General features: G+C 33.7%; 1 protein-coding gene across 6 annotated transcripts; it reads left to right on the top strand.

The window, feature by feature from the left end:
• Window positions 1-3,999: 3,999 nt before the first annotated feature.
• LOC123566668 (interferon-induced very large GTPase 1-like) lies at window positions 4,000-114,629 on the top strand. 6 transcript variants are annotated; one of them, XM_053517719.1, is made up of 9 exons: window positions 33,735-34,045; window positions 45,408-45,608; window positions 48,831-48,880; window positions 49,238-49,505; window positions 49,987-50,067; window positions 50,258-50,344; window positions 51,066-51,143; window positions 51,816-51,879; window positions 52,328-52,617. In XM_053517719.1, the coding sequence occupies exons 2-9, from the start codon at window positions 45,419-45,421 to the stop codon at window positions 52,503-52,505; spliced, it is 996 nt and encodes a 331-aa protein (XP_053373694.1). In that variant the 5' UTR covers window positions 33,735-34,045; window positions 45,408-45,418; the 3' UTR covers window positions 52,506-52,617. The 6 variants fall into 6 exon arrangements, with proteins under 6 accessions (XP_053373693.1, XP_053373692.1, XP_053373694.1 ...); XM_053517720.1 differs by having other exon boundaries at window positions 51,069-51,143; XM_053517722.1 differs by lacking the exon at window positions 33,735-34,045 and having other exon boundaries at window positions 45,468-45,608; window positions 45,913-48,880.
• The last annotated feature ends 14,048 nt before the right edge of the window (window positions 114,630-128,677 follow it).

A 128,677-nucleotide genomic window follows, 5' to 3' on the forward strand; every position in this document is an offset into this window, starting at 1 on the left:
AGCACTCTACCAGGAGTGGGCCAGAATTCCACGATATCTTCTACGTAACTGGCACGGGTCCATGCTTCGACCTCTTGCTGCTGTGGTTGCCAGTAGAGGTTGCCACACGCGCTACTGATTGTGTCAGTGAAATTCCTCTTACCAGTCTATTGAAATTCAAGCTTTGAAATGCAGTCTCATAACCAGTCAATTCTTTTAAATCATCAGATTTGTGAATGGATTTTTTCTTTTGAATTTTGAATCTCGGTCAACAAAATATTGTGGAATGTGTTTGAATGAGACGGTTTTTTTCTCGTCAGTGTACCGTTTTCGAAAGAGAGGTATGAATATCAAAAGAATTGTTTACATTTGGCATATTGTATCAGCAAGGTTATTAAGAGGTATTATCGACACATCTGAATACTTCTTAACAAGAATATATATGCTCTTGAGACTTTTTAAAATTTTCATATTTCGCTTTAGTGAGGATTAGTCTAAAATATTCCCCGATTGTTCTCCCTTTAACGGTTAATCTCAAGAGTTGCTTTCTTAGATTTCCATAAGCACCACGATAGAGAAATGTAATTATGATAACTTATCTATATATCACTGAAATGTATCGGAGAAATTGCACAACAACATAGCGATAAATTGCACAACACCGTAGCGATAATTGCCGAGAGAATGGAAATGTTAAAATTGAAGTAAAAAAGATTTCATCTAATAACACATGTTTACGATGGCATAGAGGGAACACAGAAAATATTTTATTTAGCACGAGCACATGTGTTAGCTTCCACGTGCGGACGTTGTGAACGTGATAGCTAGGGAATATTTTATCTATCAGGTGCGCACGTGTTAGTACTTTTCATGCTTTTTCTTGCTTTTCGTAAATGACTTGATGGACAAAATAAACTCGGATCTTGATGATATTTTCACAATAAGTGAATTAAAATTATTCCTCATCCTGTACGCTGATGATCAAGTTATTTTTGCAAAATCGCCAGAAATTTTACAAGCTATAGTAACACTTTAATTGAAACTTTTCTAGACAACTTAAATTTTCTATTCCCCACACTTCCGATCCATACATTAAAATTGGAGCTATCATTGTATCAAAAAGAGAAATCTGCATATCTATAGGTAAACACAATTTCCTTGACTTTATAATAACAACAAACATTGCTTTTCTAGCTTGATCTATCAAATATGATTTAGTTCGACCAAATTTATCACTAAAGGAGAATTGCACACCGAGATAAGAAAAATGATCTACAACTTCTAAAATATTATGTTCAAAGTAAAACACTGGAGCATTTCTAAGCCTTCTCTTATTCTTCCCTTAAACTCCATAGAGTACAATATTCTGACATTGCATTCAAAGCCAACTGAAGCTGTCCGGCTGATTCAGCTAAAACCACTGTATCATCAGCATAAAGTAGCAAATACAGTTTGAAATAGACCTCTACCTCATCATTACGTAGCATTTGCTTAACATTATCAGTCAAATGCTGTAAACCATTGTATCTTTTACACATAAAACTACTTAAATAATTCAAATATAGAAAATATAAGATCGGAGATAAATTTTCGCCTTGTCATGGAGTCCATTCAACATATGTGTAATAGAGTTCCGCTTAAGCCGGTGCTAGGGGACGCGAGAGGTGTTGCACATTTCAATACCTCTCATGAACAGACTCAATCAAACCGAGTCTGCTATTATTCTTCGTGGTTGCATTCTTTGCTTCCAAAGGATCTTTTAACAGATTTTATTAACTATCACAACAGCAATCTTTAGTGCCGTGTGGCGGCCGTAAAATGTCTCCCCGTACTTGGATTCAGTGTTGTTATATTTTCTGGTCCTTTGGGATTATGGAGTCCATTCAACATATGTGTAATAGAGTTCCGCTTAAGCCGGTGCTAGGGGGCGTGAGAGGTGTTGCACATTTCCTTTCCTCTCATGAACAGACTCAATCAAACCGAGTCCGCTATTATTCTTCGTGGTTGCATTCTTTGCTTCCAAAGGATCATTTTACAGATTTTATTGTCTTACACTTGTATGACTTGTAAAAAATTCTGACAATTTATCATTGATTTTTACACAAAATTTTAATTTTTTCTATAAATATCAAAAATTATCTTAAAAATTTACCGTCAATACTTTGACTAAGAAGTTTACGCCACAGTGTAACTCTAGCAACAGAATCAAAAGCTTTACGGTAATCTATGAAGGCACAGTACAATTTTTTACCTTGATTTAAATACATGTCAACAATGAGTTTCAATGAAAACATATGATCACAAGTACTATATTGTTTTCCTAAATCCTGCTTGTTCCTCACAAAATACATTATTATCTTCCAAAAACTTATTCGGTCTTGCATTTAGAACAGAAGTAAACAGTTTTCCAAAACAGCTAAGTAATGGATATACAAACACATTTAGTTTGACGTAAACGTCGTCGTAAATCGTCAAGTTAGCTTCCTGTTGGACATGTGCACATACAAATATTAAGGTAACCTACTTCCTTAATAAACATCTGTAAGGTAGGAATTTACTTTGATAAATAGTGTATTTTCCCATCAAGATAAGTAATAGAGTAGCTGCACTAAAATTTGTATTGCCTAATAAAATGTCTGAGATTGAACAAATAATATCTGCATTAGGACATTTTCTTTTTATCCATCTTTTAACTTATTCCCAAAATGTTAGCGAAATATGGCAGTCTGCAAATAAATACTCTATGGTTTCTGAATTATTATCATTTTTTGTAATAAATAGTTTGTGCCAATAATTCTATGATTTATTTTGGACTGAAACCACTGAAGTTTTTGGTCCTTTGTTATTGCGAATGGACACTTGTATATATATTTCCAGTTGAAATTAGCATTTAAATTAAAATTAGTTCTCCATTTCCTACTGGAATCTGGTAACTTATGAAGGCTTGACAAAAAGTTATAAATACACCTACAACCTTTTTTGCACTCTGAATGATATTTATTGGTAAAGGCTGCAAAGGACTTTGCTCTTTGACGGCGTAATGAGGAAATCTTAATATATCTGAAAACTCCCTAATTAGAATCAATTATACTTTGATACTGAAGACAGTTTGTTTGGAGATTATATATATTTATAAAACTATTAAACGATAACAGATTTCCATTTCTGTCCAAAATATCATTCACCAATTTTACTCCCTTTTTAAAGAATCTCGGAAAATAGTAACTTGCCCCTCCTATTTTAAACATACTATTTTGCCAAACCAGTAAAACACAGAAATCTTTTCATGATTTTGGATATTGCATGCTGAGTTTTATATATAAGGAAAGCATCTTTCAAGAAATGATTTTTAACATTATGTAGTTTGTTTTCTAGAAAGTCCGCACCAAAGCTGTGAAATGTATGAAGAAATGGATATATCTGTGTGATAAAATATTTAGTATTATAGGTAAGGTACCTTCTAAGCCATGTAATTTTAAGAGATGTCAGGTTTTTAATTTTATCACTCTAATGCAACCATATTCATAAGATTGTGTTATGACTGTTCTCTTCACCTTGTCAGGTCCAGAATTCCATCAAACTTATAAAATAGATTATGTATTGATTTAGTTACTTCTATGTTTGGGTTTGGTAAACTTAATTTTAAATAATTTAGTTTTGATATAGCTAATGTCTTAATAACTATATTCTTGCATGGTGTGATCATTCTTTTAGACCACTGTGTTAATAAGTTTTAATTTCCACTATTTTTAATAGAAGTTAGCAATAAAAATATTATTCAAATTTAGTGTAAAGGTTACATTCAGTAACTTAAACTGTTCTTGTACCCATAATAGACCCAAATTAGTACATAACGTTAAATGACTATATAGAATATCTTTTAAGCATGAAGTAGCGGGATATGAATATAACAACTGAACACGCAAGATCAAATTGAAATATTTTTATTGAATAGACGAGTAATCAGATTAAGTTAACAATCATGATCAATGGGTTTCCAGTCTATGCAGGTATCGGGTTTCATCCTTGCGAAATAAACTGCGCAGTTATCTTGGATCGGCAAACCCAAATTCGAATGCAAATACAAGTTATATTAAAACATAAAATATATTACAATGTTGAAACAATGTGTATGCGGTCATTGACATTATAAAAAAGGATTTAATTAAGCAGGTAAGATTGTTTATTTTCGCATATATGTTGTGGGACAAGAAACTTAATCTACATATAACTAAAATAAAATATGCTACTATTCAGTTTTCAATACCCAGATGAAAATGTTCAACAATAACAAATCCACAATTCCGTTAATATCATTTATAAATTTTATATATTTGTCATGATAATACTCGTAGTGATATCAAAGATTCAATTTAGAAAATCCACAAATAAAATGGGGTTATTATAACATTATACAGCTCGATCTTGGATGCTGTATTCGGCTCGAGGGGATTCTTGCCAGATCGAATCTCACGAGGCGCGCAAGCTATTGTTATAATCATTATAATGGCCTTTCTAGTACATACCTCTATCTTTTTGTTTGTTGTTTTGTTTTTGAACGAAATCTTCAATATTTATCGGTATCAAAATGGAACTTAGTGAAGTTTGTATGTACGCTATTTATAGAATTCAGGTCATGCATATTAATTAGTCATAGTTTCTATTCCGTCTAAACAGCACATGTATTGACATGCTGCCGTTTGACGTCATAGGCCACTCCTGTCAAAATGTCAATGTAAGAATGGGAAATGAGAATGTGCTTTGCAACTCCATGCAAGGATTTTGGATAATTGTGTATAGAAATAAATATGCAAATCACTGGAGTCAAACGTGCGGTTTTCCACGGGTTTCTTTGAAATTGTGGGGGAAATGCCTACCTGTTGTAGAACATAAAACCTTAACTTTATTTCTAAAGATAATAAAAATATAGTGATGAATGTTTTTTTAATCTGTTGTGTTACTATCCGGGTATGATTAAAGCGACTGCTCTTGATTCTTGATTGACAATATATCAAAATGCCAAGGTCATATGTGCGTAAAGAAAATGAGGCACTAAACGGGTTTATTGTTTAAGATACGCATCTGACCAGTATCGTATTTATTATCAACTGAGGGAAGCATGTAATGGATATTTTTTCATAATATACTAAGGTGTTAGTTAAAGCAAATTTATTTAAGCTCGATTGTGATAAAAGCTTCAAGATTATTTGATCCACTCTCGAGTCCGCTTCCTGAAAAAGCAAGTCTTCTATTGTCATATGAGAAGATGCGGTCGTGACCTCAGTGGGGCTTGAACCTACGACCTGCGACCGACACCTTAACCACTAGACCAGCGCTCCCTTTACGAAGGTGTTGACATCAAGTTGTTTCCCATCAGGATTTTGAGTAACATGATAAAGACAGGAGCAAGCGCTGTATGCTCAAACTCTATAACCATCGACCCTTCAAGATCGATGTCTAAACTTAGAAATATTATATAAATTAGATCTATTTATAAAGTAAATAAAGAAATTGACATAACTCACCCCTACCAATTTATACAAAAAAACATAAAATTTGTTTCACCATTTTCTTGTCTTAATGACAGCCAGATACGGGCTTAAGGCCCGGATCCAGGGCCGAGCCAAGGGGGGCTTGCCCCCCCCCCCCCCACACACACACACACACGTTGGCTGAGAAGTGACCTATACTCATTATATTACCTTAAAATGCACCAGAGGCTGTATTTCAAAATTGTCCAGGGGAGAGCCCCCTGATCCCCCTATAATGAGAGGGGTGTCCCACCAGTCTGTATTTCAAACAATATCCAAGGGAGAGACCACCTACCCACCCCCAGCCCTTTATATGGGAAGAAGTCCCCTCCAATACCTGCCGGCTGTCAGCGCTCTGCGCCCCCCCCCCCCCCCCCCCACCCCCCCAGCCCCCTCCACCCACACACACACGCACACGTTGGCTGAGAAGTGACCTATACTCATTATATTACCTTAAAATGCACCAGAGGCTGTATTTCAAAGTTGTCCAGGGGAGAGCCCCCTGATCCCCCTATAATGAGAGGGGTGTCCCACCAGTCTGTATTTCAAACAATATCCAAGGGAGAGACCACCTACCCACCCCCAGCCCTTTATATGGGAAGAAGTCCCCTCCAATACCTGCCGGCTGTCAGCACTCTGCGCCTCGACGGTGTCGTCTTCGTTCTAGACTGGTGCCCCCCCCCCCCCCCACACACACACACACACACCTTCCTCCCCCACTCCACCGTCAAATATTTCTGGATCCAGGCCTGGACTTGGTCGACAAATAGAGTTTCATGTTTAACAGATAAAAAGAAAGCATATTTTGTCTTTTTTTAATATACAATGATGCCAGGGAAGACTCGACTGTTTATGTAGGACACCTGGCTATTTTCTGAAAACTTGTCTTAGACATTGCTTCCATCGTTTGAAATTTCAGTTAATACTATAATGGTCACTTTTTAAAACTTGCTGTTGAAAAGTGAACAAGCGCTTTTGATTATTGAAATACGCTTGTTTGCCAATCCCAGGTTTTGTTGTTTTGAGTTGTTGAAAGCCATCTTGAAACTGAAACGCTCGTCCAATCAAATCATGTGTTACAACACAGGTACTGTCAAATTCAAGATGGCTTCCAACAACTCAAAACAATGTGAAATTGAAATATTTTGCTAGAATATATTCATTCATTAGATTTGAATTAGGTAAACAGTGGAATTGCAGACCTTTTTATTCAAGTGAATGATAGGCACAGCGATATGCCGTCAGAATGCTTCTAAATCGCCGAAACGACGATATCATATGTTCCACATTGTTTGGCAAATGGACATATAGCAGACTTCATACCTTCTAATAAGTACTGTTTTGATAGTTGAACATTTTTTTTTCAGGGTTGTATCAGGGGTCTTGTAGGGTGGGGATATTAAGGAACACCTGAGAATGTCAGAACTTTTTTGTCAGGGTTGTATCAGGGGTCTTAGGGTGGGGAGGGGGTGACCAATCAATGATACTGCCACCTGTGATTTTACCTTATAAAAGTTCATATTTCTTTTTAAAATAATTTTTGTTTACTCAGAATCCGACAATTTTCAGTATAATTGCAACCAAAATTAGTTTCGAGTTGCTCGTGAGATGTTGAATTTGATTTATTTCCCGTTATCATGTAATTACCTACTTAATTTGCATATTTCCCATGATGCCTTGTGGTTAAATTCAACATGGCGTCCCGCATGGATTTACATGCGCGATTGATACGGTAAAACATAACTAAAAGTAATCATCCGAACATTCCGGAAAGAGTCATCTTCATAGAAATGTAGAAAAGGTGGCTATCAGTTAGCGAAGTAAACAGATTTTAGGCAAAATGCGCATATAGAACATACAATAGCTGAATTCTTATATTGCATATTTTTGAATGGAACGAAATAGAGCTCTGACTGAGGCCCGATAGGGGTAGCCGAATTCAGATCTCTGTGTATAGATTTAGCATATTAATGAAAGTAATCCAGCAGCATTCAATACGGGGGGTATAATACGGAATTTAAAAGGTACAATACGGAATTTTTTTCTGCCTGTTTATATTTAATTGTGAGCCCGCCCGCTTAGCTCAGTAGGTAGAGCGTCGGACTACGGATCGCGGGGTCGTGAGTTCGATCCTCGGGCGGGGCGTATGTTCTCTGTGACTATTTGATAAACGACATTGTGTTTGAAATCATTAGTCCTCCACCTCTGATTCATGTTGGGAAGTTGGCAGTTACTTGCGGAGAACAGGTTTGTACTGGTACAGAATCCAGGAACACTGGTTAGGTTAACTGTCCGCCGTTATATGACTGAAATACTGTTGAAAAACGGCGTTAAACCCAAAACAAAAAAAATTTAATAGTGAAATACAAGCCGAATTTTTACCGAATTTTATATACTAGGTATAGTAATATGAGGTCATTTAACAGTGTTGCGTACAATACCGAATTGTATTGGACGAGTTCACAGCAGTAATAATCCAAATATGGGTAGTTACTGCTGTGTACGAGTCCAATGAATTCAGTATTGTATTCAACACTGTTAAATTACCTCTGTAATTCACAACATAGAAAGATAGATGTTGAAAACAAAACTTCATACATTTTAACTCGCAAACAACAACACACGTTAATTTAAAAAAAAAAAAACGTTCTTCTCTGATAACACATAGATCTATACACTTAGATCTAATCTCGGTTCAAAAATTTTCGAAAACAATTTTTCGTGAAATTTAAAACCGAAACTATGAAAATTGGATAGAAAACATTCTAACTAAGAAATTGAGTGCTTACACTAACATGTTTCGTTCAAAAATTAAGAAATTTATCACATTTTTTTTCAAAAAAAAAAAAAATACTGCTGTCGCTATATACAAGGGAAGTAATTTTAAACCTCCTTATAAGGAACCTGAAGAGTTGTCCCGTTCAATATGAAAAAGATATGGATTTTTGGGACTGGATTCCAATATGAAAAAATATGGAGTTTGTGGATTTTAGATTTCGGATGTTACTATATATACTTAAAAAATATGACACACAGTACAATACTGGTTTCTATTGTATTGTCACATGGTAGAAAGAAAAGCTTCCAATTGGTAAAAAATATATAGGTGTGAAATAAAGCATTTTATAATATACACCAGGCTGCAGATCACCATATCTTCCCAAGATAGAAATACAATACTGACCCTGTCGTTAAGTGCCGAGAGCTTAGTCACCACTAATTAGCAGATATATAGATAACTTTTAATTCCTCCAATACTGAAGAGCACAAAATATGTACATGAAACAAATATGATCATATATGTACAGACACAGAACAACAAATACATTAAGACATGATATGACAATCACCATTAAGACCATTATAGAATGCTACATCACAATAAAATGTTTTACATACCATTAATGACCAAGTGACCTAACACGTATGTAAAAAGTGTCGAGTTAAGTTACATTTTTGACATCAATACTTACATATGATGTTTTGTTTCAGAAGACAAATAAACTAAGATCATATCAGACACATCTGGTGTAAGAATATATTAGAGGTATCCTATCACACCTGCCTTTACATACTAGAGTCGATACAGTAATTTGATACTCTATATGATACAATATTACTTACAAAAACTGAAACAATATTACTTACAAGCATACACAGCAATACATACAGTAATTATTCACTAGCCAACCTATCTGAGACTTGGAACGAAACCGAAAGTCAAGTCAAAATTTGATTGACCGAGAGATGTAATTTTATACTGATTACACTGAGAAAAAAAAAAAAAAAAAAAAAAGGAAATAAAACAACAACAATGAACTGAGACTTTTACCAAAATCTTCAATCGAAACGAAAAAGTAAGAATATGGAAAAGTCTTTTACATAATTATACTTTACTGCATGTTCTTAAAATGTTTTGTTTTTTTTGTTCATATGGAGAACTAGCATTGTAAGAATACTAAAAATTATACGACCTTTGATACGCGATGAACAGTCGTTCGCACAATAAAGCAATCGTTAATACAGTTCCTTAAGCAACCATGTATAAAATCATTTATCAAATTTAAATGTCTATTTCATCATACGTAACAGGAGTTTGGCAGCATTATAATACTTTAAGCTGTACCCGTCTGATTCAGCGGCCATTTTGATATAAAACCAGCATTGTTCCTTAGGACGCAATGAAAATGTTTGTGCAAATTTTGCGACACCGGGTATCCCAGAGTTCCAATTGAAAGGAGCTGTTCTTTGCACAGTAGCAAATTAAATGTACTGTGAGGTCTTCTGTTAGATATCCACACTTGTGACATTTCTGAGCAAACGATCTAGAGAAGTATTTTCCAATTAAGTCCATAAGAAAGGTACACATAAACAATAACTTAGGATTCCTTTTAGCAATCAACCACAACATACACGGGCGTTCAAACATTATCAACCAAGTAATATCAGAAATACTGTCCTGGATATGCGTTACTCGTTGAGCAGTTTCAAATCGTAATACAGCATTTTTCAAAATAGTTTTCCAAGAGTATTTGGAAGGGAAACAAGATGATCTCATATATTCTTCCAGGAAACTCTCTAAACCATACTTTTGAAGAAGTCTGTATGCCTCTGGGATGAAACCGTGTCTTTGTGTATCAAAATTTACAAATCTTATCAATCTTTGCGTGAAAATCTGTTTGGCTAAATACCTGCTCGGGAGATTGCACAGTAGACCGAGAAACTGGAGCTTTTTATAATCAACAATAGTCTCAATAGGGTTCAAGTTTATGGCACTTAAGCAAAATTCAGTATTAGTATTTGGTCTAAGTCGTTGCATTGATTTCACACAAAATCTGTGAGCTCTCTCCAAAGATAACATGTCAGTTACTGAATATGTATTCCGCAGTTCGCATCCTTATAGAGCCTTTGGTAGAACGACTGAATTATATATGGTTCTTAAAGTGATAGGGTTTATGGATAGGGTATTAACTCCATCATTTGAAACGCTTAAGTAGGTTCCTCTAATCTCCACACATGCCTGGTTAATAGATGTTTTTGTTGACATGAATTTGTCGCATATAAGACCGAGATGAGTATAGTCTTCAGCTTCTGGAATTTGTTCACTTCCGAGCATAAATCTTCTAGCTGTAACAGAATTAGTATTTTCGTTAAAGACAATAACTGCACACTTGCTGGCATTATAACAAAAGCGCCACCGTTTCGAATATCTGTCACATATACTCAACATTTCATCCAGTCCTTGCTTTGAGAAAGATATTAAAACCATGTCATCTGCCACTGTGGGTGAACAGACATTCAGGCCATGTATACACATTCCATTACCACTGCTTTCAAGTTGTCGTATGAGTTCATCGATGAAGATTAAATAGAGCAGTGGCGAACTTTTTCCACCTTGACGCGTGCCTTGTAACACTTGAAATTCGTTTGATAATAGACCATTGTTTGGTAGAAAGAAAAGCTTCCAATTGGTAAAAAATATATAGGTGTGAAATAAAGCATTTTATAATATACACCAGGCTGCAGATCACCATATCTTCCCAAGATAGAAATGCAATACTGACCCTGTCGTTAAGTGCCGAGAGCTTAGTCACCACTAATTAGCAGATACATTGTGTCTCTATTAAACATCAGATGAAAATGGTTTTAGGTACAATATGTTAGTAAAGTTGGATATGAACTATATACAATATTAAGTGATACTGAAAAGTAAGTGTTTGAAAATATTTATTTCTATAGAGTCAAACACATAAATAAACTCCAACATTTAACAGCAAAACACAACCTCCTTCCTTAAATTAAAGCTCATTCCTAAAACATAGAGCCTTATTCCATACCTGCTTCGACCAGTTCACATGTATATTAGACGTGTTCTCATACAGTATTGTCAATACTAATATCAATATCAACATCTACATTACAAATCACATATTCAGTCAATATAAGCATTATCGTGGAATATAGAAATACTACCTTGAAACAGTAACTAATGGTTATAAGAAAAAAATGCAATACCGGAAGTTTTACTGAATGCTATATTATACGAATTGTGCATATGCAAAATCTCAGTCAGTTTTTCATATATACAGAGGAACATTATTTTGGCTACCATTCAATGACTGTAAATACTGTGACAAATGAGATTTTCGTGAAATGAGTGGTTGTGGAGGTTGCCTGTACGAAAAAAGGACCTGTTTTACAGCTGTAAAACGTCTGTAAAAGACCTGTATTTTGAAATTACAACTGTAAAAGACCTGTAAGTGGAAAAACTGATCAGAAATACAGTTAAAAGTTTCAGGTGTAAAATATGAAGGTCTCAATTTACAGCTGTAAAAAAATACCGTTGAAAGTTACAGCTGTAAAATGGTCATGTCTCAAACTTACAGCTGTAACATTTTTGGAGGGAAACATGAGTACTGTCAGCCATCTTTAATGCATTTTGGCGGGATATAACTGAAATTTACACAGACATTACATCTTGTAAAATTTTGGAATTTAAAGCGGTTTTGAGTAAGTACAGATGTTTAATTATCTATTATAGTTGTAAAAGGACATGTATAAGTACATACATTAACTATTTACTCTATACTGGAAGCCGATAAGTTTAAAAGAAATAATTACAAGATTGTCATATGTTTTCATGACTGACAAAGAAAGTTTTATAAACAAGATCTGCATATTTTCTACTTTGTATCCTACTCCTGAATTTTGCTGTTGCCAGCTATACTGTAATCAAACCACATATACTTTACGTACTAGATCATTTATTTTGCCATTTTCGTAGTAATTGCTACCTTATCTAGAGAATTACAATTTATCCTAAAACTTTTTGCACCTCTACTTTCGTCCCTTAAAATAATGCCCTCGTTTTCAATACCTATAATATTTCTACAGCTGTAACTTTTGCGCATTTTTACAGCTGTAACTTTTTCATTTTTACAGCTGTAACTTTTTTTACAGTTGTAGCTCATTTGCATATTTCGAACTGTTTTACAGTCGTTTGACAGCTGTAAATTGAAATCTACAGCTGTAAGATCAATATTGTTATATAAAATCTACAGGTGTAAATTTAGAATAAGCATGACTGTTAGTTTGAACAAAAATACAGGTCTTTAACAGCTGTAAAATTTCGTACAGGTAAAAACATTAATGGGCCCGACCGAACCGGTTCGTGTTCCTAGCGAATAAGTATAGCAGGAGCCAGCAGACACGTTTTTATATATACATTTGATACGAGGGAAAAACGTGAACTATGTCGGGCGTAACTTTAACCTAGGTGTACACGCTGTGTACATGCAACACTCTTACGTATGCATTGAATACTTATCCCAAAGATAACACAATGCCATTTATATCGTTTTACATTAATGCACTTTTGTAAAAATTTGAATTGAACTACTAGCGCAGTCAAAATAGACAGAAAATTAAAATTATTATAAGGTAGTTAAGTAGCGCGTAGATTTAACCTGTGATATAAATAACGCTATTCTGTTAATGTATAGCTTAGATTCCAATTTAAAGCGTGATTAGCAATTTCTATACCGTGATATAAAGCCGTTTCCTAGTCTAAGATCACTGTTATTTTAAAGTATGTTTTATATATGTTTTATATAGACACTGTACACTATTGCAATATTGCCTGCATTCCACCCCCACCCCCGAAAAACACTTGCAATTAACAGAACTTTTCATGGGATAAAAATGCAGCCGCAGTAAACATCAGGTTGGCCCGCTCTTTTTTCCATCATCTTGAACCAAATCAAATGCATATAAAGACTACTCTCTTCATGGCCGCAAACATTTAAAACGTTGTCATGCATATTCATGTACCTACTATTTCATATCTGCTCTATCAGATTATGCTTTTTTTTCAGGTATTTCACTAAACACTTCATTAAATTCACAATCAAAAAGAGGAACTACTTTCTTATTGTGTTAACCAAGGGGAGAATAACTGTTGTCTTGTTCCCGGACTTACAGACAGGTAATTCCGTTACTTTTATTTTCTCTATCAAACAGTCTGACTTTATTCAAATAAAATCATTCTATTTAGAATTATATAGAAACATAAAGCGGAAACACCAAAATACAATTGATTTAATAAATGATAGATTATGAATGTAGATCAGCTCAAATACAATATTGCATCAGAAAATATATGGAAACCCTCTTAAAGCAACCAGTTAAAACCGGAATGAGTAAACATTTTTAGCCAATAATCACTTTGTACAATAGATATACTAGTGTAGTTTTTCTAATGGTTAACTGACACGAGGTAGTCGTTTTTACATTTTAAACCAGGTAAAAAAAAAACAAGTTTTGATATAGTTTACATTTTATTTTATTTCATAAAATGCTTTTAAAGATATACTATAGAATATACAATCGATAACTACAAAATGCGCCTTACATACGTAAGCAATATATGTATTGTATTGTATATAGTCACTGTAGGCCATTGGCGTTAACCCAAATGTTTTAGGATAATGTTTTCAGTGAACAAGATATAGTTTATTTTGTCCCACAGATCATCTTTGCCGGCGGCACTATCACTGATGGACTAGCTCATAGACTACGATCTATACTTTTTACATTTTATCTTAAATTTTTTAAAGAGAGCAAGTCTTTATCCTATGTCCAATAGCATATGATTAGATTACAACCGGTTCTCCACGAAAGTCTTTAAATTATACTTGCATTTCTCACAATCATATAAAATAAGAGAAAATATACAAACGTTGAAATTTTGTGACATATTCTTTATTATTAGTATTGTGGATAGTCTACAAATTTTCCTCACAAGGTGTTTTAATTTTGTCCATCTTTGTCATCGATGATTTATTTTTCGAGCATATCTTGAAACTCGTTCTAATACTTTTCTATAGCTGTTGATCAGCCGTTGTGTAACTTGAATATTTGTTAATGAAATGAACTATCTATAAGAGGGTTCATATTACTGTTAGAGTTTCTCTCATCATATGGTAATATACGTTGTCCGGATATTGCTAAAACCTCTTTTTTGTCTTTGACATTTATAACTAACTGCTGGATTATCTCATCTAAATCTGCCCTTGCTGGATTTCTTTGCAATTATCCAAAGCTGATAAATTCTATCTGGCCAAATTCTCCGTTTGACGTGTCTCTGAACGTTAGACAGAAACTCATTACGTAAATTCACTATTCACTATAATACCTTGGATGATTCTGTCTTAACTTTTATGGTTTGTTTTTCACCTTTTCGAGGCTGATTGATCAATCTATTACCTTTGATGTAGCTGACCTATTTTTGGTTTTCTACCAGTCTTTCAGGTTTTAAGTTCACGACTAGAAATATGGCTATCTAGTCGCCCTTTCAAACATGTTTTCAAAAATCTCTGTCTTGCAATTATAAATCTGCCTAGCCAATGTTTTAATAGTCTGATATTAACTAGCTTGCTTTTTAGCACTAAAATGTTTTCCCTGTGTTGGATCTGTACTATAGCAGATAGGCACTGCTTAATCTAGATCACTGATAACGATCTAGGGCGAGGCCCTTTCGAAAACAAATCCGTGATTTGTTTGTCTTTTTGCTTCAAATACATGATGTTGTTGAATTTAGTGCAAAAATAACAATCATCGTGTATACATGTATCAAGGGTAATACCCTGCATTAACTCTGCTGGAGGTTATACAGTCTAATGATATTGTAGAGTACTTGCCATCCTTTGTGAATCCTTACTATTCTGTATATTATCAGTTAAACTCTCAATTCTACTTCCGTGTTTTCTCCAATAATGTTCAAGCATCCTGATGGCATTTGGATAAGACACAAAATTAAGCAAATACCTAGCTTTTTACATTTAAATTGATATTCTATCATAATGTATCATTTTGCCAATGAAATCTCGCTATTTACACACACACGTTTCGGAAAAGAAAACTGAAATTATTGCCGTCTCATTAGCAAATTAAGTCAGGATGTATTTTGAATTTCTCCTGACAGTCAACAGGAATATTCAAGGCGCGATAATATACTGATCTGATCTAGCCTCCAAGCCTTCCCTGCTTTGTGCAATGGGCAGAGTGAGATTTACTTAGATATTTGATCATTTGTGTCTTAAGATTTTAAATGTTTTACCTTTTCCGCATTGTTAACACCATACGAAGATATATGGAAATGATTTTGATATTTGAATCCGTTATTATTACCTACAAATGGAGACTTACTTTTGTTCATGTGAATAAACTGCATTTAAGTTATGGCCTTGCATTTAGTCAGATGTTTAGTTTTCACCTTTTATCACTGAGCCTGAAAATACAGATATGACTTTGTATTGGGGTGTGTAATGAGTACTTTGAAAGCGAGTTTGACTTTGGTTCCCGTGTAATGAATTTACTGGGGCCCTTGCATCTAGTACAAAGGGCGTTCAATAAGTAATGATACTTTGTATGTAGTTCCATAACCGGTGGTTATTTCTGAATGCGTTTTTTTTTTTTGCACATTATTGAGATATTTATTTGAAACAAAACGTCATAAGAATGATAAAAATCGGTAGATTCAAAGTAAAAATATAAACATTTGAGTGAGGTGTACTCAGGTATACTTGACAATTTTATGTCCAAAATGTTCAGATTATAATGTGCAATTCCTTGATTCTACTATTTAACTGTAGTTCTTTTTTTTTAGTTTAATCAATTGAAACAAATAATCTTCTTTACATACACATTTGAAAACCCAAATAAAAAAATAATAACAGTATTAAATGGTGTATGTATATTTTTACTCGCAAAAAAAGAAGATAATTTTAGTATAATAAGCCTCTTCAATTTCGTTAGCGTGACGTTCATCGTTGAAAGAAAATCTTGTATTTTAAGTTGATACAAATTTCTTAATTCTAGACTGTGAAACAAGTTCTTACAACTTTAAATAATTATTCTCGAGACTCATTCCAGATGGAATCAAACTCGATATTAGATATTTTAGCTTTTTGCTAAAATAAACAGGAGGGTCATGATGACCCTGGATCGCTCACCTGAGTAATATGAGCTACATGTTTCAAATGTCAAACTGATGATAAAATATTAGGAAAGTCAGTAGATCAAACTCATGGTCAATGAAATTCAGTTTTACGATTTGTGTGCAAAACTGTGTATGTCATGAAAATTTCTAGGCTGTATTTTAAACAGGAGCTGTCACTAATGGTGACAAATGCCCCCGCAGCGCCATGACCTTTGACCTGGTGACCTTGACCTTTGACCTGGTGACCCTAAAGTCAGTACGGGTCGTGTACTCAATAAGTACTATCAGCATGTGAAGTTTGAAGGTACTGGATGCAGTGGTTCACGCGTAAGGTGCCTTCATGCAAAAAGTTAACATTGGCCCCTTTGACCTTGACCTTTGACCCCAAAGTCAGTAGGGGTGGTGTACTCAATAAGTACTATCAGCATATGAAGTTTAAAGGTACTAGATGCAGTGGTTCGCAGGTAAAATGTCATCATGCAAAAAGTCAACATTGGCCCCTGTGACCTTGACCTTTGACCTGGTGACCCCAATGTCAGTAGGAGTCGTGTACTCAATAAGTACTATCAGCATTTGAAGTTTGAAGGTCCTGGGTGCAGTGGTTCGCGAGTAAAGTGCCTTCATGCAAAAAGTCAACATTGCGCACTGTGACCTTGACCTTTGACCTGGTGACCCAATGTCAGTAGGAGTCGAGGACTCAATAAGTACTATCAGCATGTGAAGTTTGAAGGGGTTGGTGCAGTCGTTCGCGAGAAAAGTGCTTTCATGCAAAAGTTAACGTTGGCCTTCGTGCAAAAAGTTAACGTTGTGACGAATGAACGGACGGACAGTTTAAAACTAATATGCCTCCCTTTGGGGGCGTAAAAGGATCAGATGCTTTTTTAAGTATTTTTCCTATATAACTCACATAATAACATAATTAATTGCAGGGGTATAATTTGAACAATTTTGATAGAGGACTACTAGACAATGCATTATACCAAATATCAAAAGCCTAGGCCAATAGGTTTCTCAACTAAAGAGCCTCGGTGCCATTTTGCCATTACTTGCCCCTTACTGCTATGGCTCCAAATCCTCACCTGGGGTGAAGATTTCTTTCGGGTGAAGAGTTAATAGGTGTTTTACGAAAGGATTCTTATGCTATTTAGATGCCCATCCGTGTCTGAAATAATAATCGAAGAGGCATAAGGAAAAAAGCTGAAAGTCGTCTAATGACTGACACTCGCGTGAGGAGGCTAAACCCAGTTAAAAAGCCACATTGTTCAGCTAACTTATTTTTAACACAGTTACATACGAAGAAAATTTGTATATACCATACGTAACAGGTTGAGCAAATACAAAACTCAGCTGAGCAAATATGACAAAGTAAGGGCTGATACGAAATTAAATGCATTTTTACTGCTTAATTCGAGGGACCTAATATGGAGGATAAAAATCGAGTAATTTTATATCCTTATTTGTCCTTAAACAGGGAACAAAACTCCTCTTAAATTACTTTAAATTATTTTCTTTCTTAATGGAAGGTCATCGAGATAATAAAAGGAAATAGTGCGATACTAGCGGAATTTTATCGTGCTTTTCTAGCTATGTTGAATTTTCGCCAAATATGCTATTTTGTATGGAGACTAAATAAAGTTTAACATACTCGTAACAATGTCGCTTTTTATACGTTTAAACTGAATATATAACTATTACCAGGATCGATTTCTGTAACCGGAAAAACTTGCCCGCATTTCGAACAATGCATTATCGACGGTTCCTGGAATGAGTAAGTATTTTCGCAGAGTATTTGTGATGGCTTTATGTAAGTGCAGTGGGCAGTGTATGTCGTAAATGAAGATTTTTATCTTTCAATTTGCAAAAATTCAAAATTTTAATTTTTAAGTGTCTGCTCTGGCCTGTAAAAATGGAATCAGTTTAAACAACACAAACAAGAAAAATAAGTTCCACTGGAATAAAGAAGCAGGAAAGAAATCAAAGTGCAAAAAAGAAGGAGTTTGTGTCGGACATCACTTTCGAAATTCCTTTCGTTTTCAGTTTGATGAATGTGCCAGAAAAAAGGGTTTCTTTTTCGTGTGTAATAATTTCATTTTCTATTTTAAATATTGAATTATTATATTGTTGGCATTAATCTTTTTGCACATTTATTATCTATGATAGGGGATATAGACCTTCTATTCCAACGAAATTCCGGATACTGCTTTTTAAAGTTAATTTATGCTAATTTTTATTCCTTTTCATTGTGTTATTTTTATTGGTACTGTATATAAATAAGTTATATGCAATCCATAAATTTAATATTTACGTAGATATTTCTTTAACTTTTATTATCACTTATTGCGACAACGTTTCGGCTCAGGGTCTTTATTAAGTCACATGCACAATTCTTAGATTACATATTTTGCAATTATTCTGGCTAGCAAATGCATATGTAACGTTATATGGAATCACGGAAGTGACGTTTTTGTAAACAATACAATCGACGCAGACCTGCCAAAATTGGGATACATACATTCTACTTAAAAGCATGCGCTACTTATAGGGAGTTAAACAGTGCCTTAGTTTATAGCGGATGGTTACCTTATTTTTCTTGCATTCCAATTTAAAGAGATAAAATTTAGTAGTTTTTGTTAGCTCACCTGAGCAATGCTCAGGTGAGTTTTTCTGATCGCTCGATGTCCGGCGTCTGTCGTCCGTCGTCTGTCGTCTGTCGTCTGTCAACATTTAGCTTGTGTATGCGATAGAGGCTGTATTTTTCAATTAATCTTCATGAATATTGGTCAGAATGATAACCTTGATGAAATCTAGGTCGAGTTCGAAAATGGGTCATCTCGGGTCAAAAACTAGGTCACTAGGTCAAATCAAAGAAAAACCTTGTGTATGCGATAGAGGCTGTATTTTTCAATTAATCTTCATGAATATTGGTCAGAATGATAACCTTGATGAAATCTAGGCCGAGTTCGAAAATGGGTCATCTCGGGTCAAAAACTAGGTCACCAGGTCAAATCAAAGAAAAACCTTGTGTATGCGATAGAGGCTGTATTTTTCAATTGATCTTCATAAATATTGGTCAGAATGATTGCCTTGATGAAATCTAGGTCGAGTTCGAAAATGGGTCATCTCGGTTCAAAAACTAGGTCACTAGGTCAAATCAAAGAAAAACCTTGTGTATGCGATAGAGGCTGTATTTTTCAATTAATCTTCATGAATATTGGTCAGAATGATAACCTTGATGAAATCTAAGCCAAATTCAAAAATGGGTCATCTCGGGTCAAAAACTAGGTCACTAGGTCAAATCAAAGAAAAACCTTGTGTATGCGATAGAGGCTGTATTTTTCAATTATTCTTAATGAATATTGGTCAGAATGATAACCTTGATGAAATCTAGGCCGATTTTGAAAATGGGTCATCTGGGGTCAAAAACTAGGTCACTAGGTCAAATCGAAGAAAAACATTGTGTATGCGCTAGAGGCTGTATTTTTCAATTGATCTTCATGAATATTGGTCAGAATGATTGCCTTGATGAAGTCTAGGCCGAGTTCGAAAATGGGTCATCTCGGGTCAAAAACTAGGTCACTAGGCCAAATCAAAGAAAAACCTTGTGTATGTGATAGAGGCGGTATTTTTCAATTGATCTTCATGAATTTTGGTCAGAATGATTACCTTGATGAAATCTAGGCCGATTTTGAAAATGGGTCATCTCGGGTCAAAAACTAGGTCACTAGGTCAGATCAAGGAAAAACCTTGTGTATGCGATAGAGGCTGTATTTTTCAATTGATCTTCATGAATTTTGGTCAGAGTGATTACCTTGATGAAATTTAGACCAAGTTTGCAAATGGGTCATCTGGGGTCAAAAACTAGATCACTAGGTCAAATCAAAGAAAAACCTTGTGTATGCAATAGAGGCTGTATTTTTCAACTGATCTTTATGAAATTTAGCCAGAATGATTACCTTGATAAAATCTAGGCCGAATTCGAAATTGGGTTATCTGGGGTCAAAAACTAGGTCACTAGGTCAAATCGAAGAAAAACATTGTGTATGCAATTGAGGATGTATTTTTCAATTGATCTTCATGAAATTTGGTCAGAGTGATTGCCTTGATGAAATCTAGGTCGAGTTTGAATATGGGTTATCTGAGGTCAAAAACTAGGTCACTAGGTCAAATTAAAGAAAAATCTTGTGTATGCGATAGAGACTGTTTTTTTCAATTGATTTTTATGAAATTTAGCCAGAATGATTACCTTGATAAAATTTAGGCCGAGTTCGAAAATGGGTCATCTGGGGTCAAAAACTAGGTCACTAGGTCAAATCGAAGAAAAACATTGTGTATGTGATAGAGGCTGTATTTTTCAATTGATCTTCATGAATTTTGGTCAGAATGATTGCCTTGATTAAATCTAGGTCAAGTTTGAACATGGGTCATCTAGGGTCAAAAACTAGGTCATATCTAAGAAAATGCTTGTTTTATCGCAAGAGACCAATTTTTTGGTCCAATCTTAATGAAAATTGGTCAGAATATTTGTTTCCATGAAATCACTAGGTCAAACATGTTTTACACTGTTATGGTGTGTTTCTTAGGTGAGCGACCTAGGGCCATCTTGGCCCTCTTGTTTCTGTGTATCAGTCAGAAAACAGCTGTTATTTTCATAGCATTTAGCTTTTAATAGAAATTCATATGTTTTTATTTTCTCTCCATGCTATTGTTTACTAATGCGATTATTTAGGGTGTTCAGGATAGCTTTGGTCAGCTTCTCTACCATCAAACTTCCCAAGATGTTTTTATTATAAATCAGAATACTAATGTATCCCCTTTTCAAAAACATTCAGCTTTTTAAATTCCATCAAATACTTTTTATTCACTGATGTGTTTTTACATATCACTTAAATAGTCAGTAATGGATAGCCTTGATTTCTATTTGTTGCAATATGTTAAATAACAGAACAAGCAAACATTTAAAATGTATGTCAGAATGTCTGTCTGCATGCTAATAAAAGAATGATATGAAAATTTGTACATTAATTCAAGTCTAAATACAAAATTTATCAACCTATCCCTTAAACCTTAAAATCCGCTATGCCCTTAAGCACTGTAAGTTTCCTTGTAGAAAAATAAAAAAGTAAAGGGATGTAATTGATTAATGATTTATTTTAATTATTTATTTGAAAGACTGTATTTATTATTTACATTATTATAATACGAAAATGCATATTAACAGGAAAAAATAAGATGAAAAGACTCAAACCTCATAAAGGTAAGGGTTGAAAATGCGCAAACGTCTTCGATTTAACAAAAAAAAAATATCATCGATATTTCAGCACAATAGAATGAAAGTACAGTGTGTTACATGTATTACAAACTAGAATATTTAACCTCATTGTTATTACTAATATCATCAGCATTTAATTAACACATTATATTTGAAATCTGAGTGGAAAATTACATATATTATCCATAGGGATATTTTTTGCTTAAATATACTACATTACTCTTTCGGTAATAAACACCAACCTAATTACACAGTACGTACGTCTGGAACACTAACATTTATAAACAGTGTCTTATATCTTTAGTTTTATAGATATACTTTGATTTTTTTCAGTTAAGCATTTATGTGTTTTATGTCTGATATTCAGAATTATAGTCAAAACTTTTTCAGATGTCACCTAACAATAAGGTGAGAGAAAAACTGGCCTTTGAACCAAGGTGATCTGCATTTTAAAGTATCCTTGCTCTATTATCTTAATGTAGGTTCTTTAGCAATATTGACACAATGGTCTTTCATTGCACAACATTGACCGTTTGTCTTTCCAAAATACTACTTGATCAGTATAAGTAAAAGTATTTATAGTAGCGAATTTTGAGTCAATATTCATTGCTACATATTCAGAAGCTGTTCTCCTAAGGAGGAGGTGAAGAAAACAACAACAATATCATCTACGTAAATACACCAACGTTATCGTCAACATAAGACACATGGGTTATTATTTTTTGTTGCTTTTAAACTGTGAGTTTCAAGTCCCTAGGCGTGATAAAATGATTTTTGTTGTGTTTCATTCATCTTAGTCCTTCCTCATCATTTAACTTGAAAGTATCATATCAACCCCACATTCCTGATTAGACATTAATCAGAATAATGGTCTTGATAACATCTGAGCAAAGTTTGAAACTCAGTCATTTCGGATGAACAACTACGTAAATCTGAATTCAAGCACAAGCGTGTGCATACAATGCATTTCATTCCCTATACCAAAAGATAATAGGTAAGGGTATACTTCTTGGATGCACAGAGCACTAAAACAAAGCCCCAGAGCCACGCATCTGCAAAGTAGGCCCACAACAAACAGAAGCTGTAATGGAAAAATATTTCAGACGTGTTGCTTCAAACATCCAACAAGTACTATTAATTTGTGCTAAATATAGAAGGAGGGGAAGGAAATGGTAAGGGTCAAAATGGGGCCGGGGCTGGGGAGGGAGAGGAAGGGAACACGAAGGTGAAAGTTCAAAAGGACGCACAGTAAAGGGAAATCCACGTTCCTTAATAACAGTCATACTACAACGTAAACCACAATAGCGCGTACACTCATGTACAAAAGAAAAACATACAGCCACACCCAATTAAGTAACATAGAAAAACGAACAAGCAACACATAAGAAAACAGGCAAAACTTAGAAGTCTATTTCGCATATGGGCCATGAGCAGTCAATAATTTTGGTCACTAAATACAACAATAAAAGTTCTGCTCACACTATAAAGACAGTGTGTTTTTTCCAACATTCATGAAACCCCATCATAATGTCTGTTTGCTTAGCGTCTGCAACAAAGACACAAGTATCAATATATATCATCTCCTGTTCTATCAGTACTACATACTCTGCTTTGTTTGTTGCGGAGTTTCCTCTTGCTGCACCTTGCAGCAACTTTCGTACTTGTACTCTAATTTTATGGTTATTGTGCTTAAATGTCAATATGTAAAGGAATCACAAAAAGTGGTATCAGCTTTATTTATCATTCTGGCATGCGTAACCACAATATTTGCTTACATCGTAAAAAATAGCTATTATATGGTTTTGATTTAATCGGTTGAATATTCTTTTGTTTCACTTTCTAAAGTTATAGCTTTTAGCCAATCTAAGAACAAGCGCCCGTGGCTACTAATTTTAAGGAAACCGTGGTCGATATACTTTTTAGTACAAAAATGTAATTTATCGTACATGAATAGCAAAAGAATTGATATAAAACTAGCAAATGTGTAACTTTTTATAGCAATATATCATTGTCTTGTCAAAGTTCGTGGACATAAGAAAACCATATTTGAATAAAATAAACAGGAACAAATAATTACTTACAATTAAACATTTAATCTCTATCCTTTCAAAAGACATGCAAAAAGCAGAAATATGCAGAACAAAACATGCATGTCTGCTGGTGAAAACTACTTTCATTTTCGTGTAAGTTCATGGGTGAGGTCATCAGTTTATGTGCTCACGGAATATTTTCTAAACTAAAATGAGGCTGTCAAGTAAAAATGTAAGCAAGGCAGACGAGATGATATTTGAGAAATAAAAATGTATTTCAATCGTTTTTAAGGGGATTCTGAGTTATAGGCAATTCGGGATAAGTAAATGCAAGGTATTTCTGCATGCTTGGGTTTTTACCGGTGTTCTTATCTGTGAAAACCTCCTACTTTGACTTTTTATTGTGGTTGACGAAAGTTTGTGTTTATTTGCGGATGTTCTGTTGGCAAGTGCGCACGTATGCCAAAACTGGAGTGTGACGTCATATGTGATGGAGAATCCACGAACTTACACTATCCACGAACTTAGGCTAGACAACAATATATATTTCGGTTTTTCATTGATATATATGTATATCAATTTCCGGTAATATGGCTGCCATGTAAGATAACAAAAGCGTTCAAGCAATTTGAAAATCAACAAACATTGTCGATACATCTGAAAAAAGCAAAAAGAAATGCTACAGATACTATTAAAAGGACATCTTTGTAACTAGCATGATATAAACAAAAATACAAATATTAGTATAGAATCGGACGATCGGCCATTCTCTTTATTTGAGAATCTTCACGGGTCAGTTGATCAGATGTCTTTAATATCTACTACGGATAATGTCTGAAACCCTCGGTACTCCAAATCTAAAGAGGGGATATATGGAGACCGTAAGTCTATCTGTACAGTAGGCATTGTAACTGAAAATACAAACTTCAAGTAGGAGCTATCTATATTAGATATATGTGAAGTTAACTGCATCAAAATACAAGGACTGAAAATTATAAAAATATCATTTCCTGAAATAGAGTTATTTAAGCTGAAAAAAAATGATCCCAGATGAAATATTTGGAAAAAATGGAGACAACTCTGCGAAGACTTTATAATAGGCTTAGGGGACTATTGACCTAGAACCTCATACAAACTACCTACATTTTACCTCTAATCATGAAAAAGCATGCATACTTGCCACGTGGATTAGCAACCTGAATAACAAAACTATGTAAAGATCAAATAATTCATAGCCCTGGGGAAAGTAGGACATTTTTGTGGTGTAATTTGTCTACAAACAGACGATGTTTTTTAAAAAGTCAAAACCCACAGAATTTCACAAGGGGAAATATGTTGAAAAGGATATTGCTGGAAAGAGAACAATCTCAACTACCCATACATATGCGTCAAAGTATGGGAAAATATCTAGAAATAGTAGAAAATCAGAGAAATCAATTTCGAGGCTGTTAGATGCATAACTGTCTAATCATACATGGCATTTATCATAGATAGGTTACTTTTCCTTTGCACTGATATAACATGGGCCGGATTAGGATTAAGAAACGGTGTTCACTCAACAATTTCACTATATAAACGGATTGTTTCCCTTGTATAAAGAAGGCTTAGGGTAAGTCTCTATGTATAGGGCCGGGATCATGCTGGAGCACCAGACCCGACCACCTTCAGATTGTTGTTCCCCACCATGCACCTTCATGCGCCACAACAAATACCTGTGCCTCTTGATCCAAATCAACAGCCACCCCAAGGTGCCACAATGCTAAACATCGTCGATATAGTTACAGCGGTGGTATCAAGCCCCTTAGATAAGAGAACAAATAAAAATTTGCCATGGCCCAGTCATATCAACCATAGTAGAAGTCATAGTTAGACCTGTTGCTGAAAATCTGAACAAATGTTGTATGAAAATGAAGAAATAAAACAGAAATAATCAAACTTATCTGACTTCCAATCTAGCAAACTAAAAAGCATTAAAGCAGAAAATAAAAAAAAAATATGAAAATACAAAGCCATCAGCAAGATATTAATGAACTGTCAAACAAAATCTCAGACCAGGAACAATACAGCAGGAGAAATATTTTCAGATTTCACAAAGTTTACCTTAATGAAACAGGTGTAAAGCTTGATGGATGTAATGACACCAGTAAAAAGTCAACTGATGATGCAGTACTTGAAATCTGCCAAAAAAATGGCCTCACCAATATTAAAATATAAGATATAAACAGAAGTCATACCATTGGGAAAGTTACATGTAAACAAGAATGGCAATTACCAAATAATTTGTAAATTTGTGCGCTACAGAAACAATATTGATACCTCAAAAAAGACATATCTGAACTTAGGAAAGCAATTCAGTGAATTTGTCACAGATAACCTAACAAAATAAAAACAATTTATTATAAATAGACTGGGGGAACCGAAAACTCAAAAAGGTTCACTACTACTGAACAATACATGGTAGAATTTTCTACAAAATCACAGAAGATGGTTCAGTCAACATGGTCAGGTTCATTGAGGAACTCAACCATCTTATGCAAGATGGAGCAGCCAGGTCTGATGAAGCGTCTATGTTCTGAATTGTTAATAATTTGTTAATGAAAAGCCAGTCTTCCATAAACAATATACTTTGGTACAACATACAAAAAATTTAATTTGTATATGACCTACCTAAATTTATGTACCGTTTTGCCTGTATACAATTCGTTTGAACTAATTTGACCATTTTTATCGAGCCCGCTTGGGGTAAGCTCGATAAAGTCGTCACTTTCGGTGTATGCGCGCGTGGGTGCGTGCGTGCGTCCGTCCGTCCGTCCGTGCATCCGTCCGATTTTGTCCGAGCCATAACTTTGACATGCATGGACTTTTTATATTTGGCACGAATGTTTACCTATATGAGAAAGAATGTCATGCGTAAACCCCATGTCCCTATCTCAGAGGTCAAGGTCACAGTTGGAGGTCAGATGTCAAACTTAAGCTTGTCCGCAGCATTTTTTATTCATGCATGATGGGATTCTGAATTATCTTGGCATGAATGTTCACTTTTATATGACGATGTGTCATGCGCAAGAACTAGGTCACAAGGTCAAAGGTAAAGGTCATACTTAGAGCCCAAAGGTCAGATACAAGAATGACATTGTCTGGAGCATGTCTTCTTCATGCATAAGGGGATGTTGATGTATCTTGGCACATATAATTAACACCATGAGGCAATCTTGTTTTTAGAATTACTTCCCTTTGTTGTTACTATGAATAGCTTATATTGTAAATTTCTTATTACTGCCTTTGGGGGAAAATGAAACCGATTTTCTGTGGTACAACATACATGTTAAAAATTTTCGGTGTATTTTAACGTATCTCTACCTTGTAAGAAATTTTATGTGGACTTATATATTATCATTTGTCAAAAAAATTACATGTGCAAATACAGGTGCTAGAGTAAATCAGTTCTGACACCGCCAAATTGTATAATAAATGTTACTTTTTAGACAGCTGGCGGGCTCGACATTTTGCCCGTATGAATGCAAAATGTATTTCTAGTGTTAATGAAAAAGTCGGTGTTTTTTATATAAGATTTTGTGTACTATATGCATAAGTTATCAATTTGTATAATTATGAAATACATTCATTTAAATTTACTTAACATACTGCCACCACACAACTTAATTGACACATGGATATATTTGATAATGTTGTTTATGAAAAAAGTATGTCTTCTTGATACCCCATGTTTGGTTCATTATACATGAATTAGCAATATGTATATCAAATTTATTATTTTAAATCTATTTAAATGTTTGCCACATTTCTACTAGTTCGAAACATGAACATATTTGGATATATGTTATCATTGATATGAAGTATGTTTTCTTGACATAATATGTCTGGCACTGTCTAAGATATTTATTTTAATTTACTTAACTTTTTACCACCACACAACTAGTTTGATTCATGAATATATTTTTGTAAATATTGTTTATGAAATGAAAAAAACTATGGCTTCTTGATATACCATGTTGTGTTTAGCAGCCTGTATATCAAATTACCTTGTTTAAATTCATTTATATTTTTGCCACATTACTACTTGTTTGACACATGAGCATATTTGGCTTTATATGTTGTTTTTGACAAAGTATGTTTTCTTGACATAATATGCTTGGGACCACATACATAAATTATCAATTTGTATTCAATTTTATAAATTCAAATCAAATTATCCTTCTTTCACTAACCAATTCTATATGATATATGAACCATTTGACTATGCTTTTATTATTATTATATTATACAATTTGCTTGATACATGAACCGATCTGACTATGCTGCTATTATACAATTTGCTTGATACATGAACTGTTCTGAGTATGCTGTTATTTTTATACAGTTTGTTCGATACATGAATCCATCTGACTATGCTGTTAGTATTATATAATCTGCTTGATACAAGAACCCATCTGAATATGCTGTTATTATTAATACAATTTGCTTGATACAAGAACCCATCTGACTATGCTGTTATTATTAATACAATTTGCTTGATACAAGAACCCATCTGACTATGCTGTTATTATTAATACAATTTGCTTGATACAAGAACCCATCTGACTATGCTGTTATTATTAATACAATTTGCTTGATACAAGAACCCATCTGACTATGCTGTTATCATATCACAATTTGCTTGGTATACATACTCATCAGACTATGTTGTTATCATTATACAATTTGCTTGATACATGCACTCACCTGACAATACTGTGATTATGATACAATTTGCTTGATACAAAAACACATCTGACTATGTTGTTATTATTATACAATTTGCTTGATACATGCAATCACCTGACTATGCTGTTATTATCATACAGTTTACTTGATACATATACTCATCTGACTTTATTGTTATGAGTAACTTTTGTTGTTGAAGTAAATCTATGTGTAATGTCCTTCCTTTTCCACGATCTTATTTCCTTTAGTGAGCGCGCATCTGTAAAACAACCCATTATTAGTTCCTGATTTACAATCATTGGTACCAACGTCTCCGATATCTTTGTAACAAAATTGACTTTCTAACAGATTCTCCTTCGTTCCTTTCTTTGACTGTAAAATTGTGTCTATGTAAGCTTTATAGGGATAATTGATTACCGTATGCGATAAAGTGGTTTGCTGTAAAGATACATCAACCTAACTGAAAACGGTGTGAAATGGTAGATTGACCGGACCAACTATTTCGTTAGCGCTCACAGCGTTGCCATCCCCTTTCACAATATGCTTTTTAAGGTTCAACACGCTTCTTTTCAGATCCAAATACGCAGAGAAAAGACCGGGAATGTTAAATTCTAGTGCAGATGAGGTGGTAACTTGATTCACTGGACGATAAGTGATCCATTGTCTCTACTATAACGATGTGTTTGTTGAGGATAAACTAAACAAAGACAACTCCTCTTTATGAAAATCGTCCACCTTTCTTTACAATTTAAAGTCAGAATTGCCAAAGTGGGATCTCTTTCGTTTAGTATTCGTTAGAGGTGACGTATTCTTACGTTGTTTCGTGTTTCCACTGCCCTTTTTACAACTTTCACCCTTTTCTTCCTGCGTTTTATTTCTGACTGCGATTTCGGTCGCTTGTGCTACGGGAGATAATAATTGTTCTGTTAATTGCTGTTTCATTTCGGCCGTTTTTCTGTGACTTGCACCGCTTCCCACAATGTAGCGGCCCATATAATCAGGACGTACGTATCCGTCTCTCAGGGTCTGGTACGTACGGTATCCACTTTTCTTGTTTATGATTTTACACTTCTATGGAGCCCATACCTTTTAAAATGCAACACGCAAAGAAGATCGTTTACTTTAAACGCCACAAGACGTAAATTTTCGTATTTCAAATAAGAAATAGATAAAGCGAAGAACTAACTCCAGAAATGTACTTTTTACTTCAAAACTAACATGTTTCGTCCATTCGTCCATTGGACTTCATCAGAGTATAATAACAAAGGAAAGTACGACGTCAATGACGACGTCAAAAGACGTTACCCATTTTGGCGTAATATTCACATATAGTATAGGATCAAAAATAGATACGTATTCCCTGCAAAAATTGCAAAGCAAAAATAATATTAATACAGACAAGGAAAACTAACTTATATGCAAAAATACATTAGGAAGAATCTGTGTGAAAAAATGAAAGACTAAAATAATATTTTAGCATTCATGCCATGAGGCCAGGCTGTATTCAATGTATGAATCCAACGAGTCTCTTTCAAGAGCCTAAACCAGTCATTTTTTACCAAGTCGATTGGCATGAAAGAAAAATCACTAACAGAGTGATTTTCAGAATTGAAATGTTCAGATACATTTGTAGGAGTATCAGGAAAATGTCTGATATCAAATTTATGGCTGTTCATTCTTTGAGAACATTTCTGATGTGTTTGTCCCACATATTGTAACTTGCACTTTTTGCATGTGATTAAATAGATAACATTTTCAGACATGCAGTTAAGATTTTGTTTAACATCGTAAGTTTTTAAAGTTTGAGAGCTTGTAAACTGTACAGATTCAGTGATATTAGCGCAATGAGAACACCGTGTTCTATTACATTTAAGAACACCACCATTTACATCCGAAGACATCAGGCTACTGTGAACCAAGATATCACTAAGATTTGTAGGTCGTTTGTAAGCAATAATTGGTTTGCATTTAGATAGAATAGAAACTCGCCAAGTTCATGTAATTCACATCACTGGCAGGTATAAAAGACGATTACATTCTGTAACTTTAAGTTTTTACTGAGGACCAAAGGACATCCCATCAAACTTACCAAGCCAAAATGCAAGTTCAAAATAGATCAAACAAGTCAGAGTATCCCACGTGAAAAGTCTTTTCGATAGAGAATATTCTCAAAAATGGACGAGCGGAATATTCAAGATTTCCGAAGGGCGGGTATTCCAGTATGTATTCTGAATGGCTGGGATAAAAACGATCAGGTAGACGGTACAGCTAGCCAAGTTAAGTTAAACAAAAATACTGTTATGCTAGCAAGAACTTCAAACAAAACTGGAAATACATGCATCTTCACATAAGTCTCGTTTTTCTCGAGGAAAATTATTAATATTTCCGCTTAGTTAGCCTTTGTCTCAGTGTTTATAGCGTATAATTGATGAATTCCTTCATGTTGAAGATACTTGTTGACCTCCTTTCTTCTAAATTCCATACCCATGTCGGTTTTCATCGTATAAGGTTTTCTTGGGCCTGATAGACTTCGCTCTAACGCGTTCACTTTTTCTGTACCTTTTTTACATTTGATGGTTAGACAAAAAGCGAAACGGGACAAAATGTCTATGGCTACCAATACGTATTTGTAGCCGTCATTTTGTTTGGTTAAGCCAGACATATCCATCAGATCTATATCCCATTGGCTGCCCTTGGACAATTACACGAGATCGAGGAAATTTACGTCTGGCTCCTGGAGTCAAAGAAAAAGACTGTTGACTTTGAAGCCATTTCCTTATTTTGTGTCTACCGATTTTAAATTTTTCCCGGGACTTGACATACTGGTACACTTTTTCAACGGCAGCAAAACTTACGGGACTATTTGGGTCAAAATACGAAGAAGACAAATACTGCTTGAAAATATACACCAAAACGTATTCTTACGACAGTGGAAACGTATTATTATACAGTAGAGTAAAAAGCAGGCCTTAATCTGTCTTCTAAATATCTTTCTAAAATGGTGATTAAATATTCCGCAGCTTCGTGGTATTCCCGTCTAAACCAATTTTTAACAGTGTCGCAGTCACACATGTCTTATGTCGACAAAAACGCTGTTTGCGGTGATATAATAGCATACTTTGCCTCCGAGGTGACTCCAGTATAACTGTTTGTCCTGTAAGGCCTTGTCTGCATGACAGAGTTGATCCGTGATTTTTTTTCATCGCATTAACTACATGTAATGCCTTTCTTAGTTGGCTTGCCGTCTCGCCACTCTCTAATGTCAACTCTAAGATAGTCATTCCATTCTTTTACTTGCACGTAACGATCATTTGCCAAAGGGAAGTTACATCTGAAGGTAAACATATTTTTACTAGAGTGTTAGAAACTTTAATGACGGAAAGCTAAAGTTACAGAGTCTTTTATAGATCATAGCCGTTTTTAATTGGTCGGTTGTTTCAGGCATTCGATTTGGTGATTTTAACGTCATTATCTATTTATAGTCACACTAGTCTAAAAATATTACAGACGGGTTGCTTCAAACATGCAACAAGTACATAATACTTTAAGTCAAATATAGATAGAGAGTGGGGGAGGGGTTGAGAAAGTTTGTTTGTTTGTTTGTTTTTGGTTTAACGCCGTTTTCCAACAGTATTTCAGTCATGTAACGGCGGGCAGTTAACCTAACCAGTGTTTCTGGATTCTGTACCAGTACAAACCTGTTCTCCGCAAGTAACTGCCAACTTCCCCACATGAATCAGAGGTGGAGGACTAATGATTTCAGACACAATGTCGTTTATCAAATAGTCACGGAGAACATACGCCCCGCCCGAGGATCGAACTCACGACCCCGCGATCCGTAGACCGACGCTCTACCGGGTTGAGAAAGAATTTGAAGGAGAAAGAAGAAGGATGAATATACAAAGGGAATGCTACGTTCCTTAGTAACAGTCACACTACAGCGTAAACTACAAAAGCACAGTCATGTATCAAAATTAAACATACAACCACGCCCAACTAAATAACATAGAGAAACAAAGAGGTAAGACAGAGGAAAATAACGGCACAATCACACAAACAAACCAACCTAAGCAGGAAAAAGCAACCGTGCACCGCCCCAGGACTACGGTAGCCAGAGTAGGCAGCCACGAAAACTTACTAAAGTAAAAGGGGATCCAAAAAGTAGCGCAAACGCAAGGGAAAAGGAGGGGGAAACAGGGGGAGCATGGAGGACAAAAACGATTACTACAATAAACAACAATAAACAAGAAAACATAGTAATTACGCAACAGACACTACAAGACAGACAGAAAACCAATTGAAAATAGGGGCACCGCTTTGGAACAGTCAGAAACATATATAAAGGCACCTGGGTGTTTAAACGCCTTTAGGGCATGCCAACCTCGCACTTACCCAATTTTCAACAAGTAAGACAACTCTAAGTAAACAATCCCCGCTGAGAAAGGCTCTAACATTAGTGCAAAATAACAGTTAAATAAAGTAAAACATAAATTTAAGGTACATCTAAAGTATAATTACACCAATGTTCTCCACAACTTGTCTGAAGTCAGAGCTTTAAGAGCCTAACTTTTAAGGGAATGACTAAGAAAACTGCAAGACAAAAATCAGCTCCCTCCGTCCATTGTATGTAGGATTTAGAAGGAAAGCATCATGGAGTCCTACACTTTATTAGTCATCGCACCATCAAATAGTAAAGCGTAGCGATTAACTGTCGAGGGGTCAATCACTATACACGCACTGTGATTCACGATTTTCGCATCGTATCCTCTTTTACAAACTTTTTAACACATTTAACAAATAAAAAAGGCTTACATTTAATTTTCTGAATTTTATTTACTACATCACCATAGTATTCCGGTTGTGCAAGTCCATGTTTTATAAGTGTTTTAAGGTTGGTATTGTATGTTTCTAACAGTTCTGACGATCTGTAGTAAAGTTTTGTTATGTATAGATATGTTTTTCATTTTTCCCTAAGGCAAAACATTGTTTACTGACCTTTTTTTAAGACATTTTTCTGTATCAACTATAATATTCTCCCTTCGTCTAGAAAATTCTATCAGTAATGTATCACTTATTGAAAAACAGTGTGTGTCAGTTGTTTTGGAGAAGATTGTCCTTTATAGTTCCAGAATGTTCTATTTTCTTAGTGCTAAATAAAAATTCTGGAACCTTCCATAATACAATATATAGTCAGATGTTTTATATTTAAAACAGAGCCTAAGAACTTAAGTAGCTAAACTGAAGATATTGATGAAACTTTCCTGCATTTCTTAAAAGTACATTATTACCAGTTTGGATATTTAATATTTGGAAGGATTATTTGAAGGATTTATATAAACATTTCTGGATTTAAAGTTATCTTTGATGAGAGGAATTATAAATTTTGAATATTACTTTTGAACTGCGTTAAACGTTGTGGAATTCATTCTGACTGGATTTAATTTGACCTGAATAGGATTTGGACTATTTTACTTATTAAATTGGATTTTACAGCTTTTTGTAATTTTCAAAGGTATTTGGATTTTTACTTAAATTCATGAATAAAATTTTGTTATTGTTATATTTGCTGGTTTGTCTGTCTGTTACTTTTTTACTGTAACAAGAAATTGTTACCCTCTGACGTAACAATTTACTGAAAGTTTTCCGTAGCTAACGCTAACGGTAACCCTGTTGTATCAAATTTCTTGGTGATATGAAGATTTCTGTCATTGAAATCATCTATCTCTGAGCAAGCTCTTGCAAACCGAATAAGTTGTGAATATAGACTCCGTATGATGTTGCTCGAGGGACATCTCAATCAAGGTGAGGGAAGTTGACAATTTAAAAAATAAAATTGTCCCTTTTATCATATATTTTCGTTTCTATATTATTATATACAATTGTTAAATTTAAATCCAAAATTGACGCAACTAAATCTGGAGAATTTGTTTGGGTAAATATGTTTCCATATTTCTGAAAAATATCATGGGGTCCTACACTTTATTTGTCATCGCACCATCAAATAGAAAAGCGTAGAGATTAACTGTCGAGGGGTCAATCACTATACACGCACTGTGATTCACGATTTTCGCATCGTATCCTCTTTTACAAACTTTTTAACACATTTAACACATAAAAAAAGTATAAATAAAAAATATAAGTCATCCATATTTTAAATATCATCAAGATACCTCGAAGTTCCTTTAAAAGCTTCAGTAATCTGAAATTGTGTTTCAGTGGATAAACTTAGCATGAAATCTCGTTCATAACTGTATAAGAAGAAATCAGCAATGAGTGGGGCGCAGTTGGTTCCCATCGGGATACCAAATACTTGTCTGTAAGTTTTATTGCCAAATTTGATAAATATGTTATCTAGTAGAAATCTTAGAGCTTCACATTCCTGGTTACAACTCCATAGGTTGTATCTCTTAAATGCACTGTTAGAAAAGAAAGCTCTAGTTTCATTGCAAGCCAGGTAATTAACGTTTTCTCTTGCAAATGTTTTCTCAATTAACGCTACTAGTTTATCTTTAATACTTGGTTTTTACTGCAATAACACAATATGTCAAAGGTACAGAAATGCTTTTTGTAGTGCGTAAAGTTGAATTTGCGATGAATCGAGCTTTATATGGCGTTTAGTGAAGTTTAAGGATCCAATAAAGAGTAGGGAGCTTCTAATGACCGTCGTCAAGTACGACATTAAAATTCATACATTGATTAACATGACTTTTTGCAATATTTTTCTCATCTTGCTCATCAATCACGGTCACGTAACCAAGAGTTGAACTTGACCTAAAGATCATCAAGACAAATATTCTGATTAAATTTCATTAAGATTTGGTTACAATCTAGAGATTTCACAAGCTTTTTCTTTGATTTGACCGGGTGACCTAGTTGTTCACCCCTCATGACACAGATTCAAACCTGACCTACAGATTATCAAAACAAACATTCTGACTAATTCTCATGAGTTTCAAACTTAAATTGTGGTCTCTAGAGTATTGAAAAGATTTTCCTTTCATGAGTTTCAAACTTAAATTGTGGTCTCTAGAGTATTGAAAAGATTTTCCTTTGATCTGGCCTAGTGACCTAGTTTTTGACACAACTTGACCCAGAATCAAACTTGACCTAGAGATCATCAAGCCGAACTTTCTACGTTTCATAAATATTGGGACACAACTGTGGCCGCTATAGTGTTCGCAAGGTTTTCCTTTTATTTGACCAGGTGACCTAGTATTTGATTCAGCATGACCCAGTTTCGAATTTAAAATCATCAAGACTAACATTCTGATCAAGTTTCAAAAAGACTGGATCACAAATGTGTTCACAATGTTTTCAGTTGATCTGACGTACTGACCTTGTTTTAGATACAACATGAACCAGTTTCAAACTTTTCCTAGAAATTGTCAAGACTAACATTCTGACCAAGTTTTATAAAGATTGGGCCAAAACTGTGGTCTCTAGAGTGTTCAAAAGGTTTTCCTTTTATCTAACCTACTGACCTAGTTTTTGACCTCACATGACCCAGTATCAAACTTGACCTAGAGATCATTAAGACTAAAACTCTGATCAATTTTCATAAAGATTAGATGAAAAATGTGGTCTCTAGAGTGTTCACAAGCTTTTCGTTTAATCTGATCTACTGACCTAGATTTTACCACACATGACACAGTTGCGAACTTGACCTAGAAATTTTCAAGAATTACATTCTGATTAAGTTTCATAACGACTGGATTAAAAATATGGTCTCTAGAGTGTTCACAAGCTTTTCCTTTGATCTGACCTACTGAACTAGTTTTTGACCCCACATACCCCAGTTTCTAAGTTGACCTAGAGATCATCAAGACTTACATTCCGACCAAGTTTCATAAAGATTGGTTCAAAAATTTGGTCTCTAGAGTGTTCAGAATGTTTTCTTTGGTCTGAAGTAGTGACCTAGTTTTTGACTCCACATAATCCAGTTTCAAATTTGACCTAGAAATCATCAAGATTAACATTCTGACCAAGTTTCATAAAGATTGGGTCACAAATGTGGTTTCTAGAGTGTTCACAAGGTTTTCCTTTGATCTGATCTACTGATCTAGTTTTTGACCCAACATGACCCAGTTTCATAAAGATTGGGTCACAAATATGGTCTGTAGAGTGTTCACAAAGCAAATGTTGACGGACGACGCACGACGCACGACGGACGACGGACGACGGACGCCGGACAATGACCGGTCACATTAACTCACCTTGAGCACTTTGTGCTCTGGTGAGCTAAAAACAGTGGTTAAAGGCTTTGAAAATTCAAATGAACTGAATATATCAGAAGTATAGAATCACTTTAATAATTTACTTATCACTTAAGCACGAGCCGAGAATTTAAATTCAAGTTTTATAGAAGACGATGATCTTGACGGAGTTACAAGCATTTCCGAAATCAAAGACGCGGTGTTCTTACAGAATAATAATAAAAGCGCTGGTATAGATACTTTAATTGTAGGAATATAGAAACACTTTTTATATCATCTCGTCCTTTTTATCTCTAACCTTTAATAGGATTTTTGAAAGTGGAGAGTATCCAAAAATGGGGTGCTGGAAATATAGTCCCAGTATTTAAGGGTGGAAATTTTGAAGAAGCCAAAAACTATAGAGACATCACCTTAATAAATATTATTGCGAAAATATATTTACAGATATTACTTAATCGCTTGAATTAATGGTCAGTAAAACATAATAAAATCATTGACAACCAGTTTGGATTCCAAAATGGAAAATCGACTGTGGATTGTATTTTTCTGTTACATTCTATAATTGCCAGATCACTTTCAGAAAACAAAAAGTTTTATTGCCTATTCTTTTGATTTTGAAAAATGTTTTGATAAAATGGATCGATTTTCTATATTCCAGAAACTTTTCTCAGAAAGAGTTAGTTCCAAATTTGTAAAAGCTATCCAAAGTATGTATAATACTGATAAAGCCACTGTTAAATTATAAATGAAGTGACACCCTTTTTTGATTCAGATATAGGTGCAGAACAAGGGGACTCTAGTTTCACTTTACCAAATTTGTTTTTCGTAAACGACACTTTTGGTAGTATTAACTCTAATATAGAGGCGGTGGGTTTATTGGTATGCTAACAAATTTTGGCGTGTGGGTCATGGAGCAAGTCACGTGACAGGTTTTCGGTCCTGTACAGATTTTTTTTTGTTCGTAGATGTGTGATACACTAATACTTTATTTTAATGATAAAATATTTTATATATATTCTTTTTTAAATAGGAAAAAATCTGGGGTCACGTGACACGTTTCGACCATCTCCGTAACACACCGTTAGTTAAAACCATCTCAGATGACCGTGACCTAATTCGCACGATCCTTTTGTTTACATGTTTATTTCTACAATTGTCGCCTTTCATGTGGTACATTTGACTTGGATACAAGAATTTTGTAATTTGATGGTGATGTAGGATTACCACTATTAGCGGAGATTTGTGGAATTATGTTTTTTCTTAATATTGAATTGTAAAAAGAGGTTGTGTATGACGTCATCAATATCTGCGTACATTTCATGTAACAGTGAGCTGATAACCTTTGATAGAGATGAGTAAATGGTAATGTGTTTACATTACCTCTGTTAGGATTCTGGTTAGGAAAGTGTGGCTAGTTTGTATAAACTATAGATATTAGATATTTTAGGATATAATTTAATATATTTAGATTGCCATGACCTGAAGATGACCCAAACTATTTTGAGATCATTAAAGACACTGATTCTGGTATGCCTGGTATGTGGCCTATTGGAATGATAAGGTCTGCGTATTGGTGGTAATGGCCAATACACAAGCCTTTGACCATTGATAGACTTGCTTCTGTTTATCATAATAAGCTACTGTATAGCTACCGTGCAGTAAATAACTTGCAGGTGATATTTCTCACCTTTATAGCAAATCAGTTCTCACCTTTATAACGAGTTTAGAAAGCTTGATTGAAATAGGGCTAAATAAACAAAGTGATAAGATACAACAGTGTTTTTATCATATATTAAATAAATCAAGTTTTCAAACAATTACATCTCATCATTGCTGTATTTTATCAAAAATATAAAAAATGCATTCAGGCACAAAGCTTTTAGAAATAATAAAGTATGTGTATTTTGAACAATGATATATCTTTATTGCTGGATTTATTATACACAAAAGAAACATTATTTAGACAACACAAGTGGAATTATGCATTTTAATATATAAAATCCTTCTGTCCATATTCCTTTTTTATCTATTAAAAATGCAACTGAACGCTTCTTTAAATAATTTCTAATAAAATCCAGCAATTATCTTTTTTCTGGTTTTATTTTGTTACTTTTGATAAAATGATCATAATCATTGAATAAAAAAACTTGTAATTTCTCTTTAAATAAATATTAAGTTTTAAAATAATTATTTTATTGTTGAGGAGTGAGAATTGCTTTGCTATAAGAGTTATAATTTAATTGGCCGGGAAATTATTCAACATGACTGAGCAATCAAAATTAGTATATTATCAATTAAAATGATTTTGTGTACATTCTGAAAAAAAAAACAGCACTCCATTCAATAAAATGCAAAACACAGGTAATAACCAATTTATCTGTAGGCAATAAAATTTATGATTCTCTGACAATAATTAGGCTACATGTCAAGTCTACCGGGGTTTTATGGACCCTTATCAGAGTGGACCAGACAGGATCTTGTATATTGGGGATTAAAAAGTCTGGTATTTGGGGGGGGGGGGGTCACTTATATAGGAGATTTTCTTTGCTTTTAAAAGGACATGATTTGGTCAAGTTCACATCGGAGCTCTAGAAAAGTGTAGGCTGTTGTGTAAATGATACTTGCTCCCACCAGTAAAGTAACCGACCAATCAAAAATTGGGCCCTGAAAATATCTAAAACTGTTTTTCCCCGGCACATTGAGCGCTGTGATGAAAAGCAAGGAATCAGTAAACCCTACCTCGCCGTGGTGATTGCAGAGTTCCGCTCTTCAACAGGGGAGGTACGATTGGTGTACTAATTAATAGGCTGATCACTACCAAATAGAATGTAACCCTGCGCTGGTCTAGTCATAAGTAGTCCAGCTATAAATAGCACTATTTTTTTTTCCTTTCCTAGTGCATTTTCTCGACAGCAACGTGCTTACTTTTACCCTACCGCGTTTCAGTATGTATCACTTTGCATTCTGTTGAAATCGGTATGTTCCTATCGCATGCTAGGTAAAAATGGCGGCGTAAGAATTTAATGTCTCGAAAGAAGCGAAAAGTAGTAAATTCAGTGGTATGTATTTAACGAACTGTAGTTTTCTTACTTAAAGTTAACACCCCTTTTTGTTTTTGTTTTTGTAAAGTAGCGATCTAGTTCTTTATGGGAATATAAGTCTCTGAAAATCTGATATGCTAGAAAATGTCGAAAAACCGTTATGAAGTAAGTGGATTTTATATGAAATAAAGAACAGCTGGATTTAGTGGTGTTCAGCCTATAAGGGGCAATACATGGATTTTGTCAAACTCCTCGAAAATCAATGAAAATGCCATTAATCTATTCTTTAAGATGTAAAACGGTGACAAATGGCTGAAATTCTTGTGATTTTGGAATTTAGATCGAATTTTTGACCAGGAGGCTCTATTTTGGTCCGTTTTAAGACCTAGAAATGTCTTTTCCCGCATTTTAGCACAACAATTGTCTAAATATTGTTAAAATGGACATGTTTCTGAATGAAAAGGACAAACATCGTAAATCGTTGAATGGATCTTGAATGAAAAATCGACGAATAATGTAAAATAAATTGAAATATTGCTTGCACAAGGCTAAATTTTGCGTATGTTTGGGTATGGGCGTGACCTGTAATTAATTGCCATTTCTCTATATTTTCTCAATATTTTGCAACCCAACTATGCAGAATCATTGTAAAATAGGTAACTTCATGTTACGACTTTCTCTGAAAAATTAACATGTTCTACTCCATGCATTGTAAAAATATGTTGGCTATAAATGTTAATGTGTTGATGCCAAATAAATGATATGTTAATTTTTTGTTATGTTATGATATCGTTCTGATTAAGAAATAATAAGTTCCCAAACGTGGTTTATCGTAGAATAACCCGAATAACAGGACATACTAGCATCAAAAGCGTTAGAGGAATACCATAGCCAGAAAATTTTTCTTCCTCAGTGGCTATTATTTAGTATTTCGTCTTAAGTGTATAATTCCCCAGTTTTATTTTTACTGATTTTTACTGCGTTAAGCGCAAGTCATAGGTATCCCTCGGGTTGGTTAACGGGTCCTTCCTCATAAACAGCATGCTCGGTAAAGTTATTAGGTATCCCACCCCTCGGTTTGGTTATCGGGTCCATCCCTAGACAAGTCAAGTCTGAATGCAGTGGTAATGTTTCTGGTTGAGTAATCATTTTGACTGTGCTTTGAAAACGAACATTTAAATACGTATATTACTACTCAATCCTAAATGGCAAATTTTTACTCCGTCAAACAGAAAAATATATGTCGACAAATTGATTGTTATATTGGAAAAAAGCTCACCCGCTTGCATGCTGTTTTTAAGACTAATAACTCGGAATTAAGGTATTAGATCACTAATAGTAATGTTTACCAAATGGCCTTTGCTTGATATATTCTGAACGTTAACCGTGTTTTGCACTATTTTGCAATTTTTAAACAACTTTTACCGTGCCTTTTTTATAAATTTTGTATAACTTATGGTATCTCCTCAAGCTCAAGTAGAGACAGATTTCAAAGTGATAGCCATTATCCAAAACGTTTGCAGAGAACTCATTTTACCATTGATTTTAATAAAAGAAACATCAAACTATTGGTAAACAATTATAAAACACAAAATAAAAATGTCAATATCATTTTTTCTATAGTGCCTCAAGCAAATGGATTTAACGAGACAGAATTCATACTTCAACATTAAAAACATAAGGTCGAATACTGTGTTTCTGTTTTGAATTTTGCTTTCTCCATTTAAAAATAACCCCAGGGCAGACGTAAAACCTACCTAAATATCTTCCACAATATATAATCTAAGAGTAAAAGCAAAATAGAGAACTTTCACCGCGTGTAACTCAATATTTTTAAAGATGCGTAATTCTACCCCTTCTGTTTAAGCAACAAATTCACTTTGAACACCAAGAAATCGCTTATAAGATTCATCCTTTTCCATTTTTGTACAAGAAATCAATAATAAGTCTTGAAAGAAGTAAAAACTTACTACAAAAAGGAAAATAAGGGGAAAAATTGGTCCCAGTAAGGCTTGAACCTACGTACCCATAAGAATTGCTGCAGTAAAAGTAGGTTTATGGTAGGAATTGAATACTCTTCAAAAAGGAGGTTATTTATAAGTGATCTAATACCTTAAATGCAGACTTGCTGACATTTAAAGCGGATTATAGATTATATAACAAACAAAACAAACACACAAATTGACCTGATTACAATTAATACATCGCCGGACAACAATAGGTTTATTTTCACACCTTATAAATAACAGGAATATTTTTTGGACAAGCTGTGATATCGACTAAACCAGGTGTAAAAACAGTACGGGTACGTTAACGGGATTGAAAAATCACATCTAGCTAAACAAAATATCAAGCTAACGATATCAGGGTAATTTTGTAATAACGTTAAAATATATAGAGAAAAATCGGGACCGTATAAAACACATCGTGCTAACCGGAGTATATATATTCTTTATTAAAGTCTCATTCTTGCATACATTATACAATCATAAAAAAACATAGTTTATACACTTTAAAAAATTTGCAAGACCATTCTTCAGCAGAATTATAAGAGACTATCAATATTCACATAATTAGTAAAACTATGATATACAATTGCTCTAGTAATTAAGTTTAAAAACTTGAGCTGATGGTGCTAATCCTGACTTAACTATCTAACCCGAGCAAGCCTAAAAACTGCCATAAGAAATTTACATAAAAAGTGATTAGCAAAATTGGCACAAAAATGCACAGCTTAAGAATGGATGTAAAATATCAATTATTACCCCTGATCAGATCAGGCATAAACTGATTAGCACCATCCTCTCAAACTATATACACTTAAATTACCAAATATGACTACATTATCTGCAATACTGTAGATATATTACAGAGTGAGGTTACCAATCAAAAGAAAAAAAGGAGAATCTGTAGAACAGAATGCTCAACTTTCGTTAGTATAAATTATGACTGAAGCAAGGGAAGTAACTTTAATAATTCAAATGAAGAAGTTACAGGTTATTTACTTCCCCTGATAACAAAAAAAAGTTAACTTTTCAGTAATAGATAACCACACTGCAGCTCCATGAATATCTGAAATAAAACCTTTAAAGCCCCTGTAATTTGGGCAAGTACAATAGCTCTACTTTCTTGAACATTCAATCTTAATATATCACCAGCTGTCCAGAGACATCACAACTTGAATATTTGAAACACTTGAATTAAATAATACCAAAATGTTTCATACATTCAAGCTTGAAGAGAGAGAGAAAGGAGGAACAGTCTCTATATACACAATTAGCTTTGAAACAATAATGTTTCATATCAAGTAGAAGCTAATATAGTCTATACTTGTGTACTTACAATAAACAGAAAACGCCCCATAAAAACATAAAAAAAAATCCCTTTAAATGAAGAGACAACCCCGACTAACTTTTGCTCATTCGTTATTTTTAAGGTACCGAATATACTGTATATACATATTCAGCACGTTTTTTAAGAATAAGAAAGCAGGATTTTGCTGTCAATTTTATCATATCTGGGCTAGACAGAATGAAACTCAACTTATTATCATCTGATAGGTTCTGAAACTGACCATTAATAGATACTGCTTTTTCAAATAAATCTTTTCTTATAGATTCATAATGATTGCAAATTAACAAGACATGCTTTTCATCTTACACTCCTAACCTACACACTGGACATATTCTCTGGTTAACTTCAAGCCTTTCATATCTGCCAGTTTCAAGCCTGATCGGGGCAACCCCACACCTAAATTTTGATAATGCAGACCTATGTTTGTGTGGTATATTTAATTTAACATACAACTCTGTTTCAAAACTGAATTTAAAAGTACGATATGTTCTTAATTTGTTACATCCACTGTTATTATTACTGTTTATGACATGTAGAGACTCGATCCATTGGTCTAAATATTCATTCATTGCCTTTTCAGTTAACTTATTACACATATATATTTTACTATGACGTTCATCGTTCAAAAAATCTACACATTTATACCGAATAAACAGTTCTTTTACTCTGTGATGCCAATTTTTACAGCAACCTCCTGCATGTCGTAAACCATAATTAAAAACAATTTTATTCAAACGAGACGTATGCATCTCTGAAAATCTACACCATGTAATAGCAATACATCTTAGTTGTCTTATAAAAGCTGGTGTCCAACCCATGTCACCTGCTACTGCCTTATTAGGAGTATACCTTCCGAGGTAACGATATTCGACTGTATATGATTATTTTATTGCTTTAAAAATGTTTTAAGTCTAATAAGTAAGTTCAGATCAACTATCTAAGCTGAAATTTAGATATAATGTTTTTTCAGCCATATCATAGATTATATATAAAACAAGAAAACACTCTTCAGCATTAACTATGAAATTAAATGAAATGACTCATCACTCAGTTTTTAAACCAGACAATTACTTCATTTTCCCTATTAATTGGTATCTTACATGTGTACAAGTTAATACAGGGACGGATCAATATTTTTGTCACTGAATGATCTCTAGAATAATATCCGGTACGATACAAATGTATGTCATTATCGGCCTTGTTAGTTTATAATAACATAAGTATAACAACAATAGTTTGAGAATGAAAATGATTTTTTTTTCATTTATCCTTAAAATATAGTCTATCATTCACGTTCTAAAAAGAAATATTCTGACTTTCATAGAAGGCAAAATAAAATTCTTTACCCCAAGTAATATCCCAACCCACAAGATGTTCACATGGAAGCTCGTTAAGAAATAGTTGATATCACTGTTGTGTAAAATTAATTGAACATTTCATTATTACCTTTCTAAATGTTATTCATACACATGTAAGCTAACAGGTCATTCAAGTTGTATATTAATAGATAGATAGATAGACTCGTGCTTAGTGTGTTTCTTAGAAGACGTTTTACGAGACTTAGATATATCTTTTAAAAATCTATGCGGCAAACTTATTGCTAAAGTCTCAGTCACACTATACCGTATAGCGTTAACAGACGACTAACCTATTACAAGATTTTCAATTCGTTCGTGTCATGCGTTTCTTTTCCGTTTCTCGTGCGGCGCCTGCGCTCCTTGTCCGGCTACGTTCGTTTCATCCGGTGAAAGGTTTAGATCATGTTCAAAATTTAGAACGTACACCAACGAACAAAGTTGTCAGTTAGATGTACGGTAGCAATGCGCTTATATGCGTTCAGTTCGTTATCCATGCGTTCTCTATTCTGTACTTGTATGGTTCGCATCCGTTCTTGTTCGGTTTGCATTCGTTCTTGCCAGTGGACCTGTTTCACGACCGGACTACTACCGGTTATGCAATGGATATAACGTATGTTCCACGGACGATGTGAGACAACATTTTGTCCGTTACTAGTACGGTGATATCCTTTAATTGAACTACTGGATTGTTCGTCCTGTATATGTCAGTTAATCTTGCGGTCATTGTGCATTTTATGCACCCCATACCGCGAGAGCACCGAGCAGCAGCGGGGGATACCTTTCGCCACCGGATAACTTTCTGTCGCAATTTTTCTATACGTTTGGCATCCGTTAACGCTTTACGGTGTAGTGTGACTGGCACATAAGGTAGCAATTTTGTTAAACAAAATGTGCTTTTATTTTTGCAGTTCCGATCAAAATGGGTGTCGACATTAACACATACAGGGGACGGATTGGTTCTTTTAGTTATCAACTTGGACTTGACGTCGTAACTATAACATTTGTGCTTAACTTCAGTCGGGTATTGAAATGTATCGGCTCTGTGGTATTCATTGGTCTACTTCTCATAATCGCTGGAATAGAACAAAACCCAGGACCTAACGGAAAAGGTTTGTTTGTAGTTATATAGAATATGTAAGTATTGAAATTTAACACTACAAATACCGACATAAATGTAATCTGTTATATATGTATGATTCACACTCAAAACTTATCAACACCTCAACTATCAAAACAAATTATTCCAGACTTTGCTATAGTGATGATAGATTTGTCTTTGTTTGTCCTTCCTTCGGTCTGTCCTTTATACATCGTATTTGTTACATATCTCCAAAAAATACTGACTCTCATATATACGATCAGATGAAAAATGCAAACTTCAGGGTATTCAGAGTGGTATCATATATATTTCAGACGTGTAACCAAGTTTTATCCCAAGATAACCAAGTTTCAATAGAGGTACATATAGAGGTTCAGACCTCCTGGTTACTGGAACCATCGCAGATTATTTGAAAAAAAGAAAAAGAAATACTACTGCCTGTACCAACAATTACGTTTAATTAAACATACCTTGTAAATATAAATGTTGAAATATAAAACCTTTTACAAAACTTAAAAACAACTATCACCTGCTGCTATCGCATATAAGACAGTTTTCGAAAAAAAATAAAACAATGACACGAGGTATGTGAAATAAAGTGTCACAATATTTTTGGATGTGTCAAGTAATGTACTTTTGCGTAGTCCTAACCGCAGTTCATTCCTGTTTTGGATCAGTAGTACAGACATTTCTATCATTGAATGTTTTGCACTTGTTGTATGGAACAACATTCAGAATTTCTGACGATCGCAAACATTGTCTTCTAGGAGCATACTGCGTATTCAAGTCTTTTAAAACCACATTGGTGTCAAGCCAATGTGACATCTATACAAGAAAACAAAATCTTGAACTCAGTACTTGCTTTCACTGCCAACCAATGTAGGTCATGCAATGCCTGTTTAGAATTGTCAAATTTCCTCCTGTTAAGGACAAGTTTTGCACACATGTTTTAAATGCGTTGCATCTTACGCACCTCACCATCAGCTACACCATACAGTATAAAATTGCAGTTTTTCAAAAGTGAAATAAGTAGAGACAAAACTAAAATTTCAGCGGCTGCTTTTGTCAAATATGTGCGGATTTTCTTAACTCGTAGGTAACATAGCTGTATGACATTTGGATTTACATGATCTTTAAAGTTCAAGGTTTCGCCAAGAAATGCCCGATGCTGTGACTGCCTTTCTCTCCAAACCACTTAGAAGCTCATTAACCAACCAAAACAGCGCACATTCAGAGGAGTGGTATTTCCTATATGCAGACTGGTTCCTAGACGAAGCACTGTTTTCATTTGCATGTCTGTTCAATCTGTAAAGAACAGCGTTCTCAAGAAGTTAAACATCTACAGGAAGATAATTTGAAAGTTCTAGGTCAAGACCTGCCTTTTTAGCAAAGGTCCAACAACTGCCTTTTTGTATTTCACTGGGAAAACAGTTCGTCATAATGAGAGATTCACCAATTTAGTGGTACTACGGAGAAGTTCATTTACAGGTTATTTCAGTATACCTGTTGGCAAAATATCTAGCTCTAAAGACGTAGTATTCGATTCAACCTGAGGAGTGATTTCACTTTCTCTTGAGTCAATTTAGTAAAGGTAGTGATCCTTAACTTAATGTTAAAGGTTTTGGTGTTCACGTAGGGATAGGTGTATTTTTTGGATTTTTACCATTAAAAGGTCAGCACATTTTTCTGCCTATGAGTCACTGGACTCTACTTTAGGCAATGGTTATCGGATTTGAAACAAGCTTATTCAGATACTTATTTATAAAGAGTCTTGGAATGACCTACATCTTTTCGCTGGGTGTGTTTCTCTTTTGACGTTTGATTTCAAAATTGTATTCGTTTCTCACTGCTATATATGTCTCAAACTGATCCGTGTACGCTCGGACTTTCTTGTTGCTTTAGATGTTGCAATTTTTATTGAAGCATTGTTTGGGTGATCCTTGAATTATATTTTCTTTATTTGTGGGAGCGTGCTAATTCAAGAAATCATCTATATTCGAAACAAACTCAATCACAAAGGTGTTGATATTCTGAGAATCAACGTTAATTGCACGTAGGTCGTTGGAAAATTCTAATTCATTAAAGCTTCTAAATGATACGCTCTTAAAAGTCCCTTCCTTAACGATTAAAACCACCTTAACAACACAGTGATCGAGTGTCAACAATAAAATTGAGAACTACGGACGAAGACGGATGACAGACGCAATTCTATAAAAATGACTCCTTTGTGAGCTGAAAACTGTGAACTTTTAATATTGAATAACATTCCTTTTAATTTCAGAATGACGAACAACGTATATAAAGCGTACATAAATTCTAATTTCATTTTACAGCCCAGAGGAAAGGAAGACCTCCTTATTCCTAACCTTTCCCACATTGGTCTTTCAAGTATCAAAACGAAACTGTAAAATGATCGCGACACTAATATTCCTCAAGCAATTGTCGCTAAATAGTTCACTGATAATAATTGTTCATTTCTTCATTTTCTTTTGAGGAATTTGTTTTTTAAAATATAGGAAGGAAACGGTCACTCTTATATGCATTTGTAGTGCTTAATCTTGTTTCTGCTTAAGGTTGTCTTTATAGTTTTAATAAATTCCAAGAAAATGAGTCACATTTTAGCTCACCTGAGCACGAAGTTTTCATGATGAGCCTTTATGATAACAGTATATCTGTAGTCTGCCATTTGGTCAGTCGCCAACAATTCTTATACAGAACATCACGTACCACAAAGGCAGTTTTCTTATGTCATAAATTTTCCCGCTTTCAGATTCCTATAAATGAAGGCTATACATGCAGAATTTTGGTTATCATAGTAATCAAAGGGAAAACTTTTAAACCATTTTTTCCAAGAAACTACTGGTCAGCACCCAATTGTATAAAGCTTGGTTAAATTAACCCTGGGTTAAACTCTAACCTTTGGTTATCTTTAACCAAATCTGGTTAGCTAACCAGTTTGGTTAACCAATTGTATAAACCAAGATAACCAAATGGTTAGTTAACCAAATTGGTTAAAATTAACCACTGGTTAGTTTTAACCAATCCGTCCCGTCATGCGGTATTTGGTGGTTCCGGTGACGTTATTTTCGCGGAATTTGTCAAAGCAGAAGACAAAACAAAAACATGGAACCTCCAGCCTCCAAGAAACCTAGATTCAGGGCCAAAAACTTTTCTATGTCGGAGGTGGAGGTGTTAAAGACCGCAGTTACAGATAACTTCAGTACAATTTCAGCAAAACACTGCAATGGAACAGGTGGAATCACAAAGAAAATTCAAGACAAAGTAAGTTTCAAAATGCAATTGTCCAATTACCCCATGATCCCGAGATGTAGTGTAGATTTACACAGGTTCATCTCCGTAATCTAGCATACGAAATGTCCTTTAATTCTTTTTCAAAATGTAGACCAATGTTATTTTACTTAATTAGTTTTAATAGATTTCTAATCTCATGAAAGTGTATGCATGTTGTTTTAATTAATATGCCTAACTTTCGCTTTAATATCTTACTTTTAAGCCGCTTTATTTTTGTTATTTTCTGTATTCTTTATTTGTCGGAAAATAGATAATGAGCAAATGTTTTTGTTAAAATTTATTCGACGTAATATAAAGATTCTTGTGACTTGTATCTTAAAATTTCAGGCCTGGGCGACCATCTGTGAAAAGGTAAACAGTGTCGGAAATGCGAAGCGGTTCGTCGCTGAAGTGAAGGAAAAGTGGCGTAACCTCACTAAAAAGGCAAAAACTGAGACCACCATGCAGAAAGTGTCCATGCAGAAAACCGGGGGTGGACCACCAGCACCATTGCCAGATCCACTCCTTGATGATATTGCTGGATTGTTCTGTTCTTCAGCCTCCTTTCACGGGATACCAGGAGCTACTGACTGTGAAACTGTCACGATAAGTTTACGTGAGTATTGACAAAAGGCTAGGGTTATGTATATGTTCAAATTATGTAGATCTCCGTCTACAATTCTAAAGAAAATCGATGTGTAAATGTAAACAGGCATAGAATCTAATGTTATTTAACCATTTTAACTTTAATAATGTCAAATGTTAACTGATGCTGGCACCATCATCTATAAACAAATATTATTTACACGCACTATAGCAACAGCCAATCAAATTGAACATGGCAAGGTTATCTCCCTTGTACTTGAGGCTACCAGTGGGGTTTTTAAAACAGCTGATTTTGCTAATTAAATTAAAGCATTAATGCTACCATGAATGATGAGAAAGAAATCTAAATGAACCGAAATTATTTATATATTAATACAAAAAATTATCATGGGACATCCTTGTCACCATACTATTTTCTATACTGTATGCTGCAGTAATGATATTTTTCTAAACTGTTAAGTTCCTTAATTACTTTTACATCTTAATACCAGGTCTAGATGAAGAGGATGCATATGCAGATGAAATTCCTAGTATGGTTATTAATGCTGAAGAGTTGCAGAAAGTAGATGAAAGTAAGTACCTGTAGAATCTAGATCAATTTCTAAAACTTTCATTACAATGTTGGTATCAATATATCTAGACTATACATTACGGTTAAACAACTTGAAACTTGAAACTTTAATAACCTTTGTTTCCCTTCAAAGTATTTGCAATGGACCAAAGAGCAAAATATATTTTCCTGTCAACCATTGAATATTTCAGTATCATCAGCAGCAAATTCAGCAGCACCAATTCAAGGCAGCAGGGCATTAGCAGCACCATGTCCAAGCAGCAGTACATCAGATAGAGGTAATTTTAATAAAAAAAAATTGAACTTCAATTGCAATTCATTTTTGTTTTTGCACCTTCAGATGCCATGGTGAGAACTTATAAAAGCAGATATTGAATTTTATGAGCAACACATGTACTGAAACTTGATGATGAAAATATATTTTACATAATTATGTACAAAGTAAAGCTTATTTTAAGAATACAAAGTATTTATTTCCAGTCTTGCATCCATTATATATAGTGTATACATCTTTGAAACCACTCTTCTTGTGGTTTCCTGTAAGAGTTTCAGTTTAATGGCAAGTCCATTAATGATTGAGGCTGTACGGAACATTTCTTCTCATTAATTTCAATATGATATCTTGAAACAAAAGTTAATTTTGCCTATTTGATAATCATAATCAGTTTGCAAATTTCAATTTTCATACTGCATAAATTTACAATCTGGAATGTGTGTATATGTAGTCCATATATATGTGACCTATGTGATATGGTAAGCATAACAAAACTGCCAATACTCTTTAATACATGTTGACCAGTACAAATCTATATTCTGAGTGAGAAACTTTAATAACCTTTGTTTCCCTTCAAAGTATTTGCAATGGATCAAAGAGCAAAATATATTTTCCTGTTTTAATATCATTTACAAAAGTTAGTAAGTTCAATATATAAGGTTTTCATTTTTCTTGAGCAATCCTTTGAATACTGATGTTTGTTTTGAATATTTCACTATCATCAGCAGCAAAGTCAGCAGCACCAATTCAAGGCAGCAGGGCTTCAGCAGCACCATGTCCAAGCAGCAGTACTTCAGATAGAGGTAATTTTAATAAAAACATTTTGAACTTCAATTGCAATTCATTTTTGTTTTTGCACCTTCAGATGCCATGATGAGAACTTATAAAAGCAGATATTGAATTTTATATGCAACACATGTACTGAAACTTGATGATGAAAATATATTTTACATAATTATGTACAAAATAAAGCTTATTTTAAGAATACAAAGTATTTATTTCCAGTCTTGCATCCATTATATATAGTGTATACATCTTTGAAACCACTCTTCTTGTGGTTTTCTGTAAGAATTTCAGTTTAAAGGCAAGTCCATTAATGAATCAGGCTGTAAGGAACATTGCTTCTCATTAATTTCAATATGATATCTTGATACAAAAATTAATTTGCCTATTTGATAATCAGAAATGAGTTTCCAAATTCCAATTTTCATATTGCATAAATTTATATCTGGAATGTGTGTATATGTAGTCCATATATATGTAACCTATGTGATATGGTAAGCATAATATAACTGCCAATACTCTTTAATACATGTTGACCAGCACAAATCTATATTCTGAGTGTATACAATTTGGTAGCTAATTAATCAAATCAATGAAAAAAAAAAGTTTGATTCCAACTGACAGTTTTTACTATGTCAAGTAAAATGTATGTATTTTAAACAGCCTATAGTATGTCTTCTTCCTTATTTCAGAGCCCCTTGTTTGTGACAAGTCTTCAAAACCTCAAAATGAACTAGTCAACCATTTCACAAAAATGTAGGTAACACATTCAAATATTTGCAGATTTGCAATTGTATATATAATTTTTCCAAATTTCTTACTGTTTTGTAAGTTCTCTAAAATCACATTGATAATCCATGAATAATACCCAAGAATGTGGAATTTAGGTAAAACAGAAGTCCCCTAGATTAAACTTTAGTATGGTTTTCTTTAAATATTTTCTTAGCAGAAATTTCACCAAGTGAATAATGTATGTAACTCCATTTTAAAGTCACAAAACTGACTGATTCTGCCAGCCTCTAAATATCAGGTGTCATTCATATCTGGAGATGAACAGCTTACTTTGAAGGAAGGAGTGAAGGAAACCTTCAATTCATTTCAATTCTGAGGGTCATGCATGATTGTTATGTGCCATTCAAATGTAGAAAACACAATCTTAACATGAACACTGCATAAATACATGTATATTCATTTATTGTAACAGGCCACAGAAAAGTCTTAAAGAGCTACAAATGGAGTTCTACACAGTCTCTATACAAAATGAGAGGGAAAAGTTCAAACTCATACAAGAACAGACAGCCCTATGCAGAGAACTTAGAGAGAACATTCCGAAGTTGTCCTTAGTCTTGGATGCATTGTGTACAAAAAAAGATGAAGAGTGACTTTTATATTGACTTGAATACATTGTTTGCTTGTTTGACAACTTAAATTTTATTTGTACTTGTTTCAGTATAAGCTGAAGTGCTCAACATAAATAAAAATCTGCCTTAATCATGGTAATCAGATACTTTTGTGTTTGTCAAAACTATTCAATGAGTTAGTGATGAATTGAATAAGAGAAAGAAACAAGCAATGAAACAGTTTTCAAATTTTATTTCCTTGTAATGCAATATGCTGTATGCATAGCAGAAATCACAGTCACTCCAGAACATGTTAAAAAAAGGTGTTGGTCACATAGTTTCTGACTCCACGGCCATCCTGAGGTCCCTGGTATTGGTCTGGCTGAGGCTGCTCATCATCATCTTGAGGCTCCTGTGGCTCAGGTTCATTCCAAAGTATGGCCAGGTTATGGAGGACTGCACAGGCCACAATCACTCTACTGACCTTTGCTGCTTTCATTCGAACCTAAATGTACAGTTTCAATTGTTCATTTATCATTATTTTGATCTTAAAACACAAATCTATAGTATTGCGTTATAAGCAGGCAGGCAGAAAGTTCTGAAAGTTTAACCCTAACAAGTAGTTCAAAGATAAATACATTTTGTTAAAGAAAATATTCTAAACCACAAAATAATGATAATGTTGTTTAGCATTTCTCCTCAAAAAAAGTCATGACTCGAACATTGAGTAGACTGAGGACTCTTTTTCACATTACCTTTATAGAAATATTAATTATTCAGTGCTTTCAGTAAAAATGTATGCTAAAATGCACGTGCACGTTAATATCATACATGCTGACCTTGTAAAATCAAGGATGCATGATATAAAATACCTCAGAATGCAAAACATGAAATTTCCTTTTCCACACTCCAAAAGTCCTCTCTATAGCATTTCTTGTAGATGTGTGTGTCTTGCTGTACCTGTGAGTTCACAAAATACTTGATTAAATACAATATTGTGGCTACAGTATACAAAGACACATTTGTAAAAATGGCAAAAATTCAACAGAATTGAAATGATGAAATAAAACAAAAAAGGAAACGAAATACCTCTCTTCTCTCTCACTGGTTGGGTTGAGATAGGGTGTCAGCAGAAATGGCCTACATGGATATCCACTATCTCCTAGCAAAACACCTTTTTCTAAACCTATAGAAAGCATGTATTTGTAATCATAATCATTTCAGTGTGAATGATGGTCTATAATGAAAAATATTTCAGTGTATTTAACAGTATTGTACTGAGCAACTAAATGAAAACAAACTAAATTTACTCTTGTTTTTCTGTTACATTAAGTCTAATCAAAACAGGCAGGTGCTTGTTATAGAATATTTACACCTATTAAGTCCAGCAAAAAGGCACTGCTTTAAATTGGCAAACATTCATCTGTGTTCATAACTATATTGAATGTTTGTTGTTTTTTTTTTTGGCAAGATTATAATTGGTTTTGGCAGTAAAAATACCTTGGTGCCTAGCCTCTATGTATCTGCACACATTGGATATTCTAAATATATGGCTGTCATGGGAACTGCCTGGCCATGATGCATTTATACTTGTGAATAGCCCTGATCAAAATACAACAGAAGAATACATAATGTTTAAGTAGTATCATAATCATAGAATTATGTTATATTGTGATAACATCCATTACAGTGGTGACTGGGGATGTAACTTACATATTTTCAGTATGGTTTGAATTTAAACTTTGACATAAATTATGTGCAAAAATACTATATTGGTAATCTGTTGAACATAGGCATTATGCTATAAGGCAGCATGACAATAATCTAATATGTTCTCTAACTCATATACCCTAAATCAGTGTTTATCTTATATGTCAGTGTGACAATTATTTTTGACCACCTGACCCAGTTTAATCACCTAATGTACATAGACATGTGATTTTGACATTTAACATACAGTCACCTTAAAGAAAGAGATCATCTACTATCTGTTATGAATTTTGATAATCATAGGCAAAGTCATTCTGCTATTATTGATCAATTACTGCTTTCTGTGAGTCTTGTCAATATTTGGTGTATTATCATCATCGGCGTAGCGCCCTGTAGGCACTACAGGCCCGGGCCTACACTTTTCCAGCAAACATTTAAAAGAGGTTAATATAGATCTACGTAAAATGCAATCAATAAAAGCTGAGGGACTAAATTGATAGGCTTTATCACCTAAATAATATAACTCAACAACTGAATAATGCTGTAAAAGATATTTTAGACAAAATAACTGCGCAAGTATTTTAGGCAGTAATATAAGCATTACATGCTTATACACATAATACAAAATGTAAGTATTGCGCGTGTCTTAATGTGTTGATAATGATTTGCATCACTGGAACTTCTCAGAAATGGACCTTGCATCAAGCCCGGATTTACAGCGGTTCGCAGGAACATTTTCTCCAAGTCAGCTCGCAAATAATGTCTAAATGACGCAATACTAATGTAAATTTCATTTGAAAATTTTATTTCTTGGCCTGTGTCGGCCGAAATAATGCATTTCGGCTTGCGTTTCTAATTTGGGTATAAATCTACAGCAGACATAGGCCATGACTTACTAGCAGAAACAACCCCCTGGTGATAAATTCAAAAGATATCCATATAAATTGAAAAGGAAAAGAATTTCTATTATAGCCTACAATTGGTTTGACTACTTTAGATTTAATGTGTGATAGTGACGAAAAACATTGAATGAAACAGAACCGTATAAAAGGTAACTTTTAAGTTTTAAGTTGTGGATTTTGTTTTCGAAATTCTACACTGGTGAGACTGTTGTGCACACAACTTACAAACCTTTTGGGAGTCTTCTTTACATTACCCAGATTAAAAATGCATCATTCTACTTGCTCCATTTCAATTTTTCCAGAACACTCTCTCCACTACATAACTGCCACATGTGCCACCACGTGCCATGCTTTTATATCCGGACTTAAACACGCTAAGTCAACTATTGTTTTCTTCAGGCAAACAGTTCCATATTTTCAAGAAATCTCGCAGATGAAGTGTACTTTTCTACCAGATCACAAATAGTTTTGCTCAATATAATGTTGTCTTAAATATCCTAAAATGCACCATTCTACTTCTAGGATTTCAAAATTAATCAGAGCCCTCCCGTACCTACCCCATCCTGGCGTCTCAATTCGTCATGCTTCTATACTCAGGCTTGCTGCAAAATCACGTTATTCGATCAGATTCAGAAGCTGTAGAACAATGATAATAAAAGTTTCCTATTTATAATCTAGAAACAGTCATCAGTACACTAAAAGTATACATCGTTGTCAATGCTTGTCACGTTAGAGTCATGCGAACGAATAGTCAACACCATTTGAAAATACAGAAGCTGAGCGCCAAACTTGTCATACAAACAGCCATTCGCTAGTTAATATCAAGTCAAAAATAAATCAGAGATGCGCTAGTCTGCACCATTTAAAAAAAAAAGATATGGGGGAGCATGCCCCCAGCGATATCTTCTCAGCAGGCCTACAACTTCAAAATTCTCAGCTACGCCCCTGATCATAAATTCCTTTCATTGTCTTGAAATCCATTGCATTTTCAGTTGTGTACACAATAAACATTAGAATTCATATAATTGCAATATATTAGCTACTTTGTGCGAAATAAAGTTATGACTTCAACAGAAATGAAATAATTATTGGAGCTGATTCTATAAACATATGCAGCTGCCTGGAAGACACTACACTGTATTTATATTTACAGGTTTTTTACAAAAACTGTATACAGTCAAACATGTCTAGATAGACCACCCTTGGAAGATCCAAAATGTGGTCTCTATTGGGAGGTGGTCTTTATTCACAGGTTAAAATACATTGTAAATGTTAAAATGGGAAACAAAACATGTGGTCTTTAGAGCCAGGTGGTCTCTGTTCAGAGTTGGTCTTTAGCACAGGTTTGACTATGGTAAATTTATCATATAGCTGCATCTCATTGCCAGTAAATATGTATTGAAGTGTATGTTAGGCCATACTATAGTAATTGCTTGATTATCAATTAACTCCCAGTCACTATTTTTAAGCCTTATATTACCAGCCCCATTTTCTAAGATCATCTATGGGATATTTCTATAAACAATGTAAAAAATCATTTTCTTTCAATTCTTATTGTTTAAAAATAAAATAATTTGACAAAATTATCTATCACATGTCATTTTTTTCTCTTTAAACCTTAATTTGGCACCTTCTAATAAAGATAAAGTAAAATATCTGCCTTTGAAATAAAAATAACATAAATTTTTGCCTACCCCTTGTGAAGAAAATTTACCATTATGCTAGAAATTGATATAAAATGGCCTCAGATACAAGTTAGAAACACTAAACATGTGTGTTCTGCTATTCAAGGAACATGTGAAAAGTAACTTCATAACTTTTCAGTGGTTTTGATGCATTTATATCAACTTGTTGACAGATTGTGGTCACCAAATGTTCCATTTAAGAAAGAAAAAGAAACAAGATATTTACACAAAAATAAACTTTTACTGCTATAATATTATATACACATATGATACAACCAAAACCATTTTACATAAAATAATGATGTAGGATAGTGATAAATTAAACAGTTTGATGACTTATTATTATCCATAAGTTATGAAATAAAAAAAAAAGAATTTAGAATCAGTACCCATTTTGTAGCTTATATCCAAACACAACACTGGTAATGTATTTCAACAATTTTAATTATCTGCATGTCACTGCTTTCATTAAATGTGTATTATGCAAATATTTATTCCAAAGTCTGTAATTTCTGATGCTCCAGCATGCACTTTTGTTACTGTATCATTCATTGTCCTTGGCTGTCTTCAACCTAGTTATTGTACATGTACCTAGAATAAAAAATAAAATTATATCTTTGCTTTCCATGTAAAAATGTGAAGTGTTAAATTAAAAAAGATAAATCTCTATTTTGCTTTCAAATGTAAAGATGCAAACTACTGAAAAAATGTTATCTCTAATTGAAATGAAATATTCAATCCTGCATGACTAAAAAAAGAATTTAAATTCAAAATACTTTATTAGAAAACTGTTCAGTCTTTCAACATTTAGGGAAGCTGTATATACTCTGACCTGTTCTGTAATATATTCAGCAACTAAATAAAATTCTAATATGTTGTTTTTTTTTTCAAAATGGAAGTACTAAATTGTTCAAACTTTACATTACATGTATTGACATCTGTCTATACTTTTGTCCTCATTTATATACCTGTTTTATAAGCCTACAGTAGAATGAAAGTAGATAGATGGTAAAAACTTTGCAGATTAACATGAGAAGCCTTTATTTCAACAGGTTTTCTTTCTTTTTTATAAAAAAAATGTGTAAGGAAAAGTTTACAATTATCAAAAAGACATACCTTATTGACTATTGGCCACTTTCAGGTAACTAACCATCTCAATTCGTACCATAACCTAAAATATGCAGTAATATAAAACAAACACTGTTTAACCCACATGAAATAATATCTGAATATTTCTGAATTTTTATCTGAGTCATTGCTGAACATTTCTGAATTTGTCTGAAAATCCCCTCTGTGCTAATTTTGGAATTGTTCAGAAAAATTCAGACATGTTCAGACATAAATTCAGTAATATTCAGACATTATTCAGAAACATTTAGATCAATTCAGAAGTGTTCAGACATGGTTAAATGTTCAGATATGAATCCAGAATTATTCAGACGTAATTTAGACATATTCAGACATTAGTTAAGTTACATTTAGAAAATAATCCCAGACAATAATATAGAAATATTAGGTCACTTCTCATCTCATTGGGGGCGGGACACGGTTCCCTTCAGCCCGGCCATTGGCTGGGCCTGATTTATGTGCGTTTACTGATTTATTTTCAGTGCGTTTTGAGGGGTTGTCGACTTCTCAAAAATTCGTCCTCTGAAACTCTACTTACATCAAATTTACTAGACAAGTACTGAAAAGAATCCTTTAAAAATACAGAAATTGTGTGAATACACCTATCCCCTTACTGACATACTGTGTCGCTGTCACATATTACCGTTGTGCTCGATTTCCATTGAAAAGAGAATAGAATAAACATTCTCCTATCTTATATAATAGAACAAATGACATTAAATCTACGTACCTTATAAATAAATTCCACGTTGAATGTTAAACTATTGTAATAATTCAGCGTTCGTTTTCACATCCACACCACCAGCTACACGTAAGAAAGACAAGGCGCCCGTCATTCTTCTCACACCGGTATGACGTATTTAAATTTTACGTCACTGTTTACTACACATTCTAGCATAAAACTGATTTTATTGTCACTTTTCGGGGGTGTTTTAACAGGAGAGTAAACGTGTGTTAACCAGTGGGGGAAACTTCCCGATCGGGAAATCGGGACTTCCCCTTTTTTGTTACTATATTAAGACATTTTTGCCCGTTCGGGAAACAAAATTGCTGTTTTTTAATAGGGTCAGAAAAATTTATCAGTGCATAAGGATATTCAAGTTACAGAGATAACGATAATATCAATGTACACAAGAAATGTTGTTCTAAAATTCTACCGTTCAGAATATCTTTAAACGGTCTTGTTATTTTTTATTTGTCATCCGAAATAAGCATATTTGCTCAATCTTTGCTCAAAGCCTGCATTTCCCGAATTAGAAATGCAATTTCCCAATTGGGAAATGCAGCAGTTTACTGTTTAACTCTTGATTTCCCATTCAGGAAATGTTTAAAGAGGCACCACAAAATAACTGTATTCTTTTGTGTTTCCATGATGGTAATTATACATGCTTTGCATGAAGAAAATGAGAAATGACAAGTATCTAGTAAAGAATTGACAGTGACAAATTTTAGGCCAAGAGGATGTGTTTAATGTTTTAACATTTCATTTAATGACTGTAGCAATATGTACAGAAATCAGTGTATTAAGTTATATTTCAATCACATTTTGTTTTTACGTTGTATTATAATTATTTACCTATATATTTGAAACTATGCTGAAAACAGATCGACTGAAGAACTTTGCAGATGAAGTTGTCAAAACACATTTATTCAGGAAAGGCCTTAATTGTCCAGCTGAGAACTTGTAGTACAGCTGTATATTACCTGTATTTTAAGAAAGATTTTCACAAAGTTTTCGAGAGTGAAAAAAGTAGGTCACTAGGTTGTGGTGGGTCTTTAAACAAAAGCGAGTAATAATAACTATTTTTATTGAAATTCTGGAAACAAAACATTTACACAAAACTCAAGGCGTGTATTCTCTGTATAATACTGTTGCATATCTTCATTCATTCTTTAGCCTGTACAAACAACTCTCAATTAATTTGTAAATTGCTTCCTTTGACTGATTATTGCTCTCTTCAGTTAGTCTTTCAGTGGATGTTACATACACAGGACCTCTGCCATATTACCTGATGATATTTCATTGTCAAAGAAAACTTGGTGATTAACTGTTGCAACGTTGGTAAAAGTTATGAGATATGAAACCAGAATCAAATTAATCTCATAACCTTTCTTCCTTAAAAACTGTCTCCATATAAAATTTCATTTTCAAACTAATTCATTTTTGTATCCATACAGGTTTTATAATGATCTTTAGGTTCCATACTTAACACTTGCTCATGCATATACAACTGATTTGGATTTTTTCACCTTTTATATCAATGTATGTATCCCTCTGCAAAAGGGACGTTATTGTTCTTAATGGCCTCCCTGACATATGGTAATGATCCAGAAGGAAATATTGTCAGCATCTGCCAAGATTTGCGATTATAACGACAGAGTTTAGCACAATTTAAAGCTTTTTTTTACCTACATATAATCAAAACAGCAAGACTTTTTAAACAGGGTTCAAAGTTTAGTTAAAAAATCATGTTCATTTCAAAGTGACCTAAAGGTGTAACAACCCAATCAAATTCAAAGATATATTTTGTGTCGTCCCTTTAAGCTGTGCTGTTTAAAACCTGCAGTACCACGAATGGAGTCGCTACATTTTGTCATGTATAAGCTTATCTGCACATATGGTAAACTGTCACACAATACCGAGAAATATCCAATGCCGATTCTATTTTGGTTTCTTGTGACATAATATATCTTTCAACACCAGCTTCTAAACCATTTCTACGATAAAGTACAAGTCTAACTGAATCATATGAGCTGCAGTCCAAAGGTAAAGCATATAAAATGTGTTATTTTTTTTGGTTGCAAAATTTTGTCAGTTTGATAAAATCTGTAAAACGATTGATCGATGCAATCACTAACACCAGTGACATGACTGTGTGTCTGCATTTGCTCTTCATAAACATTTTTTTTTTACAATATTGTCCGAACTTTTATATAACTCCCCATAGTTGATGTCATATATACTGTTTATAATATAAGTAACATGTCTCCATGAAGCATTCAACTTCTTGTCAGATTTTCCCATTACTTAATTATTATCAAAAGCTATCATACAGTCAACATTTAGGAAATGTAATGACGTTAAGTGTTCTGAGACAGTTGTTGGATAACTGAGAGAAGGACCTAATTTTGCGTTCAGATTTATGACAAATTTACTCTGTGCAGCTTCATACTGAATTAGGTTCCAAATAAAAGACAAAGTTGCTACAAAGTAAGAGTTACATAAACTGTAAATATGTTCAGTTGCAATGCATTTGTTAAGTAAACAAGGCTTAGTGCCAATATCTGAAGTAACGCCCCCTAAAAAGGCAATAATAGCTTTACTCCGCTTCCATTTATATACTTTCAAGTTGAACTGCCTTAACAAATACACATCTTTGTACATGGAAGATAGTATTTTAGAGTCATCTATTACAGATTTTGCTTCTGATTTTCCAACGGGGAAACGGCTTCCAGAGCAGATAGAGATCTAGGTATAAAAAGGTTTAATATTTTTAGACATCATCAACTGGAACGAAATACCTTAAATATTTTACCCAATACTAAAACAATCCCATTAAAATGTTATTTTATCAGAGCATAATTTTATTATGTTATATTCTATATTTCTGTGGTCCCAAAGCCCTTTTATTCGCTTACAAGACATTTTTTTATATTGATTTGATCAAACCTGAATGATTTTTCATCGCAGATATCAACACCTAGTAGTCATAAATTAACATTACTTTTTTTAAAAAAAATATCTTGGATAAAGAAAACAGATTTGAAAAAGAATCAATCAGTAAAAAGTTTTGAGGCAATACGAGCAGACCCTAGTAAATTATGGTTTGTTTTTCTCAAGAAGATAATATATAGCAAAAACAGTCATAAAGAAAACAAACTTCTTATTTCAGCTAACAATAGTAGTACGATCTACATTTTCTATACCCCCACACATTTATGAAGAGGGCATATAATGTTGCTGCTGTGACAGTGTCCGTATGTATGTCCGTCCGTCAGACCGTACGTCCCGAAATGTTGTGTGTCCAACTCCTGTCACACAACAAGCCTGATTTGCTATTTTGCTTCATACTTTCACAGATGAACAAGCTAGATGTGCAGATATCCATAAAGGAAGAATTGTTTTTCCGCGGCTATTTTTACTGCAGTTATAGCCCTTTGATGTTTTTTTTTTACTATATGGAATGTAGAGAAAAGTCTTGTGTGTCCAACCTCTTCCATGCTATTAGCCTGATTTGCATCAAACGTTCACAGATGAACAAATTTGATGTGCAGATGTCCGTAAAGTGAATGTTTTACTGCAGTTATGGCACTTCAAAAGTTTTTGCTATACAGACAGTATGTGGGGCATCTGTTTTCTATGGACACAGTTCTAGTCCTTTGTAAGTTTGTATCTCCATAACCACTGATTGAAATGGATTGGAACTTCACACACTTGCTCACTGTACAGGTTTTGTAAATTTTGCGTTTTTTACAAAATTATGTCTATTTTTCAACTTTGATAGGATTTTTTTGCTTAGGTTTTTACCTCAGAGTGCTCTAGTTTAAAACAGGTTAATAAACAATGCACAAACAGACTGAAATGTCAATGGCTTTTGTATGCTATGTTTCATTGTTCATACAAAATGAATGACTGGTCTATAAGTTCTCAAAATGCAAATAATGATTTCACTTCTTACATTAGAAAAACATACTCAGTATGATGGCAATAGACCCGTACTAATGGCTTTAAGGTAAACTTTACATTTCTACATCATTTAAAAAGGAAACTCTATTATAAAATCAGCCAGTTATTTAAAGAACAGCAGTTCGGATCTGAGAAAATTATGGTAAATTGTATATAAGCTGCAACTATACAACTTGATCACAGCATTTGCAATGTATGTAATTCTGATATGACAGTGATCTTTATATCAGTAGTTATATCGCTATTACTTATATTTGCCCATGATACCAAGACTCTGTTTGTGTTTCTATGCTGCTGTTGTTGAGTATTGTTCATCTTTGCAAATTCTATACAATGGCATCAACGACTTTGTATATTTCTTATTTATATATGTACGTTTCTCCGTATTCCAATACTTCCGGCATTGCTAATATTTCAGACAGAATAAATGAAATGGGTTACAGGTTTTAGTTTAAACAGTATTTATTAGATATATCATGTACATAAATATATACAGTAACATTTACAATCAAAATGATGTAAAGGATCTGAAAACAAGTTTTCAGCGAAAACTTATATTAATTCATTTCCTCGACAGTAAAACATGTTGTAAGGATAGAGTGTAAAAGAATATGGTGTTTGTCTATTTATTTGTTAGTTTAAACTCTTTTTATATCTTTTTAGTTAGTAAAGTATGAACATTGTGAAAATACAGGTTTTTTAAGCAAAATTATATCCAGCACTTTTGGAAGCCATTTACCTTTCCCAAACGGGAAATTGCATTTCTAATTCGGGAAATGCATATTTTGCACTAACTCTAAGTAAAAGTGCCAACTTTCGAAGACAATAAAAAGATAACAAAATCATTAAAACAAATTCTGAACGGTAGAATTTTAGAACTACATTTCTTCTGTACAATGGTACCATCAATATTTCTGTAACTTTAAAATCCTTATGCACTGATCAGTTTTTCTGACCCTATTAAAAAACTGTGATTTTGTTTCCCGAACGGGAAAAAATGTCTTAATATAGTAACAAAAAAGGGGAAGTCCCGATTTCCCGATTGGGAAGTTTCCCCCACTGTTAACAGAGATTCTCGCGCTCACGTGCTGTTATCAGATACTTTTATATAGGCGCGTTCCGTGGCAAAGTATAAATGGATAATTCAAAGGGAAATGACGTCAACGTGAAAAACAACGTAGACATGGAAATGCAATGGTGTTGAAGGACAGTGTATTCATTTACTTGGTTTTAACGCGTTTTATGCTAATAAGCGCATGTTCTTTTCGTGTGATAAAGTTCGGATTTGAATTAACCCTAGCCATAAACGAGCACGTGCGTTGACATCATGCGACCCGCAAGACATATGAAATATTTGCTGTTAAGAGTACACAACTTTATGGTAGGACAACTTTTTTCTACCTCAACTTGTTTTTTTTTTTTTTTTTTTTTTTTTTTTTTGCCGTCTTTGTTGCTAACGCAAGTGGTTGTGATGACACAAATGCATTTCCAAGCATCTTGCTCGAAAAAAAAGCTTTAAAGTGGGTGGCCGAATATTTACGAGTCGAAAAAGTATTTTTTTTTTCAGAAACTTATTTTTTAGCAACTCTTACATTGATATCTTGTTCGGAAAATATTATTTGTAGTAGCTGTTGTAAATTGTTAGACTTAACAAGACTACCCACAAAATAACAAACACCTATTGTAATGGCAAGATGAGAGGGGAGACAACCCATAACAATTTCAAACATGTATATTGATCTCACAATATAAACAAATGCAATTGTATTTGATGCATAATGGTTGAATAAATAAATTATTCATATATTTTCATGTACCTTACAAACAGCTTTAAAGTGTATAATACACGGAGGACATTTATAAGGTACATAATGTACATGTATATATCGGAAACTAACCGTAGTACATATTCGTTAAATCGTTAAAGCTCTACAATATCAGTCTCCCATCACAACATGCTTTAGTTAAAGCTACATTCGTCAAAGAAATACTGGCCATACACGAAAAAAAAATATCTATTGAGGAAACGAGGATCCGTAACATGCGCGGAGTTTTTCAACTCCTCAGATACTGAAACTACGGAATCTGTTCAGAAGCATGTTCATATCTTAAGATTATTATTTCATTTTTACTTGATATAATGAGCATATTTACATCTTTTTCGGCCTTATTTATACACACATACAACAATGTGTGAATTTGAATAGCATAAAGTAGATGTAACTAGTATAGAAACTTGCGTAGAACTGATTTCTTCGCTACCAAATACCCGCTAAAAATCCCGTGCACAAAATGGTTCAATGATTTTGTGCTTCGCCGTGTTAAGACATATGTTCTCCGCTATAATACGTACCGAGGAGAACTGCAAATCAAAGCATGGCTTGCTAGTCAGCTAATTTTAAGTCTGAAATGGCCGAATTCAGCATTTTCAGAAATAAATGCCTGTACCGTTGATACTTTGAATTCATTAGATTTGTGTGAGAATGTGTTAATATTGAAAACGACTTGGTTGGTAGCTAAATGGTTATTGTAATGAAAACTATCATTTTTAACGCTGTCACTGATGTTTCTTTTTTCTTTTTAAATTGGGGACGATCAGCTTATTTGTGGCTATCTATATCTTAGATGCTCCAAATTGTTCCATAACAATAAAATGATTTGATTTCAAGTCCAGACAATTAAAAACATTTTGGACATATACACATATATGTTCATTAAGACCCACCACAACCTAGTGACGTACTTTTCTGTCCCACATGAACTGCGTGAAATTCATTCTGATAATCTGATTTGTATAATACCGTTTTTTTAAGATGATATGTAGAAAAGTAAGGCGCTGCATGAATTAATCTGCAAACTTCTTCCGTCAATCTTTTTCAGTATAGCGCCTTAGGCTATTAAAACGTAGATAAATAGCGTAGTTCTAAAGGAAACTCAGCCCTGTATGTATTGCTTTAAATTTGAGCCGCACCATGAGAAAACCACCATAGTGCATTTGCGACAGCATGGATCCAGACCAGCCTCCGTGCAGTCTGGTCAGGATCCCAGTTATTCCCTTTCAAAGCCTATTGCAATCAGAGAAACCGTTAGCGAACAACATGAATGCTGACCAGACTGCGCACATGCTGAACGCAATCGCATTTCTAGTAGGCCTACGTAGGTTTTCCCATGGTGCGGCTGATATTATTTCAATTATAATGCATTTAAAGACATTCAACACAATGTGTCCTGGCCTTATATATATTATGCCATTGTGAATTTGAAACTGTTTACTAGTACTTTTTTACAATTATTTCATTTCCGTTTCTACCATTGATGACTCACAAGCTATTTTACCACCATTTTCTATGAAAACGAATGCAGCATTAAGTAATATACTAATTAGTGAACAAGAGATAAGTGACATATTGCTTAATTTAATAATAAAGAAGGTTAGTGGACCAGACGAAATAAGTCACCGTATGCTTAAAGAGACAGCTGCAAGTGTTTGTAAACCACTGTGTATTATTTTCAATCGTTCTGTATATGAATGCTCTTACCCAAATTGTTGGAAAACAGCTTTTGTAATGCCATTGTACAAAAAGGGTGACCGTGACCTTTCTTCTAACTACAGACCGATTTCATTAATAAGTTGTGTTGGTAAAGTAATTTTATACGAATGGTTTAAAAGTTATCTTGAATCCAGAAGTCAGAAAGTTTTTGTTCGTTGCTCGTATTCTGATGTTAAATATGCAAATGCTGGCGTCCCTCAAGGGTCAGTGTTAGGTCCTCTTTTATTTTTGATATACGTTAATGATATAGCTGAAAATCTTGAAAGTTTAACGCGTCTTTTTGCTGATGACAGTTCCTTATCTGTAACTAGTTGTGACTCAAACTATATAGAATTAACTCTCAATGAAGACCTCAAACGGATATCAGAATGGGCAAAACAGTGGTTAGTTACATTTAACCCAAACAAGACAGAAGTTCTTTACTGCTCTTTTACTAATAATCCTAAACCTATTTTGTATTTCGATAATGTTCAGTTAGATTTTACTCAACACCATAAACATCTTGGTCTTACATTAAGTGATGACGGTACTTGGCATGAACATAGTTCAAATATAACTAAATCTGCCTCAAAAATATTGGGATCAATGCGATTGTTAAAATTTAAATTAAACAGGAAAACTTTAAATCAAATTTACATTTCGTATATGCGGCCTATATTAGAGTATGCCAGTGTAATTTGAGATAGTTGTACCGAATACGAAAAGGAAAATATTGAAAAATTACAGTACGAAGCTGCAAGGTTAGTTACAGGTTTAACAAAGTCCGTTTCGATCGAAAGGTTACTACAAGAAATAGGATGGGTATCATTATCAGACCGTCGGTTGATTCAAAAACTTACTATAATGTATAAAGCAAAACACGGCGATTTACCAGACTATCTTAATACTCTCTTTCCACATGAAGTTTCAGAAACTACTCCTTATAACTTAAGAAACGATAATAATTATGTTACAGTTGCAAGAAGAACAGAAATATTTTCCAAATGATTTATACCATCTGCTATTTCTGCTTGGAACAATCTAGAAATTAATACTCGAGAATCGTCCACTTTAAACGCTTTTAAAACAAGTCTCAAAGAAAAATTTAAACCTCCACAAGTTCCTTTGTTTTACTTATCTGGTGTAAGGACATTGTCTGTTTATCACGCCAGAATTAGAAACAGGTGTAGTAGTTTAAATGGTGATCTTTTTAAAAATCATTTAAGAGATTCAGCTCAGTGTGAATATGGCTATGGCATTGAAGATGCTGAGCATTTCTTTTTTAAATGCAATCGTTTCCGAGATCAAAGACACCAATTATTTACATCCACACGCCCTTATCATCCCCTAAGTACTAACGCATTATTATTTGGTAAAGAAGATTTAACAATGGAGGAAAATTCACAGATATTCAACGAAGTGCAAAAGTTTATAAAACATACAGAAAGGTTTAAATAATACATAATATTAACAACAGACCAAACAACATCTTACTAATATCTGACTAGATTAATCCACCATTGTTCAAATTATATAAACGTTTAACATCTCGTGACAGTCGCAGACAGACAGAGAGACTCCTGCCATCACATCGAAAGTGTTTGATTTTTTTCTTTTTATTATTCTTCTGTGTTCTTTTTTCTTTTTTTCCTTTTTTCATCAGGATTAAGTGCTCTCATCTTCATTACTTTTTTCTCTTATAAACACTTGTACATCCGCCATCTGTAGTATATTATTGCTCGAGTGTATATGTTGTTATTTTTTGTGTTCGTTTTTTTCTAACTAAAGCTTAAGGGAAGGACAGTCTCTAATGTTGTCTGAACTTGTTGTCCGACCCTTTTGCCCTTTGATTATGTATGTTTGAATTGTAATTGTAATAATATATCAAAGAGCAATAAAATATGATTAAATCAGTACTTTTTTGTGTAAATCAGTTACCATCATGAATAAAAGATAGAAGGCTACAGTTATCACAATTCAGTATTGCGGTTCTTCAAAGCTGATTTCAATGAGGCCTAAAAAATTGTTTCCGGTAACATGCTTAAAAAAATTAGGGTAGGTAGGTCGGAAATTTTCTCTCTTTTTTTTAATTTTTTTAAGGGAGACTGTTCGGAAATTACTTTTGTGTCAAAAAATGGATACACATAAGGGGGTTATGCATTTAGAGCATCGGTTAGATGATTTCTTACATCACTGGCCATGTTAAAATCATAAAAAGGGTCATGTTTAAAGCATAAATTTAAGTGCAGTTTTGCAACTTCTTGTTAAAAAATGTTGAAAAAAATATTTTCCAAGGCCATAAAAACATTTAAGGTCGGGCCAAAAATTTCAGGTAGGTCGGGATACCGGAAACAAACATTTTTTAAGCCTTAGAGAAAACGTTATCGAACAGCAAGGATCATGCTGGTCGCAAAACCACTTTGTTGGTTTTCTCATGGCGCGGCCCATTTTAATAAATACATCATAGATAGATGTGAATTTTCCCATTTGACAACAATTGTTTTTAAAAAAATTACACTACAAACAATATCACTCAGCAACAACATTTGCACACAGTCATAAATGAAATGAAGTTGTATTAAATAAAAGTTTTATGTCAACACTTAAAACCCCATAGGGAACCCCTGGTAGGAAGGGAGGCAGCCATTCAACAGTATACATACCGCGGTGATTACAAGTGGCCTGGACATTTATGGAGTGATATCGTTTTCTGTTTACGTAAGCTGCCTCTTGATCTTTCGGCGGAGAAATTATTCTAACATGTGTGCCATCTATACAACCAACAACGCCGGGAAATTGTCTTATTTTATAAAATCCCTGTTGAACAGTCCGTCTTTCGTCATCCGTCGTTGGAAATCTTATGTATTCGTCCTTCAGTGAAAATAAAACGGCCGTCACCCTGGTAATTGTCCGGGACACAGTGGCAATGTCGACACCAAATGTGTCCCCGATTAACTGAAGAAAGCACCCAGATGCAAAAAATCTGAGTGCTATCAGTATTTGCTGACGTGCAGTCAAAGAAAAATTACGGTTCGTCCCATGTCGAAGTCGATCCCCAATGAGGTCCTCTAGTCTGTCCAAATTTTCAGATCCAAATCTGTAGCGTCGTCGAAGTTCCTCGTTGTCCAAGTCGTCAGTTTGTCTGTTTACTCGTCTAAACCGTCTAGGTCGTCTGGCGTTTGGTATAAAGGCAGCCATTTTGTATATTGGTTAACTTTTAACCAGTATCAGAGAGGTTGGTTAAATTTAACCAGAAACTTGCTTCGGTTAAATTTAACCAAAGTTTTGTACAATAGGATAACCGGAACTTTTACCAAAATGATAATTTAACCAGCAGTTAACCCACTGGTTAAATTTAACCAAGCTTTATACATTTGGGTGCAGAGGTTGAATCATTTCAGATAATCTTATTTACTGAATTATTTCGCATCATTTTATTACGTTACAAAATGGACGTCTTTAAATTTCGGGATAGTTTTCTCTGTACGGCTTCATGGAAAACAATGGAAATGTTCTCTGAAACTACTGGCTTAGTTTCAAAGTAAATCCAATACAAGGGTTTTAAGTGGTCTACCAAATTCTGAACAAAAGAAAAACCGTTCTAATTCATTGTAAAACAATAATGCATACTGAGCGACCATTTACATTAAGGACCTAGAGCAATCATTGCCCTCTTTTCCAGAGACCATTCATCTGTTTCATCAGTATTCCCGAATACCACCTGTGTCACTTGGTTTCTAAATAGTCAAGAATGATGCTTCGCACCAAAACTGGATTATGATTAAATTAGATGTTTCAAACCGGGTTATGACAATACCCTATATTCATTTATTATACATTCATTTAATAATTCAATGAGCTACAGCAGATTGTAAATACCTAAAGAATACAACTGTATAAATGACAGTTCATGTTCTTAAACACAAGATGAAGTGTGGTCAAATTAAGAAATTACGGATGTTCTAGAACAATCACACGTTGTCTTAAACGTTTTCGTTTTGATTGCAGAATTGATAATTCTGTAAGAAACATGTGATGCACACTGCAATTTCGTTCCTTTGTAAAATTTCCAGCTTTGCCTTAACGCTTGTGTTATATTGTTAAATTTATGTTTAACACTCTAACGATTTCAGAAGAAGAAACGGAGTATAAAAGAGTCCTAATGAATGTGTTGCCAAAATGTGTTAAAAAGCTTCATCCAGATCCAGTGTTGGACAGTCTGCTTGCTGAAGGAATTCTCACAGATACCCAAACAAGAGATATTAGTGTAAGCGTCATCAAATAATGTCTAGCTTTCTTTTGTATGGTCTTCTCTTATTCTTAAACACTTGATATTCAAAAAGAAGGTGACAAACATACAAAATCGTACTGAGGTCGATATTGTATCATTTTAGTTTACCTATACTAACTTGAAGGACATGTGGTCCAATGCAACAATGGCGGTCCAACAGTCCGTCGTCAGCAGTTAATTAATTTAATTAGTTTTTTTTCTACTTTTACAGTCTTTAGTAAAATGTTAATAACGATAAGCCATAAGGTATGTTAAATTATGGCTTTAATCAGACCAGTTGGTCAAGAGTTAAGGTATTTGCATTTAGTAAGATCCAGATCGGAACTATTACAGAAAATCAAGATTTCTGTATAGTATATATATTTATCTAGTCAATGTAATTTTTCGCAATTTTACATTATCGCGTTCTTGTATTTGTGTCCTATTTTCATATATATTACATATATATACTATAATTAAACACATTTTGCCCCTGTTCATAAAAGCCTGTAATACCAATCCCTCTTGTCGGGAACATGAGGATTGTCCTCAAAAATACGATTGTTGCCGTATCTACAAAACTAGCAATCAAATACGTCTATTTGTTTCGTTTCAACAATAGTGTACCTGCAACAGATGTGTCAGCTCTGAAAGTGTTTTTTAAGGGTACACATCCCTGCCCTTGTAACAATACGTATCCAAATCGATTTAATCATGTTTTCTCATTAAAATGTATCTAAAGTGTAAATATATTCATTTTTTCACAAGATATCAATTTCAATTCATTAGAAAGGTTGTGTTTTAATCGATGCAGCTCACTTCTGCGCATGCCCGGAAGTGATTATCTAATGTCGCGTACGGCAAAAATTCGCAAATTATTGTATGTTCGCATGCATTTAATGTAAAATATGTATAATATACTGACTAAATGTTAGGGTAAGTATCACCATGGTTACAAAATATATACATTTAAAGTACATTTAGTTCAAATTGCTTCAGTCCGATATATACTGGAGTGAGTAATTTATACCGGCGCTACAACTCTGCATTGAGTCACAGCTGTTTCTAATCCCGTACCGTACCCATACCGTACATCCGTATTCGTAAACTATAGGTTTCGTTCGGAGAAAGGCGGAAACTTACATCGTTTTGTGACATCAAAATACTTCAGAAACACCTTAAAATCCGCTTATTAAGAAATCTGCCGTTTGATAATGTGATATATCTCTAAGTCATTTGCTCAAACACTGAAAGAGTACTTTGTACCAACCTGCGTTGTATAAATGCCCGCCACACCCCACCTCAATAGCAGAAGTACCAACTTAAAATTGACAAAAATATGCAAAAATAGCCCTTGGGTCTGCTGAACAAGTATTCCTTTCTTTACAAAATCATTTTCTCTTGATTTCTCTGAGCATGTTTCAAATAGATATATTGTTTTCCGTTATAAAAATGCTTAGGTATAAAATTTATGCTGATTATTGTACTTTACTGAAATATATTTTAGGATTATAGAAATTTTAAAAAATGTTAAAAATAGCACTGTATCTAGGGGCAAATTAAGTTGAAACAAAGCAGGTGACCTAGTATTTTTATTTCATTTTTCAATACATCATAACATGATCTTTTAATACAAAACATTTCATCAAAATCTGTTATTGAGAAAAAAAACGAAATTGTAGCGAGCGTCCTGTAGTCAGTCATGTAGACTTTTTGGTAATTTAAGTATTTTTCTAGTTATTATTATACAACTTATTTATGTGTATTGTTCCTATCAAATTGTCAAAACTATTGCTAATTCATGGCTGTGTTCTATTGTCGTTTTATGGAGTTCTTGAACTATCTATTTTTTCCTTATATTTCCAGATGATCTTAGAGTGTTACTTTCGTGTCACACCCCCTACGACCGCACTTTAGTAGATAACGTTTGTTTTTATTCCTAACTTGAATGTCCGACTGACATTGAATTTATCATAAAGGTATAAGGTATGATAACGATGTTATATGGAAACTTATTCAAATGAGTTTTTAGTTGTTAATGGCTTCAAGTTAAAAAAACAGCAAAATATCAATTAACGCTAGAGCGTTACTATGGTTATTCAATAACCTATCTGTGATGTCATTCTGTTCTCGTCAGTACTTTTGCTAGCCTGTATAATTAACGGTACCAGTGATAGTTTTGTGATTTCGCGTTTTCATCATTTTACTATCGAGTTCCGGGTTTTAGATCAACACATTCAAAGGTGATGACCCTAATGCCAAGCAAATAAGAATTCTTTTAGATTGCTATGACGTCTTGTTGAGACGTCTTTATGACGTCTTTTTTGGGCTTTTTTTAAAGGTGCGTTCACGTCTTTTAGAGACGTCTTAAAGACGTCTTTTTGTGGACGCCTTTTGCGTCTTTCTGGAGAAGTCTTTTTCCGTCTTTTTGGTTGTTTCTGAAAGGTGTAAACACGTCTTTTAGAGATGTCTCTATGACGTGTCTGAAAACACATTTTTGTCGTGTATTATAATGATGTCTTTATAAAAGTAATAATAAGACATCATCTTTCTGAAATGTGAAATTAAACAATAATCCAACGGATAATGAACTAGTATTTCGGCATTGATATTTTGCTTATCCAGCTTTTGTAATCAGCATATATTTTCTGATTTTTATTTCATAGATCTGTGATCATTTTTTATCCGAGATACAAAAAATGTCCGATAGGTAATTCAGTAAGTGAGTCGCAGTTTAATAACTTAGTTCTCCAAATCTTTATCACGGCAAAACCTGAAATAGATTAAATTCGAGTGTTTTATATTCATTATTTTCTCATAAATTGAATACAAATGATAAAACAGTTATTTGAATCATGTTAACCATTATCAGCACATTATGATTAAGATATCCTCTCGTTGTAAGTATGAGATACTTTTAAGAAAAAATTCAGAAAAATGTTAATGATGCTAAATTAGATATTTTATAAATAAGTCCGTCTTTTAAATATCATATCATTGACGAATATAATTATTATGTTATGATAATGTTTGAAGTATTGTACTCACTTGTTCTACATCAACCGTCTGTACATGATGAAAAAACTTGTTTTGTCTTGCAGCGTAAACCTCTATTAAATTAACTGAATAGCGTGACTGATAGTTAACAAGAGCAGAGAGAGACGGGCCCTTAGTTACCATGGAAACAAACATGTATCATAAATGTTCCCAATCGATTCCAGTTTGAATCATTATACTATTGCTTTCTTGAATATTTTAAGATGTATGGATGTTATTATTAAAAGTAATTACACAATTTATTAAAAAAACTACACAACAATCCAATTTTAATTACAGTTAAAAATATTTTCGGAAGTGCAGAACATATCATTTACTAGATTAGTCTATTTTCATGACTTTTATACCCGTAGTATACACGTTGTATTTTGAAAATACAATAAAAATGCCATACACGTCCGTTATATTATGAAGTAAGGCAAATATCGAACTTACCGGCATATCTAATATCATAGTTTTTTTCTAACAGTTTATGTTGTAAATATTACTGCAGCTAAGATGAACGAACACTTGCATTTACTCATAGACAGAGATGCTTTTATCTCGATTTAAAACGTCTTTTAAAAGACCTCTCTATTTTTTAGGTAAAACCACATTAAAAGACGTCTTTTTCTGGTCACAGATGTCGTGATCATAAAAAAACAAATAAACACGTCGTTTTCTAGTCACAGACGTCGTGACCATAAAACAACAAAACAGACGTCTTCAGATGTCTTTTTTTTTTTTTTTTTTTTTTGCTTGGTTGAATTCAGGACCATACTTCCCAAAATGAATCGTTGTAATTAAAAACCAAAATAAATATTTAATAAATGTTTTAATACCCGAACTTTTTACATATTCATACTCTATACATAATGCTATTTTTATCATTTCCAAGAGTTTAACCTGAAAATATTACAAATCAGTTTTATTTGATTGTATCTGTATCTTTACGTTGCTAGTCATCAAAGTATTTCTTTGAGGTCCGCTTAAGATAACCCCGTTTATTTTGAATTTCACAATTTATATATAAACAGTATCCCAGAAGCAGTAATTATATAATCATTAGATCATCTTTGCAACATGCCGATGTAGAAAAGGTAAATGTTGGTGTGTTTTTTATACGCCCGAAGGGACGTATTATGTTATGATGCTGGTGTCCGTCTGTCCGTCCGTCCGTTAGCAATTTTGTGTCCGCTCTGTAACGCTTGAACCCCTCGAAGGATTTCAAGAAAACTTGAGATAAATATTCACCACACTGAGACGACGTGCAGAGCGCATGTTTTGAATGTCTCGCTTCAAGGTCAAGGTCACACTTAGGACTCAAAAGTCATATTAGTTTGTTTCGTGTCCGCTCTGTAACTCTTGAACTGCTTGAAAGATTTCATAGAAACTTGACACAAATGTTCACCACACTGAGACAACGTGCAGAACGCACGTTCCGGATGACTTGCTTCAAGGCCAAGGTCACACTTAGGGATCAAAGGTCATACATGACTTTGTTTTTTGTTTATTGCTCTGCATTGCAGTGCTTTTGTTTTTATTTGGGAGATCCCTCTTTTGTTTACTTACAATATTTTTTTTAATTACTTCCCTTTTATGTTACTATAAATAGCTTATTTTGAAACTTTTTTATTACTGGCCGTAGAGAGAAAACGGGACCACTTTTCTGTGGTAGAACATGGATGGTATATGCAATTTTTAGGTTTATTTTGACATACCTTTACCTTGTAAGGATATTTTTTGTGGACTTAGAATTTTTTTTGAAATTTCTTCCCTTTGTTGTTCCTGTCCTTTGGGATTCACACACCAAGTTCTTTAAATTTTTCTCTCATCATCTGATGTAACACTTCGGGCGTATATTGTTTAATTATATGTAAGCACACTAATATATACACATAAATATAAACAAACACACACACACGCACGCACACACGCAGGTTATAACACACTAAATAGCTGTTCTTTATTCTATATAAAATTGACCAATCTCACATGGCCGCAGCACACATCAGAACCCATTTTAAATGTCTGTAAATTATTTTTCCTTAAAGAATATTGTCAGTGCTAAATCAGAATCAAAAGAAAAGTAGGTGTCATGTTTGGTGCGAGAAAAATGATTCCAGTCAAACACATAAACTGCAAAATTAGCTAAACAATGAGACCCCAAATTACGGTTGTGGTGTATTATTTAAGTTTCCATGAACAATTCTGCCATGTTGTAATTTCTTTATAAAAATGCTACCTACATGTGAACCATAGATCGGTCATGTGATTTTAGCAAAATTGTCAAGCATAATGGTATAATTACCCCATATTTTATTGAATTTAGACTTTTTTTTGGCAACAACTCAATATTTGGAACTACATTCTTCATTATGCATTTATAAAAGTTTAAAATAATATTTGTTATAGCTATACTAAATGTTACTTTTCCCAATATAATATCTATGTTTGATCAGTCTAAAAATTCAGTGGGACATTTGTCTGTGAGCCATTCATTTACACCATTCCAGAAAGTTATGGTTTCATGACAGTTTGAGGACAAATGTTTTCAGGTTTCACTATATGTGCATTAAGAAATACAGAAACTATCTTTTATTCCCATTTTTGAAGCATATGATTTGTACCTAGTATTCTATGGTTAACTCTGTATTGTAGCCATTGAAGCACTGTATCTTTAGTAACAGAAAAAAGTTTATATAACGGTCTGCAGTTCAAATTGACAACGGGGTTCAACGCATCACACTATTTCCTCTTAAAATTTGGAAAATAATTAAAATTAGACATAAAATCATGAAAAAGTTTTGCATCCCTTAGTTTGACTGTTCATGATTTCAACTGTCAAAAGTCGTATGGGAACAGCAATGAGTAACATTTAAAGTATTAAAAAACTTCTTATTGCGTCTATAATACTTCTGTATTCTTAAAAAATAGTATTAATGTTATAAATGTTATTACATTCATTAAACGAATAGAAATTGCCATTCCTATCCAAAAATCATTGACCAAAACATTGCCATTTCTTACATATCTAGGTAAACAGACACATGTATATCAAACTTTAGACATAGTATTATGCCATACTGGCAGATGGCAAAACTCAACCTAGGACTTAGTTTGCTTTAAATTTAAATTATAAAAGTCCGTAACACATCTTTTCAAAAATTATTCCTAAATGTATTCATGTTAATTTTACAAAATTTGCAACCAAGTTTAGTCAAATTATTTAGGAATGGGTATGCATCTCAAACCATATTAAAGTATTTAGAGTTGGTTTTCATATAACTTCTGAGACATGTGATCTTTAACGAAGACACGAAAACTTCAAGATTAAGGTACGTTCTATAGCCAAAATATGAACATTTAAGTGTTTGTATTTACAACCATTTTGCGAAATTTTACTGAAGATTTACACATTTTGATGAATAAAACGCCAATTAAAAATGATTAAGCTCTCTTTACAGGTATCAGTCTTGAAAAATAAATGCCAACTTATTCCTGAAAATCCGGACAGGAGACAGAAAAATATTTAAGGGGGTCATGTTTTTTTGTTGTTTTTTTTTAATCAACAGCTACTACACGCAAGCAGTATTCTCTTTAAAATTGTGTCCATAACTTACGTAGATAAAATATCTACTTCCTGCAAGCAACCAGTTTTTAAATAAATTTGATGGGAAGGCCTGTTAGAGTCGGTCATTTCAGATAATTTTCATTTTCTCTTTTTTTTTTCATTCAGACATCATCATTTCACTATGGATTGAGATAAACATGAGTATTTATGACAAAAATCCATAATGTCATAACATTGGTAATACACATAAATGTCAGATGTGACAATTTAATTTTTAGAAACGGTTGTGGTCACAAAGAAATTGACAGAATAAAATGTAAATTTCAGCATATTTTTTTTCATTCAATGATGTGTTTGTGCGTAGAAATGTGATCAGGCCGAGCACATGGCCGTATAGATTACATACTTTTTTGGCGCTTAACGTCAAAACAGTTAAAGGACAGGATTCACAAATACTAAATTTATACTTACATTGTACGATATATTATGCATTTGAATATAATTCACGGAAGTATCGCATAATGAAATATTTATAATGAATTTTTAACGCTGTTCAACTGACTTGCAGTGAGAACACCTCGGAGAACACAAAGTGGTTGAACAGGAATAGCGTTAAAATGATGATTTTTGGTGGGGAAATCGTAGTACCGGGGTTAGCACTATCAAATAGGTTTCGAATCATGTACATGATATCAACACAATATATTGAATAAAAACCTTACGCCCTGATTTATCACTTTTGTTTACCTTTCCACTTTCACTTTCGAGCTCAAAAAGACGTAGCGCGATCACGTGATTGGGCACACTGCTGTCAAAAGGCCTCCCATTTGTTTACATATTTTGACAGGTCGAGTTGCTCTGGTAGGAACCACGGTAAGTGCATAATAATAGATCTAAATACTAATTGATATAAATTAATTATTTTGCAACGAGTTCAAAACAATGTTGATAATCAGTCGTCTGTATTACAAGACCTGTAACAAATTTGCTTAGTGATAACCATTTAAACTTATGTTCTTGGTGGAGAATTGATCTACAGCATATATGTTTGTATGCGTACAAGTATCACTGTCACCAGAGTTTATCGTCAGATGCAGAAGTAACGCATTGTTTCATGGATAGTAAATCTATCAGATTGGGTCATTGTCACAGCGAGAAAAAATGTTGATGTACTTTTTGCATTCAAATTGATATAATTTGAACAAATACTCTCTGCATAAAACATGTATAATTGAACGTGAGGCTGAATCATCCGGTTTCCTATCAATAAAAAGCCATGTGGATGTCTTAAGTAACATTAGTTACTTTGCAACTTATTCGTCTTGTGTGAGTTTCAGATGAAGAAATACCTGCACCATGGGAATAATACAATTTATACACTGATGGAACCTGCATTCGGCGCGCCCATTTCTTACTCAACAAGAATGCATAATGGCGACCAACAGTACTGAATGGTTAATGTTACAGTACAGTATGATATGGTGGATAAAACCCTTAATGCAGCTTATGGAGATTTGGCTAGACCATGAACGGGAGACATCAAAAAGGTACAAGCTAGTTTAATGCTCATTTATTAAATTCTTTCATGTAAATACTAAAAGTATCAATTCAGATGAAACTTAGTACACAACATCAGCATGAAGTGGATATGCACATATTGTCAGGACTATCAAAATTGATTATTTGTTTCTTCAGTTGAAATGCCAATTTTTTTAAATTTTTATATTACAGCTACCTTGATACCTTGTGCACGCATTAAAACTCCTTCAGCATATTCCATTTGATTATACTTCAAGGCCAGACAGCAGATATACAAAAAATTTAGTTGATTTTACTTTTCTAAACTTATGGCTTTTTTGGACTTGGAATGAAATATTACAGTTTCTTTTGCCCTTCATGTACTCAGCCCACTTTCTGTCCAATACTCTTGAAACTTGTTATACATCTTGACCATAAATGTCAAAGCCTTTATCTATTTTAGAGGTGTAATGCCTCTTTTAAAATATAAAAGTTATATTTGTATTTAATGTACTCCTCTCCTCACACAGTTTTCGTATTGTGTCACGATGGAATGTAAGTTGATATGAAATTATCAACATGAAGCAGGCATGCACATATTTCTGACTTCTATTTCAGGTCAATTTTTCTAGTGTTATGTACTTGACTTCAAAGTAATACAAACACACTTGTACATTGTGTAGGCCTACTCACAGGTTCAAATAATTCAAAAGAAATTTAGTATACATTATTTGCATGAAGTGATAATGTGCATAGTGTTAGTTGAAAATGAAGATGTGCGAAGACGTTGTCACAAACTGACATATGAGCCTCAATGTATCTGTAGTTTAAATGCAGGTATTGCATCATCCTTTTGTAATTATTGAGTTATTGAGGTAAATGTCAGTTTTTATGCATAAAATACCTCTCACGATTTTCTGTATTTCATAACTTAAATTCCCATTTAAATTTCATTAAATTCGGTTCAGTAGTAAGAAAATAGAGAAAAGTGGAAACTTCACAGATCGCTCAACACGACAAAAATGAAAATGTTGCAGGCTCGGTTTGATTGATATTTTATAAACTTCAGTAATACATGTTTTATCCCCAAAACCACTATAACGGGCCTTACATTGTCCAATTCATATCCGCGCCAAAGTAGTCTGATTCCCGGCTGTATCGTGATTCCCCTGGAAATCGATATAGTCAAATTTCACGGCTATGTAGTGAGTCCCTTGAAATCCAACATTTGGCGGGACATTACCCTACAAATAGACTGGACCAGATATGCCTAGTGCACACCATTTTCGACATTAGACGAACTTATGTCACATTGATTTTTCTTGGTAGAATTTTTGCTCGATCGAGGTAAGAAGTTTATTTGTTAGATTTTTGTATAAATTTTGAATTACAATTTTTATTTAGTAAATTTTTGTTCATTCTACAGAATTTTGTAACACACTTACTTTTCGGCAAGAGATTAGCTAGTTTTGATACGTCAGGCTAATTTATTGAATTTTCAGACTTTTGTAAATTATTTCGAAAGAGGAATCTAAAATGTTTCGTTTGTATAAGCTGTAAGATTTGTATGGAAATTTTGTAACATGATAATTACAAAGATATCTTTGTCATAAATCGTATATGTCAATCTTTTCGTTGTTAATTATGGAAAGCCGATACTGCATTGCATTGTAATGTATAAATCTATGTGGCAAGTCTAGTACCGTGTATGTAATATGTTATTGTAATTTTGAATTATATTGTGCCAGTCTATAGCATATACATACAATGTCTGTTTTGTTGAATGGAAATTGATATTATATTCATGCTAGCTTTTGTATAACGTTTGATTTGCATTGCATTTTATTAATTAGTGGTTGTAAATAATAGCTGCAGTTTATCATTTCCTTATCTAAAATTTTTCATCATAAAGTTTTCATATCTTTTTCATACTTCAACTTAAGACTTTTAAGTAATTAATTTTGAGAAATAATGGAGGTAATAAGTTACGTATTGTAATCACGTGACGTATAAACTTAGTAGTACTCATATTTTGTATAAGTAGCACGTATATTTATGGGAGCCTACGGAGGTATGGTGAACCCAAAGGAGCAGTTTTATGCCCTGACTTGTTTTTTTGCTATGGTGCTTACCATATGTTATATATTTAAGCTTCTTCCACCAGACGACTTTAACGTGGTGATGATGTAGGGACCCGGAAGTACAATACCCGTGGTTAACTTGTCTTCACTCGAATGGATGTGATTTTCCCAGCGCAGAGCTTTCGTCCCATGGATGTGCCGTAACCGCAAAGACGATGATTTTTGCAATCAACTGAAACAGCTCAGGGATGCAAACACGTACCATCATAGGGAGCCAAAACGGAGTCAACGTTTTCATGGTTTACAGGGACTTTACTTGAAGATATGCTGTTTATTTTGGTGCTACTTATAGTTCGAAATTAACGGAAACATCTGTGTCACGTCATGTTAAAAAGGAACTATTAGTGTTAGGACTTTATATATGTTAAAAAGAGATACTGAGCTCAGAGGGGTTTTTTTCGGTTCATTCTTTCTTACAATAAGATTATTTCACTTTTCATTTATTCATTGTAAATAATCATTTTCTGTAAATAAATTTGTAAATATTGTAATGGGTGTTGATTTGTTCTGGTAGTTATTGTCCCCGGTACGTCCATCCTGTCACAGACGTATAGACCAATATCTATCATCTGTTAAAACTCATAGGTTTTAGCCTTTATAAGTTGCCTAGGGTACTGTTTTACCACATCTTAAAGTCATGACATTTTCTTAATTATACCTGTCAGATTGATATTGTTGTAATTCTAAGATATAACATTTTACATTTTGTATTCTAAAATTTGTATTTTTTATGAACCAATGAAACATGTAAGTTTAATACTAATGTAATTTTTTTTCATTTCAGATGCTCATCCAATGAGCCACAAGTGAAGCATTGGTCAACAAAAAGAATGTACAATGATATTTTCAGAATCAGAGAAAAAGAAATATCAAGAATTAGGAAGAAAGAAAAATATGCATCGTGCATGAGGAAACTGTCTTAAATTAATTTGCAAAAAAATTGAAATCTCACAATTGCTAATTGCTAAGTTAAGAAACGTGTACTCTTCTGGAAAATTATATGTCCAGTCAATTTTGCTATAGCATTGATTTTTAGCTCACCTAAGCAATTCTTAGGGCGAGCTTTTGTGATCACGCTTCGTCCGTCGTGCGTCCGTCCGTCCGTCGTAACAGTTGTGTTTAAAAGGCATCTCCTCCATAACATCTTAACGGATTTTGATGAAACTTGGCATGGATAGTCCTTGGATAGTCCTCTAACAAAGATATTCAAACGGTTCTGTTTGGTTGCACACAGGTGCCAGCAGAGCTAAAAATAGAAAAATATTCAAACGACATCTCCTAAACCGTTGGTACGATTTTGAAATAATTTCACAAAAATGGTCCTTACGTCACCCTTTACTAAGATTGTTCTTATATTGATTCGTCAAAGAACATGGCCGCCAGAGCTAAAAAAAGAAAATATTCAAACGACACCTCCTCTTAAACAAATGGTCCGATTTTGAAATATTTTTCTATAAATGGTCCTTATGTCACCCTTTACCAAGATTATTCAAATTGTTCAAATTATTCTGATAAGTCAAAAAACATGGCCGCCATAGAGCGTGCTCACTTTTCCCTAAATGTATATAGTGGAAAGTTTAAAAATCTTCTTGTGTGAAACTACTGGCCCGATTTTAGTATAACTTTACACAAATGGTCCTTGTATGACCCTCTACCAAGATTTTTCAGATTAATTTGATTCGTCAAAAAATAGCCGCCAGAGAGCGTGGTCACTTTTCCCCATATGTATATGTTTGAAACTTTAAAAATCTTCTTGTGTGAAACTACTGGGGCGATTTTAGAATAATGCTACACAAATGGTCCTTAATAAAAAAAAACATGGTCACTTTTCCTTATATGTATATAGTGGATCCTTTACAAATCTTCTTGTGTGAATCTGCTGGCCCGATCTAAAATAATTTTACACAAATAGTCCTCATGTCACTCTCTACCAAGACAGTTCAAATTATTTTGATTCAAAAACCATGGCCGTCAGAGGGTGTTATCACTTTCCCCTATATGTATATATTGGAAACTTTAAAAAACCGCTTGTGTGAAACTGCTAGCTTTTTGTGTGGCCCTCTACAAAAATTATTCAAATTATTTTGATTTGTCAAAGAAAATATGAGTGCCAGGAAACGTAGTCCCTTTTCCCTTTATGTATACCATACTTGTCCAAACTATGGCCGCATCCCTGTGTCTGACATGTACTTACTATTGGCTTTTATATTAGAAGCTTTTAAAATCTTCTTCTCTGAATCAATAGAAGCTAGAGCCTTGATAATTGACATGTGATATAAACTTTGTAATGTCTGCAATTTTTTTTTTTCAAATTATTGCCTTAGGTTCAAACGTGTGTGTGACATGTATGTAATATAGGTTAACATACTTAGATGAAACATAGCTTTAAACTTATACAAACACACTTTAAGCCTTGTACTTAGGTGAGCGCTTTAGGGTCAACGACCCTCTTGTTTCAATTTTCTGAGCATAATTCTACATAAAAATTGTAACATAACTACATGGATAATACAAACTCTGTAATCATATTTCCAGACACAAATTGGGAAAATCAGAGAAGAAATCTCAGGAATAAGGGAAAAGAAATGTTCGTCATGCATGAAAACCCCGCTTTATATTAATTTACAAAATACATGTACTTTGAAACCTCACAATTGTTATTGACATTATGTGAAAGTTTAGAAGCGTTTATTTTGATAATCATCTACTAACTTTTTTTTGAATTATCTGAGCATAGTTCTAAATAAAAATTGTAACTTAACAAGTGAATGAAGTATTGCCATGCAATACAAAGTCCCCTACTGGAAGGCACCTAATTTTGTCTACTGCATTATAACATAATGAACTGATATCTGTCAAAGATGTAGAAACAATATTGTATTATATATACAATATGTTATAACAACACACTTAGATTAAAATATGCATACATAAAAACCCAAATTGTTTTCATATCAATTTTTGGCCGATTATAAAAAGGTTATCATATAAGTTATTTATAGTAACAACAAAAGGAAATTTATTATAAATATCTATATAATATAAGTCCACAAGAAACTCTTAACCCGGTAGATATATGTCAAAATATACCTAAAATTGGTTGTAGCATGCATGTTGTTCCACAGAAAAGTGGTCTCGATTTTTCTCTACGACCAGGAATAAAAAAGTTACAATATAATCTATTAATAGTAAAAACAAAGGGACGTAATTCTATAAACAAAGCTGCCTCATGTTGATGAATATTTGGTCCAAGTTACATCAAAATCCCCACGGGCAAATGCTCTGGACAAAGTTATTCTAGAACTTGACCTTTGACCTCTAAATATGACCTTGACCTAAGACCTGGGGACCTGGTTCTTGCTCGTGACAATCCATCTTTTGTTGGTGAACATTTATGCCATTTGTGTCACGTAATGCCAGGGTGAGATTTTGTGATCGCCTTTCGTCCGTCGTCCGTCCGTGTGTCGTCCGTCCGCCCACAATTTTCTTGTAAACACGATAGAGTTCAAATATTGTATTTGATTAACATCGAACGTGCACACAACTTGTATTGGCATTCAATCTCGGTTCCTTCCAAAAATGACCAGATCCCATCATGGATTCCAGAGTTATGGCCCCTTAAAGGGTCAAAATTTGCTATGTTTTGGCTTGTGAACACGATAGAGGCAATATTTTGCAATCGACTTTAATCAAACTTGCATACAACTTGTATTGGCATAATATATCGGTCCCATTCGAAAACTGGCCAGAAACTTGGTCAGAATGTTGGTCTGCATGAAATATCGTATGACTTTTTGACTAGGTCATGTGGGGTCAAAAACTATTCCACCAGGTCAAATCAATGAATAAGTTTGTTTACATCCTAGGGGGCACATTTATTATTCTATCTTCATAATTTTTGGTCAAAATGTTTGTTACCATAAAGTGAAGTCTTGGACAAGTTTGTATGTGGGTCATGTGGGGTAAAAAAACTTGGTCACTAGGTCAAATCAAAGAAAATGCTTGTTTACACTCAAGACGCCACGTTTTTTGGTCCAGTCTTACCGAAAATTGGTCAAAATATTTGTTTCCATGTAATCACTAGGTTAAACATGTTTACACCACTGTCATGGTTTGTTACAAAGTTGAGCGACTTAGGGCCATCTTGGCCCTTTTGTTTGATCAAATATTTTGTTTGGAGTTGTTGCCCTTCTTTGACGACAAATGACATTTGCATTGTAGGTTCCTACATTTCTTTTCACTTCAAAAAACTTGTTAAGCATCATGAACATTATGTAGACATGCGCATTTGTTTTGTGTTCAGTTGTTTAAGTTTGCAATCTCCGTGAAGGAATATTGTCGAACTGTACCGATCAGGGGAAGTTACACTATGTTGGAGTTTGGTTCCTTTTGTAGCACAACTTTTTATACATAATTGCGTATTGATAATATACCTTTATTTGTGTGGACAGACATTATGAATTACTTAACATTGTTGTCCTTTTCATCTTAATATCGTTAATATCATTGTCATTCAAAGAAGATGCTGCATACAAAGAGTTTCTGTTTGTGTATATGTTCTACTAAGTTATCTAATCTAAAAAAGGTAATCTTGGTACTAAGATCTTGTTTAAAAAGAAATCTTGTATCCGTTTTTCAAACATTAGTCTTTTACAGAAATGCAAAGTATTACTAGTTCACAGTTCACAGAGAGGAACACAGTTAGGCAGTCAGACAAAAAGTACTTATTATTTCAGTCGGTAATTTTTGTGCCTCACCCCCCCCCCCCCCCCATCCCCATGGGTGGTGGTGGCATATAAATTTGGTCTTGTCCGTACGAAGTTTGTGACGCGCCTAGCTCTAAAAGTATTTCTTGCATGAGTCTTTATCATGATATGAACTTACGAAACTCTTATTTTTGTCTGGCTCCGCCCCCTTCATCTTGTGACGTGCCTAGCTCAAAAAGTATTTCGTATAAATTGATTAAATTTGCATGAGTCTTAATCATGATATTAATCATGATACTTGTGCACCTCCAATTTTTCGTTGCCTCCGCCCCCTATTTTCAGAGTTATGGCCCCTGAAATAGTAAAAAAATGCACATTTTCACCTTGTGACACGCCTAGCTCAAAAAGTATTTGATATAAATGATTGAAAACTTGCATAAGTCTTGATCATGATATAAACTTGCACACCTATTATTTTTTGGCTGACCCCAGTCCCTATTTTTAAAGTTATGGCCCCTGAAATAGTAAAAATATGCACATTTTCACCTAAATATGTGCCTAGTTCAAAAAGTATTTGATGTAAATTCATGAAACCTTGCTTGAGTCTTTATCATGATGTGACCTTGCACACTTGGCAATCTTCTTGAGAATCTTAGTGCTTATTACAGACTGATGGCACATGAAATAGCCAAAATAATGGATTTTTGTGCGTGATGCTCATAGCTCAAAAAGTATATGGCCTAGAATAATGAATTCTTTTCATAAAATCTTTGTTGAGGCTTTACCCCATTAAGACAGCAAACATTCAAATTATTGCCCCTTATTTGTGACAAATGTACATGTATCAGTGGCTGCACTACCTTTGTCCTACAGACACATTCTAGTTTATAAATATAGCGATTTTGTGACTTTTGAAAGTACTTGCTTATAAAAGCACCCGATGGATATGTACCTCATGTATATGAACAGCTAAATAATTGATGATACTGGTTCCACAGATTATCCTGGTATGTTTTTTTTTCTGAAAAAATCTAAGATAAATCCAAAAGCTATTAAAAGTCGTCCAAAGCAATGCATATTCTTTTAGCCGCGACGTGTCCGTTACTCAATAAAACTGCACCGAAATATTTTGGCAATAATATATTCTCAAAATTCAGACCAAATATCCAGCAGAGGCAAAGATTACATACCTATATTTTAAAATATTGTAGAGAATACCCAAACTCCTCACGCTCGGCCTTCGTTCTAAACTGGTGCAACACCCCATCAAATAAAGATATTTCTGGATCCGGACCTGCCCTTAGGTGTGACAAGGGTCTTTTAGGTCGCTGTTATTGGCATCACATTTATTTGATATAATAGAGCTCCATCAGATTTTAATAATTTAAATGTCTGCGATATATATTATGTAAAGAAATTATCATTCTTGCATACAGACTGAATGTTAATAATTTCTAGTCTGGTAGATTATTCAAAAGACGTGATGGTCTTGGAAGTAAGATTTTTTACAAAGTTTGAAACGATAACGATTTTATTAAATTGAAAGGACCGTTTGAAAAAAAGTAAGATAGTTCGATGAAGCACATGATTTATATTTCATTTGAGGTTGTATAATATTTTCCCCAAAACACTGTTAGTAACTATTGAAATACTTTTTTGACTGTACTATTCGAATCGTGTTATTGGGTGTATTACATCTATCGAAAATGATAATCAGGATATAGAACTCTTCCTTAAGGTAAACGGTGTGAAAAACTATCCTTTATTAGATTTGGCGGAAATCGGACACGATTTCTCCGAGCAGTATTCATATTTATAGCAACTAAAAAGTAGTCCGTCATGTAAACAAAGGACGAAGAAACCCATCTTTTGAAGCATTCCAAAAGAAACTTTTAAACGTAAATCCTCAGCACTTTTAAAACAACTTGGAAATTTTAAAAGGTGGCAGAAACTAGATACATGTCTTTTCTTTGTATGTATACATTTTAAATGGACCTCGCATTTCTTTTGAAGCAGTCCTTGATTTTGAACAAAAACCCTTGACCAGTTTTGTAATTAAAGTCGTCATCGTACGACTTATGAAAGGGTCGTAGTCGTAGTTTGACTATCTGGTCGAATACTTCGTTCCAAGACAAATCCATTGGTATACATCTTTCATCACTTTTGTTCAGCAACAGAATGAACCTTAATCATTCGCAATCCTCCGTACTCATAGGAATTCTTTATGACATTGCGTTTTCTCTTATTTGAAGACCATAGACATCTGAAAAAAAAAGATTTTTTAATAGTATCTATACTTGGATTAGGTAAACTCATAATAAGGTGATTTATCTTAGAAACGGATGATATTTTAATTACAACGATTTCAATATTGGGCTAATTTTTCTCTTTGACCATTGATTAAACAGTTTTTTAATTTCCTCATTTTTCTGTGAATAGTTTTCATCAATGATATTATTAAATATCTAAAGTATAGTTTAAGACTAGGACAAATTCTTATATCACTTTTTTCCTTGAGCCTGTCCTAACTGCTTTGGTTTTATCAACATTAATTTTTAACCCTAAAATTTTGGCATAGTATCCTAAAGTCTGTACAGTATTTGCTAAAGATCTTTCAGTTCCATCTAACAGCAGTGTTGTATTGTCAGCATACTTTGATAAAGGAAATTTTGTGTTATTTATTTTAATTCCCTTGATATTTCGGTTTAGTTTTATCAGAACTGCGAGAATCTTAGCACAGAGTATAAATATGTAAGGTGAAAGGGGAACACCTTGACGACAACCGCGTTTAATACTTAACCGGTCTGATAAATGCCCATTAATAATTACACTTGATTTAATATCGTTATAAAATAACTTTGTCCATTTTATAAAATTTTCACCGAAATTAAAAATATCTTAGAGATTTATGCATTAAAGACCATGAAATTGAGTCAAATGCAGTTGAAAAATCATTTTATAGCAGCATTCCAGGAATCTGGTGTTCCTTTGTGATGTTTGTGATGGCCAATATACAAGATTAGACTATTGATAGACTAGCTTCTGTTCATCATAATAAGCTACTGTACAGCTACTATGTAGTTCATTAATTGCAGGTAATATTCCAGACATATACAGCAAACCATTTCTCACCTTTGTAACGGGTTTAGAAAGCCTGACTAAATTAGGGCTAAACAAACAATGTGATTAGGCACAACCGTCTTTCTTTTCATAAATCAAGTTTTTATCGGGCCCGCTTGGGGTGAGCTCGATAAAGTCGTCACTTTCGGTGTATGTGCGTGCGTGCGTCCGTCCGTCCGATATTGTCAAGACCATAACTTTGACATGCATGGACCAATCTTGTTTATATTTGGCATAATGTTAACCTCAATGAGAAGGCGTGTCATGCATAAACCCGATGTTCCTACCTCAAAGGTCAAGGACACAGTTGGAGGTCAAAGGTGAAATAGAAGTTTGTCCGGACCATAACTTTGACATACATGGACCAAATTTGTTTATATTTGGCATGGGAAGGCGTGCGCAAACCCCTTGTTCCTATCTCAAAGGTCAAGGTCACAGTTGGAGGTCAAAAATCAAATTGAAGCTTGTCCGGAGCATTTTTTCTTTATGCATATTGGGATTTTGTTGTAACTTGGCATGAATGTTCAACTTTATGAAACGGAGTGTGATGCGCAAGAACCAGGTCCCTAGGTCAAATTTTTATTTTATTTTTTTTTTCTCAACTTTGATTGTTTCAGAGGCGGATAGATTTTACATGGAGCGAGCGGGCTTTTTTTATTTATTTTTTTCCCAGCTTGGACCCTTGAGGAGGCGGTTATGGTTATACATGAAGTTAACATTTCTTTAGAAATAACACAGAAATCAAACATTTACAGTGTGGGTAACACAGTATATAGCTTTTCTATATGTTTTAAAGACTACATGAATGATTTTGCAAATAAATTATTGCCAAAACTCACTGAATCACTTTGTTATTTTTAATTTATAATTACTAAAGGAAGAGTGTCTTATTTTCACTTTTAAATTTTCTATATTAATCTGAAGGCGTGCCTATTTAACGGCACAGGATGAGGAATATTTAAGACAAAACAGGCACATGTGTGGAATAACATTTCTTCTGAAACACAGATGGCTTCGACACATGAACAACTTTGTGCCCCTAGTGGAACTCTAACCCATAGAGGTGAGGCGAAGTAATAAACCACTTGGCCAGTGAGACCAAACAGAGTTGGGCATACAGATGCTTCGACATTGCTCGAATCCCTTTGGAATAATTTCTTAACAGATCAGGCTAGCTTATGTTTTTGTGGTAGAGATTCATTTCAGGCAAATATGATAACAGGCCGGACAAAGAATAATCCCAATATGGTTACCCTTAAAAGTTGTGTATGTTGTGCTTTGACTGAACTAGAAATTTAGAGTTCGGGAGGTCTGGTTTTTTTCAGTTTCTTTCGTTCTATCAATTCACAGCCAATTAATATACAAACAGGCAAAATTGGGGTTACAAAAGGACAGATTTTGTTAGAAATTATTTTCATATCTACATTACTTATTTGAAAGGCTAAACAATTTTTAAATTGACTAAATGTGTTTTGATAGAATATCTGACTGCTGTACTAAAGAAGTTACCTTCCAAAAGATTTTGGCCGAGACAATGTTATAGGTCGGTCAGGATCTGTGATCAAACATTTTTTTAAGATAGTAGTCGTCCTCAGCTTTGGGCTCTAGATCTAATATACTGAACTAAACATCTGATAACAAATGGAAACTTCATATCTGAACAATAATTCCAAATATTTTTAACTGCATCCCCGTGCACGTCTTACAAGTAGGGCTTCGTTTTTTTCACTGTATTGAACAAAAGTAGAACGTGCCTACTTCATTACCTACCGGCACATCAAAAGCCATGTGTGGCACTAGCACAGACACTCTAGATTAAAAACAAATGATGAACATCATCATAATTCCTGACTTTTTGAGTTTGGGTCATCAGCTACATGTATTACGGACGCATGAAATCCGATCAATATCACTTTGACGCACTAAAACAGCGATAAAACCTGTTTTGCCGTTATCATTTCGGACCGCGTAATCGGAAAAAAAAATTTTTTTCGGAGATTTTTATGTACGTGCGGGCGGGTGATTTTTTTTTCTCGGGAATGAAATTTTTGATGCGGTAGTTCCGACGAACGACAAATCAATTTGGTATGGCCTTAGAGGCCAAATGTCAGATACAAGAATAACATTGTCTGGAGCATATCTTCTTCGTGCATAAGGGGATTTTGATGTAACTTGGCACACATGTTCAACACCATGAGGCAATCTTGTTGTTAGAATTACTGCCTTTGTTATTACTCTAAATAGCTTATTAGTTAGAGTGCTTAGAGCTCAAAATTGGCCAAATCTTTCAGATAATTCTACAAGCAAACCGCTTTGCATGATTATAGTTTGATATATTGCCTTTAATATTTGATCGAGACCTCAACCTCAAAATCAATATGGCGGCCAAAATTCAAGATGGCCGCCGCATGGCTACCAAGATTTATGACAATTGCACAGATTTTGTTAAAAGTGTGTAAGAATATGGTAAGTAAGGTTATTTCTTGTTTTTTTATTGATTTGCATTGCTAACGTGTTCGACTATATACCCAAAATAAGGTTTTTGCTGGAAATATCAAATTTTGTATAAAATATGCGCATTTATAATTGTAAAATGGGCGGAAAATTGTCATTGTTTTTTATCAACACATTGAATCTATTTTTCCAGAAGATTAAGCAATCAAGTATCACCAAAATTGTTTTATGGTCTAATTTGATTTATGTTTTATTGGTTTCACCTGTAATACAAACTTTTTTGGTATTATTATGGAAAAAAGGCGAGGCTAGGTGGGTGGGGTAAATTGACTCTCTGTATATTCATTCAACATGTACATTATTTGTATATCATTGATACATAATACGAATGAATTTGTGATTATGTGAACTGCATTATGTGACAATGTTTCTTAAACACATTTCATTTAAGAAAAAAAAGCAATATGTAGCATACTTTACTCAAGTTACGTTACCTTTTCATTAAACTTGTTTTATTATTTCAAATTATTTGAAAGATTTTAATTTAGGCAGATTTTAAATATAAATCACTATGAAGTTTGCTGCAAAACATGAACACAACTTTTTAATAGCATAATTATATTTCTTTGTTATTAGTTTAGTTTGAAGAAAGACTATATGCAACTTATTTTACATATTTTACGTCATCATTTCACTACACTTATTCTACAGTATCATTATATTTATAAGATATTTCAAAAATAAGTTACTGTGCATTTAGTTAAAATTAATGATGTAGGTATGAAATATACAAACGTATTTGTCAAGTATTGCTGTTTTTCATATCTAACAACACTTTTAAATACGTTACCTTTATATATGGTTTTATTTTGAAAACATATGTAGGAAAAATATTGATTTACTGATATCAATATATTGAGGATTGACAAGATAGTGAGACGAAATTAATAAGTTGCCAGCAAATGCAACTGTTTCTAATAGTCATATAATTATGTACAAAGAGTGATCCAAAATTGCATGGCCTTTTTTTCCCCAAAAAATTTTATTTACAAATATACCACACTGAAAATAGTTAAGTATATACTTTCATTTTTTATCTTTTGTCTGCATGAGAATAGAATTTAAAAGTTCCGTCATATTAAATTTTCTTGTAAGAGTAACAAGTAAAAGATGTGGTGGGGCAACCAAAAACAGGTGTATAGTTCCACTGGAATTCAAACGCACAAATATATTTAATATCTGCTTGGGCACATTTGTGTAAGTAAGTTCACTGACTGGTTATGTCAATATGTAATACATACAGAATTTCTATATTATACACTTGTCTTCACAGAAATTGTATAACGATACATATTTTTGTACAAAGCTTGTCAAACTTTAAAAAATAAGATGTCAAAACTCTTCGAAAACACATAACATGACAGAAATTAAAATGGCACTAAGACACTCTTTCCTGTGTTTCCAAACTTTACCTATTTCTGATTTTCAATAGCGCTGTCAATATTAGGTACACACGCTTTAAATTTTGGAAATAAATGAAATAAATTTTAAAAGAGAGATTTTTGTATCTTTTTTCCTTTTGGAGTTATGACGAAAGTCAACATAATTCTTTGTCAAAATATTTGTCAAACACACATCAATATCATTAGTCAAGTCATGATATCAGAAATTATGTAGTCATTCATGCATTTAATAAAACATATTATGTAAAGAATCATATAATTATGTCATGATCCAAATTGGAAGGACAGGAAAGTCTGTATGTTAATTATTTATTCTAATCGTCCAGAACACAAAGTTATGACTATTGACAATTTCAAGGGATTCCAAGCAATTTTACCAAAACCTTAAGCATAATGAAACGTACTGTGCTTCAAGATCAATGTCATAGGTGAGAACACTTACTTTAATAACCCTAATACATTGGCAAAAGTACTTTTCAAAACTTACTACTGAATATTTTTTTTGTTTAAACTGTCATCAAATTCCATCAAGCTTTCAAGAAGTAACAGATATCATGATGTCAGAAATATATATTTGCTTAATAAAATATAATACCGAAGATAAATACATTATTTTGAAACATCTAATGAAGTCTATAAGAGTTACCGAGACCCGGATCTAGGGCCAGGCCGAGGGGGCCCGTGCCGCACGCTACCCCCCAAGCTTCTAACAAGTTACCTATAATACTTATCAAAGTTGCACCGACTATTTTGGCAAAGAAATAATATTTTTCACAATTTAGACCAAATTTAGACCCAAAATATGATTTAGAGACCATAATTTAATACTAATAGTTCACCATTTTCCAGGGAGTGAGCCTCTTTACCCCCTTAAAGTGATGGGAACACCCCCAACAGTACTGCAAAATTTAGACAAAAAAAATACATCAGAGGCCGCCATTTCATACCTGTATTTCAAATATTTCCATGGGGAGCCCCCTGAACCGGCTAAAATGAGGAGGCTACTCCATCCTGGGGGAGATCCCTCTGACCCCATCTCTCTACAAGGGATGAGGGTCCAAATCCCATGCCTAAACCATCTCGGCGCTATGCATCTCGCTGATGACGACTTCGTACTTAACTGGTGCCCCTCCCCCCCCCCCCCCCCCCCCCCCCACCCTTACACACACACAGAGCATACTGTAGACCGCAATATTTTTGCATCCGTGACACGGCACTTTAAGACTGTTGTTTTGATAGTTGATAAAACCTAGCTAAAAGAGGAAGCCTAGATCAAAGGACCAGAAAATATTACAACACTGCAGTGCATGAGAATGCATTCAATACTGACATAAAATGAAAATGGTTTCACATATCAACATGCCTTTTCTCTGTAAAGCAGCCTTATATTCAGTCTTAGTGAATATTATGTTTACATTGTGTTTAATATAGTCATTATATAAAGAAATGGAAAACAGTGGAACAATATTATATTTACATATAAAATTGGGAGAATATATAAATGGTCATTTTCAATGAATTTCTTGAATTTAAAGGGCTATTGCTAATTTCTTGTTGATTTGTATTGTGATACACATTTCGTAATGTAGGAATTCATAATATGTCACATTAACTAAAAAGCCAAAATGCAACCTGCTTGGTTCTTTGTGTGAACGGAAATTTTTCTTTCCGTCTCTTTTTCTTCATTTGAGCACCCTTTTCATTTCTGATGACAGTGGATTTAAATAACCAGATCCTATTGGTCACTTTTCAATAAGCTAATTGCCTTTTAAGTATGTGTTTCGTTGCCAGCTGTAAATTTGTAGTAAAAGGAGAAGCTGGAAGTTATGTACTTTGAATTGTTTAGAGTTTGAGATAGTTTTCACCGTAAAATTTATTAATTATACAATCTCAACAATGCAAATGGGCATAAAATATCAACGAAACCAATGGATGTAAAACATCTAACGGAGAATCTTGGCAGCTATTTTGAATCTGGAAAACTGTCAAGCTACATCTAGTGTTTAAGTGAAATAAGGGCTCTATATCTCATGATTATGAACTTTATTCAATAAGATTTTCAACGAAAGATGAAATGTGGGCAAAATATTTTAGATATTTCGAAAATCTAAATTTTTGGCCAAATTATGTCGGCCATCTTGAATTGTGTCGGCCATTTTGAATATAGGCTTTCAAAATCTTAAATTTTCAAAATGTACATATAAATATTTCATTATCAAAACCCATTCTGCTTACTGCCAACATAAAATATTACTTAATAATGATTTTAATCAAGTCTAAGAAAATTGGCGGCCATCTTGGCGGCCATTTTGAATTTCGGACGCCATGTTGATTTTGACGCTGGGGTCTCGATCAATAATTTAGCGTATGGTTTCAAACAATCAACATGCAAAGTGATTTGCTTGTAGAATTATCTGAACGATTTTTTGTATAATCACTCTAACTATATATTGTAAATTTCTTATTACTGGTCAAGGGGAAAAACTGAAGCCACTTTTCTGTGGTACAGCATGCGTGTTACATCCAATGTTTTTGGTGTGTTTTGACCTATCTCTGCCTGGTAAGGAGTTTTATGTGGACTTATATTATATATATAGATTTTATAATTTGTCAAACAAATTGTATATGCAAATACAGGTGCTAGTGTAAATCAGTTCTGACACCGCCAAATAGTATAATGAATGTTACTTCTTTAGACAGCTGGCGGGCTCGACATTCTGCCCATGGGCATGCAGAATGTATTTCTAGCTTTACAATTATATCTCATTATTGACATAGTTTTATTAAAAATAAAAGAAAATGCATTCAGGCATCTTTCAGTTGCAATCATGATTTTATCTGGTTTATGTTGCTAGTTATAAAAATATCATAATAGTTGAATAAAAATACCTGTCATTTCTCTTATTCAGTTTTAAATGATTATTTTATTTTTTAATTATATTAAGGCGAAAGCTTTCTAAAAAGATGAGAATTGATTCGCTGTCAGATCTTTTATTCAAATGGTCAGGGCATTACTCAACATGACCCTAAAACCTACACAAGTGAGCAATTACAATTAGTATACTATCAACTAGAATAATTTTGTGTATTTTCAGCAAAAAAAGCTGCATTTCTATCAATAGATTGCAAAACACAGGAAATAACATTGTTTTTGTCTCTACACAGTCAATAACATTTATGATCCTCTGACATGGACTACATGTCAAGTCTACAGAGGGATTATGGACTCGACTCTTATCAGACTGGACCAGACAGGATCCTGTATATTTGGGATTAGGATGTCCAGCATTTAGGGGGTCACTTATATAGGAGATGAGATTTTCTTTGCCTTTAGGATTCGTAGCGTTTTACTGCATAACGTCATAACGTTGTTGTATTGTATATTTTACTCTGTCTTTTTTTTTAAATTACAGGATTTATCTACAACATCAGACCGTAACAGATCATTAATAATTGAAATTAGCAAACGTGGTGTGGATGCCTTTAATAGTTTTATGACAGCACTGAAGGATTCGAATCAGTTCGAACTTGCAGAATACATTGAACAACGCCTTGAAGAAATGATGAAAAAAGAAATAAGCGCAAGTCCTCAGGGCAAATTAGCGTCTAAAACAACAGAAACCCCTCAAGGTAAACTTTATTTATAAATTATTAAACGTTATTACCTAATACGCCTATCTTTTATTACACTTTTTGTCATTTTAAGGCCAGCATATATAGCAGATAGAACAGACCTTAGAATATCTCATATTGGTCCCTTCATGGTTGAATAACTGGGCATTAAAAGATGAAAAGTATCCAAAGCAGAATTGATATTGGTAAAATCGACTACGCGTATGAATAATTTCCGGAGTGCTGGGAAGTAATTTTGGTATGGAGCAGCAAATCAGTTTAGTATTTAATACTGGATATGCGCATGTACACAGAATAGGTCACAACAGGCATCAAATGTCTTGTAAATAGTGTAGTTACCGCACGGTTACTCCATTGTTATACGTTGTTGTGTGATATTCTTAACACCGTTTTAAGCAAATTATAACATAATCAGAACAAAACAGCTCGTATCATAACTAAAATGCCCAGTTCCTGTAATTTAGAAACTCAGTTGGTAGCCCCTCGTATGCAGGTACAGGTCAGTGGAAACAATCATACATTTTACAGGATATGAGCATTCCCCTGTCTATATGAAGATGATGTTAACAGCCCATTAGGAACCTATGATCTAAACACACCATGTCGTAGGTCGTGACAAAGAGTCTAACAATGTTGTTCGGAAGCTGGGACATTGTGTACTGCTATCAGATTGTGGGAAGCTCTCCAAATTAGAACCAGAGATGCATACTAACGGGATGCATTTAAACGTCTGTTAAGAATCCAGTTCCTTTCATTGTACACCAATCTGCACACTGGCCGAGTAATATCATGATTTATGTTTTTGTCTTACATCCTTAGTTTAATGTTACAGTACTTTTTTCTGAAAATGTATTCTGTAAAGCATTTTAAGATATATTGTATTGCATGGAAAGTGTGCTATATAAATAAAATATTAACTGTATTATTTAATACGACATCTTATAAACAAGTTTACATCACAGTATTACATAGTAACATGATTTTTGATATGATAATGTATTACTACAGACGACAATTTGAAAGACAACGTAGGATATAATAACCTGTTAAATGGACAATACAGCAAGACTGTCGGCATAATAATATGTTACAGCTAATATGAGAGTTGAAAAACTGACACAATAGGTGGGGGTGGTGGGGGGGGGGGGGACATCACCAAGATTTAAAAACATAACAAGTCCAAGGTCACATCACAAGGTGACAAGATGACGTATATTTTAGACATGATCGCATGATAGTTTGACAGAGTTAGATATTATATTGACGAATTCACGTCATACTTCGACAGAAAAACATAAAAGCTCACATAATTATACTTACTTCCCTTGAAAATTTCACTTTATTCGCAGAAAAGACGATATATATTGTGACAAAATAACATAGCAATTTGACAGAATAAGAAAGTATTTAAGGTGAAATGCCCCCCAAATTTTTTTGCTGAATATTGTCCTGAAATTTATACTGTACAAAATTCAGGATATATGCGACTGAGCTCCGGTTTTATTTTGTCGCCATATTGTTCGTGTTTTTTGCTATTGTGTCACAAACATGGCTCCTGACGTCAGTTTTTGTGCAACGCCCAGCTCCAAGTGTTTTCGGATTTTTTCCTTTCCTGCGCTCTGAATGTCATATAAATGAAAAATACAAAATAATGTTATTTTGCATACAGAAAATACAACTAAATGGTACAAAATTCAGCGAAATAAGATATACACTAAGGACGTCAGAGACGATATTGTGACGTCAGAACAGAAAAACTCACATCAAGTTTTGCTATAAATTTTGCCTTAAAATCCAGTTTATAAAAAACCGGCTCGATAAAAATCCGTACAATTTTGCTATGTTGTTTCGCAATGTGTGTACGTCTAGTAGACATATAAATACTAAGGGGTCACCGACTTCATTGTTTCGCAATATAATATAACTTTACCCCTACCCCCACAAAGTCTGAGGCTATCTAAGTAAAAAGAATGTGTTTTCAGCTTACACAACTCAAGTTCGTGTTACGAAAAAGGAGATGTATTTATTATAAGAAATTTTCACGATACATTCGATCTGAACTGCAGGTGCCATGTACTAGTGGAAGGAAACACCTCTGACAATTTGTATATCTTGTACTATTGTCTGTAAGTATTTGACCTGGCACTCGTTAATCTTCGCTACTACTTTCCGGCTATTTCGTTACTTTACGTAGTCTTGTATCCTGAAAAGATTCATTGTTACACAAATAACCTTTATAGTTAACCGTTTGACTTCCATGCACGCTACCACGGGTTCGAAATTACCTCAGACCATTTCTTTAAATTCAATGTAATATGGTGTTACCGTATTTGCTTTTATTCTTAAAATATCTTTTGCAACGACTTTCACGAAATGTAATTGTTTTCTTTTGTTGCACATTTTCGGGAGTAATTTCTCTTTTTATCTAAGATACCTTTAAAGTTTTTTATTCGACACTTCCTACAAAATATATCGAAAACAAGTGTATTTCTTTCAATAAATGAACCATACAAAATAGATAGATAAGTTATCAATTTTCCGTCCAGTAAATTTTGGAAAATTTAAAATTTTAAAAAAAGGTGTAAGACTGATGACTAAAACCCACAACCCCGAGATTGATGGCTAATCGTTTTGTCCCCGCAGCTATTTGCACATGCGATATTTTTTTTAAATCATCAAGAATACTTACGCAGTAGTTATTTATCTATTGAGGGCCAGGTCAAATATTATGGACAATATCCACTTTTTACTATCCATTGGTTATTCCTATTGATGTTTTCAAAATGCAGATTCAAAGCTTGAAGACTAGATGTCATTTCTGTTACTAACCTTCTTAGTCTAATGCAAAATGCTAACTTAGCTTTGTAAAAAATGTAGTATGCGTTCAGTTGACGATTTTATTTCATGAAAAATGGTACTTAAACATGTTTTAAATATTTAGAAAATTCGTTCATATTAATTTTATGATATGACGGGTTTGCCTGATTTTACCAGAAATATTTATCGACGCATGTCGGACTGTTGCTCCATTTCCCATCTATAATCTGCACGGAAATAGTATACCAGATCCTATATCTTATATGAAATTAATATTTTTACACGGATTAATTTAATGTGAATCATGAAACAAAATCTACCAATTCAGACATCAATCTCCAGATCTTAGTCATGCGAGATTATGAGTGAGAGAAGAGTCTGTTCTATACGCATAATGCTGAGCAACTGGTATCATTTTTTGTCACATCCTTGGTAAACGACCAGCGATCAAAGTCTCGATCTTCCGCACGAGAAAGACAAAGACAGTGATGTCAAAGTAAGGCAGTGTAGCTAGTCCAGCTAATAGACTTTATTCTTTAAGGATAGACCTTCAGATGACGATAAAGTATTACAGCTGGCAAGACGCAGAAACTCTATTCTTGAGGCAGTGTCTTTTTATAACAACAAAGCACAACTCCTAGTCCGATGCAATTAATTCATTTATTAGCGGGAATCTTTTGATCAAGTGCAGTTACAAACTCTTAGTAATAAATACTAGAAATATGTTAGAAAACCCTCACCAGTTGCAGCTGAGTACGGAGATTTAGTAAAAGCCATACCTGTTTCTCTGGATGCCCTGGATTTAAAAACTGTAGTTTCGTGTTCACAATCTGAATATCTTTTTTTTTTTTTTTTTTTTTTTTTTTTTTTTTTTTTTTTTTTTTTTTTTAAAAGAAAATCGACTTTTTCTTTTACACTTTCTTAGCAAATCTCACCATAGGTCTCTCAATACTTAATATTGATTCATTTCATCAATTCATTCCCAATGTACCGTATATACATGCAGCTTCGCATACCTTTTAAATTATTTTGTTAAATAAACGACGATTAAGCGTGTCATTTCTTCATGGGTAGGGGTAAAATATCGTCAAATATTGAAAAATATAAGTATTTATGTGTCTACTAGACGTACACACATTGCGAAACATATCAAAATTATACGTTTTTTTATCGAGCCGATTTTTTTATAAACTGGATTTTAAGGCAAAATTTGTAACAAAACTTTATGTGAGTGTTTCCGTTCTGACGTCACAATATCGTCTCTGATGTCCTAACCTTAAATCTTATTTCGCTGAATTTTGTACCATTGAGTAGCATTTTCTGAACGCAAAGTGATAATCATTTTGTATTTTTCATTCATATGACATTCAGAGCGCAGGAAAGGAAAAATTCCGAAAGCACTCGGAACCGTGCGTTGCACGAAAAGTGACGTCAGGGGCCATGTTTCGGACATAATAGCAAAAAACATGAACAAAATGGCGACAAAGTAAAACGGAGCTCAATCCCACATATCTTGAATTTTGTACAGTAAAAATTTGAGGACGAAATTCGGCAAAAAAGTTTGGGGCGATTCAACCTTAACAGCACAAAATGAAGTGTAAACAATTTAGAATGCAACATCTGCGGAGTTCCTTTATGCATGGTCAAAAAATCAACAGAACCGTTTTATGCGATGATGGATCGATGGTTAATCTTTTTCCATTTATCTGGTATGTTGCTCACATTATTTTCAGTGGAAATGCCTAGGAGGGTACTTGCGACAAAGTTTGATGAAAGGCAAGACAACAACTCAGATACAGATGAAGATGAATACTATGACACGCATGGTAAAAATTTATCTAAGTAACTTGTTGTGTCGGAAAAATAAATAGCTTGAGATACTACTAAAATGTAAAAAATTAAAATTTAGCATCTTATGAATTAATATAGTAACTATAATGGTGAGGGAGCAGGGCGAAAGCCCGATTAGAAGCGCTCTCTCGCCCCGCGATCCCGCTAATGCTGTGTTTTCTCTCCGCGCTCCCGCTAAATAGGGAGACTGCGTCCCGAGTACCTGCCATTTTAACTTGCTAATACTCTTGTTTTCGCTCGACTTGGTCGCGGGAAGAAAACACGAAATGGCAGAAATCAGCCTCAATAGATTTGCAAAAGAAATATAAGAACACTTTGCTTTACAATGAGCTTGATATACAACGAAGGAAAATGAATTATTCTTAAGACACAGTTTAAAATGTGTTTTAATATCACGTTAATGTTAAGTCACATTATCTTTTCAATAGAAAAGTAATTAGTAGCGTATGATCTGTTTCTCCAACGTGTTTATCAGATCGTTTGTTTTTTACTTTTCAAGATTCAGTAGCCTGGAAAAAAGTTGCTGAAATAGAATGTATACTAAATACGCTCGGCCTAACTGCGAAAATCGAGACAAAAATAACGATTTCAGATGTGATTCAGCTGGACTATTCCGTTCATGAAAGAAAGTGGCTTTCACCTAGAGATATACCTTATATATTCATCAAAAGGCTTTTATCAGGTAACAGCGACGCTATGGATTACAGATCTTACCAAATGGTGAAAAAAGCGAATGCTCAAGTAAAAGGGTCTGCTCAAGCTCTGTATCGACCTCGTGAATCTGATAGCATTAGTCCACATGACTTATTTTCGTTAGTGTATCAATGTTGTGATCCATTCCTGAAACAACTTCTCTTTCAAAAACTTTATCTTTGTAAAATCTCTTTTCCATTCCTTCATAAGGAATATCCGTCATCAAAGTCCATACTGGCATTATGGCCACTCCGTTCGCTTGTTATTGAGACTATGGAGGAAAATAGCAGTTGTGTTAATAAGATAGGAGAGTCTGAGCTTTTAAAATTGCCGATTAATGTCGTTTCATTTGCTCGTTTTGGAAGACCAAACTTATCAAAATCTAAACTGTTAAATAGTATTTTATGCGAAAATGGTTCCAACACATTTTTTCATAAAGATCGTCCATTAGGTACGAGCACCAGATACTCGACAGCAGGTAACGTTGAGATGTTTTATCTGCCCGTTGTAAGTTGCAATGACAATGCATTTAACCAGCCAATAATGGTTTTAAATTTGAGAGGGGATTTGAGGCACGACTTTAATGAAAGTGTTTCTAACTTCATATCTGCTGTATCTGATATAATGGTTATAGTTATTGACTCACAATCTTTTCATACTAACATCTCATTGCTAGAGAAAACAATCATACAGTTTAAATCAGTCGTGTTGATCTTTAGCGGTCCTCTAGGTCCAGGAGATGGCAAAATATTTCGAACGTTGAGAAAATTGGAAGATTTGGTTCTTGCTTATGACAGTACAGCACTACAGATTATTTCTACACATTCTGAAGTCGATGAAAAACATTATGTCGACATCATAGCGGAAACCAGAGACACAATATCCGGATCGCTTTCTGTTCATTCGATCCCTACTGAATCTTTAGAGAAAAGATTGATGAAAACTTCAATAGAAACTGACGAAACTGACACTTGCAAGGACGCATTTATGTCGGCATTTTCCATCATAGAATCAATGGAACAAATAGCTGAACCAGCAATGTGGACCAAACTAGTGACACCTATTCAAAGTACGAATTCTATAGAACTCGGTATTCTTCTGAAAAAAATGTACAGAAACAGTGATTTAACTTTACATGATGGTATCAGAACTAAAATATCGGAAGAAAGAGATCCAAAACAAATTCAGATAACTTATCCTGTTAAATTGTTTAGTGACAGCCTCATCGGCCATGAAAACGATCATTCATTCCTTCAATACTTTTTAAGTTGGATGACGTTACTTCTTGAACGCCAAAGGAGAACCCATATATACATGGAAAACAAGCCCTCAAAACGAAGTGCAGAGTTTCGGTCAGACATGGCTGACTATTCAAAGAAAGCTGACAATACTTATTTGGAGACTGGTCACCTTTTCCGAGAAATTGGTCATATATGTGATTCTCTTATCTGCTCTAACAGTCGCAACAAAGATATAGATTTTCCTCCAATTCAAAATCTTGCAAGAGTTGTTGCAAATCTTGTGTCTTACGGATATGCTTTTGAATTGCTTGACGGTAACAGTTTTTATATGCCAACTGGATGGATTAAAATGGTTCTAGAACTGTTACATAATTTAGCTGGTAAGGAAAATGTTTTAACTCTTTCGGTTCTAGGCGTACAAAGTTCTGGAAAATCAACGTTACTCAATACTATGTTTGGTTTACAATTTCCAACAAGTTCTGGAAGATGTACAAGAGGCATACATATGCAGCTTATACCCGTTTCCCGCCAGAAATGCAACGATTTCAAAATTCCTTTTAAATATGTTCTAATTATTGATACCGAGGGTGTTAGAGCACCAGAATTTATCGACACCTCTGAAACCTGTTTCAAACGAGACAACGAACTTTCGACTATTATAACTGGGTTAGGAGATATAACGATGTTAAATGTTATGGGTGAAAGTTCCAGTGAAATGCGCGATATATTACCAATTCTGGCGCATGCATTCCTAAGACTAAAGTTAGCAAATAACAGATTAGACATTCGAAAAAGCTGTTTTTTCATACATCAAAACGTTTCTGATGTGCGGGCGTCTGAAAAAATGGAGCAAGGCTTGCTTCAGTCCGTAAAATACCTAGATAAAGCTACAAATGAGGCTGCTGAATTTGAAGGTATTTCGGATATCACTACGTTCAGCCAAATCATTGAATTAGATCCGGAATCGCATGTTTGGTACTTGCCTAATTTTTGGCAAGGTTATCCACCCATGGCAAGTGTCAATCAAAAATATTGCAACAAAGTTGTAGAGTTAAATAGCCATCTGGTTCGAAAATCGATGAATGAACGAGATAAGTCATTTAAAACGCTTGCAGATACGTTTATACATATAAATGACCTGTGGAAAGGTGTTCTTGCAGAGAACTTTGTTTTTTCTTTTCGTAATAGTATTGAAAAGAAAGCTTACATAGAGTTGGAAATAAAAATGAAAGACGAACTTTGGACTTTAGAGTGTTCGTCCTGTGACACAATATTTCAGATGGCTCATAACAGGTTTTCTCAGTGCAACGACAATGCAAGCTTGCGTAGCGCTAAAGGAGAAGTGATAACAGAAATGAAGCGTATCATAGCAACAGAAAAATCTAAAACAGAGGAAAAAGTAGAGAAATTCCTCAACGAAAACAATTATAAAGATATAACTATTAAGTGGCAAGAAGCCTCATTTAACCGCATAAAAGTATCTTGTCAAGAAATGATCGACAATAGAAAGACAGAAATTGATCGGTTATCAAACGGTCGAGAAGTTGATATCATGATAAGCATTATGTGTACAAAACATGACGAAGAACTTCGAAGAAAATCTCTCGAACTTGCAAAAGAAGTAGGGCCTTTAGGCAAGAGCCTTAATGAGGAAGAGGCGAATAAAAGGTTTGAGAAAATTTGGAAGAAATTTGTCGACGAGTCCATAAGCACAGATACCTTCATAAGTTCCGAATCAGACAATTTTATGAGAAAATGCTTTTTAGACTGTCTAACTGACAAATACGAAACTCATGCGGCACTTCTAAACTCTATTCTTAGCGATTTCAGTTATTTGGATAAACGACTTGAGATTAAAACATTGCATGGGTCATTTGAAAAAATTGAAATCAATGAAAATCACATTAGTTTAGTTTCCCAACTTAAAAAGTTAGCTGAAAAATTTCGTCCAAAATCTAAAGCTTCAGGCCTCAAAGCAGCACGCGAAGATATAGAAACTATCTTTCTGAATATTGATCTTAAGGTAAAACATATTTGTCAAAAAAATAGAGAGATAACGAGTAGAGACATAAAAAAATTTCTAAATGAAGTTGATTATTTGATAAGAAATATCCAGACAAAAAATGCCAACTTTACTTTGAAAATAACATGTATATTACGGATTGCCGTTTATGTGAGTTGCTATTCCTATCATCGGTTTAAAAATGAAAATGCTGCACACCAGCAGTCACAAGGTATAAGCGTCCGCTTACAAATGTACAAGAAACAAGTACATGAACGCTTTTTATCGCACTTGATGCAGCGTAAAACTGAGGATATTGCTGCAAAAATGATGCGTACTGCAATTGAGGAATATGTTCGTTTGTCAGTGAAAGATGTAATGTCAGTAAAAGTAAAAGGTGAGTTGAAGAATCACTTGCCAATACTGAAATATAATCTATTACTCGAAATGATGACAAGTCTAGTTCAGGAGAAGTGTTTTCACTCTTTTATGCGTTACATACTGAGACCAAAAGAATATGCATATCTTTGGGTCTCAAAAATGGCGGATCACATATTGTTTTCTGAGACTTCAAAAATGTATGAAACATTGGCAAAACTAGAAATTTCTAAATTCCTCAGCGATATTAATAAAAGCTTCTTAAACAGTGTTAAAGACTTTTCGGAAGATACACCTTCTATCGAAAAATGGCTTCAACATTTTATATCTCTTCTTTCAAGATTTAAGATTCCTAAAGAATATTTTCACAACGTAGTAATAGAACTGGGGCGAATAGAACGTTTGAATATATCTGAATTTACAGATAAGATTATTGAAGAATTACAAGACTCAGAATATACAATTGTCGAGACCTTCACAAAAATCTCTGAAAATACAGTTAAATGGGGCAGTTTTAACCCTGTCGAAGAAATATGTACAGAAATATGGGGTTGTCCCGAACAATGCTTATTTTGTGGTGAACCTTGCATTAAAGGGTATGTACATAATATAGAAAGCAGCCACATATGTTTACAACACAGACCGTGGGGATGCTCTGGCTTGTATGATAGAGAAAATGGAAGGATTTTATTAGAAACATGCAACCTCAGTGCAATGGGAAATGCCAAAGTACAATGCTCCATTATTGACTTTAAATGTAACCCACAAAACAGGGTGCCTTGCAGCGAAGAATGGCATCTATTTAAGGAGTATAAAACCTTTGCTCCAGGCTGGGATATTGAGCCTGCGAACAATATGGACGATAGATCGAAGTTTTGGATGTGGTTTATAGGTGTATATGCTGAGGAACTTAGCGAATATCATACTGTGGATGTTACAAATGTACCAAAGTCATGGGAAAATATTTCTGAGCATGATGCACTGCGTAGCTTAAGAACATTTTATGGATTAGGTGAGCGGACGGAGAACAAATGAAAACTATTTACCACTGCATAACTACATTAACGTTTGCATCTGTCAGTTTTGGTGAGCTTTATATCTAAATATATTTTAAACTTGTAACCTACTCCTTAGTCCTTGCATAAAAATTGTTTTACCCCTCGAAAAACGCTTTTGAAGGCAGTTTTCATCCTAGACTCTTGACACTTTTTCAATAAAATGTAAAAGCTTTTTCATGTTATGTAAAGGGTAATTCCATTTCATTTTTTCACAGTCTATTCGAAAACCGTATTCTAAAGTCAACATAAGTTGTGGAATTATGTACATATGTTGTATGCATGAACGTAAGAGCAAGTATAATATGTTGTATTGTAACAGATTTATATAGCCTCCTTTTGCAGATAAACAAATTAGAAAGCGCTTTACAGATAAAGGCAGCCACTTATCTACGAGCAATTTTTTCCGGATGTTCCCCATTTGCAAAAAAAAACTGCTTCTTCAAATATTCCTTTCTATCAAAATCTATGCCAAACATTAATGTTAAATGATCAAAATATGACTAATGATGTACCATCTGACCAAATATAGAAAAAAACTTCATTATTTTGGCATTCGCCATAAATTTTTGTAAGACGTACAAGGTGGTAGGGGAGGGTCATTTCAAATATCTACTTAAGTAGACCAGGGGCCGTATTCATAAAGCATCTTAAGTATAAGAAATTGATTATTTACTTAAGTATTACTTAGGTTAGAAATTTATTTTACTTATTAATAAGTATATTTGTTATTCATAAAACAACTTAATAAGTAATTCTTGTTTTTTATTGTGGACGAAAACATTAATAAAACAACATTAATTTCAGACAGATACAACATGCACAATTATGTTTAAAGTGTTTTATCTGAAAACAACACTTTAATCGTACTCACCACGCTATTTTATTTTCTGACTTAAGTCATTTCTTACGTATCTTAAGTTTTAGCTGTTTTATGACTAGAACTTAAGTTTTTACTTAGACTTAAGTTGAAATCACCACAAACTTAAGTAAAATCTTAAACTTAAGTCAAAACTTATACTTAAGATGCTTTATGAATACGGCCCCAGGTTTGATTCGGACATTATCTGAATATATACTCTTGTGACACGTTGATTTGAGTTTTATAAAGGTAATGTTGTCGTTATTGTTTGATAATTATATCACTTTTTATTCATATTAAACAGTAATTTGGCTGGATGCAACATGTTTAATAAAACACCAGTACTACCAATTTTAATTTCAGAAATGTTTAAAGAGTGGGTTAAGAAAATGTCCGAAAGAGTATTATTACGAGTTTGGTGAACTGTGCTTTTTCTACTCTTGTTTGTCTTAGAAACTAATGTTCTTCAAGCTCACAGAGTAAGAAAAGATATTAATGATAGATAAAAAAAATTCCTGCGTCCTTAAAGAGTCTCGTTTTTGTCATGTCCGGTGTTTAGCAGTGCAACAAGAAAAACACGCATCATTGTCCTTTTGATAAAAACGTTTAAGATTATTTATACTACTGAAAATCCTATAACATGGCAAGAATACAGTTCTTTCTTCTGTATTTACCCCAATACCATGACAGTTTTCTGGATATTTAGACATAGAGAAAAGATAGTATTACGTAATAAAGGGATGCTTCCATTTGTATCAGCTATAAATGATAGCTAGATTGATACTTTCCTATAAATCGATTGTTTCTTGTTTACACCTCTTTTTTAATGTATATTCTTGTTCGAATTACTCGGAAAACATACAAAGTATATCATTTGTCATACTTATATCTTTGAATGATTTGTGGTCCTCATTAATTATAGTTAATAAATGCATCATTAAATATAGTATTTACCTTATTTTCTAGGTAGATATATTAAGATTTGATTTTGAATGAGTTACATCCTTATGAAATATTTAACTAATGAGTGCCTTGCGTTATTTTTTTTTTCTTTTCATAGCATTTAAAATAGGAAAAATTTCTAGTAAACGCGGATTTGATAAAAAATAATACATACGACCCAAAGATTTGAATAGTTTCTTTAACTTGAACCATTTATATAAATTTATTTTGTTTCATAAATAGAAAAGCAAAATTTTATTAAATACCAAAAAGAAATCACGTCAAAGACTGTACCATACAAAGTCATATATTTGATAACCATATTCTTTCGAATTCGACCATTGGAAAGTAGAGTGAAAAAAATGGTAGGAAGGTCATCTCTTGCTTGAGACTACAAAACTTTAAGTTCACGACACATTTTTCATTTATATTTATTTTCTCAGAATATGTTTTCTGATATGTTTTACTTATGTACTTATGTATGTCATACAGATATCATACAAAACATAGTGAAGAAAATATGAAGCTGAAATAACAACTAAGCCTTTATACTTGGTGTTTCTCTAAAAGTACTTACTTAGGTCTTTACAATAAGTAGATTATGTTCATAAGAAATATTTTGGAACTATTTTGGTAATATTACAGGAACCGTCCTATGTTTAACTAGAATCGGGGATTCGCGAGGTCGATCCTCTTTTGCTGTATATGACAAATTGATAACAAAACACTTGTAAATCAGTACATTCGTGAAGAAGAATCAACCATCAAAATAGAATAACATCAGTTAATTTCACTGGTCTAAATACTGTCCTTATATATTCGGAGGAATTATATTATAAAGAAAACTTTCAACTAGACTTCGCGTAGAATATATGTGGTAGGATTTCCAACATAAAACAACAAATAGAAAATAAGAATAAAAACTGAATCAAGCGATTTTATAATAATTACATTGTCCAGTATTGTGTAAGTTATCAATACGATATGTTTTGTTGTTACGAAGATATTTATACTTGTTGATGACCTGAAAATGTACTGAGGATAGACGAAGCAAATAAATAACTGCACAGGGGATAGCTATTAAGTGGATTGAGGATAGTAACGATGCATTTTGAATAATGAGACTGGGATAATGATTACGGCTTTTTACCTCTATACAAAGTCATGGGGACTTAATTTCATCATTGTTCATATCGAGGGATGAGACCAAAAGTGCTTTTTACCTGTATGTACCTAAAACAGTTTCACTCTGACCTCTCGGTATGCTCGTCTGTTTTTCCGTCCACTTGTCTAACTACTCGGCCTTGCAGAGCAATACTTGCAAAGGTTGGTCAAATTAAGTAAATATTGCATTAACAGATGGTGTTCAGTTACTTTTCTTAGTTTCTAAAGTGCGATTTGCAATTCAATTTAAATAGATTTTGTCCACGGAAATAAGTATCCATTTTTTCAATTAAGTTACAAATGGGTAAACAATATTGAGTTCACGAGTATATATTAGTTAACCATAGTGTGTGTGTTTCACAAGCCTCAACGTCCGAGTCGCAAATATTTGAATATGGTATCAAGTTTAAGTCTGATTTATCGAGGGACTCAAAACATATGGCCTTAGAATTGACGCGGTGTTTGCTATATATGGTATAGCTTTGTAAATAACGTAGGCACGCTTTGCACACAGAAGTCATCAGTTAGGGATGAAATATTGTGATTTAATTTGGTACACTTGACGCTTTTTCTAATACGGTGCTGTGCGTTTTGGTCTCTTGATACTTAGAACACAAACATGGTCTATGCACGTTAACTACAGAGAGAAACTAAATATTGCGACCAACCTTGGTATTTCGGCAACTTGCATATAGACGTTGATTTGAAGAGCATGGGTCAAATTCATTGTTACTTAGATTGAATTAGAAATACAATTATAGGTCATATCGCGACTTCCCAGCTTTGATGGTGGAAGAAGACACCAGGTGCCCCTTTGTGCATTATTTCATCACGAGCGGGTACCTGGGTAGAACCACCGACCTTCCTAAGCCAGCTGGATGGCTTTCCCACATGAAGACTTCAACGCCCCGAGTGAGGCTCGAACCTACATCGATGATGGGCAAGTGATTTGAAGTCGGCGACCTTAACCACTCGGCCACGGAGGCCCGTTAAGATAACGTGTAGTTGATATCTGGATCCGAAATTCACAAAAAAATCTTGTTACGGATAACACAGATCAAACAGTAGTCGGTAATATATTGGATTGTTATATAGATCCGTGTTTTCATTGCCCCCATATTGTGGTAAGACCTAGTAATAAGTCGAATAATTGATAACGAAGATGACATTGAATGTTGCTGCCCTGGCCCTATCTGCCTATGGTAAAATGGGATATGTCTTGCTACCACTGGTACAACATTTGGATACTAGTGTTAGACGTACGTATGGTAAATATTTCTAAAGACTGTAGTAAATGAAAATGTTTGAAAAAGACATATATTGTTCATGATCAGTTTTACTATCAGAATACAGGGATTTTGTCCCGGCATTTTACATACTATCCACAGTACACATTTGTCAACTTGGAAACTATACTCAGTACATAGTATGGCTATCCCCAGTACAATATTTTAAACATTTCTAAGGGCATATCTTTAAGTGTTTAAAAGCTACATTGCCATTTCTTACAATAAAAATAGTTTAGCTTATGCTTGTAAAATTGTACGATTTAGAATTTTAATTTATTTGAAATATTTCTTAAAATAACAATATTTGTTGAAAATTTGTGAATTTTGAGGTGATCATCTCATATTTTTAGTAAAAGTTTTCATGCTCTGCTAACTCGTAAGCATTATACAATACATAATAGTCCAGATTTATCATTCAGCAATTAGTTCAAACACTGATTTCATTTGTGGATACGGTAGATAAGCGTTAATACAGCAAGACCTTACCTCTGGTAAAGAAAAACAACTGCACATTTGTCTGTTTACTTATCACTTTCTGAGCTATATCCGGTGTCCGTTTCCCCACAGTGAAAATCTTTGGTACAAATAAAACACTGGACGAACGACTGTTCGAATAGGAAGATTTATTTTGAATCACCATTTTACTGGCGTCAGTGTCTTAAATTTGATTACGTTTATCTATCTAAACTATCATCTCAGTATCCACCAGTGCAAATGGATTGAAACGTTAGTGCTATGATCAAACAGCACTGAAAGTGTTTATGTTTGGTTTAGTTTTGTAAGCAACTTGTATCTTAGCAACCGCTGGCTAGAATTGTTTGGAACTTAAAAAAAATTTTCACAGTGATGGCCTTAATTGCAATGTCTATGTTTTATAACTTTTTAGGCTTTTCTCGTATTGTTGTTGTTGTTTTATTGTTGTTTTCTTACATAGTAATGCAAATTTCAGACATTTAACTTTGTAAATTGGTATCTCAGTGAGCACTAGTGGAATATATCCGAAGTACAAATGTATAGGTTTCATAACTCAGTTTGTCTTCATTATAAAGTTACGATCTTTTACGACTAAGCATTTCTTTTTCGGTTAGGATTTTATCTCATTTTTTGCAGTTGAACAGCGAAAATGTTCGTTTTGTAATAATATAAAAACAGAAAGCCATGCATTTTTAAAATATAGTTTGTATGATGATATACGTTTCAAGATGACACAGAAAGCAACAGAAGTCAACCAGAATTTTTAACATTATCTGATAGGGATAAATTGAAACTTTTCCTCAGTGATTCCAGGTTAATTAGATTAAGTGCTTAAACCTGTTATAATATTCTAAATAGAAGAATGTTTTATCTATCTAAATAATGTCCATACAACATTGTATTTTAACATGTATGTTACATTGTATATGACAAGAGGATGCTGCTAATCCAGTCTCTAATGATCTTACTAAGATGACATTTGGTTGTCTTAGATGTTTTTGAAAATTATTGTAATTCAGCTGTCAGCTTCTTATCTTGAATGCATTTTACATTAGGTACCAGCAACTCATTCTCCTGTTTAGCTCAACCTTTCGAAGAAAAAATAAAGCTATTGCACTCGCCCTAGCTTCACCTTTGCCGTTGGTTAAAGCCTTTGGTAAAGTCAAATGTCCCTGTTACTATCAAGGCTGTTAACATGAAACTTAAAATGGCTGTTTATTGTCAAAGTCTATAACTCTGATTTGAACGTTGACAGGGTTAAATAGATAAATTTCTTTTAAACCTAATTTTTTTTATAAAGTCAAATAATTGCTTTGTTTCCAAAGCTTCTGAAAATTAAGAGGTTATTTTGTTGTTCACTATCAAAGTACACTCCACGTAAAACAATCCCTATAACTCTGTTTAAAACTATGACAGGGGTATGTTATTTTTTTTTGTTTTGTTTTAATTTTGTTTTTTTTAGGCAGATTTCTTATGTTACTATCAGTCATAGCTTTTGAATTGAAACTTAAAAAGTTATTTACTATCTAAGCCTATATTAGGAGAAACAATTTTCGTAACGCTGTATGGATTTTGAGAGATATACCCTTTTAAACTTGGACTGTATTGGTGAATGTTCTTAATAGAATCTAATATCTCTGATATTATCAACGGCTTTTGATCTGAGACTTAAAATGATTTTTGAATGTCAAAGATCAAAGTCTACACCAGGATAGACATTCTCAAGCTCTGATTATATGTTTGAAAGAGGTAAGCCCCTTTTAATGGCAATGGCCTGGTTCGGAGTCAAGCACGGAGAAAGGTCGAGTGTGCTGCCTTTTGGACAATTGTATTGTGCTTCAATGTAGTTTTAGGTCGCACTTTTATTACTTTTTTTCAGAAGCGATTAGCAACAACATCTTGGTTTTATTATAATTATATGTAAATTTGAATGATAGACATAGTGTAATATAACAGTGTCTTATAATTCTAATGATTTGAATGACTATGTACTGATGTTTTTAATGTGTTAATTATTTTATGTCCTTGTTTTGTTTGTACACAGATTAGACTATAATTAAAAATAAAACATTTTTGTGACAAAACATTTGAATAGTCGAGCGTGACTGTCCACTGACAGTTCTTTTCATATGCAAATAGCTTTAAATGATCGAATCTTTTCAAAGGCGTGAATACTAAACATAGATAAAAAATAATAATAAATAAACATTATCCACACAGGTTTACTTTTCTGTCAAAATTTGACAAAATAATGATGCTGTTGTATGTTTTATAATTTGATTTTTAAATGTAAAAAACTGTAACATTGATGTCTTTTTATGACTCTCTAAATATTGGATGTGCTGGTGAATTTATAAAATGTCTACGTTTAAAATTGTGGACATTTTATGACGTTTACAATATATGTGTCCAAACTTATGCAATATTTCAGAAATATAAGATTTAAAATGTTAGCAAAAAGTAAGTGATGTTAAATGTGTCAATTTTATCTGATATATTTTTTGAATTTGTTGCAATTATTCAATGAACCGTTTTTGAGTAAATGTGTTGTTTTGCCTTATTAATAGATGAAATAAGCAAGTAGTAAGGTATTTCTGCACGTTCTGATCAATTTTTTTTCCTCAATGTACAATGTAGAAATTGATTAAAACTTGAATTTTCAAAACTTCATAATAGACTTAGAAAATTTTGCATATAATAAACAAAGAGTCTTGTGCTTGATATTTTGCTAGAAGAAGACTGATTTAAAAATTTCAAACCTCACAGACGGTTTCATAATGGAAGTCTACGTGAAATCAAAATTTTGATTCATTTTCGCAGATAGATTTTTTTCTACAATATAGATTGTTATGAAACTTCCGGCAGTCGTAAATAAACGTATGGCCAATAATTTGGTGAACTAATATGCATATGTCCGTGTGCATGATTTTTACGATATTTGCCTATAATTAATATATCAATATAATTGATTAACTAATATCTGCACATTTCAAGCTGAATTTTAGACATCATTTAGCTAATCTTAACGGTATCAAACGTTTTAATATCATATTTAATCAGTAAAAAGATAGTATCATTGCCGTTTTAAATGTTTAATGTTGCTATCTCTTTTAAATGTGTAATGTCTTTTTTAACAAGTGAATCATATTTTAAGGGTGCAGCTAAAATACGGTATATCATCCCGCTTCCGCCCTAGCAAATGTGATGCTTCTCCCCCGGCCCGTCATGTGGCAATATTACAATCTCTAATTAATTATGTCACTTTATGTCTTTTTAATTCAGGAGAAGTCATACCATAATTTATCTGTAGCCCGAAATTTTCCAGAACCATAAATATGTAACAAACTGTATAACACTTAGAAATAACTTACCGCAGTTGTAGATCTATTCCACCATGAATAATATATATCCATTTTATACTTTAATTAAATTAGACAACTGTTATGACACTTATTTGAAATCACATTAGTGAGTAAACAATACAGCTCCACGTGTACACATTCACAACGCGCACAGAATTCTTATTTATTTTGACCTATGTCAACTAGACCGGAAACACCCCCGCACATGGTTCCACTGAAATAGTCGATATATTCAAGGTCAGTATCACCCTTGTGAATGTGTACTGCGTTAACTTTATTGTCTACCACATAGAAACTCTAGAATTATTACCTATTTAAAACTACAAACTGTCCCCATTTATATAAAAAAAACTATGTAAATGTTTGTTTCAATATTGCTATGTATATACATCCACATTTGTTAATATAATAAATCATGTTGTTCTCATGTATGTATGCTGTAGAACCTGGTTGTAAATAAAAGTATCTGTTTGGCTGTCTGTCTGTCTGTTTACTCATGGATTGCCATTATATGGTGGCGTATTTCTGACAACCAAATATCCACTTATTTATGTAGACAGTTTTCTCTAAAAATGTCACATATCCAATTATCTGGCAAGTGGCAATTTTGCGTATTGTCCGGATAATTATGTTAACAGGACAAAACTGCCTGTTAGTTCCCACTTCTGCCATCCACATATTCACATAAATAGGTGGTTATTGTGAAGGTTTTCTTGATATCCAGTTAATATTCGTACCTTAATTGCGATTAAGGGTATACAGAATGAATGCTTGTATGTAATTTCATTCATTCCGTAATGATAGGGAACGATTGGCATTATCCGTGAATTGTCCCCTGTACGGAATGAAGTATGTTATATCCACCTTGATCCCCGACCACAACCCCTGAGAGTGTTTTAAACTTGTAGATATTGAATTATGACATTCAGAAAGGTTTCTAAATCAACGTTTTTTTACCTCCTTTTTTATATTTGTTCATTCCGTACATTACGTGATACATTGTATTGCTAATCATAACTGACTAAGTGACAAAAAATCAAGATGACTAGTTAATGTAAGTGAATATTAATATAATTATTGTATGGATATTAGTGCGATTACGATAAAAAAGCAAAACAATGTGAACAATTTAAAAATTCGTTGGTGTTGCTCCAAACATTTAGATATTTTATAAAATGATGTCGGTGTACAATGCACGATTGTAAATCATACAGTAGAGGAAATAGAAATGGTAATCATATCAACGTATTTTATTGTTGAAAGTGTTCTTGAAAGATGATGCAGTTAATATTTTTTAAACAAAAACATGAAACACCAACTATTTCAAATGCATTTGTCGAAATACTTGAAATTAAGTTAATTATACATGTATGCGGTAAAGAAAACACAAAAGACAATACCATATTAAAATATAAAGAACAGATTCATCCGTCATGCTGTTGACTAGTATTTCATAGCGTTTTTTTAAGTTTCCTTTCACTTTGAATTGGTACTTTGAACATCGAATTCCTTAAAAGACGCGTTTTGCTTGTAGACACTCATAAAGAATGTACCTGAGGAAAATCTAACCTTTTAAAAGATAATGTTGATAACATGAGCCAATACACACAAGTTTTGAATACATCTAACAAGCGAATTGAAACAAATGTAAGATACTCTCGTGATATTATACGTTTTGGCATCATGACACTCTGCATGACTCTGTATATTGAAACAAATGTAAGATACTCTCGTGATATTATACGTTTTGGCATCATGACACTCTGCATGACTCTGTAATATACAGAGTCATGCAGAGTGTCATGATGCCAAAACGTATAATATCACGAGAGTATCTTACATTTGTTTCAATTCGCTTGTTAGATGTATTCAAAACTTGTGTATATTGGCTCATGTTATCAACATTATCTTTTAAAAGGTTAGATTTTCCTCAGGTACATTGTTTATATGCCAAACTTTCAGACAGCACAATATAGTCGTGCCAAGTCCCCATGTGTGTTAGGTGGAGACGGAAATTGGCGTACAAATAACATGTGGGCATATACATGTATTTGTTTGAATATACTATTTAATAACTAAAGCATGTGCAGATCCAGGAATTTCGGTCAGGGGTGGGGGCACCAACTTAAAACATGGGGTCACCCATTTCAGGGGTAGGTGGGTGGTCACACCGAGTTTCAAGACCGATTTTCTTTGTAAAATGTAAGAATCAAATGGGGGATTGAGTTAATGACCGACAATGCCCCTCTGCCAGGCACTGGGTCCGTGCATGTAAAGAATGGAGTTATCCCATACGGTTAACAGGAAAGTTCTCACATCATGATATCATAGATCTGACATTGTCTGATACTTCAGAAGAATTTTCCGTCTTATTAGTACCATTTTTTTGTTCATAATTAAAATGCAACTGTCGTATAAAGTGTCAGACAGAAACGGATTGCTTTTATCTGGAAGTGAAAATAAAATGTTCCACCAAATGATAATCGCGCGTAATTATTTATTTTTCAAGTGAAATGACTGTCCTGTCATGTGTCTCCCTCCAGATTTCAGTCTTTGATAACGAGCATGTGGACAAAGTAGATGAAAAAAGACTGAAGCAAAGATAGTGTACAAAGGCATATAATGGCAGCACAAAAGTTATATAAAACAACACAAAATAACTGATAGTTTAAGGCATCTAAGGCAAAGTAAGTAAACACTACATAGTATGGCTAAAAACTAAAACACAAATACAAAATGAAGCAAAATTGAAAGACAACTAAAAGCAAGCTGGGTAATACAACAGAATCACAAGCATTCAGAAATGATACAAAAAAAACAAGCAAATTAAAGACAAACTACATACATAGGGAGCTTTTACAGGATGGTCAAGTCCAGGTGCGGATCAAATAAAGCAAAATTAAAAGACAACTAAAACAAGCTGGGTATTACAAAAGAATAAACACAAGCAGGCATTTAGAAATGATACAAAAAACAAGCAAACTAAACAAACTACATACATAGGGAGCATTTACAGGATGGTCCAGCCCAGGTGCGGTTCAGTCTCCTGAACTCTTTGAAGTTATCCACCTGTTTGATTTCATTTGGGAGGCTGTTCCACACCTGCACTGCCTCATACCTGAACGACTTCTTACAATAGGTAGTGGATTTTACAGTTGGTACTAGTAAAGTATTTACATACCTGAAAAAATAAGAATCATTTTTAAAGCTAACAAGATCATGAAGATAGGAAGGAGAAATTTTGTACAAACATTTGAAGGTTTCTATAGCCAAAGCTCGTTTCCTGCTAAGATGTAAGGTTGGCATATTAGTCTTATGTAAGAGGTCATTATATGAGGATATAAAATCATTGAAAGTTATTTTCAATGCTCGGTGTTGAAGTTTTTCTTATTTTTCAGTATTAGCTTTATTGCAAACGTGCCAAACAAGAGGACAGTAGTTAAAATTGGATCTAATAAAAGATTTGTATATAAGTATTTTGTTTTCAGTATTAAGAAATTCGCTCATGCGTAAAAGTACATTCAGCTGCATTGCTGCTTTCCTGCACATCTTGGCAATTTGGTCATTAAAGTTTAGCATAAAATCAATGTCTACACCCAGCAACTTAACAGTATCATCACAAGTAATATTTACATCTCCAACTTGAAAGGTAGGAGAGACATCATGTGTATATTTTCCAACAGAAATTGCTTGAAATTTATCTGGGTTTGCTTGCATCTGGCTACAGTTGAACCATTCTATAAGATTTAAACTTTCTTCTTCTAAAACAGATTTTAAAACATTTATATCTTTATGATTAAAAGAAATGGTATTGTCATCAGCATAATTATACACTTTAGATTTTTCCACAAAATAAAAAATATCATTAATAAAAATATTGAAAATCATTGGTCCCAAAATTGACCCCTGTAGAACACCTTTAGAGAGTTCAAGCCATGTGCTAGATGCCTCTCCTATTTTGACCATTTGTTTTCTATTTGACAAGTAGTTATGTACAAGTTTGGAGGCTCTGTCAGTCAGCCCATATGCCTGTAGCTTGAGGACAAGAAGATCATGAGGGATACAGTCAAAAGCTTTTGACAGATCCATAAGTATTGCGGCCACGTGGTCTCCCCTGTCCGGTGCAATCTTCCAGTCCTCAACCACACGCAAGAGGGCTGTCTGACAGCTATAGCCTGGCCTGAAAGCAGAAAGTAAATCATTAAAAAGTTTGTTAAAATGTGTGTTAAGCTGATCATTTAAAACTTTTTCATAAATTTTAGACATTGTAGGGAGGATGCTTACAGGTCTGTATTTTTTTGCAACAAAAGGATCATCTTTTTTGAAAATTGGTGTGACCTGTGCTAGTTTGAGATTTGATGGAAAAGATGAAGTGTCAATCATAGTGTTGATTACTCTTGAAGTTGGACCTGCAAGTACCCTTCCAGCAGATTTTAGTATTTTAGGAGGGATGCAGTCATATCCAGTGGCTTTTTTAACATTCAAATTTTTAAAATATTTAAAGACATTTTCAGGCGAGACATGACTAAAACTAAAATTATCTATATCAGGGTTTCTATGTTTAATTTGAACAATGCTAGGATGAGTATTATCTATTGGGGTATTGTCCTGGATGCCCATATTTTTGGCTACATTGATATAAAAATCATTTAGGATCCCGCAGACATCACTTTGATTTGAGATTATTTTGTTTTCTTCTTTTAAAATGATTTCTGATGATTTACTTGTTGACTTATTTGACAAAAATGGTTTGATAGTACTCCAAAAGTCTTTTGATTTTGGTCCTCCACCACACCTTTCATGAAAGTAGATAGAAATAGATTGACGTTTTATTTTTTATTTTTTATTACGAAGTTTTCTAAAGTTTTCCCAATTTTGTGGACATTTATTTTTAAGAAATTTGTTGTGAGCCTGACGTGTTTTATAAATTATTTTTCTGTACTCTGCATTCATGTAAGGGGTTGGGTTTTTTCTTGGACGTTTCTTTTTTATAGGAGCATGATCATTAATAACTTGCTTTAGTAATGTTTCATGAACTGAATAAACATCATCAATGTCATCAATAATATGAGCAATATGGAAAGGAACATGTGAAAGATCCTGATTAAACTTTTCTTCGTCAAAGTTTTTATAGCTTCTGGACAAAATTTGTCGGTTTTTAGTACTTGGTAAACATTCACGTAGTGTTGTTATTATCATACAGTGACAATCACTAATGCCACAATTTGTAACGGTAGTGTTGCAAAAAAGATTTGGTGAGTTTGTCAAAATTACATCAATGAGTGACGGTTTATTATTTTTTGTAAAACAGGTTGGCTCTTTTATCAAATTTGTTAAGTTATAAGCATCTTGTAGATGTTGTAGAGGTTTTTGTTTTGTTGAAATTAAAACATCATAATTCAAATCTCCGTGAACAATAACATGTTATAACATAATAATAAAGAGAAGTCTTTGGCTTACTTGATATTACATGGAAAACTTTTGTAGCAACGTTTGATATAAATAAACTGATACACGCATATCGGTAACGTTTTACCCAAAATATATATGAGAGACGTTGAAGGGGAAGGCGGGCGAAGGTTAAAATCTCAAACTCTCTATTAACTGAATAAGTAACATTTTTACGAAACATTTCCAGATAAAAAGTGGTTATGTGGTTGGCAGAAATATGTCACCATTCATCCGAGGATTAATTTTACAAACGAGCTTTCCCACAAAAACATGTATAATAATTTTCCTCGAGTAAAACGAGACTTGTGTGAAGATACACGTGTGCCCAGTTTTGTTTGAAGTTCTTGCTGGCATAACAGTATTTTTGTTTAACTTTACTTGGCTAGAAGTTTGCTCTTTAAGGTTTAGCTGTATATCACAAAACAAAAGATTTTTTTAGCGAATGAACAGCATCTTGACACACAACTTATCTGTCCAATACATGTTGTACTGTTCTGTCCGACGGAGTTGGATGCTTAAAATATTCTGAATGAGTTGTCCCCCTTTAAATAAGAAATCCATTTGTAAAGAAATAGATGTAAACAATTGTCAAAACGATGTTTTACCGAGTTATGTAAAGTTTAAACACTCGCACGATATTGAAAATGCATCAAAACGAAGACATGTAACAGCTTTTTAAAAATGGTGAGTTTTTAAAGGCGCTGGACTGTCCAGAAGTGTGGCCCCTTATGTAGTCCCTTTCCGGAATTCAATACATATATGAATAAATTGACAATGGTTTTGTACAATAATATAAATGTTTTATATGCTGTTATATTTTCGTGTAAAACAATGCTTTCTTTCTATGATTTGATGACGTTCGAACTTTTTTCTCCGAAACATGGACCATTACCTTAAAACATGATAAAATAAAGTGAAAACTCCACAGGTCGCTCAACACGACAAAAAAGAAAATGTTGCAGGCTCTGTTTGATTGAGCCTGTTCATGGACGGTAGTGGAAATGCATTCTACCATCCACGCCCTCTAGTCCCGCGATGAGCAGAACTCAACGTTTACACATGCTAAAATTACATAAAAAAATAAAATGTGAATGTTAGTTCAAGAACACATGTTAGTAAAACACGCACGCACATCTTTTATTAACTGGCATTGCTACTTACTGTAAACTGCAAGGTCTCTATTTGATTATGCATTTCTAATTGTTATTGGTGTATGTGTATCATTGAGAACCAAACTATTTTTAGCTCACCTGTCACATAGTGACAAGGTGAGCTTTTGTGATCGCGCAGCGTCCGTCGTCCGTCGTGCGTGCGTGCGTGCGTGCGTTCGTGCGTGCGTAAACTTTTGCTTGTGACCACTCTAGAGGTTACATTTTTCATGGGAGCTTTATGAAAGTTGGTCAGAATGTTCATCTTGATGATATCTAGGTCAAGTTTGAAACTGGGTCACGTGCAGTTAAAAACTAGGTCTGGTCTTAAAATAGAAAAACCTTGTGACCTCTCTAGATGCCATATTTTTCAACGGATCTTCATGAAAATTGATGAGTATGTTCATCTTGATGATATCTAGGTCAAGTTTGAAACTGGCTCACGTCCGGTCCAAAACTAGGTCAGTAGGTCAAATAATAGAAAAACCTTGTGACCTCTCTAGAGGTCATATTTTTCATGGGATCTGCATGAAAATTGGTCAGAATGTTTATCTTGATAATATCTAGGTCAAGTTCGAAACTGAGTCAACTTCAGTCTAAACCTAGGTCAGTAGGTTAAATAATAGAAAATCCTTATGACCTCTCTAGAGGTCATTATATTTTTCATGGGATCTGCATGAAAATTGGTCAGAATGTTCATCTTGATGATATCTAGGTTGAGTTCGAAACTGGGTCAACTGCGGTCAAAAACTAGGTCAGTAGGTTAAATAATAGAAAATCCTTGTGACCTCTCTAGAGGTAATATTTTTCATGGGATCTGCATGAAAATTGGTGAGTGTGTTCACCTTGATGATATCTAGGTCAAGTTCGAAACTGGGTTACATCCGGTCCAAAACTAGGTCAGTAGGTCAAATAATAGAAAAACCTTGTGACCTCTCTAGAGGTCATATTTTTCATGGGATCTCCATGAAAATTGGTCAGAATGTCCATCTTGATAATATCTAGGTCAAGGTTGAAACTGGGTCACATGCGGTCATAAACTAGGTCAGTAGGTCAAATAATAAAAAACCTTGTGACCACTCTAGAGGCCATTTTTCCATGGGATCTGTATGAAAGTTGGTCTGAATGTTCATCTTGATGATATCTAGGTCAAGTTTGAAACCGGGTCAACTGCGTTCAAAAACTAGGTCACTAGGTCTAAACATAGAAAAACCTTATGACCTCTCTAGAGGCCATATTTTTCAACGGATCTTCATGAAAATTGGTGAGAATGTTCACCTTGATGATATCTAGGTCAAGTTCGAAACTGGGTCACGTGCGATCAAAAACTATGTCAGTAGGTCTAAAAATAGAAAAACCTTGTGACCTCTCTGGAGGCCATATTTTTCATGAGGTCTTCATGATAATTGTTGAGAATGTTCACCTTGATGATATTTAGGTCAATTACAAAACTGGGTCACATGCCTTTAAAAACTAGGTCATTATGTAAAATAATACCAAAACCTTGTGAACTCTCTAGAGGCCATATTTTTCAATGGATCTTCATAAAAATTGGTCAGAATTTTTATCTTGATGATATCTAGGTCAAGTTCAGAACTAGGTCACATGAGCTCAAAAACTAGGTCACTATGTCAAATAATAGAAAAAACGACGTCATACTCAGTTCATGTGGGGACAGGTGAGCGATTCAGGACCATCATGGTCCTCTTGTTTAACGATAGCTCTCATTCATCCTTTATTTTCCCAACTCGGAACATTGTTGCTGTAAAATCAAAAACATGCTTCTAAAAACATCGTTTATATTTTGCCATGATAGTTCTACTTTCAAAATACATGTACTGTAAATATAATTATGTATTAATATTTATGTAAAGTTAAAGGACAAGACACTATGTAGCTTTCAAGTAATCTTTAAAAATGTTCAAGACTGCTTACATTTTTGCTAGTCAATATCATATGTAGCTAGAGCTGGCCAATGAAAATGATTTATTAAAAATATTTACAGATATTTTTCAGGTCTGAAAGTTTTAGTTATACTGAATTTTGTAGATTTTTAGAAGCTTTGTTATCTTTCAGCCCTGTGTCAATAATTTTATTATTGTTTGGCTGTTAATTTAAGTACTTTTAAATCATAGTTTGTGATTCAAAATATACTGATAAGATGTAGTTTTTACTCTTGTATATGTTTATGTTATTGATGTTTGATAACATTTATCTTATTCCTTGCACTTGATAAGAAATGTTTTGCATATTTCGGAAAATATCTTTGACCAATCATATTGCAGAATTTTGTGTACCTTCTCTATAAATATGGGCTTACCAGTTATTTCTGGGCTCTTCTAGTTTACACTTTAAATTATTGGAAATTTAGAGCCAATTATAGGAACATTGGACTTTATTCTTATTGGAGAATAAATAGAGATAAATAAATCAAGAGATTTGGAATTTAATTTATTTGCTTAAGAAAATTACTGAAGTCTGTGTGCATTTTATTTGTAATAGTTGTGGAAGTTTAATAGAAGTAAATTTCAGAATTGGTGTATATATTAATTGTGGATCTTTGTAGTTGCGAATATGCGTTTATGAGTGGACTTTAGATTTAATAGATTTATAAAATTTGACTTACTCTTGTGTCTTCAACTAATTTCACTTACGTGTCTTTTTTCTATTTATAGCCTAAGTGGTGTGATAATAAGTAAACATTTTATTACAGCACTTGGCATGATAATAACTTTGAAATAACCCAGAAAGGGGTTTTATAAGGAATCCTGGCTTTTCCTTAAAATAATTAAGCCAGTGGTATCGGTCATCCTGAACATTTTCCCTAAAACCCGAGCAATAATACCATTGCGAAGAACCACAATTTAGGTCCCCGTTGAACATTTAAACGCAGAAATGGGGTTTACGACAAATGATATATATAATGATATAAAACATGCCATTCAGATATCTGTTTGAAATTATTATACTATTCAATCATGAAATATAGTTTATCCGTGTAAACTCAAGTTTCTTTAGCTGCAAAAATGACTATTATGCATGCTTACCACGAACAAAACTGCGACAATAATGTAGGTCGCACTTAAGACATAATCCTACCGTGCAAACTCACAGAAAACATGCTATTATACATGTTTTTGTTGTTTTCAAGCTTGGATTTCATTTCTAAAATAAATAATAATAAAATAGATATGATATTGCACGTATGTTAATTTACGCACAGCGTGGAAATTAAGCTGTATCTTTTATATAAATTATAAAATAAATGTACACATTTTCTCCACTTCTCAAATGCTTTCATTGATCGCCTTGTTTGCAAATAACACTATTTCCTATTAGGAAGAAAACTATTCGTTGACGTTGATGTTCTCTTGTCGTCGAATGTTTCAATATTCAAAAGAAATTTAGTAATCAGTCTGAACTTATGTAATTATGTTGATTCGTATTGTTCTCGTTTACAATTTGGTGAAAACTCAAAGCTCTGTTATATTCTGTTCTGTTATTTTTTCTATTTTTTGTCTAATGAGACAATTATGAACTTATTATTTCAAAAATCTATATTGAATCGTACGTCAGTTGTCTGTCTATGCAGTTCCGTAAATTAACACTGTTTTAGTTACATCAGAACTAATCCAACAGTTTTTTATTATAATTTGATACAATTTGACGTTAAAGGGATACAAGAAGCCTTTTCCCTATTAAAATTATAATTGTACTATTGCATGATTAAGTTATTCAAAAACATATTTTGGGAAATATAATTTAATTGCGTTTAAAAGAAACTGAAAAATTTAGCGATTTTTATTATATTATGGTCAATATAAGCGAAAATGTTCAGTTAGAATAAATATTTTCGCATTAAATTGGTGTAGACTGTCATATCGGCTAAATATTCACAAGCCAAAAGACATATTTGAAATTAACTATTGAAAATACATTTGCTATATAATTTATTGCTCAAAGTTATACCAAATATGGTTACATCAAAAAACTCGGACATGACCATATTCGGACTAAATCTGACACATGCTTTAACATTACTGTAGATAGTTTTAATCCTGGCAATCATTACAGTTAATGCCAGATTTTACCAATTTTGACCATAATGCGTCATAGATAACGGTATCAAAAGCTTTCTCATAGTCAATAAACAAGCACCAAAGTTTAGAAATAGTAGATAAGACTTTTTGAATAATAGAATGAAGGATGAATATGGCATCAGATGTAGAACGACCATCACGAAAACCGAATTGGGCGTAATTATAAATATTATCATTTTCACAATATTTGTTAATTCTATTCCGTAACAGCAGTGAAAATATTTTGGCTTAAACATTGATAATAGTAATACCCATGTAATTTAAGGGTTCATTCATGTCACCCTTTTTATATATGGGGACAATACATCCTTAACACCAGTCTTCGGAGTAAATCCCTATATCTTATATATTGTTATAAATTGTACATAAATATGATGCTAAAAAGTGTTTTCATCAATGAAAAAAATCTGCAACAATATTGTTATGATCCGGGCTCTTATTTCTCTTAAGCTTTAAAATAGTTTTTCATATTTCATCAAGAGTAAATGGAGCATCTAACTGTTCAGTATGTAGTGTTTATGTACGAGGATAGTTAGGGTCACTTAAATTTAATTGAGCGTTTTGTGTTTTCAGCCATTTTTGAAAAATACTGAGAAAATGCATCAGTATTTAAATCATTATTAAGGAATTTACCTTAAAGTTTGAATTTTTTAGGCAATTATCGACATGTACTTATTATCGACAAAATATCAAAATTTTCTTTATTAATGCTATGTACCTATAAACTGAAAGGAAATAGCATGTTTGTAGTAAAACAGTTAGGGCACACGTCCAAATTCACGCGATGTCAAACATCTAGCCTCGTTTTCAAATTCAGCAGTGCAGACGAAAAATCTTCAAAAGTATCAGGAGATTTTTACGTGTTCAGCTGAATTTCGTAAGCAATCGTCATTTTAAGGCAAAAGGTAAGTCAACATGCCTGAAGCTATTCCTAGTGCATTGATTCCAATAATTTTTCTTTATTCTCCCAAATTGAGTCAAGAATATAGACAATTAAACTCGGTTCTGGTTGGTCATGTTTGATTTCATACCTGAATTTAAAGAATTCTTCTTCACATTAATCGACTTTAATAGGTTGGATATGTCATGTTTCCACACTGATTCCATTTTGAGTGTTTAAAAACGAGGCACAAAATTAAAGTACTAGTGGATGTTGGTATTTTGGGGTTTGCGTCACAAAAGTCGGAAAAGGAAACTGTTAGATGTTTTGTTACTCCTCATTTAAATTGACTAAAGTAACTATTTTTAACTGGTCACTTTTTGTTACTATTTGGTATTGCTTAATAACATAAAACAAAACATATAATAAAAAATGGCCACATTTTACTGCAGTTTAAATGATTTGTACCATTTTCGATGATTGGTCAAGAACATGTTCCGAATTTTGTAACAGGATGGACCTGAAAAACCATGACGTCAGATTTTTACATCACATGTCGGAAAAGTAAAAAATGTGAATTTGTAAGAGAAGAGGTCAGTCTGTAACCGCACAATATTGTTTCTATCCTGTGATAATTTTCAAAGAATTTACTATTATTAAGTTGTGAAAACTGTCGATAGTTGGTTACTTGAGTGATTTCATATTGGCCTTATTATTTGCCTCTGGCAATTGACTCAACCCTTTAATATGTTTCTTTAACTCGACAGCAGAAGGTCATCAAAATGATAAAAGCAAATAGTACCATGGAATTCGTTATAGCGGCGGGGCAAAATGTCATCTCGATGTTGTTCTTGGACTAGCAAATAGTTTGTAAGTAAGTTCAACGCGGACATCCAGGGTTGCACTTCATCTTCCGTCAATACTAGCATGTTTTTTTTATGAAGATTAAACAAAGTTAAATAAACATCGTAATAATGATATGTATTTCTATACTTCCTCATTCGTTTGAACTGAATATAAATTAATTAACTGATTTCTGTCTTCTAACCTGTTTCGCCGTCCCTAAAGGGTCTTTCTTTTGATGCTCTGTCTTCTGCAAAGGCACCGAGTACATACATTTTTGTTTCATAAGGTCTGCATTTTAGATAGAGAATAAATACATATAAATATTCGTTTCGAAACATATTAACAACGCTCAGATAAGAAATTCACATAAACGCCACCACTCACCTATTTTATCTATCTCTTCTTTACTCTAAGCAATGCCGATTTCAATACTTTTCTGTCAAATAATAACATTGGTAGTATCTTCTTGTTCAGCAGTATAAACCCACCAATACCAGAAACCTCGCCTTTTGGCTATTTCGCCTTAATGTAGCGCATGTGCTGTGTAAAATATACGTTCGTTTGGGATAATTAAAACTGGAGTATTCAGGTATTAATACAGGGCACATTCCTTGCCTAAGATGGAGCGGAAAGGCGACAAGGCGCCCAAAGAAAAATCTTGTTTTTTCACTTTGTCGCCTTCCTGTAGCTCATGTGCACATCATTGTTATGAGATGTGACAGTGCATGATTCGACAAAGCGAAATAGCGAGATTTTTTACGCGACGTCGGCGGCGCGTTAAAAATCTCGCCTTGTCGCTTTGTCGCCCAGGAGCTTTTTTTGTTTTACATGTCATGCCTTTTGTTTTGATTGCGTGTGTTAGGGATTCATCTTGCGGGGATTACTTTTATTTACACTGTCCCATGACTTTGAAACATGATGGGCTAAAGAGTGAGGTTGGGTGCGGAACATAACTGGTTAAGCTCCCCAGTTGTGTTTTTGCCCCATTGTGTTCCCTTATTTGTTTGTTTTGTCCTCGTGTGTTTGCTTTGCATTTGTATGTCTTGGTAGTGTGCACATCTGCGTGCTGTGAGTTTCGCTTTTGGGGATGCTGCATTTTTGGAATGGCAATCCCTGTTTGATATTTACTCTTGTTTTGACCAATCTAAGAACAGTTGCTAGTGGCTTATAGTTACAAGGTAACTATGGTTGATATATTTTTTAGTAAAAATATGTAAAATATCGTACATATATTGCAAAACAATATTTTTAGCATTATACTAATATGTTTGTTTTTAAATATACGTGTATATATGTGTTTGTACTAGAAAAGTTGCTGCAATAGCTTCCTTATGTTCCTGATCATAAATATGTTATCTAATACCCTTACTCATGGTTATAGATATTAAAACACTTAATTGATTTACAAGTAGGGTATGGTTTAAGAGTCATCTTCATACAAGATATTGTGTAGACGTTTACTGGATTACTAAAATAAGTAACCGGCCACTTTTCTCTTTGCATTGCAATCTACATGGCACAATATAAAATATTTACTAAAAGCATTTAAGAAATAATAAGGAAACGGAGAATATGATCAAGGATTAGAAAATAAGGCTGTGTAATATAGATCAAATCGAAAAACATTACTTTTATTTTGTGTCATACCTTTACATTTCGTTTTGAAACGATCACTTATTACGACAAATTTAATAAAATGCTAAATTTTCATGAAAGGAATGAAACTCATATCTTCTGTTTTCGCTTGTCTTTAATGATATCAAAATTACCAGTGATGACATGACTGGCATCTAGAATCAATGACACATCTATCATAAGATATACTATAAAATATACATCGATGGAGACAATACAGCATTCATGAAATAAATTTTATGAAAATGCCTGTCATGGTCAGGTTGAGTGTCAATATGTGGACGGAGATCGTCCTGTGTGTAACTTTATGTAAAGTATGATACAGTGTAAAAATGATCTGTTTAAATAACGTACTGTTCCGTTTCCACGTCTAGTCTTTTAAGAGACTGAACAGATAAAGATATGAGACAAGAATGCATTGAATGTTGTAACAAATTTCGGTGGGTGCTATTATTTATCAGAGCTGT

This window comes from Mercenaria mercenaria, chromosome 11, assembly GCF_021730395.1.
Source record: "Mercenaria mercenaria strain notata chromosome 11, MADL_Memer_1, whole genome shotgun sequence".
Classification (NCBI taxonomy): Eukaryota; Metazoa; Mollusca; class Bivalvia; order Venerida; family Veneridae; genus Mercenaria; species Mercenaria mercenaria.

What these genes read in the sequence shown, in the direction of transcription:
- LOC123566668 (XM_053517718.1), top strand. Translation starts at nt 45,419, where the DNA reads ATGGGTGTCGACATTAACACATACAGGGGACGGATTGGTTCTTTTAGT. An exon ending in AACAACAGAAACCCCTCAAG is followed by an intron (nt 96,018 to 100,570) that starts GTAAACTTTATT and finishes CATTATTTTCAG; the next exon opens with TGGAAATGCCTAGGAGGGTA. An exon ending in TGAATACTATGACACGCATG is followed by an intron (nt 100,664 to 101,187) that starts GTAAAAATTTAT and finishes TTACTTTTCAAG; the next exon opens with ATTCAGTAGCCTGGAAAAAA.